Source organism: Bufo gargarizans, chromosome 2 (genome assembly GCF_014858855.1).
Source record: "Bufo gargarizans isolate SCDJY-AF-19 chromosome 2, ASM1485885v1, whole genome shotgun sequence".
NCBI classification, from domain to species: domain Eukaryota; kingdom Metazoa; phylum Chordata; class Amphibia; order Anura; family Bufonidae; genus Bufo; species Bufo gargarizans.
Genome location: NC_058081.1, coordinates 47,972,613 through 48,105,489, shown reverse-complemented (window position 1 = coordinate 48,105,489; position 132,877 = coordinate 47,972,613). Strand labels below are relative to the sequence as shown.

General features: G+C 47.0%; 1 protein-coding gene and 19 non-coding genes across 22 annotated transcripts; all 20 read right to left on the bottom strand.

The window, feature by feature from the left end:
• Positions 1–17,864: 17,864 nt before the first annotated feature.
• TRNAI-AAU lies at positions 17,865–17,938 on the bottom strand. The gene has a single exon. It is a non-coding gene; the product is annotated as a tRNA-Ile (tRNA).
• Positions 17,939–18,508: 570 nt separating this feature from the next.
• LOC122929827 lies at positions 18,509–18,643 on the bottom strand. Its single transcript, XR_006388045.1, has one exon. It is a non-coding gene; the product is annotated as a U8 small nucleolar RNA (small nucleolar RNA).
• Positions 18,644–24,902: 6,259 nt separating this feature from the next.
• On the bottom strand, positions 24,903–24,976 carry TRNAT-AGU. The gene has a single exon. It is a non-coding gene; the product is annotated as a tRNA-Thr (tRNA).
• Positions 24,977–28,315: 3,339 nt separating this feature from the next.
• Positions 28,316–28,389, bottom strand: TRNAI-AAU. The gene has a single exon. It is a non-coding gene; the product is annotated as a tRNA-Ile (tRNA).
• Positions 28,390–28,687: 298 nt separating this feature from the next.
• LOC122929826 lies at positions 28,688–28,822 on the bottom strand. The gene has a single exon (XR_006388044.1). It is a non-coding gene; the product is annotated as a U8 small nucleolar RNA (small nucleolar RNA).
• Positions 28,823–38,574: 9,752 nt separating this feature from the next.
• TRNAT-AGU lies at positions 38,575–38,648 on the bottom strand. The gene has a single exon. It is a non-coding gene; the product is annotated as a tRNA-Thr (tRNA).
• Positions 38,649–40,284: 1,636 nt separating this feature from the next.
• TRNAI-AAU lies at positions 40,285–40,358 on the bottom strand. Its single transcript has one exon. It is a non-coding gene; the product is annotated as a tRNA-Ile (tRNA).
• Positions 40,359–40,655: 297 nt separating this feature from the next.
• On the bottom strand, positions 40,656–40,790 carry LOC122929838. Its single transcript, XR_006388054.1, has one exon. It is a non-coding gene; the product is annotated as a U8 small nucleolar RNA (small nucleolar RNA).
• A 13,456-nt stretch (positions 40,791–54,246) lies between these two features.
• TRNAT-AGU lies at positions 54,247–54,320 on the bottom strand. The gene has a single exon. It is a non-coding gene; the product is annotated as a tRNA-Thr (tRNA).
• An 8,304-nt stretch (positions 54,321–62,624) lies between these two features.
• Positions 62,625–62,698, bottom strand: TRNAI-AAU. The gene has a single exon. It is a non-coding gene; the product is annotated as a tRNA-Ile (tRNA).
• A 27,264-nt stretch (positions 62,699–89,962) lies between these two features.
• TRNAI-AAU lies at positions 89,963–90,036 on the bottom strand. The gene has a single exon. It is a non-coding gene; the product is annotated as a tRNA-Ile (tRNA).
• Positions 90,037–90,291: 255 nt separating this feature from the next.
• On the bottom strand, positions 90,292–90,426 carry LOC122929836. Its single transcript, XR_006388052.1, has one exon. It is a non-coding gene; the product is annotated as a U8 small nucleolar RNA (small nucleolar RNA).
• Positions 90,427–95,435: 5,009 nt separating this feature from the next.
• Positions 95,436–95,509, bottom strand: TRNAI-AAU. The gene has a single exon. It is a non-coding gene; the product is annotated as a tRNA-Ile (tRNA).
• A 378-nt stretch (positions 95,510–95,887) lies between these two features.
• On the bottom strand, positions 95,888–96,022 carry LOC122929831. Its single transcript, XR_006388049.1, has one exon. It is a non-coding gene; the product is annotated as a U8 small nucleolar RNA (small nucleolar RNA).
• An 8,520-nt stretch (positions 96,023–104,542) lies between these two features.
• LOC122929825 lies at positions 104,543–104,677 on the bottom strand. Its single transcript, XR_006388043.1, has one exon. It is a non-coding gene; the product is annotated as a U8 small nucleolar RNA (small nucleolar RNA).
• Positions 104,678–112,314: 7,637 nt separating this feature from the next.
• Positions 112,315–112,388, bottom strand: TRNAI-AAU. Its single transcript has one exon. It is a non-coding gene; the product is annotated as a tRNA-Ile (tRNA).
• A 378-nt stretch (positions 112,389–112,766) lies between these two features.
• LOC122929824 lies at positions 112,767–112,901 on the bottom strand. The gene has a single exon (XR_006388042.1). It is a non-coding gene; the product is annotated as a U8 small nucleolar RNA (small nucleolar RNA).
• Positions 112,902–113,867: 966 nt separating this feature from the next.
• Positions 113,868–113,941, bottom strand: TRNAT-AGU. Its single transcript has one exon. It is a non-coding gene; the product is annotated as a tRNA-Thr (tRNA).
• Positions 113,942–115,085: 1,144 nt separating this feature from the next.
• TMEM107 (transmembrane protein 107) lies at positions 115,086–125,698 on the bottom strand. Of its 3 annotated transcripts, none has more exons than XM_044282851.1 (6): positions 125,638–125,698; positions 123,182–123,273; positions 122,709–122,776; positions 118,917–119,017; positions 117,889–117,985; positions 115,086–116,267 (listed from the first exon to the last, which is right to left on the bottom strand). In XM_044282851.1, the coding sequence occupies exons 2-6, from the start codon at positions 123,266–123,268 to the stop codon at positions 116,198–116,200; spliced, it is 423 nt and encodes a 140-aa protein (XP_044138786.1). In that variant the 5' UTR covers positions 123,269–123,273; positions 125,638–125,698; the 3' UTR covers positions 115,086–116,197. The 3 variants fall into 3 exon arrangements, with proteins under 3 accessions (XP_044138786.1, XP_044138785.1, XP_044138787.1); XM_044282850.1 differs by lacking the exon at positions 117,889–117,985 and adding an exon at positions 118,033–118,129 and having other exon boundaries at positions 115,087–116,267; XM_044282852.1 differs by lacking the exons at positions 117,889–117,985; positions 125,638–125,698 and adding exons at positions 118,033–118,129; positions 125,584–125,618 and having other exon boundaries at positions 115,087–116,267.
• A 300-nt stretch (positions 125,699–125,998) lies between these two features.
• TRNAL-UAG lies at positions 125,999–126,080 on the bottom strand. The gene has a single exon. It is a non-coding gene; the product is annotated as a tRNA-Leu (tRNA).
• Between the last annotated feature and the right edge of the window lie 6,797 nt (positions 126,081–132,877).

The window sequence follows — 132,877 nt, the reverse complement described above, 5'->3', positions numbered from 1 at the left end:
AATGCTAAATATTTTTTGAATATATTGACTCAGCTAGCTTTATGACTTTATATATTGCTCAGCTTTATGACTGTCATGAAGTACAATGTGTCACGAGAAAATAATCTCACAATGGCTTGGATAAGTAAAAGCGTTCCAAAGTTATTACCACATAAAGCGACACAGCGACACAGGTCAGATTTGCAAAAAATTGCCTGGGTAGGAAGGTGAAAACTGACCCGGGATAGAAGGGGTTAACCCCTTAAGGACCCATGACGTACATGTATGTCATTTCTGTCCGGGATTTAAAGACCCGTGATGTTCATGTACTTCATGTTGATCGGGCGGGTGCAGGAGCTGCGCCCGCCCAATCAGCGGCAGGGGTCCGGCAGTCACTGAAAGCCGGCCCCTGCTGCATGCGCCGGCATTGGTGAAATCACAGATGCAGCGCATAAACCCTTGATGTGCCCGGTCAGCGCTGACCACGGCAAGTGCGATGTCGGCGTGGATTAGAGCTGGCATCGGGTCCCCGTGCTGCTGTGACGGGGATCCAATAGCAGGGAAGGCAGCGCAATGCCTTTCTTAGGCATCGTGGCTGCCTTCTGGGGGAGGGCCTGTGAAATCCAGCCCCCTGGATCTCACAGGCAGCAAGCTGTATGTGTAATACACACTGTATTACACTTACAGCCAATGCATTGTAAGGGATTAGACCCCCAAAAGTTCAAGTCCCAAAGTGGGCAAAAAATAAAGTGAAATAAAAGTTTAAAAAATAAAGTCATTTTCCCCAAATTAAGTAAAAATTTTTATAAAAAATAGGGGAAAAAAGAAAAGTAGACATATTAGGTATCGCCGCGTCCGGCTCTATAAACATATCACATGACCTAACCCCTCAGATGAACACCTTCAAAAAACCGTGCTAAATAAACTATTTTTTGGTCACCTTACATTACTAAAAGTGCAACACCAAGCGATCAAAAAGGCACATGCCCCAGAATAGTACCAATCTAACCGTCACCTCATCCTGAAAAAAATTTGCCCTTACCTAACACAATCACCCAAAAAAAATAAAAAATATGCTCAGACTAAAACATGATTTTTTTTGTTTCAAAAATGCTTTTTTATGTGAAATGTAAAAAAAATATGAAAAAGTTAACATATTAGGTATCGCCGCGTCTGTAAAAACATGTTCTATAAAATACCACATGACCTAACCCTTAAATAGTAATAAAATGAAAACGGTGTCAAAAGCCATTTTTTGTCACCTTACATCACAAAAGTTTAATAACAAGCGATCAAAAAGTCATATGCACCCCAAAATAGTGCCAATCAAACCGTCAGTTTATCCCACAAAATATGATACCCTACCTAAAAAATATAAAAATATGGCTCTTAGACTATGGAGACACTAAACATGATTTTTTTTTGTTTCAAAAATGATATTATTGTGTAAAACTTAAATAAATAAAAGAAAGTATACATATTAGATATTGCCATGTCCGTAACGACCAGCTATATGAAAATATTATATGACCTAACCCCTCAGGTGAACACTGTCAAAAAAATTTAATAAAAACTGTACTAAAATAAAAAGTTTTTTTTGTCACCTAATATCACTAAAAGTGCAACACCAAGCGATCAAAAAGGCATATGCCCCCCCAAAATAGTACCAATCTAATTGTCACCTCATCCTGCAAAAACTTAGCCCCTAACTATGACAATCACCCCCCAAAAAAATGGCTCTTAGACTATTGAGGCACTAAAAGGATTTTATTTTTGTTTCAAAAATCATATTATTGTGTAAAACTTAAATACATTTAAGAAAAGTAAACATATTAGGTATCCCTGCGTCAGTAAGAACCTGCTCTATAAAAATACCACATGACCTAACCCCTCAGATGAACACCGTAAAAAATATATATATAAACGGTGTCAAAAGCCATTTTTGTCACCTTACATCACAAAAAGTATAATAGCAAGCAATCAAAAAGTCATATGCCCCCAAAAATAGTGGCAAACCATCATCTCATCCAGCAAAAAAAAATGAGCCCCTACATAAGACAAAAAATAAAAAATAAACTATGGCTTTCAGAATGAGGAGACACTAAAAAATGCTTTATTATGTTAAATTGAAACAAAAAAACTAAAGCAGTAGTCATATTTGGTATTGTCGCATCCATAATAACCTGCTCTATAAAAATAGCACATGATCTAACTTGTCAGCTGAACATTGTAAATAAAAAATAAAAACAGTGCCAAACATAAATTTTTGGGCAAATTTTCAATTTTAATCCATTTTTTCCAGTAACAAAGCAAGGGTTAACAGTCAAACAAAACTCAATATTTATTGCCCTGATTCTGTAGTTTACAGAAACACCCCATATGTGGTCATACACTGCTGTATGGCTACATGGCAGGGCGCCGAAGGAAAGGAATGCCATATGGTTTTTGGAAGGCAGATTTTGCTGGATTGGTTATTTGATACCATGTCCAATTTAATCCTTAACCACTTCACATCTGGGCCATTTGCCCCCTTCCTGACCAGGCCTAATTTTGCAAATCTGACATACAAGACCACTTTAAAAATTGCAAATATCATATTTAGCATGGCTGGATCTTAACAAGGTTCCAAGTAGAGCTTCAACATGCAACAAGAAGAAATGGGAGTGAGACAAAAAAAAGATTTAAGCATTCAATTTACTGAAAACAACGAATAAACTGAAACAGGCAGTTTTTCAGCTGATCAAAATTTTAGGACCACACCTCCAAAAAAAAAACTAAACCCCCCCAAAACAGAAATCCAACTTCCACACATGATCTCAGTAACGAGTAGCTCAGCCGTTATTGTTTATCACTTTTGTTTCGGCATGCTTGATTCAAGCGTTTCCATGAGGTGCGTGGGAACATTTCTCCAAGTGGTGAAGACGGCCGCACGAAGGCCATCTACTGTCTTGAACTGTTGTCCATTTTTGTAAACTTCCCTTGCCATCCATCCCCAAAGGTTCTCAATTGGATTTAGATCAGGGGAACATGCAGGATGGGCAAAAAGAGTGATGTTATTCTCCTGGAAGAAGTCCCTTGTCCTGTGGGCATTGTGTACTGTAGCGTTGTCCTGTTGAAAAACCCAGTCATTACTACATAGACGAGGGCCCTCAGTCATGAGGAATGCTCTCTGCAACATCTGGACATAGCCAGCGGCGTTTGACGCCCCTGCACTTCCTGAAGCTCCATTGTTCCACTGAAGGAAAAAGCACCCCAGACCATTATGGCGCCCCCTCCACTGTGGTGCGTAGAAAACATCTCAGGTGGGATCTGCTTGTCATGCCAGTAACATTGGAAACCATCAGTACCATCAAGGTAAAAAAAATTCTCATCAGAGAATAAAACTTTCTTCCACCTTTGAATGTCCCATGTTTGGTGCTCTCTTGCAAAGTCCAAACGAGCAGTTCTGTGGCGTTCAAGGAGACGAGGTCTTTGAAGATGTTTTTTTGTTTTTGAAGCTTTTCAGTCTCAGGTGCCGTCTGATGGTTATGGGGCTGCAGTCAGCACCAGTAAGGGCCTTAATTTGGGTCGAGGATCGTCAAGTGTCTTGACGGACAGCCAATTGGATCCTCTGGCTCAGTGCTGATAAAAAAATGTTGGGTCTTCCACTTGACTTTTTTGTTCCATAACCCTCAGGATCATTTAAGAAATTCCAAATGACTGTCTTACTGCGTCCCACCTCAGCAGCGATGGCGTGCTGTGAGAGACCCTGCTTATGCAGTTCAACAACCTGACCACGTTCAAAAAGGGAGAGTTTTTTGCCTTTGCCATCACAACGTGTGACTACCTGACAGAAAATGACAATGAATCCACATCTTTGCACAGATTTGGCCTTTTAACCCCTTAAGGACTCAGCCCTTTTTCACCTTAAGGACTTGGCCATTTTTTGCAAATCTGACCAGTGTCAATTTAAGTGCTCATAACTTTAAAACGCTTTGACTTACCCAGCCGTTCTGAGATTGTTTTTTCGTCACATATTGTACTTCATGACACTGCTAAAATTGGGTCAAAAAAGTGATTTTTTTTGCATAAAAAAATAAAAATTTTACCAAAAATTTTGAAAAATTAGCAAATTTCAAAGTTTCAGTTTCTATACTTCTGTAATACATAGTAATACCCCCAAAAATTGTGATGATTTTACATTCCCCATATGACTACTTCATGTTTGTAGCATTTTGGGAATGATATTTTTTTTTTTGGGGATGTTACAAGGCTTAGAAGTTTAGAAGCAAATTGTGAAATTTTTCAGAAATCTTCAAAATCCCACTTTTTATGGACCAGTTCAGGTTTGAAGTCATATTGTGGGGCTTAGATAATAGCAACCTCCCAAAAATGACCCCATTCTAGAAACTACACCCCTCAAGGTATTCAAAACTGTTTTTTCAAACTTTATTAACCCTTTAGGTGTTCCACAAGAGTTAATGGCAGATGGAGAAACAATTTCGAAATTTCTATTTTTTGGAAAATTTTCCAATATAATCAATTTTTTCCAGGAGTAAAACAAGGGTTAACTGCCAAACAAAACTCAAAATGGGTTGCCCTGATTCTGTAGTTTGCAGAAACACCCCATATGTGGTTGTAAACTACTGTTTGGCCGAACAGGAGCACATAGAAGGAGGGGAACACCATATGGATTTTGGAAGGCAGATTTTGCAGGACTGGTTTTGTTTATACCATGTCCCATTTGAAGCCCCCTGTTGCACCCCTAGAATAGAAATTTCAAAAAAGTGACTCCATCTAAGAAAGTACACCCCTCAAGGTATTCAAAACTGGGTTTACAAACTTTGTTAACCCTTTAGGTGTTCCACAAGAGTTAATGGCAGATGGAGAAACAATTTTGAAATTTCTATTTTTTTGAAACTTTTCCAATATAATCAATTTTTTCCAGGAGTAAAACAAGGGTTAACTGCCAAACAAAACTCAAAATGGGTTGCCCTGATTCTGTAGTTTGCAGAAACACCCCATATGTGGTTGTAAACTACTGTTTGGCCGAACAGGAGCACATAGAAGGAGGGGAACACCATATGGGTTTTGGAAGGCAGATTTTGCAGGACTGGTTTTGTTTATACCATGTCCCATTTCAAGCCCCCTGTTGCACCCCTAGAATAGAAATTTCAAAAAAGTGACTCCGTCTAAGAAAGTACACCCCTCAAGGTATTCAAAACTGGGTTTACAAACTTTGTTAACCCTTTAGGTGTTCCACAAGAGTTAATGGCAGATGGAGAAACAATTTTGAAATGTCTATTTTTTGGAAAATTTTCCAATATAATCAATTTTTTCCAGGAGTAAAACAAGGGTTAACTGCCAAACAAAACTCAAAATGGGTTGCCCTGATTCTGTAGTTTGCAGAAACACCCCATATGTGGTTGTAAACTACTGTTTGGCCGAACAGGAGCACATAGAAGGAGGGGAACACCATATGGGTTTTGGAAGGCAGATTTTGCAGGACTGGTTTTGTTTATACCATGTCCCATTTGAAGCCCCCTGTTGCACCCCTAGAATAGAAATTTCAAAAAAGTGACTCCATCTAAGAAAGTACACCCCTCAAGGTATTCAAAACTGGGTTTACAAACTTTGTTAACCCTTTAGGTGTTCCACAAGAGTTAATGGCAGATGGAGAAACAATTTTGAAATTTCTATTTTTTGGAAAATTTTCCAATTTAACCCTTACTTTATTACTGGAAAAAATGGGTTAACAGCCAAACAAAACTCAAAATGAGTTGCCCTGATTCTGTAGTTTGCAGAAACACCCCATATGTGGTCGTAAACTACTGTTTGGCCGAACGGCAGGACATAGAAGAAGGGGAACGTCATATGGTTTTTGGAAGGCAGATTTTGCTGGACTGGTTTATTTACACCATGTACCCTTTCAAGCCCCCTGATGCACCCCTAGAGTAGAAACTCCATAAAAGTGACCCCATCTAGGAAACTACGGGATAAGGGGGTTGTTGTTTTGGGACTATTTTAGGGGTAAATATGATTTTTGGTTGCTCTATATTACTCTTTTTTGAGGCAATGTAACAAAAAAATTCTAAAATTGTTTCTACATTCGCTATTTAGTTTTGTGGAACACCTAAAGGGTTAACATAGTTTGTAAAGTAACTTTTGAATACCTTGAGGGGTGTAGTTTCTTAGATGGGGTCACTTTTTTGGAGTTTCTAGTCTAGGCTACATCAGGGGGGGCCTCTAATGGGACATGGTGTCAAAAAAAAAAACTGTCCATCAAAATCTGCCTTCCAGAAACCGTATGGAGTTCCCTTCGTTCTATGCCCTGCCGTGCGGCTATATAGCCATTTATGACCACATATGGGGTGTTTCTGCAAACTACAGAATCGGGGCAATAAATATTGAGTTTTGTTTGGCTGTTAACCCTTGCTTTATTACCGGCAAAAAGGATTCAAATGGAAATTTTGCCCAAAAATTGTTGTTTTGGCACCGTTTTTTTTTTATATTTTTAACACCGTTCATCCGAGGCGTTTGGTCAAAAGTTATTTTTATAGCGACGACTTTTACGCACGCGACGATGCCCAATATGTATGGCTCTCAGACTTTGGAGACACTAAGCAGGCATCCTAAAACTGCGGCCCACCAGATGTTGTAAAACTACAATTCCCACCATGCCCTGCTGATGGCTGTAGGTTTTTCTGGGCATGCTGGGAGTTATAGTTTTACAACATCTGGAGGGCCGCAGTTTGAGGATGCCTGCACTAAAACTAATATTTTTTGGGGAAAAAAAATTCGTTTTCGTGTCTCCAAAGTCTGAGAGCCATAGTGTTTTATGTTCTCTAGTGGACTGTTGGGGATTATAAAAATTTAGTACTCCATGGAAGTGTGATACTCCCTGAAGCAATCGATAACGCAGAGGCCCGGATGATCGGGGCACGTGTCGCACTGAGTGGTGGTGTCCTTCCGTATCCCCCTCCTGCGACACACGCTGCACTTTTTTTTGGGTTCGTCCCTTCTTTCCAGTATGGGGGACCACACCTGGAAAGTGTTGGCCAGGGACGATCCGGGCGCCTCCAGTTCCCGAGGTACTCCGGCCTGCTCTTTCCCGGTCCGAAAAGATCAGGTCCTTGAGGACTGCCTCATAGAACTGGAGGAATGTCCCTGTGCTGCCAGCGCTTTGGGATAGTACAAAAGAGTTGTACATGGCAACCTGCACCAAGTAGACCGCAACTTTTTTGTACCATGCCTGGGTTTTGTGCATGGCTTTATATGGCGTGAGGACTTGATCAGAGAGATCAACTCCTCCCATATACCGATTGTAGTCGACGATACAATCGGGCTTGAGGACCATTGCCGTGGTACCTCGCACAGAGACTGGGGTGGTGCCGTTACCGTGGATTGTGGACAGCATAAGGACATCCCTCTTGTCCTTATACCTGACCAGCAACAGGTTTCCACTGGTAAGTGCATGGGTCTCACCCCTGGGGATAGGTACCTGGAGGGGGTAGGCAGGGAGGCCGCGTTGATTTTTCCGCACGGTCCCACAAGCGAACGTGGATCTGGCGGCAAGGGACCTGAACAAGGGAATGCTGGTATAAAAGTTATCCAGCAGTGGGTACATAAGGTCCCACACGAGTTTCCCGCTAACACCAGAGTGGGGGGACATTCTGGGGGTTGAATACGGGAATCTCGCCCCTCGTACACACGAAATTTGTAAGTGTACCCTGAGGTACTCTCACAAATTTTGTATAGCTTCATGCCATACCTCGCCCGCTTTGTGGGAATATATTGGCGGAAACTGAGTCTCCCCTTGAACGCAACGAGAGACTCATCAACCGCGACCTCCCTTCCAGGTACGTAGGCCTGCTGAAATGTGGCCCCAAAGTGATCGATGACCGGCCGTATCTTATACAGCCGGTCATAGGCAGGATCACCTCGGGGTGGACATGCTGCATTATCGGAATAATGCAGACATTTCCGGATGGCCTCAAACCGGGGACGTGTCATGACCATACTGTACAGTGGGGTCTGGTATAGGACGTCCCCACTCCAGTATTGCCTGACACTGGGTTTTTGGACTAGACCCATATGCAGCACGAGGCCCCAAAATGTCCTCATTTCGGCTGCACTGACCGGCGTCCAGCCACCAGGTCTAGACAAAAATGAGCCTGGGTTTTGAGCGACGAACTGTTGGGCGTACAGATTCGTCTGCTCCACCATCAGATTCACCAGTGGGTTACTGAAAAAAAAACTAAAATAGTCAATTTCAGTAAACCCCACTGTGGGAATCTGGATTCCAGGATTGCCAGCAAAATCCAGAATCTCAGGCTCAAAGTCCACTGGGGGACACCAGCTAAGTTCATCGGCAGGGGGCTCCGGTGAACTTATTTGGTGGGCCGGGAAACCAGTACGAACCCCAGGGCGGCTCGTACTAGGGTGGGCCACAGGATCCCTAGCATGTGGGGCCCCTGGCTCCGCCTGGCGGCGTCTCCGCCGCCTTGGTGGCTCATCGTCATCCGATGATGATGAGGAGGATGCGGATGATAAAAGGAATGTCATCCTCATCCTCACTGGGGCTCTCAGAGTCGGAGGCAATCTGGGCATATGCCTCCTCGGCCGAGAACACCCGGCGGGCCATGGGTGTGTGTGGGTGTAGGTGTGCGTGTGTGGCAAACTTTATTATATGTGCGTGTGTGTGGGGGAAACGGGTGTTCGCGTACTAAAAAAGGCAAGAAAAAAAGGGCAAGTGTTAGGAAAAAAAGTTAAAACTTGCTGATCAGCGGTACAAGGCTGATCAGCGGTGGGGTGGTGGGGCGCTAACAGTGGGGTGGCGGGCGCTAACAGTGGACGGACGCTAAAAAGTGCCGACCAGTCAGTGCACGCAGAAAAAAAAAAAGTGGTGGTAAGGGGGCTGGTGGTGAAGTGGGGGGGGGGGAGGGGCTGGTGGGGGGTGGGGGGCTGGTAGGGGGGGGCAAGTGGCAGGGGTGAGGCTGGGGTCTGATAGATGGATCAAAAAAGTTAGGAATAAAAGTTGTTTTTTTTTTTTCTAACTTTTCCCTTCTTTCCCTGCCTAACGGGTGGCGATGGGTGCAGGAGGGTGATGGATGGCGATTAGGGGGACACAGGAGCTGGTGCTGGACGATGCTGCCGGGTGCTCGTGCAGAACAGGAAGAGGAGGGGAGAGAGGAGCGCAGGAAGTTTGAATTTCGCGCCTCTCTCCCCTGCACCAATCAGCACCCTGGACAGCAGTGTTCAGCACCAGGGCCAGCACCGCCTCCTCAAATCCTCGGACTGCGATTGGTGGTGTATAATTACGCCACCGATCGCAGTCTTTTTCCGGTTCATCGGGTCACAGGACACCCGAATGGACCGGAAACGCAGAAAACCGCAGGTCTGAATTGACCTGCGGTTTTCTGCGATCGCCGATACGGGGGGGTCAAATGACCCCTGCGTTGTTACGGGATGCCGGCTGAATGATTTCAGCCGGCATCCCGTTCCGATTAACCCCCGCGGCGCCGGAATACCGATTTAAAGTTAGGACGTACCTATACGCCCTGAGTCCTTAAGGACTCGGGAAATAGGGCGTACCGATACGCCCTGCGTCCTTAAGGGGTTAAAGGCATGTGGTCCTAAAATTTGGATCAGCTAAAAAACAGCCTGTTTCAGTTTAATCGTTATTTTCAATTAATTGAATGCTCAAATTTTTTTTTGTCTCACTCTCATTTCTTCTTGTTGCATGTTGAAGCTCTACTTGGAACATTGTTAAGATCCAGCCATGCTAAATATGATTTTTTTGCCATTTTTCAAGTGGTCTTAAACTTTTGATCAGGACTGTATCTCACTTTATGTGGTAATAACTTTGGAACTCTTTTACTTAACCAAGTCATTCAGAGATTATTTTCTCGTGACACATTGTACTTCATGCTAGTCATAAATTTGAGTCAATATATTTCACTTTTATTTATGAAAAAATCCCCAATTTACCAAAAATGTTGACAAATTCGCAATTTTAAAATTTTTTATTTCTCTGCTTTTAAAACAGAAAGTGATACCTCATAAAATATTTATTACTTAACATTACCCATATGTCCACTTTATGTTGGCATCATTTTGGAAATGTCATTTTATTTTTTTAGGACGTTAGAAGGCCTAGAAATTTAGAAGTAATTCTTAACATTTTAAAGAAAATTGCCAAAACCCACTTTTTAAGGACCAGTTCAGGTCTGAAGTCACTTTGTGGGGCCTACATAGTGGATACCCCCATAAATTTCCCCATTGTAGGAACTACACTCCTCAAGGTATTTAAAAATTATTTTACAAACTTTGTTAACCCATTAGGCATTCCACAAGAAATAAAGGAAAATGGAGATCACATTTTTAAATTTCACTTTTTTGGCAGATTTTCCATTTTAATCCAATTTTTTCTTTAACACATCGAGGGTTAACAGCCAAACAAAACTCAATATTTATTACCCAGATTCTGCGGTTTACAGAAACACCCCACATGTGGTAATAAACAGCTGTATGGGCACACGGCAGGGCGCAGAAGAAATGGAGCGCCACATGGTTTTTAGATGCCATGTCCCATTTGAAGCCCCTCTGATGCACCCTTACAGTAGAAACACCCAAGAAGTGACCCTATTTTTGAAACTAGGGGATAAGGTGCCAGTTTTATTGGTACTATTTTTGGGTACATTATAACACTTTATGGGGCAAGGTGACCAAAAAATTGGTTGTTTCAGCAGTTTTCTTTTATTTATTTTTACAGCGTTCACTTGAGGGGTTCGGTCAAGTGACATTTTTATAGAGCAGATCGTCATGGATGTGGTGATACCTAATATGTATACTTTTTGTTATTTAAGTTTTACACAATAATAGCATTTTTTTAAAATTTTCTTATGTAGGGGCTCATTTTTTGCGGGATGAGGTGACGGTTTTATTGGTACCATTTTGTGGGACATACGCCTTTTTGATCACTTGGTGTTGCACTTTTTCTGATGTAAGGTGACAAAAATGGCTTTTTTTGACACATTATTATTATTATTTTTAACGGTGTTCACCCGAAAGGTTAGGTTATGTGACTTTTTTTATACAGCTGGTTTTTACGGACGCGGCGATACCTAATATGTATACTTTTTTTTTGTTATTTCACTTTAACACAATAATAGCATTTTTGAAACCCAAAAAATGATGTTTTAGTGTCTCCGTGTTCTGAGAGCTATAGTTTTTTTATTTATGGGGCTTATTTTTTGTGGAATGAGGTGACGGTTTTATTGGTACCATTTTGTGGGAAATACGCCTTTTTGATCACTTGGTGTTGCACTTTTTGTGATGTAAGGTGACAAAAAAAGTTTTTTTTGACAGTTTTTATTAAAAAAATTATGTAAAATATGTCTTTTTTATAAAAAAAAATCTATTTTTAACATTTTTTTATTCCTTCTTTTTACATGTGAAACTTTTTTTTTTTTTTTTAAACACACTGGCATGGGGGGGACTTCTGTGCCAAAATCAACAAAAAAGAGGTGGAATGGATGTACAATTTGGGACAACCTCACGGACTGAATATCGAGTGCGATTTAAAACCTTGCATCGTATAGTCCAGTCTATTGTACATCCTCCACTTCTCTTACCTGTGACCAGGTAGGACCTGTGATGGGAGAAGTTCTTCCTAACTGGGATAGGATAGGAGGTGGATTGAAGGTCTGACTAGTCGAGTCATGTGATAGAATGAATGAGGTGATTGAGTAGAGCCGTTGTGATCAGCTAGAAGGGGCCGGCCTGAGATAGAAGTGTGGAGGGGTATTAAAAGCGGCGGTTTTAGATCTATTAGGAGTGAGTACTAGAAAGATGGTTTTATTTGTTTTATGTATTTTGATACTGTGAATCTGTTCACTTTTATTGAAACTATTTATACACTTCTTTTATGATAAATTTAGATGTATTTTTGAATTGTATATTTATATTGTAACAAAGGAGGTGTGACCCTTAGTGGTAACACAGGTAAAGGGTGTGCCTTTTAATGGTTTTTAAGATTGGTTTCTGATGCTAAGATATTCGTTCCTGAAGAAGCGTGACAGCGAAACCCGGGTCGGGCGATACCGAAGTGTGCATACCATTGTTTTATGCGTTTTATCAGACATACTGTTGTAAGTACAATAAATCTTTGCACGTGACGGTGGCAGTCTGGGCTTCAATATTGTTGTGACCTTTAATTACCCACAGGAGTGTTGGAGAGAGGAGGGATCCTCGGGTATACCCCTTGCACATCCTTCCCCGTGCCTTTTGTAACCCGTACCAAGGAGGGAGGAGGTGCATCAAGCAGCACGGTTTTCCACTTTCTTGATTTACTTGCTTCTGTGATCTTTCCACATCGCATTCAAAACCTGCAGCGCAAGATTACAGATACAGATACGAATACTAGTGATTTTTTTTACTGTGAATGAAAGTAGCCTAAGCCTTTTAACGTCCCCAAAATAGAAAATGTAATTTACAAAATGATCCAAACATGAAGTAGACATATGGGAAATGTAAAGTAATAACTATTTTTGTAGGTATAAAAGTAGATACATTCAAATTTGCTAATTTTTTCAAATTTTGGGCAAATTTTGTATTTTTTTTATAAATAAAAATGTAAATTTTTGACTCAATTTTACCACTGTCATGAAGTACAATATGTGAAGAGAAAACAATCTCAGAATGGCCTGGATAAGTAAAAGCGTTTTAAAGTTATCACCACATAAAGTGACACATGTCAGCTTTGCAAAAAATGGCCTGGTCCTTAAGGTGAAATATGGCAGGGTGCTGAAGGGGTTAAAAACAATCACATTTGTCTATCCAAATTACGGATTTAAAAAATTACAAATAGGTGGCATTTAACCACATATAACTTTATTATTTAACAGTTTTGGAGACATTTGGGGCATCTGTGGGGATGACTGTTATGGGCATCAGTGGATGACTATGTTATGTGGGGGGGGGAGAAAAGAACTTGTGGAGGGGTCAGGGGGTGTACTGGAGCCAACCAGTCAGTTCCCCCTTCACACAGTATTTATTAACCCCTTTCAGCAGTCCCCCAAGGGGTTAATAAATACTGTGAAGGGCCTTTCGCAATAGTTATTAACCCCTCTCAGCCGTCCCCCATTCACAGTATTTATTAACCCCTTTCAGCAATCCCCGGCAGCACAGACCAGTGTACACCACCACAGGGTTTTCAGCTCCCTCCAGCAAATGTCTCCATTCCTCCAGGGCACCCGCAGCCGCGCACCCGCACCTCGGGCACCAGGTGTTCTACCGAGCTGAAGGGGAACCCGTGCCCTGCGCCGTGCCCGCGGTCCCTGAGTAGGGGTAACACCCCCTGCTTCCTGACAGAGCCCCCCACCAAGGAGCGGCCTCCGGACGCGACACTGGGAAGGCCTCCCGGGGTGAGCCCGATGGAGCGCCCGCACCTTGGCGGCCGCATGGACATTCCCCAAGGGCTCCCAGGAACGCTCCTCGGGACCGTACCCTTTCCAGTGGATGAGATACTCCAGGACCCCAAGCCGGCGGCGGGAGTCCAGGATCTCCTGGACTTCGTACTCGTCATCGTTATTCACCTGGATGGGAGGTGGTGGAGCAGGCGCCCGGTCCGGGAACGGGTTGGCACGGTGTGGTTTCAACAAGGACATGTGGAATACCGGGTGGAATCCCAGGGAAGTAGGCAACCGGAGCTTGGATGCAACGTTGTTGACCATACTCATGATCTCGAAGGGACCAAGGTAACGGGGTCCCAATTTTCGGGAGGGACAGGACAGCTTGAGGTGCTGTGTGGAAAGCCACAACTTGTCCCCGTCTTTGTACCTGGGGAACTCTGTGTGTCTACAGTCTGCCTGCGTCTTGTGCCTCTGCTGAGCGGCCTGGAGTTGTTGCGTTAGGGTCCGCCTCAGTTCTCGGAGGAGCCAAAGCCGTTGAGCCACTTCAGGCACCGGGACATCAAGGGGGAGATCCGGGAGAGTTGAGGGATGATAGCCATAGTTGGCATAGAATGGTGAGAGCCCGGTGGAGGAAGGAAGCTGATTGTTGAAGGAAAATTCCGCGAAGGGGAGATGGCTCACCCAGTCGTCTTGTAGATGGGATGTGTAACAGCGAAGGAACTGCTTGAGGGTTTGGTTGGTCCTTTCGGTCTGCCCATTGGACTGGGGGTGATAGGCAGAAGACAGGCTGCGAGTGATATGAAGGCTATGGCAAAACTGGGTCCAAAAGCGGGAGGTGAATTGCGAGCCCCGGTCTGAGACGATGGAATCAGGGAGCCCGTGCAACCGGAACACGTGTTGGAGGAACAACTTCGAGGTTTGTTGGGCCGTCAGGAGACCGGAGGTCGGAATGAAGTGGGACATCTTGGTACATCTGTCCACCACCACCATGATGGTGGTATAGGCTTGTGAAGGCGGTAAGTCCACAATGAAATCCATGGCTATGTTGCGCCATGGAAGGGTTGGCACTGGCAGAGGCTGTAATAACCCAACGGGTTTTGAGGTGGGACGTTTGTAGAGTGCACACACTGAACAAGACTCGATGAAGGAGCGTACGTTGGCTGCCAAAGAGTGCCACCAAAACCGACGTAGGATGCATTCCGTGGTGTTGCGCCAACCTTGGTGGGCTGCTGTGGGGTGGTCATGGTGATGCTGTAATACAGGCAGTCGCTGGGAGACTGGGACATAGATCCACTGTTGGTGGTAACAAAGCCCCTGCTTCATTGACAGATGGGCTGCCTCCTCTGGAGCTGGCGTGCTGGCCCGTCGGATCCTCTCAATCAAGGAGTGTTGGGTGGCTAGAAAGTATGCAGCTGGCAGGATCGGTTCCAGAGGTGCAGGATCGGCCTCGGAGGAGCACATACGGGACAAGGCATCAGCCTTGCCATTCTTGGATCCCGGTCGATAGGTAATATGGAGGCGAAAACGGGAGAAAAAGAGAGCCCACCTGGCTTGTCGAGGACGCAATCGCTTGGCACTGCGGAGATATTCGAGGTTGCGATGGTCGGTGTACACCACCACAGGGTTTTTGGCTCCCTCCAGCAAATGTCTCCATTCCTTCAGGGCATCCTTGATGGCGAGCAGCTCCCTCTCACCCACATCATAGTTGCGTTCGGCCCCGGTGAGTTTGCGGGAATAAAAGGCAACGGAATGGAGAAGCTGCTTCTTCCCTTGGACCTGGGAGAGAACATCCCCATTAGCCCCCTCGGAGGCGTCGGTCTCCAGAAAAAACGGGCAAGAGGCATCCGGTTGTACCAGTATAGGTGCCTGTGTGAACAGCCTCTTGAGGTGCTGTAATGCCTGTTGGACCTTCGGGGTCCATTCAAACAGGGTGTTGCTCCTGGTCAGTGCAGTGATGGGAGCGCAGATCGCTGAAAAGTTCCGAATGAGTCAGCGGTAAAAATTGGCAAAACCAATGAACTGCTGCACCATCCGCCGATTGCGGGGGACAGGCCAATTCTGGATGGCCTGGATCTTCCTGGGGTCCATCTCCACTAGGCCTGGGTATAGGATGTAGCCCAGGAACTCAATGGATGAGACTTCGAAGGTGCTTTTTTTCAAGCTTGCCATAGAGACTGTGGGTCCGCAGACACTGGAGCACCGATTTGACATGCCGTTCGTGTTGTGGCAGTGATCTGGAGAGGACAAGGATATCGTCTAGATATACCACAACATGGGTATCCAACAGGTCACAGAAGACGTCATTGATGAAGCACTGAAATGTGGCAGCGGCGTTACAGAGCCCGAAGGGCATGACAAGGTACTCGTAGTGACCAAACCGTGAGCGGAATGCTGTCTTCCACTCATCCCCCTCCTTGACACGAATCAGATTGTAGGCCCCCCGGAGGTCGATCTTGGTGAAGAAACTGGCATCCTTGACTCTGTCCAGCAAGTCGGGAATGAGAGGGAGTGGGTACCGGTTCTTCTTGGTGATGTCGTTCAGGGCCCGGTAATCGACAAAGGGCCGGAAACCCCCATCTTTTTTACCCCATGAAGAATATGCTGGCCCCGACTGGAGAGGTCGAGGGACGGATGAACCCCTTTGCTAGTCTCTCCTCTATGTCCTTCAGGGCCCTGGTCTCGGGTTCGGACAGATTGTACAAGCGCCCGTACGGCAGTGGGGCTCCAGGGAGCAGGTCAATGGGGCTAATCATAGGGCCTGTGTGGCGGCAAGGCGGCTGCTCCTTTTTTTCAAAAACATCTGCATAGTCCCTATATTTGTCGGGTAGTCTGTGTTCAATGGTGCCCAGAACCGTAGGAGGGCTTGGAGCCGGAGACGCGTGAACAGGAGAACCGGAGGGGGGCGTGAAGGTGATGGAGCCAGAGGTCCAGTTGATCGTGGGGTTGTGTCTCCTAAGCCAGGGGATGCCTAGAATGACTGGAAACAAGGGGGAAGGGACGATGTCCCACATGATCTTCTCGGAATGGTAAAGGCCGATGCGGAGGAACAAGGGATGGGATTCCATAGCGATACGTCCCGTCTTTAGGGTGCTGCCATCCACCAGATGCAGCTGGGATGGGTTCTTCTTAGGTGATGCCTAGTTGGGAAGCCAAATCAATGATGGCAGAGAGATGAATATTGTTGTTGCCCAGCTGCAGGGAAACAGGGATGGTGAGATGAGATGAGTTGTTATACATAGGTAGGTTAATGCATACCGTGGGTGTCTCCGGCCTACCTGTGGGAGGTTTGATGGGACAGTCCTTCAGGAAATGGCCCGGTTTTGCGCAGTATAAACACAGATGCAGGGTTCTTCTCCTGGTTCTCTCCACCGTGGACAGGGGACCCCGAACAGCCCCGATCTGCATCGGCTCCTCCTGGTTACCATCTGCTGCCACAGGAACCGGAAGCCTTAAGGATTCCGACCGGCGCTCCGGTAGAGGCGGGGACTGTTGTCGCTCCTGTCGTCTTTCCAGGAAGCAGCGATCCAGGTGGATTACTGAGTCCATCAGGCCCCCCAAGAAGCCCGACACCCCAATGCGGGCGAGCTCATCCTTGAGCTGCTCGGACAAACTGATGCGGAACTGGTCAATCAAGGCCACCTCGTTCAAGCCCGTATCCGGGGCTACCTCACAGAATTCCATGATGTAATCCTCTACTGGACGTCCGCCCTAGCGGAGGGTGCGAAAGGTACCCCTGGCGGTTAAAGAATGCAGGGGGTCATCATAAAGTCTTTGCATAGCTGCGGCAAAGGACTTCCAAGATGCCAGCACTGGGTCATTGGCTAGTAGGAGTTGGTGCGCCCAGGTCTGGGGAGGCCCTGAGAGCAAGGGAATTGCCGTGCGTACCTTGACGAAGTCTGTGGCATATGTACGAGGCTTCAGGGAAAACAACAGCTCGCAGGAGATGATGAAGGAGCGGTACTTCCTCCGATCTCCTGAAAACCGATCAGGGAGGCTGACTGATGGCTCGCTAGAGACCACTTCCAGAGTGCGCGCCGGCGTAGGGGGAGGCGAGGGTGGTAGCGCGGTGCGCTCTGCGATGCGTTGCTCCTGTGTGGCAACCCTTGTGTAGCTTGCATCTCTTGGAAGGCCTGCGTCATGAGGTTAAGTTGTTGGGTCATGGCGGTCATGGGATCCACTGCTTTTGCGGGTTCCATGGTGATGGCTGAGTTATTCTGTCAAACCTCCCAGGGAGCCAGTAGTGGGATGAGGAACCCACTGGTAGTAAGCAGCTGAGAGCCCAGAAATGCGGTACAAGTTTAGGGATAATCCAAGAAGCCTCTGCCTAGCAGTGTAAAAAAATAAGCAAAAAAAGCCCTTGCCCTGCCTGATACAGCACAAGGCAAGGGAGAGCATCAGAGTATGAAATGTTCCAATGCTTAAATCAGGGGGGGCATGTCCAGGTTCAGCTCTGAATCCGAACAACCCCTTTAAAAGAAAACAGAAAACTAATGGCCCGTACGGGGATCGAACCCGCGACCTTGGCGTTATTAGCACCACGCTCTAACCAACTGAGCTAACCGGCCAGCTGTCTGCCTACTGGGATCTCCCTCTATTATCTGGTGACATGATTCAGGAGGAAAGCACAATCCCCATTAGGGTGGGTTCACACTAGCATTATGGAGTCCGTCATGGCTTTCCTTTTTAACATGGTTATAACAAAAAATAACGGAATCCATAGGAAGGAATGCAAAACGGAAGCCTTTAAGAGGCATTCCGTATTGCTCTGTCCTAATAGAAGTCTATGGCAAAACATAACGGAACCATTTGGGTCCCGTTATGCAAGACTTTGTTTTCCGTCTTGCATAACAGGACCCAGACGGATCCGTTATGCTTTCCCATAGACTTCTATTAGTACAGAGAGCAAACAGAATGCCTATAGGCAGCAAAACGGATCAGTCCTTCCGTCTTATGGATTCCGTTATTTTTCGTTATAACGGAAAGCCATAACACTAGTGTGAACCCACCCTTATCAGATCACATGATCCAGGAGGCATTTCTATGACACTAACCCCACAGTCTGTGAGACAGTCACCATGACAACACCCCATTCCTCTGCTCTTGTACACACTGATATGATCGCCAGCAGGTTTGGGCTCAGAATGTCACACGCCCCGAGTTGTCGGTCAGGGCGGTGTCGGAGTTCGGTGTAATCACACACTCAGCCTCCTCCATTCATCATGTCTGTTTCTCCCGGAGGAGGAACAGGTAAGGATTGACCTCACTGACAATGCCCCCACACTGCTCCCGGCAGCCTCCGCCCGTCCCGCGCTCTTCACCGACCTCAGGGCGAGGACGCCGCTTCGCCCTCACCGCTGTACGATAGCATCACAATGAGCGCGGGCTGCGGTCACGTGACGCCTCGGTCCCCCACGTTACAAACCATCGCTCGCTGTCTCCTCACTCGGCTAATAAAGACTTATTGAAAAAGGTTCATTTTGTTCAGCAATCGCTTCTCCCATAATGCACTGCAACTTGTGATTTGCATCTACTCTTTACGTGTTGACGCCAGGGGCGACTCCTTCTGCCATCCGAGAACGGGGGAAAAATATGACATTAAAGGCTACTACACGTGTAATACGGATTTTGTTATCTATAGCTTGCAGCGCCCGTGTGGCGTGCTCTACATCGGAGAGACGACACAGCCTTGCAAAAATAGAATCTCAATAGAATCTCATAGGTATACAATATGTAAGCTATTAGCTAAAAAGAGAGTCAACAAAACCTAGATAATGGGGATGAGGTAGAGTTACCGGTACCAGAGCATTCTTGGAGATATAGACAGAACGTTTCACAATTAAGATACAGGATTATAGATAGTGTCCCTGCGCTTAGGAGGGTGGAGATAGGGAAACATTATTAAACAGGAAAGAACTGGGATTTACAAATTAGAGACCATGGAGCCAAAAGGCCTTAATAGGGAATTTAAGGTGGGCCCTCTCTTCTGAGCCCAGATCTGGATCAGGATGTGTGTTAATGTAACCTAAGCACCAGGCTAATAGCCGTGTGTGTTTCTTTTATAAAAACATGTAACCCCCCTGTTTATGTATCCTCATTTTTTTATTTCTAATTCTCAGATGCAGCCGTGTACATGCTGTGGGAGAACTGTACCTGGATTATAGAATACGGCCTCTTTCACACGGGCGTTGCGGGAAAAGGTGCGGGTGCGTTGCGGGAACATGCATGATTTTTCCGCGCGAGTGCAAAACATTGTAATGCATTTTGCACTCGCGTGAGAAAAATCGGCATGTTTGGTACCCGAACTGCTTGGTGTTCTGTAGATTGTATTATTTTCCCTTATAACATGGTTATAAGGGAAAATTATAGCATTCTGAATACCTAATGCATAGTAAAATAGCGCTGGAGGGGTTAAAAAAATAGATAAAATAATTTAACTCACCTTAATTCACTTGCTCGCGCAGCCGGCTTCTCTTCTGTCTGTCTTCTGTGCTGTGTGCAGGAACAGGACCTGTGGAGACGTCACTCTGGTCATCACATGATTTTTTACCATGGTGATGGATCATGTGATGGACCATGTGATGACCGGAGTGATGTCACCACAGGTCCTGTTCCTGCACACAGCACAGAAGACAGACAGAAGAGATGCCGGCTGCCCGATTAAGTGGATTAAGGTGAGTTAAATTATTATTATTATTTTTTTAACCCCTCCAGCCCTATTGTACTAAGCATTCTGTATTCAGATTCCTATTATTTTCCCTTATAACCATGTTATAAGGGAAAATAATAATGATCGGGTCTCCATCCCGATCGTCTCCTAGCAACCGTGCATGAAAATCGCACCGCATCCGCACTTGCTTGCGGATGCTTGCGATTTTCACGCAACCCCATTCATTTCTATGGGGCTTGCTTACGTGAAAAACGCACAAAATAGAGCTTGCTGCGATTTTCACGCAACGCACAAGTGATGCGTGTAAATCACCGCTCATGTGAACAGCCCCATAGAAATAAATGGGTCGGGATTCAGTGCGGGTGCAATGCGTTTAACTCACGCATCGCATCCGCGTGGAATACTCGCCCGTGTGAAAGGGACCTAAGACTCCAAATGGGGGACCCTTAGGGAACTTGCGGAGTGAGAGTATTGACCACTGGGGAAGTCTCTGGAGGGGGATATGCGGCCACCCCGGTATGTACTAAAAGGATGGATAGAAAAGCTGGGAATAAAGGAGGTGTTTGTAAATGTGGAGGATTCACTGGTGGCCTCCAAGGATAAAATACATTTGAAAGGAGGGATATGGCGATTAAGCTGAATATAAAAGGAGCAGGTCAATCCACAAATAATCAGGAGGGACAAAGGGAAAGGGGAGGACTCATCCAGTAAATGGATTGTAGCCCCCCGTTCTTTTAAGTCCCCCAAGAATGAATGGCAATTTAGGACTGGGTGACCCTGTGAGCTGGGGGCTGACCCCCCCGGAGCATTGGGTCTATACACCAGCCACATGATGAATGGTGGAGGACCGGCTATGCCGCTAAGCATTTAGCACCATGTGATTCACTCTATAAATATAAAAATAAAGATGAATGTAATGGATTCCTACCGATGCCCCCAGTGAACCCATAAAGAAGCCCTCCATATAAAGTATTAAATAAATAAATGTCCTGTTTGATGGTGTGCCGGGGTGTCCGCATCACTCCATCAAGAGATCGCTCTGGAACTAAATGAAAATCTGATCGCCAGCCTCTGTGACGATCCGGCGTCAAGTAACCTGGCAACTGGAAGTCAGGTGATAACATGTGACGTGTCATGTGATCGGGAGAGCTAGTCATGTGACCGGAAGTACCGGGACATGATAGTATGATTGGATCCGGAAGCAGCGTCGGCCGAAGGGCGGAAGTGATGCCGTGGCGCATGCGCAAATTGAATAGAGGGACGCCGGTGGCCAAAGAACTAGCGAAAATGTATGCAGATAAACCCTGGAGATGAAAGTCCAGCGAAGGCTCCTACAGCATGGGGACATGGTATGCAAGGGTCTGAATGTTCAGATATGATTGGTAGTTAAATGAGGATGTAAAATACGGATTGAGGTATTTAGGAGGTACTTAGGGGGTTAATGGGATGGGCTAAGCTGTAACCAATGTGAGGCCTTGGGGTGGTATTTAAATGTTCACTGTGTGATTGTTATAATGTGAGCTTGATAAAGACCGTAAGGTCGAAACGTCGCTGCTGATTTAGGTGTAATAAAGGTATTGGAAAATATCCATTGGAGTGCCGTGGCGCTACGATTTATTGCTGGCAACTACGGGAACCTCTGGACCGGGATCCAACGCTGAAGGCACCACCACAAACTGTAACTACTGGCTAAACAGTGAGAAGTGCTGTCTTATTGCTACATCGTCAGTAAAGGGCATTACGTCGCTGCACTGACCATTCGGCCATATTACAAGAGGGCATCCCTAGGTCACAGCGTCCTTCCGCCATATTAGAGAAGGGCATGATTCCTGTTATGTGACTGTGAAGTCTATTCGGCCATCTTATAAAAGGGCATTCGTTACTACAGGGACTTGCAGCAGAGCGGCTTCTTTAGGACACTTCTGTCTCTGCAACACAGAAGGGCAGTCGCTTAAATCCGGCGTTAGTTTTATTGCTGACGCTCGGTGCGGCCATATCAGCCCCTTAGTGCAAAATGTCATGGCGCCCTCTAGTGAGTTTTATAAAAGTTGTGCAATTTTTTCAGACAATTTCAATGGGCAGCGTTGCCCTTAGAGCTCGCTGTGAAGTCATGCCACATTTAGTGGTCGCTGTGTCACGGAGTGATTGCTGTAAGGGGCAAGGCATGAGCGATGGATTTCTCCATAGCAAACATTAAGGTTCCGGCTTTCATGTCTCATTGGCCCATAAGAAAATGGAAGCAACAACCTGATTGGTTCATGGGGGGGGGGGGGGGGCTCCTCTGATTATCCCTTTGGCCAATTTTGATAACTCTCCACCAAAGGGCCCTTTAGTAGCAGCCCATGGGGGGGGGGGGGGCTGACGCTACACAACCGGTACGCAGGTATTCACATGCAGAGTGTGAGGCTGTTATATGGCAGTCTGTATTCTGCTGGCGAATCATACATAATGAAATTACATTGGGGAATTGATATTTAACCGCTTCTCTGCTTAGCGATGCCACTTCACATCCTAATACATTTCCAATAAGGCATGGATCTTTCAATGGGTCTTTAAGGGGCAGCGGTACCTTTCTCAATCACCCTGATCACTTCTCACTGTCGGTATGGGGTGGCTTCCCCGATCCATGTTCAATAGTGATCTTAGGAGTGTAAGAGAAGAAGGCACCCTCTGTCAGCCCATTGGAACCCCAAATTCCGGTGCAGATCAATTTCTGTGATGGCCTAGAGCTCTGCCAGAGGCATCTAATGCTCCCCAGGTTGAGATTCTCCAGCTATTGCATAACTTCTACTCCCATCATACAGCTATCAGATCATGATGGGAGTTTGCAACAGTGGGAGAGCCGCAGGATGGAGAGTACCAGTGTAGTATCATCATTCTTGAGAGGTGGGACTCGCACCTATAGGACATCTGTGGTATATTGGCAGATGGAGACCGAGCCTCATTCTTAATAGGAACACATGTGAAGAAAATGTGACTTTTAAAAATACCTTTATTTATAATCAGGCGGGTATAGGTATGTAAATACCGACAGTAGCGTGCTACAGTTATCAAAAAATTTTTTTGTTACATAGGGGAGTAGTGGCCCTCAAAAGGAAGAACATTCATAGTGACGGGATAGACCCTCAAAGTATAGGTAGATGGGTATAAGTGTAGTCCACAAGGGCAGGGCAGAGGAACTTACCCTACAGGCACCGAAGACTGCTAAGCCCAGGGCGACCCCCTGATGGTGGAGGTTCCCTGTCCCCGAACCTAGTGCTATCCGGTCCCTAGTAAACCCTAATCAGGGAGAAAGATAATAACAATAAGGTAGAGGGTGGTTGGAGTGGACATCACCACCACTCTCTAAACCAAAAACAAAAGCCCTGACGCGTTTCGCCTAACACTTGTCCGGCTCATCAGGGGGTAAGTAAATCAGGATAAGTAAACAGAAATAATAAAATTACGATACTTAGCTCTACAGCCAGATGTCAACAGGAAAAAGCAAGAGAGCTCTCTATCCCACTACAGATGCCTAGAAAAAAGTATATAAACAAAGCCATATCAATATGAGGCCCACATGTTATAGACTTCAAATAATCAGACAATGCCAGAGCAAGAAGCATACGTATCCACACACACTGCCCTGTTCCTACTTACAAGTGGGAAGATGGTGGATATCCCAAAGAAAAACACCAAGTTGTTTGGGCCAAGAGCTGACTCTGGCCGTGGTGGCGCCAACTATTTAAAACCCACGCTCCCGAGAACCAGCTTCCGGACGCCACAGGCCTCCTTCTGGCATCTGGAACGCATATCCTCCTGTCCACGTCCTCATTCTTAATAGGTGGGACCCACCCCTATAGGACATCTATAGCAAATCACCAGGAGATAGGGCGTCATTCTTAAGAGGTGGGACTCGTACCTATAGGACATCTATGGAATCTAGGCGGATGGAGACAGGACCTCATTCTCCAGACGTGAGAACAGCAACTCTTGTACATATAAATGTCCAAATGGGAATACCTCTTTAAAGGGAATGTGTCATCAGAAAATGAGCTATTGTTTAAATTATGTTTTATATTAAACATAATTTTAAGAATTTTTGGTGACTTTTTCCATTTTTTCCATTTTACATAACCCTGCAATGTTCACACTGGCCACTAGGCCAAATAATTAGTCATGATTCCCTGTTCTGTATAGGTGACTTCTTAGCAGCTAACATTGTTATCGCCACAGGCAGGATTACAATGACAAGTAACACCCCTGTGTATAGATAAGACAGGATCCACCATTCACAATCGGCAATTGTCAGAGCTTATCTGCTCACTCCTGACCTCAGCACAGGTCACAGAGCATGCCTAGAAGACTCTCCCATAGAAGACAATGAGGTCCCCTCCATACCGCTGTGTCTATGGACCATTTGGTGGCTCAAAAAAAAACGAGTGACCAGTGTGAAGACTGCAGAATATTATACATATTTTAATAATGTGACGGGAGAATTTTTAAAAAATATATCAAAAATGATGTTTCAATATAAAAATGTGATTTAAACAATGCTGCTGACACATTCCCTTAAAGGGTTTGTCCAATCCTCCTTTGAGGCAGGGGCTACACGGTGATGTCATAAAAAGCCATGTAGCTCGGGTGGGTTATGAAAAAGCCGCGGTGAGGAGCTGTTATTGCCGTGAGACTACTGCAGGTGAGATGCGGTATTACGTGGCGCTCACTATAATGATGTAGAAAACAGATGAGAAGCAAATCCCCGGCTGCACTTCCGCCTCTCCCCAGCAGAGATCAGTGTTCTGCTATAAATGATCTGGGATTTCTGGACAATAAATGTAATAAATCAAATTGTAATAAAACGGTATAAAGTGACAAACACAAGGCACTGCTGAGATTCGAACTCAGGATCTCCTGTTTACTAGACAGGCGCTTTAACCAACTAAGCCACAGCGCCAGGTACTGACCAGCACCAAGCAGTTTCAGATTCCTCATTAACAATGATTGACTACTACTCCCAGCATTCACTTATTTGCACTATCCTTGTGGCATTTCTAAATGTACCCCTGGGACAATCCTGCCAACGCAGCGCGGACACGAGCAAAGTCATTCCTATGTTCACAACTCCTGAGAGCTACAAGTACTCGCTGCCTCTCATCTACCCTTTACAGAGCCTCAATTCCTCCATCCAGCTGCAGAATAGTGAGTGCAGCTCTGGAGTATAATACAGGATGTAACTTAGGATCAGTACAGGATAAGTAATGTATGTACACAGTGACTGCACCAGCAGAATAGTGAGTGCAGCTCTGGAGAATAATACAGGATGTAACTCAGGATCAGTACAGGATAAGTAATGTATGTACACAGTGACTGCCCCAGCAGAATAGTGAGTGCAGCTCTGGAGAATAATACAGGATGTAACTCAGGATCAGTACAGGATAAGTAATGTATGTACACAGTGACTGCCCCAGCAGAATAGTGAGTGCAGCTCTGGAGAATAATACAGGATGTAACTCAGGATCAGTACAGTATAAGTAATGTATGTACACAGTGACTGCACCAGCAGAATAGTGAGTGCAGCTCTGGAGTATAATACAGGATGTAACTCAGGATCAGTACAGGATAAGTAATGTATGTACACAGTGACTGCACCAGCAGAATAGTGAGTGCAGCTCCGGAGTATAATACAGGATGTAACTCAGGATCAGTACAGGATAAGTAATGTAATGTATGTACACAGTGACTCCACCAGCAGAATAGTGAGTGCAGCCCTGAGGTATAATACAGGATGTAACTCAGGATCAGTACAGGATAAGTATTGTATGTACACAGTGACTGCACCAGCAGAATAATGAGTGCAGCTCTGGAGTATAATACAGGATGTAACTCAGGATCAGTACAGGATAAGTATTGTATGTACACAGTGACTGCACCAGCAGAATAGTGAGTGCAGCTCTGGAGTATAATACAGGATGTAACTCAGGATCAGTACAGGATAAGTAATGTATTTACACAGTGACTGCACCAGCAGAATAGTGAGTGCAGCTCTGGAGTATAATACAGGCAGGGGTGTAACTAGAGTTCTATGGGCCCCAGGACAAACTTTGAATTTTTATTTCTTTTTTTATGTATGGCTTTATACAGAGGGGTGGTAGGGGAAGAGGCTTGTTAGGGGGGGGGGGGGCTCACAGGGGGCCCAATTCAAAGTTTGTCCTAGGGCCCATAGAATACTAGTTACGCCCCTGCCTGTATTATACTCCAGAGCTGCACTCACTATTCTGCTGGTAAAGCCACTGTGTACATACATTACATTACTTATCCTGTACTGATCCTGAGTTACATCCTGTATTATACTCCAGAGCTGTACTCACTATTCTGCTGGTGCAGTCACTCTGTACATACATTACTTATCCTTTACTGATCCTCAGTTGCATCCTGTATTATACTCCAGAGCTGCACTCACTATTCTGCTGGTGCAGTCACTGTGTACATACATTACTTATCGTGTACTGATCCTGAGTTACATCCAGTATTATACTCCAGAGCTGCACTCACTATTCTGCTGGTGCAGTCACTGTGTACATACATTACTTATCCTGTACTGATCCTGAGTTACATCCTGTATTATACTCCAGAGCTGCACTCACTATTCTGCTTGTGAAGTCACTGTGTACATACATTACTTATCGTGTACTGATCCTGAGTTACATCCAGTATTATACTCCAGAGCTGCACTCACTATTCTGCTGGTGCAGTCACTGTGTACATACATTACTGATCCTGTACTGATCCTCAGTTACATCCTGTATTATACTCCAGAGCTGCACTCACTATTCTGCTGGTGCAGTCACTGTGTACATACATTACTTATCCTGTACTGATCCTGTTACATCATGTATTATTCCCCAGAGCTGCACTCTCTATTCTGCAGCTGGATGGAGGAATTGAGGCTCTGTAAAGGGTAGATGAGAGGCAGCGAGTACTTGTAGTTCTCAGGAGTTGTGAACATAGGAATGACCTTGCTCGTGTCCGCGCTGCGTTGGCAGGATTGTCCCAGGTGTACATTTAGAAATGCCACAAGGATAGTACAAATAAGTGAATGCTGGGAGTAGTAGTCAATCATTGTTAATGAGGAATCTGAAACTTCTTTGTGCCGGTCAGTACCTGGCGCTGTGGCTTGGTTGGTGCTCACAACAGCCCGTAGCTCAAAGTGGTGACGTCACCGGCTCTCTTTGCGAGCGTGAGCCTGAGGATAAGCGGAGTTTCGCTACCGTCAGGGCGAACTCCTTATTTCCAGCCTTATACCTGCAAGACCTCCTGCGCAGACGAATCTGTATAGATCGGTACTTTTGGACAAAGCGGTACCACGACTCCATACATCGGAAACAAGGTAATCTTGATGACAAGGCTGAAGTGGAACGGTACAACACGCTCCTAGTAAATTGGCAGTAATGGTCATCAGTAATAGGCTGAGCGCGGTGTCAACTTATTTATATATTAGCGGTATGTGGCTGCAACATGAGTAGCAGCAGTAGCAACCTGGCATGGCAGTAGATCAGCTTTTTATGGGTGATAGCAGCAGTAGTAGAGACAGATGCAAAGTGTTAATAGTGGTGGCAGTAGGGGACCATCGCCACGGAGTGGTTGCTGTAGTGGTGGTGGGTGGCAAAAACAACAGCAGATGTTATATGATACATGTTGGCATGCAGATGGCAGAAGTTCCATGATGGTGGCCGTGGCATGATGACAGCAGCAGCAGGTCCAGTCATCGTAAGGAACATGATGGTCGGCAGGCAAAAACATGGTAGGCAGACAGTAAAGGTGGCAAGTTGGTCATTTTAACAAAGGTGATGTTTTGGACACTGGCACGGGACAACTTGGTCCGCCTCTCTAGTATGTGCAGTGTCCAGCGGGTTGGCACGTCACCGATCATGTGGTGTAACGGCAGACCGCTGTGACGCTGAAAGTCCAGGAGAGCATTTCGTGCCACGTAGGAAAAGCTGTGCATTTCTTGACTTTATTAGAACTGTGAGACTGTGTGACGTAATAGTGCCACTAATGGGCCAGCTTGTAAAATGGCGAGGGCAGCGGTAAAGCCCGCCCATTAGAGCCGTGACATTGCCGGAAACATTGCTAGGCAGAAGCCTCTGCCTAGCAGTGTAAAAAAATATACAGCGCAGGGCAAGCAAGAGCATCGGAGTATAAAATGTTCAAAAGCTCATATCAGGGCCTGAAAATGGGGGCATTTCTGGTTTCAGCTCTGAACCCGGACGACTCCTTTAAAACAGAAAACCAATGGCCCGTACGGGGATCGAACCCGCGACCTTGGCGTTATTAGCACCACGCTCTAACCAACTGAGCTAACCGGCCAGCTGTCTGCCTAATGGGATCTCCCTCTTTATTATCTGGTCACATGATCCAGGAGAAAAGAACAATCCCCATTATCTGGTCACATGATCCAGGAGAAAAGAACAATCCCCATTTTCTGGTCACATGATTCAGGAGAAAAGAACAATCCCCACAGCAGATCTGAGGCTCAGTCCCTGTAATGTCCATTCACAGGAGACATTTCTATGACACTAACCCCACAGTCTGTGAGACAGTAACCATGACAACACCCCCTTCCTCTGCTCTTGTACACACGGATATGATCACCAGCAGGTTTGGGCTCAGAATGTCACACGCCCCGAGTTGTCGGTCAGGGCGGTGTCGGAGTTCGGTGTAATCACACACTCAGCCTCCTCCATTCATCATGTCTGTTTCTCCCGGAGGAGGAACAGGTAAGGATTGACCTCACTGACAATGCCCTCACACCGCTCCCAGCAGCCTCCGCCCGTCCCGCGCTCTTCACCGACCTCAGGGAGAGGACGCCGCTTCGCCCTCACCTCTGTACGATAGCATCACAATGAGCGCGGGCTGCGGTCAAGTGACGCCTCGGTCCCCCACGTTACAAACCGTCGCTCTCTGTCTCCTCACTCGGCTAATAAAGACCTATTGAAAAAAGGTTTCATTTTGCTCAGCAATCGCTTCGCCCATAATGCACTGCGACTTGTGATTTGCATATAGTCTTTACGTGTTGACGTCAGTAAAGGGCAATACGTCGCTGCACTGACCATTCGGCCATATTACAAGAGGGCATCCCTAGGTCACAGCGTCCTTCCGCCATATTAGAGAAGGGCATGATTCCTGTTGTTATGTGACTGTGAACTATATTCGGACATCTTATAAAAGGCCATTCGTTTCTATAGGGACTTGTGCAGCGTCCCACTACGCATGTGTGGGCACTGCTTAAAAGCAATTTTTACTCAAAAAATTGTACTATGCTGTATTATGTGACTTTGTACTTTTTATCTGCAAAATCCCTGTTACCAGGCAGATTAGGTGTAATTTATACATCCCACCACTAGATGGGGATAACACCTATGTTCTATATATACCTAGGTCAGGCTATCAGTATAGTGGGAAAAGGTTCACCAACAGAACCTGTTAGATCCGCTGTAGTGCCAGCAACACAGCCGGTCACCCCTGTAAAACCTTTACCTGTCGTCAGTCAGGCAACTCAAGCCCCAATTCCTGACGCAGTTGCTGCCCTTACTGAGCAAGTCCAATTCCTGACTAAAAGTCTGGAGAAAGTTCACAAAAAATTTGAACAATGGGAAAAGCCACTATTACTTGAGGATGAGAAACCTGTGTCCAAAGGGCTCTTCTCTCTAATTATAAAGAGACTTATTCCAGAAATTCAGGCGGACGCCCACCTGACCGCACTAGTACCCCCAAGCGGCCTATCTGTACATACTGTCACAAGCCAGGCCATACTGAAGCCACCTGCTGGCAGTTAAACGGGCGACCCCTAAGGTCAAGGACCACCCCTCGGGAGGTAGATCAATAGGTCCAGAAGATCCCTATTGGATGCCAAGATATGTTGGATCCCGTCCAGAAGTGACACTTCAAATAAATGGAGTTCCTTTTGTTGCCCTAGTTGACACAGGATCCTAAGTCACTACCATCCAACAATCTGCATTTAAAAAATACTGGGCCAAAAATCAGCTTACCCAGCCCCCAGAAACCTGGCTGAGTTTCATAGCCAGTAACGGCAAACCTGTACCAATACTAGGTTACTGGGAACCTACCAGTCAAATAGGATAAACTATTCTATCCCAACAAGGCATTATTGTAGTACAAGTCAAAGAAAATAACAATAACTCTCCAATAGTATTAGGAATGAATGTCCTCAGGAACTGTTATGTTGAAATGCTGGAAGCCTTACACCAGTCAGTGCCTACTGCCTCTTCTGCTTCTAAGAAGGTAATCCAACAAACCATCCGTGTACTAAGTGCACAACAGAGATTCGCCAATGAAAAAGGAGAAATTTGCTGTGTCCGCATCCAAGATAATCAACCTGTGATTCTCAAGCCCAACACCGAAACCCTCTTGTGGTGCCGAGCTGTAGTTGGAATTCAAGGTCAAGACTACCAAGCCTTGGTAGAGCCCGTGGTCTTGGAAGACTATCCTCTAGTTAGAGCCGCAAGAAGCTTAGTAACCGTCTCTGAAGGTAAAGTGCCTATTTGTCTCCTAAACTTGAGTGATCACAGTGTAATATTAACAAAGTACTGTCCCATTGCACAGCTGATCCAGGTTACCTTTCAGGATGTCATCAGCGTGACTACAGATCCCAAGAAACAACACCCACAGGACCAAAATTTAAACACCCCCTGGTGGAAAGAACTTCATGTGGGAGATGCTTCCACACCAGAACACCAATTGGAAGGAGTACTGCAAATCGTGAAGGAGCATCACTGTGCCTTCAGTAAACATTCTACAGACTATGGGGAAGTGGATATCATAAAACATTCCATCCCTACAGGTTCACACCCACCGATCAAGGAAAGGTATCGGCCTATACCACCTACTATGTACCAATCCGTAAAACAAATGATCCAGGAGATGAAAGACTCCAATATCATCAAAGACAGCCATAGTCCATGGGCTGCACCACTAGTCCTAGTCCAAAAAAAAGACGGCAACATCAGATTCTGTGTGGACTACAGAAAAATCCACCAAATTACTCACAAAGATGCTTACCCCTTACCACACATAGAGGAATCCTTGACAGCTTTAGGATCTTCAGCCTACTTCTCGAATCTTGATTTAACCAGTGGATACTGGCAAGTACCAATGGCACCTAAAGATCGTCAGAAGACTGCATTTACCACCCCTATGGGCTTATTTGAATTCAACTGCATGCCTTTTGGATTTTGTAATGCACCTGGAACTTTTCAGAGATTAATGGAGCGTTCTCTGGGCCACAAAAATTTTGAAACTGTCCTGTTTTTCTTAGACGAGGTCATCATCTACTCCAAATCTTATGAGAATCATTTGAAACATCTGGCCAAAGTTTTTCAAGTTCTTATTAAGCATGGACTAAAAGTCAAACCATCCAAGTGTCATCTACTGAAGCCAGAAGTTAAATACTTAGGGCATATCGTCAGCTCTGAAGGTGTTAAACCAGATCCAGAGAAGATAGCCGCAGTCCGAAATTGGCCTACTCCTACTACGGTGAAGGAAGTAAGAAGTTTCCTCAGTTTCGCAGGATATTACAGACGTTTCATTCCTCACTTTGCCCAAATTGCAGAACCAATATTGGAACTTTTGAGAGGAAATCCTAAAAGATATCAGAAATCTCCAATACCAGTTGAATGGAACACTGAAAGAGAAATTGCCTTTTAGCTCCTGAAAAAGAAGTTAACAGAACCACCAATCTTAGGCTATCAAGATTACCAACAGCCATTTCATCTTTACACAGATGCAAGTAAGAAAGGCCTGGGAGCTGTCTTGTCACAAGTACAAGAAGGTAAAGAAAAAGTTATTTCCTATGCTAGTTCCTTCAAATTGGAATTTCTCGCACTCGTGTGGGCTGTTACAGGAAAAATTTAAAGATTACCTTGCCGCAACACCCTTCGTGGTCTTCACAGATAACAACCCACTAGCACATCTTAACAACGACAAGTTAGGATCGTTGGAGCAAAGATGGGCCTCACGCCTTGCTAACTACAATTTCACCGTAAAGTACAGAACAGGAAAAACAAATGAAAATGCGGATGCATTATCCCGTCTGCCGACCAAAGAAGACCCTACTTCACGAAAAGATGTTTGGGAAGAGGTAGAGATGCCCTCCTTCTACAAAAACTTTGCCCACCAAGACATCATCACTGTCAAAGGGAAAAATGTTTTCAACCTTCAACAACAAGTGGATCCAAAATCCCATGGGGACAAAGAAAGATGGATCAAGCTGCAAAATGAAAGCAGAGTGTTAGGTGAACTGCAAGATTTCCTCACCAGAGGAAGAACACCAGAAAGAATCCGCAGGAGGAATGCTGATCTAGAGTTGCCAAAACTATGGAGACACAGAAAGCACCTCTTTCTACAGAAGGGCCTACTATTAAGAAGAACTTTAGACCCAATTACATGGGATCGTCTATATCAAATCCTAATACCACGCCGAGATGCAAGAATCATACTGGAGATGTACCATGATCAATCAGGACACTTTGGCGTGCAGAAAACAGAAGCCACCATCCGTAGAAGATTCTATTGGATCGGGATGAGAGGAGACATTGAAAAATGGTGTCGAGAATGTTCCACTTGTGCTGTTTGAAGAAATGAGAAACATGACCAAAAAGCACCCTTACATTCCATCGTGAGCAGAACACCGCTAGAAATAGTAGCAATCGACCATGTGAAGTTGGAACCAAGTCGCTCAGGTTACACATATGCTATGACTATCATTGATCATTACACTAAATTTGTTGTAGCCGTGCCTGTCAAAGACTTGACTGCAAAAACAACTGCAGATGCTTTCTGGAAACATTTCTTGTTGCCATATGGATGCCCAGAGAGAATCCTTACAGATCAGGGATCTGCCTTTGAATCCCAACTCTTCAAAGAACTATGTACTTTTCACAACTGTCAGAAAATCAGGACCACAGCATACCATCCCCAAGGGAATGGACTTTGTGAAAAAATAAACCAAACTCTAATTGAGATGTTAAGAGTGGTCCCACCTGCTACAAGAAATGATTGGCCTACTTTATTGCCTCAGCTGATGTATACCTACAATAACACTATTCATTGTTCTACTGGGTATACACCCTACTACCTTATGTTTGGCCGGCAAGGTACATTACCTGCTGATCACACTTTGGGCGTACAAGTGCCTGATGCAATCAACCCTCTACCAAAAACTGATTGGGTGAATGAGCACCAAAGACGTTTGATTGATGCCCAGGAAATTGTTCAACAACGCATGGGACATGCCCATGAAAAACAACAGAAGGACTATAACCATTCAAAATTGGTGATCGTGTGTTGTTAAAAAATAACCATCGTACCAGCAAATTAGATAGTAAATGGGAGAGAGAACTTTACACCATCACTGCTATTCTCAATCCAGAGACTGATACGTATGAGATTACCCAAAAGTACAAATCCTGTGTAGTACATCAAAATTGCCTAAAATTGTGTCTTAAAAAAGATACTCCAGAAGAAACTTCTTAAGAAGAAGCTGTTCCAGAAGAAATTCAATCCTTAGAGCCAGAACCTGAAAAATTGTCTGATTCAGAAGAACCAATACAGTCCTTGGGAAAAACATTATTAGCCTCTGATCCTTGGCAATGGTTCTTAACTCCATGGCTCAACATCTTAGTGCCTGCTAAAACCAGCACCACTACACTTCAACCAGAAGCTGAAGTTACTGCAACTCAGGAAACATCAAGTTCCCCTGTAGCAAGGTCTGAAGAGTCTCAGACGCTTCGTAGATCTGACAGGATTACAAGAGGACAACCAGCAGTCCATTACAGAGATTTCCTGCTCCAGCAGCCGAGAAGATAGCTTACAGCTCTGTTAATTAAGCGTTGAGGACATCCTTAACTTATCTGGAGTACCAGAGATCCAGAAAAAGACTAATCCACAGTTATCAAGTTCCATTTTCCTTAAAGGACTTTTTAAGGGACTATTTGCCTGTTTTACACCGTTCAAGCCTGTACCCGGAGATAGACTTTCACGTACCTGAGCCTCCGTGATATTCCACTTTGACATTTATTTGTGCCCAGGGAATAGACTCATACCCTGTGAGCCTCCTGAGATGTTTTCTTTTGTTTTTCTTCATCATTGTGGACAATTTTGGTTTCCGGTACATCATCAGTCTTCCAAAAGAAAAATGTGTTACCCCATTTGTCAAATTTCATTGTTGCCTGAGATATGCTTGCCTAACCCATTTTACTTATAGGTACAAGAAGTACAAGAATGGAAGTAATGGCATTATTTTCCTATGCATGCATGCTTTTCCCATTTTTATATCTTACAGGAAGATACAACATCGAGTCAAGAATGTGTCGAGGTCGACTTACAATTTACCATGGGGGTATGCAGCGTCCCACTACACGTGTGTGGGCACTGCTTAAAAGCACTTTTTACTCTAAAAATTGTACTATGCTGTATTAGGTGTAATTTATACATCCCACCACTAGATGGGGATAACACTTAGGTTCTATATATACCTAGGTCAGGCCTAGTGAGACAGGACAGGGGACAGGGGACAGGGGACAGGGGACAGGTCAGTGGTTGTTGATTGTTTATTCAGTCTGCTGAGAATGAGAGAGTGCAGATCTAGCACTTCTGCTCTGATCAAAGTTTAGTCCAGAAAGGGGAAAGAGAAAAGACTTATACATCCAAAGGATAAAAGCCACAAATCAGGCATCCAGGACCTTTGGGATATTCAGGTGAAGGATACCATGGGCTCCGGCAACCTCACCAAATTACACTGATATAGAAAATATCCGGCTAAGCTTAAACCAAAGCCTAAGAAAGCCTAGAAACAGTGGATTTGCAGAATTACCTCTCATAACAACAAGAGACTGTATTTTGTACTGCTGCAACCAAAGTCATCAACAGTAAAAGTTGTGAGTTGTATCTTACCACTGTCTACCTCATTATAACTACTAATGGTTGTACCACCATTAACGGTGCTGGCGTCACGACAAAAACCATCAAGGGATCAAGCCGCAACAAGCACCCTAAGCACCCCTAACATCAAGGGCACCTCAAACACCATCTTGGCTGATGCTTCCCTACCACAGAGCGTGCCCCGGAGGATTTCGTGCTGTCCACCTCAACACTGTGCTGCCAGCCCAGGGAGGCTTTCTGCTAACCGTGAGTAAACTGATGAACTGTGTGTTATAATTTGGCCCCTCATCGGTCCACTGTGCACCTCACGTGTTGCCCCTGCGCTACTGGTTGGCTGCACTTGCAGCAGAGCAGCTTTTTTAGGACACTTCTGTCTCTGCAACACAGAAGGGCAGTAGTTTAAATCCGGCATTAGTTTTATTGCTGACGCTAGGTGCGGCCATATGAGCCCCTTAGTACAAAAGGTCATGGCGCCCTCTAGTGGTTTTCACAAAAGTTCTGCAATTTTTTCAGACAATTTCAATGGGCAGCGTTGCCCTTAGCGCTCGTTGTGAAGTCATGCCACATTTGGTGGTCGCTGTGTCATGGAGTGATTGTTGTAAGGGGCAAGGCATGAGCGCTGGATTTCTCCATAGCAACCATTAAGGTTCCTGCCTTCATGTCTCATTGGCCCGTACAAATTGAAAGCAACGTCCTGATTGGCTCGGGGTGGGGGGGTCCACTTTATCCCTTTGGCCAATTTTGATAGCTCTCCACCAAAGGGCCCTTTAGTAGCAGCCCATGGGGGGGGGGGGCGGCTGATGCTACACAACCGGTACGCAGGTATTCACATGCAGAGTGTGAGGCTGTTATGGCAGTCTGTATTCTGCTGGCGAATCATACATAATGGAATTACATTGGGGAATTGATATTTAACCGCTTCCCTGCTTAGCGATGCCACTTCACATCCTAATACATTTCCAATAAGGCATGGATCTTTCAATGTATCTTTAAGGGGCAGCGGAACCCTTGTCTATCACCCTGATCACTTCTCACTGTCGGGATGGGTTGGTTCCCCGATCTATGTTCAATAGTGATCTTAGTAGTGTGAGAGAAGAAGGCACCCTCTGTCAGCCCATTGGAACCCCAATTGCGGTGCAGATCAATTTCTGTGATGGCCTAGAGGTCTGCCAGAGGTGTCTAATGCTCCCCAGGTTAAGGTTCTCCAGCTATTGCATAACTTCTACTCCCATCATACAGCTCTCAGATCATGATGGGAGCTGTACTTTTGCAACAGTGGGAGAGCCGCAGGTTGGAGATTAACAGTGTGGTATCATCATTCTCGAGAGGTGGGACCCACACCTATAGGACATCTATGGCAAATTGGTGTAAAGAGACAGGTCCTTATTCTCAAGAGGTGGCACCCACACCTGTATGAAATCTGTGGTATATCAGCAGATGGAGACAGGGCCTCATTTTTGAGAGGTGGGACACACCCCTATAGGACATCAATAGCAAATCAGCAGGAGACAGGGCCTCATTCTAGAGAGGTGGGACCCACCTCTATAGGACATCTATGGCAAATCAGTGAATGGAGACAGGGCCTCATTCTCAAGAGGTGGCACCCACCCTTATAGGACATCTATATCAAATCAACAGGAGACAGGGCCTCATTCTCGAGAGGTGGGACCCACAACAATAGGACATCTATGGCAAATCGGCATAAGGAGAAAGGTCGTTATTCTCAAAAAGTGGCACCCACACCTATAGGACATCTATGACATATCAGCAGACGGAGACAGGGCCTTATTCTCCAGAGGTGGTATCTGCAGCTGTCAGACATCTATGGCAAATCAGCAGATGGAGACAGCGCCTCATTCTTGAGAACTGGGACTCGCACCAATAGGATATCTATGGAATCTAGGCGGATGGAGACAAGGTCTCATTCTTGAGAGCTGGGAATCACACTCAGTGTATATCGCGAGTTATTACCCAGCTTTCCCAGTGTCAGATTTTATCACTGAGTTATTACCCAGCTTTCCCAGTGTCAGATATCATCCTAGTGTAGATCGCTAATTTTCCATGCAAAAGGCTACACTCATAAGCTTGTCATAAGAATCAGTCTAATATTCTTGTCAGAAGACTATGAAACCAATAGAGGGCGTTATTGAGTTATGAACAGCGCCCTCTATTGGTTTCATAGTCTTCTGACAAGAATATTAGACTTGTCATAAGACTGTAAAACCAATAGAAAGCGCTGTTCATAACTCCATAGCGCCCTCTATTGGTTTCCATAGTCTTATGACAGCTGAAAAACAAGGCAGATTCTGCTCATTTGCATGTATTTCCCATAAGCCCATGTTTATGCAAATACGTTTTTACTTGAGAAAACTGTATAGAAAGGTTATTGAATATTATGTTAGGACAATAGGAAAACTTTTTGTCGCCCTAATGATATTGATCTAGGTGTGCAGGTCCATCCAAGCCATCCAACAGATACAAAATAATGTTACTGGTTCTCAGTCAGGTCAAAACTGAGTTGCAAAATCTTATAGTGCATAAGGCTGCTATTGTATGGTTTGCTGGCTGTTACTGTCTCATGGATAGATTAGACACATACCTGGCTTTTGTGTGGTTGTCTATTTTATGTTGTGCTTAAAAGGAGTCTGTGATGCATCCTGCTGTCCTTGTAACTTAATTTCTAAGCCATTTTTGTGGCATATCCACTAATTTCTAACCTTTTATTATGGACCAGATCTTCTCTTCCAAGCAGAAGATGGCTGGTTGTCTCCCATTAATTTCAATTATACTCAGGTGCTCGGCTGAGCACACAAATATAGCAATGTGCACGGGCTGAACACTTGAATACTTTGGTCTTGCTCATCACTAGCTGCTAGGCTTGATCCCCGACGCACTCTTACTTTTCTTCCCCCTTCGGACTCTGACAGGAATAAGCCGGTTGTAGAGACAGAGTCGGAGTAGGGAGCGTGCCAGGGGCATGCGCTGCTCTTATTGGGAAATGCAGCGCATGTGCAGTTAGAGTAAAGTCATGGATGAGCTTTCTCTAAAGCTCCTCCATGTTGTGTGCAGCCATGGACGAACTGGCTGCATGCAGAGCCGGGCTTAGGGGGCGGGGCTGAGGGGGCGGGGCTCATTATAAAAAACATTACCATTTGGATTTTTTTTAAATAAAGTATATTAGGAAACTCTTTTTACCCTACCTCCCACTATATAGTGGAAAGTACTTATATAGTGGCCAACCCCTTTAATATAAAAATGTGATTTAAACAATGCTGCCGACACATTTCCTTAAAGGGTTCAATCCTCCTTTGAGGCAGGGGCTACACGGTGACATCAAAAAAGCCGCGTAGCTCGGGTGGGTTCGGAAAAAGCCGCGGTGAGGAGCTGTTATTGCCGTGAGACTACTGCAGGTGAGACGCGGTATTACGTGGCGCCCACTATAATGATGTAGAAAACAGATGAGAAGCAAATCCCCGGCTGCACTTCCGCCTCTCCCCAGCAGAGATCAGTGTTCTGCTATAAATGATCTGGGATTTCTGGACAATAAATGTAATAAATCAAATTCTAATAAAACGGTATAAAGTGACAAACACAAGGCACTGCTGAGATTCGAACTCAGGATCTCCTGTTTACTAGACAGGCGCTTTAACCAACTAAGCCACAGCGCCAGGTACTGACCAGCACCAAGCAGTTTCAGATTCCTCATTAACAATGATTGACTACTACTCCCAGCATTCACTTATTTGTACTATCCTTGTGGCATTTCTAAATGTACACCTGGGACAATCCTGCCAACGCAGCGCGGACACGAGCAAAGTCATTCCTATGTTCACAACTCCTGAGAACTACAAGTACTCGCTGCCTCTCATCTACCCTTTACAGAGCCTCAATTCCTCCATCCAGCTGCAGAATAGTGAGTGCAGCTCTGGAGTATAACACAGGATGTAACTCAGGAATAGTACAGGATAAGTAATGTAATGTATGTACACAGTGACTGCACCAGCAGAATAGTGAGTGCAGCTCTGGGGTATAATACAGGATGTAACTCAGGATAAGAAATGTAATGTATGTACACAGTGACTGCACCAGCAGAATAGTGAGTGCAGCTCTGAAGTATAATACAGAATGTAACTCAGGATCAGTACAGGATAAGTAATGTAATGTACACAGTGACTCCAATAGCAGAATAGTGAGTGCAGCTCTGGAGTATAATACAGGATGTAACTCAGGATCAGTACAGGATAAGTAATGTATGTACACAGTGACTGCACCAGCAGAATAGTGAGTGCAGCTCTGGAGTATAATACAGGATGTAACTCAGGATCAGTACAGGATAAGTAATGTATATACATAGTGACTACACCAGCAGAATAGTGAGTGCAGCTCTGGAGTATAATAAGCAGCATAATTAGAGTGGATTAAGGCTAGGTAAGGTATTAGCGGTATGTGGCTGCAACATGAGTAGCAGCGGTAGCAACCTGGAATGGCAGTAGATCAGCTTTTTATAGGTGATAGCAGCAGTAGTAGAGACAGATGCAAAGTGTTAATAGTGGTGGCAGTAGGGGACCATCACCACGGAGTGGTTGCTGCAGTGGTGGTGGGTGGCAAAAACAACAGCAGATGTTATATGATACATGTTGGCAGGCAGATGGCAGAGGTTCCATGATGGTGGCCGAGGCATGATGACAGCAGCAGCAGGTGCAGTCATCGTAAGGAACATGATGGTCGGCAGGCAAAAACATGGTAGGCAGGCAGTAAGTGGCAAGATGGTCATTTTAACAAAGGTGATGTTTTGGACACTGGCATGGGACAACTTGGCCCGCCTTTCTAGTATGTGCAGTGTCCAGCGGGTTGGCACGTCACCGATCATGTGGTGTAACGGCAGACCGCTGTGACGCTGAAAGTCCAGGAGAGCATTTCGTGCCACGTAGGAATGGCTGAAATGATTGCAGTTTCTTGACTTTACCAGAACTGTGAGAGGGACAGTAAACTTTTTCAAGAAATGTTGGACCACAAGATTAACCCCTTTTTGACCCATGACATAATAGTACCACTAATGGGCCAGCTTGTAAAACGGCTAGGGCAGCGCTAAACCCCGCCTATTAGAGCCGTGACGTTGCCGGAAAGATTGCTAGGCGGAAGCCTCTGCCTAGCAGTGTAAAAAAATATACAGCACAGGGCAAGCGAGAGCATCGGAGTATAAAATGCTCCAATGCTCATATCAGGGGGGGGCCTGAAAATGGGGGCATTTCTGGTTTCAGCTCTGAACCCGGACGACCCCTTTAAAAGAAAACAGAAAACCAATGGCCCGTACGGGGATCGAACCCGCGACCTTGGCGTTATTAGCACCACGCTCTAACCAACTGAGCTAACCGGCCAGCTGTCTGCCTGATGGGATCTCCCTCTATATTATCTGGTCACATGATCCAGGAGGAAAGCACAATCCCCATAACTGGTCACATGATCCAGGAGGAAAGCACATACCCCATTATCTGGTCACATGATCCAGGAGGAAAGCACACACCCCACAGCAGGAATGAGGCACAGTCCCTGTAATGTCCATTCACAGGAGACATTTCTATTACGCTAACCCCACAGTCTGTGAGACAGTAACCATGACAACACCCCCTTCCTCTGCTCTTGTACACACTGATATGATCGCCAGCAGGTTTGGGCTCAGAATGTCACACACCCCAAGTTGTCGGTCAGGGCGGTGTCGGAGTTCGGTGTAATCACACACTCAGCCTCCTCCATTCATCATGTCTGTTTCTCCCGGAGGAGGAACAGGTAAGGATTGACCTCACTGACAATGCCCCCGCACCGCTCCCAGCAGCCTCCGCCCGTCCCGCGCTCTTCACCGACCTCAGGGAGAGGACGCCGCTTCGCCCTCACCGCTGTACGATAGCATCACAATGAGCGCGGGCTGCGGTCACGTGACGCCTTGGTCACCAACGTTACAAACCGTCGCTCTCTGTCTCCTCACTCGGCTAATAAAGACCTATTGAAAACGTTTCATTTTGCTCAGCAATCGCTTCGCCCATAATGCACTGCGACTTGTGATTTGCATCTAGTCTTTACTCGGTCAGTAAAGGGCATTACGTCGCTGCACTGACCATTCGGCCATATTACAAGAGGGCATCCCTAGGTCACAGCGTCCTTCCGCCATATTAGAGAAGGGCATGATTCCTGTTGTTATGTGACTGTGAAGGGCAGTCGCTTAAATCCGGCATTAGTTTTATTGCTGACGCTCGGTGCAGCCATATGAGCGCCTTAGTACAAAATGTCATGGCGCCCTCTAGTGATTTTCACAAAAGTTCTGCAATTTGTTCCGACAATTTTAATGGGCAGCGTTGCCCTTAGCGCTCGCTGTGAAGTCATGCCACATTTGGTGTCTCATTTCATGTCTCATTGGCCCGTAAAAAAATGAAAGCAACGTCCTGATTGGCTCAGGGGGGGGGGCTCCTCTGATTATCCCTTTAGGAGCAGCCGATGGGGGGGGGGGGGGGGGGGGGGGCTGACGCTACACAACCGGTACGCAGGTATTCACATGCAGAGTGTGAGGCTGTTTTATGGCAGTCTGTATTCTGCTGGCGAATCACACTGATCAATTCTCACTGTCGGTATGGGGTGGCTTCCCCGATCCATGTTCAATAGTGATCTTAGGAGTGTAAGAGAAGGAGGCACCCATTGGAACCCCAATTGCGGTGCAGATCAATTTCTGTGATGGCCCAGAGGTCTGCCAGAGGCATTTAATGCTCCCCAGGTTGAGGTTCTCCAGCTATTGCATAACGTCTACTCCCATCATACAGCTATCAGATCATGATGGAAGTTTGCAACAGTGGGAGAGCCGCAGGTTGGATTACCAGTGTAGTATCATCATTCTCGAGAGGTGGGACCCACACCTATAGGACATCTATGGCAAATCGGTGTAAAGAGACAGGTCCTTATTCTCAAGAGGTGGCACTCACACCTATATGACATCTATGGTATATTGGCAGATAGACACAGGGCCTCATTCGCAAGAGGTGGCACCCACACCTATATGACATCTATGTCAAATTGGCGTAAGGAGACAGGTCCTCATTCTTCAGAAGTGGTATCCACACCTGTTTGACATCTGTGGTATATCGGCAGATGGAGACAGGGCCTCATTCTCAAGAGGTAGGAGCCACCCCTATAGGACATCTATGGTAAATCAGGGAATAGAGACAGGGCCTCATTCTCAAGATGTGGCACCCACCCCTATAGGACATCTATAGGAAATCGCCAGTATACAGGGTGTCATTATCGAGAGGTGGGACTCTCACCTATAGGACATATGTGTTATATTGGCAGATAGAGACAGGGCCTCATTTTTGAGAGGTGGGACCCACAACAATAGGACATCTATGGCAAATCTGCATAAGGAGAAAGGTCGTTATTCTCAAGAAGTGGCACCCACACCTATAGGACATCTATGACATATCAGCAGACGGAGACAGAGCCTTATTCTCCAGAGGTGGTACCTGCAGCTGTCAGAAATCTATGGCAAATAAGCAGATGGAGACAGCGCCTCATTGTTCTGCTTCGCGTTATTGACTGTTGTATAACACTAGTCAGACAGCTTAACAATAATTCAGAAGTCAAGAAACGTGAGACATCAGATCTGTTTGTATTCTCTTTTCTGAATAACTTTGTAAAACTACAATATAAACATAAACAAAACATATGTATCAGTACATTACACATAATACAGTAGGCTCACTTCATCAGTGAGAGTACTCACAGACAATTCCACCATTAGTCCAGGAATAAATCAAGAGCTCCTCTGCATGCAGCCTGCAAGATCCAGGAGCAGTGATGAAATGGAGGAAATACAGTTCCAGGTTAAAGGTTACTGCCTCTGGCTCAGAGAACAATACACTTCCTGTAAAGTTCTGGCGAAGAAGAAACTAACTTTGACCACTAGATGGCAGCAACGTCAAACATAATATTTCAGTACAATCTTTACAGCACATTACATACATTATAATGCAAAATAGGCGGAACACTCATTCTTGAGAGCTGGGACTCCCACCAATAGGACATCTATGGAATATAGGCGGATGAAGACAGGGTCTCATTCTTGAGAGCTGGGAATCGCACCTATAGGACAAATTAGTAAAATTAATACAAATAAGTCACAGGGGCCTGATGGGATGCACCCAAAGCTATTAAAAGAGCTCAGCGGTGAGCTAGCAAAACCATTAACAGATTTATTTAACCAATCACTGGCAACAGGAGTCGTCCCAGAAGATTGGAAATTAGAAAATGTGCCCATTCACAAGAAAGGTAGTAGGGAGGAATCTGGCAACTATAGGCCAGTAAGCCTGACATCAATAGTGGGGAAATTAATGGAAACCATACTTAAGGAGAGGATTGTGGAACATCTAAAATCCCATGGATTGAAAAATAAAAACAGCATGGGTTTACTTCAGGGAGATCCTGTCAAACTAATCTTATAGATTTTTTTGATTAGGTGACTAAAATAATAGACGGTGGAGGTGCAGTAGACATCGCTTATCTAGACTTTAGTAAGGCTTTTGACACTGTACCACATAGAAGGCTTCTCAATAAATTTGAGTCTTTGGGCTTGGACTCCCATATTGTTGAATGGATTAGGCAGTGGCTGAGGGACAGACAACAGAGGGTTGTAGTCAATGGAGTATATTCAGACCAAGGTCTTGTTACCAGTGGGGTACCTCAGGGATCTGTTCTGGAAGCCATATTGTTTAATATCTTTATCAGCGAAATTGCAGAAGGCTTCGATTGTAAGGTGTGTCTTTTTGCTGATGACACAAAGATTTGTAACAGGGTTGATGTTCCTGAAGAAATACACCAAATGGAAAAGGACTTAGGAAAACTAGAGGAATGATCAAAAATCTGGCAACTAAAATTTAATGTTGATAAGTGCAAGATAATGCACCTGGGACATAAAAACCCAAGAGCAGAATATAAAATCAGTGATACAGTCCTAACCTCGGTATCTGAGGAAAGGGATTTAGGGGTCATTATTTCAGAAGACTTAAAGGTAGGCAGACAATGTCATAGAGCAGCAGGAAATGCTAGCAGAATGCTTGGGTGTATAGGGAGAGACATTACCAGTAGACAGAGGGAGGCGCTCCTGCCGCTCTACAGAGCACTAGTGAGACCTCATCTGGAGTATTGTGCTCAGTACTGGAGACCATATCTCCAGAAGGATACTGATACTTTGGAGAGAGTTCAGAGAAGAGCTACTAAACTAGTACATGGATTGCAGGATAAAACTTACCAGGAAAGACTAAAGGACCTTAACATGTATAGCTTGGAAGAAAGACGAGACAGAGGGGACATGATAGAAACTGCTAAATACATAAAGAGAATCAACAAGGTAAAAGAGGAGAGAAGATTTAAAAGAAGAAAAACTGCTACAAGAGGACATAGTTTTAAATTAGAGGGGCAAAGGTTTAAAGGTAATATCAGGAAGTATTACTTTACTGAGAGAGTAGTGGATGCATGGAATAGCCTTCCTGCAGAAGTGGTAGCTGCAAATACAGTTGAGGAGTTTAAGCATGCATGGGATAGGCATAAGGCCATCCTTCATATAAGATAGGGCCAGGGACTATCCATAGTATTCAGTATATTGGGCAGACTAGATGGGCCAAATGGTTCTTATCTGCCGACACATTCTATGTTTCTATTTATGGAATCTAGGCAGATGGAGACAGGGTCTCATAATTCTCTAGACGTGAGAACAGCACCTCTAGTACATATAAATATACAAATGGGAATACCTCTTTAGAGGGAATGTGTCATCAGAAAGTAAGCTATTGTTTAAATTATGTTTTTAGATTAAACATGATTTTAAGAATTTTTTATTTTATTTTTTCATTTTTCCATGTTACTATCTATATTTTTTTTTAAATGTACATAACCCTGCAATGTTCACACTGGCCACTAGTAGTGATGAGCGTGCATGCTCAGCAAAATACCTGTCCAGCTCAAGCATTGCTATGCTCTGCAGGTCCTAGTGCTTGGCCAAATAATTCAGATGCTCAAATACAATGGAAGTCAATTGGAGACAACCAAGCACCCCATGCTCAGGAAAAAAAAGAGTGTCTGGCTTATAATGAAATGTTAGAAATTAATGGAAACCCCATAAAAGCAGTTTGGCAACAGTAGTAAGGGGATAGCTAGATGTAGCTTAGACTGCTAACAATAAACAACCACAAAAAAGGGTGTATGCCAAATCTCAAGTATAAGCAAACCATCTATCCATGAGACAGATAACTGCCAGCCTACCTTACAACTGTGGTCTTAGGCACTATCATATATACCAAATCAGCTCTCATCTGACTGAGAACCAGGAAACCTCAATGTTATATTACACATGTTGGATGGCTTGGGTGGACCTGCACACCTAGATCAATATCATTAGGGCAACAAAAAGTTTTCCGATTGTCGTAACATAATATTAAATAACTTTTTTAGGCCTCTTTCACACTTGCGTTGTCCGGATCCGGCGTGTACTCCACTTGCCGGAATTACACGCCGGATCCGGAAAAACGCAAGTGTACTGAAAGCATTTGAAAACGGATCCGTCTTCAAAATGCTTTCAGTGTTACTATGGCAGCCAGGACGCTATTAAAGTCCTGGTTGCCATAGTAGGAGCGGGGAGCGGGGGAGCAGTATACTTACCGTCCGTGTGGCTCCCGGGGCGCTCCAGAATGACGTCAGAGCGCCCCATGCGATCACGTCATCCATGCGCCTGGGGCACCCTGACGTCACTCTGGAGCGCCCCGGGAGCCGCACGGACGGTAAGTATACTGCTCCCCCGCTCCCCACTACACTTAACCATGGCAAACAGGACTTTAGCGTCCCGGCAGCCATGGTAACCATTCAGAAAAAGCTAAACGTCGGATCCGGCAATGCGCCGAAACGACGTTTAGCTTAAGGCCGGATCCGGATCAATGCCTTTCAATGGGCATTAATTCCGGATCCGGCCTTGCGGCAAGTGTTCAGGATTTTTGGCCGGAGCAAAAAGCGCAGCATGCTACAGTATTTTCTCCGGCCAAAAAACGTTCCGTTCCGGAACTGAAGACATCCTGATGCATCCTGAACGGATTTCACTCCATTCAGAATGCATTAGGATAATCCTGATCAGGATTCTTCCGGCATAGAGCCCCGACGACGGAACTCTATGCCGGAAGAAAAGAACGCAGGTGTGAAAGAGCCCTTATACAGTTTTATCATGTAAAAATGTATTTGCATAAACATGGGCTTCTGGGAAAAACATGCAAATGAGCAGAATCTGCCTTGTTTTTCAGCTGTCATAAGACTATGAAAACCAATAGAGGGCGCTATGGAGTTATGAACAGCGCCCTCTATTGGTTTTACAGTCTTATGATAAGATAAATATTCTTGTCAGAAGACTATGAAACCAATAGAGGGCGCTGTCCATAACTCAATAACTCCCTCTATTGGTTTCATAGTCTTCTGACAAGAATATTAGACTGATTCTTATGACAAGCTTATAAGTGTAGCCTTTTGCATGAAAAATTCATGACTAGAATATTCGCGAACTACACTAGGATGATATCTGACACTGGGAAAGCTGGGTAATAACTCAGTGTTGTAGATCGCGAGTTATTACCCAGCTTTCCCAGTGTCAGATATCATCCTAGTGTAGATTGCGAATATTCTAGGCGCAAATTTTCCATGCAAAAGGCTACACTAATAATCTTGTCATAAGAATCAGTCTAATACTCTGGTGCCTGGTTGTCTCCCATTGACTTCAATTATACTCAGTGCTCGGCCAATATAGCAATGTGTTTGGGCCGAACACCTGAATACTTTGGTGCTCGCTCATCACTAGCCACTAGGCCTTATCCTAGACTCTGACAGGAATAAGCTGGTTGTAGAGACGGAGTCGGAGCAGGGAGCGTGCCATTTTTATAATAAAGTATATTAGGAAACTCTTTTTTACCCTACCTTATATAGTGGCCAACCCCTTTAATATAAAAATGTGATTTAACCACTTCAGCCCCGCTAGCTGAAACCCCCTTCATGACCAGAGCACTTTTTACACTTCTGCACTACACTCCTTTCACCGTTTATCGCTCGGTCATGCAACTTACCACCCAAATGAATTTTACCTCCTTTTCTTCTCACTAATAGAGCTTTCATTTGGTGGTATTTTATTGCTGCTGACATTTTTACTTTTTTGTTATTAATCAAAATGTAACGATTTTTTTGCAAAAAAATGACATTTTTCACTTTCAGCTGTAAAATTTTGCAAAATAAACGACATCCATATATACATTTTTCGCCAAATTTATTGTTCTACATGTCTTTGATAAAAAAAAATGTTTGGGCAAAAAAAAAAAAATGGTTTGGGTAAAAGTTATAGCGTTTACAAACTATGGTACAAAAATGTGAATTTCCGCTTTTTGAAGCAGCTCTGATTTTCTGAGCACCTGTCATGATTCCTGAGGTTCTACAATGCCCAGACAGTAGAAAAACCCCACAAATGACCCCATTTCAGAAAGTAGACACCCTAAGGTATTCGCTGATGGGCATAGTGAGTTCATAGAACTTTTTATTTTTTGTCACAAGTTAGCGGAAAATGATGATGATTTTTTCTTTTCTTTTTTTTCTTACAAAGTCTCATATTCCACTAACTTGCGACAAAAAATAAAAAATTCTAGGAACTCGCCATGCCCCTCACAGAATACCTTGGGGTGTCTTCTTTCCAAAATGGGGTCACTTGTGGGGTAGTTATACTGCCCTGGCAATTTAGGGGCCCAAATGTGTGAGAAGTACCTTGCAATCAAAATGTGTAAAAAATGGCCTGCAAAATCCGAAAGGTGCACTTTGGAATATGTGCCCCTTTGCCCACCTTGGCAGCAAAAAAGTGTGACACATCTGGTATCGCCGTACTCAGGAGAAGTTGGGGAATGTGTTTTGGGGTGTCATTTTACATATACCCATGCTGGGTGAGAAAAATATCTTGGTCAAATGCCAACTTTGTATAAAAAAATGGGAAAAGTTGTCTTTTGCCAAGATATTTCTCTCACCCAGCATGGGTATATGTAAAATGACACCCCAAAACACATTCCCCAACTTCTCCTGAGTACGGCGATACCAGATGTGTCACACTTTTTTGCTGCCAAGGTGGGCAAAGGGGCACATATTCCAAAGTGCACCTTTCGGATTTCACCGGTCATTTTTTACAGATTTTGATTACAAAGTACTTCTCACACATTTGGGCCCCTAAATTGCCAGGGCAGTATAACTACGCCACAAGTGACCCCATTTTGGAAAGAAGACACCCCAAGGTATTCCGTGAGGGGCACTGCGAGTTCCTAGAAAAAAATATTTTTGTCACAAGTTAGCGGAAAATTATGATTTTTTTTTTCTCTTTTTTCCTTACAAAGTCTCATATTCCACTAACTTGCGACAAAAAATAAAAAATTCTAGGAACTCGCCATGCCCCTCACGGAATACCTTGGGGTGTCTTCTTTCCAAAATGGGGTCACTTGTGGCGTAGTTATACTGCCCTGGCAATTTAGGGGCCCAAATGTGTGAGAAGTACCTTGCAATCAAAATGTGTAAAAAATGGCCTGCAAAATCCGAAAGGTGCACTTTGGAATATGTGCCCCTTTGCCCACCTTGGCAGCAAAAAAGTGTGACACATCTGGTATCGCCGTACTCAGGAGAAGTTGGGGAATGTGTTTTGGGGTGTCATTTTACATATACCCATGCTGGGTGAGAAAAATATCTTGGTCAAATGCCAACTTTGTATAAAAAAATGGGAAAAGTTGTCTTTTGCCAAGATATTTCTCTCACCCAGCATGGGTATATGTAAAATGACACCCCAAAACACATTCCCCAACTTCTCCTGAGTACGGCGATACCAGATGTGTCACACTTTTTTGCAGCCTAGGTGGGCAAAGGGGCACATATTCCAAAGTGCACCTTTCGGATTTCACCGGTCATTTTTTACACATTTTGATTGCAAAGTTCTTCTCACACATTTGGGCCCCTAAATTGCCAGGGCAGTATAACTACCCCACAAGTGACCCCATTTTGGAAAGAAGACACCCCAAGGTATTCCGTGAGGGGCATGGCGAGTTCCTAGAATTTTTTTTTTTTTTGCATAAGTTAGCGGAAATTGATTTTTTTTTTTGTTTTTTTCTCACAAAGTCTCACTTTCCGCTAACTTAGGACAAAAATTTAAATCTTTCATGGACTCAATATGCCCCTCAGCAAATACATTGGGGTGTCTTCTTTCCAAAATGGGGTCAGTTGTGGGGTGTTTGTACTGCCCTGGCATTTGAGGGTCTCCGCAATCATTACATGTATGGCCAGCATTAGGAGTTTCTGCTATTCTCCTTATATTGAGCATACAGGTAATGAGATTTTTTTTTCCGTTCAGCCTCTGGGCTGAAAGAAAAAAATGAACGGCACAGATTTCTTCATTCGCATTGATCAATGTGGATGAAAAAATCTCTGCCAAAAAAAAAAAATGGAGGGGAAAGGCGTCTGCCAGGACATAGGAGCTCCGCCCTACATCCATACCCACTTAGCTCGTATGCCCTGGCAAACCAGATTTCTCCATTTGCATCAATCGATGTGGATGAATAAATCATTGCCGGGATTTTTTTTTATTTTTTTTTATATATATATATATACAAAGTGTTTGCCAAAGCATAGGAACGCCGCCTCCTCCTCAGCTCGTATGCCTTGGCAAACGTATCTGTTACTGCAGAGGAGAAAATCCCGTCTTGCAGCGCCGCATACACCGACTTGCGTGTAATCTGACAGCAGCGCAATGCTTCTGTCAGAATGCACATCAGTGCTGCAGCTAGTCGATCGGTTGGTCCACCTGGAAGGTAAAAAAAGAACAAAAAAAAAAAACCAGGCCGCAACGCAATAATTTTATTAACTTTGCAACAGAACATATAAACTTTAACTTTTTTAACTGAACATTTAACCTTTTTGCTTACTGGTGTTTTTTTTTTTTGTTTTTTTACCTTTATAGAACAAACCTCTCCTTCCCCATGGGTCAATGTGCAAAGCGCAAATCGCCCAAAGATGTGGCGAAGTGCGTTATGCACTTTGTCCCATGTGAAAGGAGACGTTTGCAGCAGCAGTGAGTGAATGGGCCCTAATAGCCCTGTGTGCCTGTCCTGGTGAGATGATCCCTATGCTAATAGTGTACCTGTCAGTGGTACTTCCGGAAACACTCTCCAAAGCATAGGGCAGGGTGGTCAGGACAGTCAGGACAGAAATAGCGGGTGTCACGCCTTATTCCACTCCTGCTACAGACACGACATCTTTTTCGGGGTGACGGTTGGGTTGAGGTACTAGGAACGACATTGGGGAAATGTCGCTCGTGTAGACGGCTAACTACACTGGTGGATGGGGCCACGGAACCTCCTGGGTACAGGAGGTTCTCGATGATCTGTTCCTGAAATTTGAGGAAGGATCCAGTTCTCCCAGCCTTACTGTAGAGAACAAAACTATTGTACAGAGCCAATTGAATTAAATATACAGACACCTTCCTATACCAGCGTCTGGTTCTGCGGGAAACTAAATACGGAGCCAACATCTGGTCATTGAAGTCTACCCCTCCCATGTGAAGGTTATAGTCGTGGACTGAGAGGGGCTTTTCAATGACACGGGTTGCTCGCTCAATTTGTATTGTCGTGTCTGCGTGAATGGAGGAGAGCATGTAAACGTCACGCTTGTCTCTCCATTTCACCGCGAGCAGTTCTTCGTTACACAGTGCGGCCCTCTGCCCCCTTGCAAGACGGGTGGTAACGAGCCGTTGGGGGAAGCCCGCGCGACTAGTTCGCGCGGTACCACAGGCGCCAATCCGTTCTAGAAACAAATGCCTAAAGAGGGCCACACTTGTGTAAAAATTGTCCACATAAAGATGGTACCCCTTGCCGAATAAGGGTGACACCAAGTCCCAAACTGTCTTCCCACTGCTCCCCAGGTAGTCAGGGCAACCGACTGGTTAGATGATCCCTATGCTAATAGTGTACCTGTCAGTGGTACTTCCGGAAACACTCTCCAAAGCATAGGGCAGGGTGGTCAGGACAGTCAGGACAGAAATAGTGGGTGTCACGCCTTATTCCACTCCTGCTACAGACACGACATCTTTTTCGGGGTGACGGTTGGGTTGAGGTACCAGGAACGACATTGGGGAAATGTCGCTCGTGTAGACGGCTAACTACACTGGTGGATGGGGCCACGGAACCTCCTGGGTACAGGAGGTTCTCGATGATCTCTTCCTGAAATTTGAGGAAGGATCCAGTTCTCCCAGCCTTACTGTAGAGAACAAAACTATTGTACAGAGCCAATTGAATTAAATATACAGACACCTTCCTATACCAGCGTCTGGTTCTGCGGGAAACTAAATACGGAGCCAACATCTGGTCATTGAAGTCCACCCCTCCCATGTGAAGGTTATAGTCGTGGACTGAGAGGGGCTTTTCAATGACACGGGTTGCTCGCTCAATTTGTATTGTCGTGTCTGCGTGAATGGAGGAGAGCATGTAAACGTCACGCTTGTCTCTCCATTTCACCGCGAGCAGTTCTTCGTTACACAGTGCGGCCCTCTGCCCCCTTGCAAGACGGGTGGTAACGAGCCGTTGGGGGAAGCCCGCGCGACTAGTTCGCGCGGTACCACAGGCGCCAATCCGTTCTAGAAACAAATGCCTAAAGAGGGCCACACTTGTGTAAAAATTGTCCACATAAAGATGGTACCCCTTGCCGAATAAGGGTGACACCAAGTCCCAAACTGTCTTCCCACTGCTCCCCAGGTAGTCAGGGCAACCGACCGGCTCCAGGATCTGATCTTTTCCCTCATAGATCCGAAATTTGTGGGTATAGCCTGTGGCCCTTTCACAGAGCTTATACAATTTGACCCCATACCGGGCGCGCTTGCTTGGGATGTATTGTTTGAAGCCAAGGCGCCCGGTAAAATGTATCAGGGACTCGTCTCAGCAGATGTTTTGCTCTGGGGTATAAATATCTGCAAATTTCTGGTTGAAATGGTCTATGAGGGGCCGAATTTTGTGGAGCCGGTCAAAAGCAGGGTGGCCCCTGGGACGGGAGGCGGTGTTGTCACTAAAGTGCAGGAACCGCAGGATGGCCTCAAAACGTGCCCTGGACATGGCAGCAGAGAACACGGGCATGTGATGAATCGGGTTCGTGGACCAATATGACCGCAATTCATGCTTTTTTGTCAGGCCCATGTTGAGGAGGAGGCCCAGAAAAGTTTTAATTTCGGAAACTTGGACTGGTTTCCACCGGAAAGGCTGGGCATAAAAGCTTCCCGGGTTAGCGGTGATAAATTGTGTGGCATACCTGTTTGTTTCGGCCACAACTATGTCTAAAAGCTCCGCAGTCAAGAACAGCTCAAAAAATCCCAGGGCCGAACCGATCTGAGCTGTCTCAACCCGAACTCCAGACTGGGCAGTGAAAGGGAAAACTACAGGTGCGGCTGAAGTTGGGGACTGCCAATCAGGGTTTGCCAGCACCTCTGGGATTCTAGGGGCTCTACGGGCACGTCTTTGCGGTGGCTGCGACGGGGTCACTACTGCACGTGCCACCGTACCAGCTTCAACTGCCCTTCTGGTGCTCGCCACTTCACCAGGTTGTACGGCAGTGCTGGTACTAGGTCCAGGGAGGGCTGCGCTGCTGGTGTATGCTTCACCACGTAATCCGACAGCACCAGCCCCACTCTGCTGCTCTTGAAGCGGATCCTGCGCAACCTGTGGTCTAGCGACACGGGGCCGGGTACGCCTGGTGGTATCAGGGACCTCAGCCTCCTCGTCCGAACTTTGGGTCAGAGAGCCACTGCTTTCTACAGGTTCGTATTCTGACCCGCTAGATTCATCAGATGAGGGTTCCCACTCCTCATCCGACTGGGTCAGAAGCCTGTAGGCCTCTTCAGAAGAATACCCCCTGTTTGACATGTGGGCAACTAAATTTAGGGGTATTCCCTGAGACTACCCAAGAAAAAAAAAGCAAGCCTGTCTTACAAAGGGGAGGCTAGTGAAGTACCGGAGGCCGCTGCGGTTGATAAAAAATATCAAAACTGATTTTTTTTATCGCCGCAGTGCGTGTAAACTGATTGTGCAGTGATCAAAAAAAAAATTTTTTTTGTCACTGCGGTGGGGCGGGTGTGGGCGAACGCACGTGTGGGCGACCGATCAGGCCTGATCGGGCAAACACTGCGTTTTGGGTGGAGGGAGAACTAAAGTGACACTAGTACAATTATAGATCTGACCGTGATCAGTTTTGATCACTTCCAGATACTATAAAAGTACAAATGCTGATTAGCGATACGCTAATCAGCGAATAACGGACTGCGGTGCGGTGGGCTGGGCGCTAACTGATCGCTAACTACCTAACCAAGGGACCTATACTATACCTAAAACCTAACGGTCAATAACAGTGAAAAAAAAAAGTGACAGTTTGCACTGATCACTTTTCTTTTCACTTGTGATTGACAGGGGCGATCAAAGGGGTGATCAAAGGGTTAATTGGGGTTCAGGGGGGTGATCAGGGGCTATAGTGTAGTGTTTGGTGTACTCACTGTGAAGCCTGCTCCTCTGCTGGATCCAACCGACGAAAAGAACCAGCAGAGGAGCAGGCAGCCATATAACAGATCATATTTACTAATATGATCTGATATCTGGCACTTTGATTGGCTTTTTTGAAAATCATCAGCTTGCCAGCCGCGATCATTGGCTGGCAAGCTGATGACGAAATGGTCCTCTTCGAAATGCCGGCGCAAACTGCGCATGCGCGGGCCGCATATCGCGTCATCTCGCGTCTCGCGAGATGACGCGTATATGCGTCGTTGTGCGCAGCGCTGCCGCCTCCGGACCGCACATCTGCGTTAGGCGGTCCGGAGGTGGTTAAACAATGCCTCCGACACATTCCCATAAAGGGTTTGTCCAATCCTCCTTTGAGGCAGGGGCTACACGGTGAAAAAAGCCACGTAGCTCGAGTGGATACGGAAAAAGCCGCGGTGTGGAGCTGTTATTGCCGTGAGACTACTGCAGGTGAGATGCGGTATTACGTGGCGCCCACTATAATGATGAAGAAAACAGATGAGAAGCAAATCCCCGGCTGCACTTCCGCCTCTCCCCAGCAGAGATCAGTGTTCTGCTATAAATGATCTGGGATTTCGGGACAATAAATGTAATAAATCAAATTCTAATAAAACGGTATAAAGTGACAAACACAAGGCACTGCTGAGATTCGAACTCAGGATCTCCTGTTTACTAGACAGGCGCTTTAACCAACTAAGCCACAGCGCCAGGTACTGACCAGCACAAAGCAGTTTCAGATTCCTCATTAACAATGATTGACTACTACTCCCAGCATTCACTTATTTGTACTATCCTTGTGGCATTTCTAAATGTACACCTGAGACAATCCTGCCAACGCAGCGCGGACACGAGCAAAGTCATTCCTATGTTCACACCTCCTGAGAACTACAAGTACTCGCTGCCTCTCATCTACTCTTTACAGAGCCTCAATTCCTCCATCCAGCTGCAGAATAGTGAGTGCAGCTCTGGAGTATAATACAGGATGTAACTTAATGATTTTCCTATTTCATGACGTAAAGTCATAGTTTTATTAAAGACACGGAGGCGAGTATTGCTATCTCCTTCTTTACTTCCACCAATAGCAGCAAAGGAGAAATTAACATAATCAAAACAATAAAGGACCCTCCCCTAACAGGTCCTATAATAAGCCGTGTCCTCTTCATATCTTCCTCTTTCTTTGAATGCACGACACCAACCGCCAACCATAACCGAAAACGAACCGAACTGGAACTGGTTCCAACACCGACCACTCTGGTCCCTCCAACTGAAGAACTCAAGCCAACATGGCGAACATCTCAGGAAACCTGGAACAACACGGAATGCCATCTGCCAAGGAGCTTTCAACCTGAAACAGAATAAAGAATATAGCCAGTGTAAACACATGGGCACAAAATGCGCAATCTCGACCCTATAACGGTCGTACATCAAAAGGTCGCTGAAACAAAACCATAATAAACCTTAACGGTAAAACGTCATAAATAACAATAAAGACAGTGTAACAGTCAATAACAATAATACCATAACAATAGGGGGGGCAGGAGAAACCTAGGGCGGGCAATACTCGCCTCCGTGTCTTTAATAAAACTATGACTTTACGTCATGAAATAGGAAAATCATTAAGTTTTACATCAAGACACGGAGGCTTCGTATTGCAAGTTCAAAGCTGCTCAATAATAGCTGAAAACACATGAGTTGGAGGACGGAAATAAAACTCTGTGAACGTCGTGGCCCTAGACCAGTCAGCCAGACGCAGAATGTCCTCCAAACGAGCCCCCGAAACCGCCAGGGCAGTAGCAGCCGCGCCCCTGGCCGAGTGAGCGGTAAAGATCGTCGTATCAATCCCTGAAAGGGACATGACCCACTTCATCCAACGCGCCAAAGTGGGACTGGTCACCGGGCCAAAGGGATGGCGAATAGAGAGGAAAAGCTGCGGATTGTCCGCAGAACGGTGTGACCGAGTGCGCAACTCATATTCCCGTAAGCAAACAACAGGACAGAGCGCCGGAGAAGACGGAAAACTGGGATAGGACACCGACCGAATATTGGTCTTGGTACGCCGCGTGATGTTAAAAGTAACACCCTCGGGCGTAAAGGATCTGGCATCATGATCCAGAGCCCTGACATCAGAGACCCTCTTACAGGAAATCAGGCAAAAAAGGGTCAGCAATTTGGCCGAAAGCTGACGGAGGGAAAGAGCCGCATTGTCGGGCCAGGAAGAGAGGAAAGAAAGGACCAGGGAAACATCCCACGTAGTGGTGAAACGTGGCCGAGGAGGCCGAGCCAAACGCGAGCCACGTAAAAGTCGAGACACCAAAGGGTGTTGACCAGCAGGAACGCCATCAAATCCCTGATGAGTCGAGGAAATCGCAGAACGGAACAAATTGATGGTCCGATAAGCTTTTCCTGCTTCAAAAAGAGATGTCAGGAATTGCAACAAATGGGTTACAGATGCCGAAACGGGATCCAGGTCCAGATTTTCGGGTGCCGGGAGCCCAAGCGTTGTCCAGGAGGCGTCTAGTTGCCTCCGAAATTCCCTCGACCTCACCTGGAGTCCTGAGATTCGGCACGCCAGAAGTTGAAGGGAGCCGTCGACCAGGAGGGGATGTGGGGCACCCAGCGGGTCCTGGAGGAGATCCGTCCGCGTCGGGAGTAGGAGAGGTACATCCACCAGGAGTTCCAGGAGAATCGGGTACCAAGCTTGAGACCCCCAGAAGGGGATCACCACCACCAATTCCGCCGCCTGACGACGAGTCTGTAACAGCATCCTCGGAATCATGGCAAACGGCGGAAACGCGTAATGTAGGGCTGCCGACCAGTCCTGGAGAAACGCATCCACCGCCTCTGCTTCCGGATCCGGACGCCAACTGAAGAACCTGGGCAGGTGAGCGTTGAGACGGGACGCGAAGAGGTCTATGGAACAAGGACCCCAGATGTCCGAGATCGTGGAGAACATCTCCGGATTCAACCTCCAGTCGCTGCCGTCCGTGAAGCATCGGGAGCTCCAATCCGCTCGGTAGTTGTGAAGACCCGGAAGATACTCCGCTTGAACCATGATGTCCCTGGAAAGACAGTAGGACCAGAACTCCTTCGCCAGACGGGCTAAGGTGGCCGATTGAGTGCCGCCTAGGTGATTGACGTATCGGACCGCCGACACATTGTCCATGCGTAGACGGATGCATGCATGAGCTACGCCCCTGGTGAAACTCCTGATGGCAAACGAACCCGCTAGAAGTTCCAGAGCGTTGATGTGAAAACGGGTCTCGGACTCCGACCATCGACCCCCAGTGGAGATACCCTCGCAGTGGGCCCCCCAGCCTTGGAGACTCGCGTCCGACTCTACCGTGAATTCCGGTTGGAATCCGAAAATTGCTCTGCCGTTCCAGGCCTCCAAGTTGCTCAACCACCAACGGAGTTCCTCCTGAGCTTCCTGATCCAGAATCACCGCGTCTGCAAACGAGGCCCCGGCACGGAGGTGGGCGATCTTCAGGCGCTGTAAAGCCCGATAATGGAGTGGAGCGGGGAAGACAGCCTGGATAGAGGAGGCCAATAGCCCAATGATGCGAGCCAGATGGCGCAGCGATAGGGAGGGAGTAGAGAGAGCATGTCTCAACTCCTTGCGTATCGTCCGTAACTTCTCTGCAGGGAGACTGAGGGATTCCGCGACAGAGTCCACCGTGAAGCCCAGAAACTCCATACGTCGAGACGGTGTGAGGCAGGACTTCTCGAGATTGAGTAGAAAACCCAGACCCGTCAGCAGATCCGAGGTCCACTGGAGGTGTTGTAACAGAGACTGCTGACATTGGTGCATAATGAGGATGTCGTCCAGGTATATGACAAGACGCACCCCCCGACTCCGCAGCCAGGCCATGACTGGGCGCAGTAACTTGGTGAAGCACCAGGGAGCTGAGGAAAGGCCGAACGGTAGGCAAGTGAAGCGCCACACCTCGCCCTTCCACAGGAAGCGAAGAAGGTCCCTGGAGGAGGAGGCAACCGGAACCGTCAGATAGGCATCTTTGAGATCCAGCTTCACCATCCAGTCCCCCGGAATCAGCAAGTCCCGAAGGAGGTGAATCCCCTCCATCTTGAAGTGGCGATAGCGCACCACAGAGTTCAGAGCCTGGAGATTTATGACTGGACGAAATTGTCCCCCTTTTTTCTGAACTAGAAAAATGTGGCTGAGAACGCCCCTTCGGGTAGTAGGGGCCCTTTCTATCGCATCCTTGTGCAAGAGGGAAAAAAGTTCTACGTCCACCAGCTCCCTGTCCGGCAGCGCCCAGGGAGGGGGAGACAGGATAAGTTCTATGTGGAACCCTTGCACAGTGTTCAGCACCCATGGATCTGAAGTGATGTTGGACCAAACGTGGGAACATAGACGGAGTCTGCCCCCTACACGAGGGGAGAAAGAAGTCCCCAGTGGGGAAAGACTTACCGAAGGATTTTCTGTAGTTCGGATTTCCTCTAACCGACCTGGAACGCCATTGGCCGCCTCTGGCCGGGAAGAACGAGGGGGGATTCCTTTGGTCCTGGAATGGAGGCCTCTGGTTGAAGGAGCCTCGGCCCGAGCTGCGGGCTTGATAACTGGAGCGGCCGGACAGACGGCCCCTACCACTGCCGGCCCTAGTGGAGACCCGTCCCTGAAATACCCTTTTCATGGAGGACTGGGCCTTGTCCAATGCGGTGAATGCTCCAACGTACCTGCTGAGGTCCTTAATAAAGGAATCCCCGAACAGTTGACCCTGAGCCTCCTTCCCTGTCTCAGTGAGTGCCAGGTTAGCCAATTTTGGGTCAATTTTAAAAAGAATGGCTTTACGCCTTTCAATGGACAGGTAGGAGTTAGTGCTGCCCGCGATGCAAATGGCTCTTTGGATCCAGCCCGTAAGCTCCTCCGGATCGACCGGAGAGCCGTCCACTCTGGCCGATTCGGCCATCTCAAAGATCTTGGCGAGGGGACCAAAAATGTCGAGGAGCTTGTCCTGACAGCTCTTTATAGCGGAATCTAGCCCTTTACGGGGATTCCATCCGGTTTTAGCCAAGAACTGCGTCATCTTTTGATCCACAGATGGCGTTTCACAGACCTTGTTGGGGATCAACGGTCTGGGGCATTCCGCACAGAGCTTGCTGCGCGCCTCCTTGCTGAAAGGACGATGCACCCAATGCTCCAGGTAGTCGCTAACGTGAGCTACCGGCATCCACTCCGCCGACCTAGGGTGGTGGAGGGCATCAGGGTCAAATAGTGGGTTGCCAGAAGGATCCACCAGGCTAGAAGCCGCGTTGGGGGCAGAGGTGGATGCGCCCACGGACCCAGATGTGGACGGCCTAGGGCCTGAGGTACTTGGAAACTCCTGTTCCATCTCCAACTCCCCATCAGAGTGGTCATCTGCCTCCGCATAAGCCTCCATGTCAGATTCATTATCAGAATCTATGTCATCAGTTTGTGCTCTAGCACATTTCCACGTTCGCGCCCTTTCTGCCTGGCGCGGTAAGGCTCTTTTGCGCGATCTAAGCGCGCTATCCTGGGTGGCTTGGATCACACCAATCAAATTCTCCTGGGCAGGAGGTTCAATGGTAGGCTGCGGGTTAGTGGGTGTAGGCATTAGAGTAGAGGGGCCTGGAGCATGGGCAGATAAGGCCTGAGATATGGTCTGAGAAATCATTGAGGACATGGAGCCCATGGCCTCTATAATGGCACTAGACACTGAGCGTTGTAGCTCCAGGGCCTGTGCGCTCATGGCTGTCAAGCTGGGGTCCCCCGAGGGTGGGGGGGGATTAGGCCCAGGGGGAGAGCGGTCTGAAGACATGCTATAGATTATCTCAAACTAAGGACTAATTGCTGGGCAATCGATGGGGGCACCTAGTCTAACAGTGCCTAACAGTGGCGCCTAATCTGTGGCCGAAAAAACTAACCTATCTAGGGGTTAGTCACCCCAAACGCCGCAGGTAGCAGGAGCCGATCCGGAGTTGAGCCGAGCAGGGGAGCACTGCTGAATGCTCCGAAATCTCGCGATAGGACGGGCGGGGGCTCCCAAGATGGCCGCCGAGATCTCGCGAGATCTCGGAGCCGCGGGAAGCCACAGGAGAGAAAGCCCGCCGAAAGCCTATGCCGCCGGAGACCCGGGGGAAGGAATCGGAGCGGCGCAGAGGTAGGGGGAGAGGAGGGTGCTAGAGAACACACCCCAAAGTGAAAGGATGAGGGGAAAAGAGCAAATGCCAAGGCAGAGGGGAGAGAGGAAGGGGGGGGACGACCCCCAGATGCAGGCCGCAACAGGTGTATGGGGGATAAAGCAATACAGGGATAAGACCCCACAACAAAGTGAAAACAGGGGGGGACCCTGCAACAGGTCAGAATAGCATAAATATACTAGGCCAGTATTGAAATACAAGCAAAGACACAAATGCTTCCTGAATCAAAAATCACATAATCAAATAAATAAATAACTTATCTCTGGTGGAGCAGCAAAGAAAGAGGAAGATATGAAGAGGACACGGCTTATTATAGGACCTGTTAGGGGAGGGTCCTTTATTGTTTTGATTATGTTCATTTCTCCTTTGCTGCTATTGGTGGAAGTAAAGAAGGAGATAGCAATACGAAGCCTCCGTGTCTTGATGTAAAACTCAGGATCAGTACAGGATAAGTAATGTATGTACACAGTGACTGCACCAGCAGAATAGTGAGTGCAGCTCTGGAGTATAATACAGGATGTAACTCAGGATCAGTACAGGATAAGTAATGTATGTACACAGTGACTGCACCAGCAGAATAGTGAGTGCAGCTCTGGAGTATAATACAGGATGTAACTCAGGATCAGTACAGGATAAGTAATGTAATGTATGTACACAGTGACTGCACCAGCAGAATAGTGAGTGCAGCTCTGGAGTATAATACAGGATGTAACTCAGGATCAGTACAGGATAAGTAATGTATGTACACAGTGACTGCACCAGCAGAATAGTGAGTGCAGCTCTGGAGTATAATACAGGATGTAACTCAGGATCAGTACAGGATAAGTAATGTATGTACACAGTGACTCCACCAGCAGAATAGTGAGTGCAGCTCTGAAGTATAATACAGGATGTAACTCAGGATCAGTACAGGATAAGTAATGTATGTACACAGTGACTGCACCAGCAGAATAGTGAGTGCAGCTCTGGAGTATAATACAGGATGTAACTCAGGATCAGTACAGGATAAGTAATGTATGTACACAGTGACTGCACCAGCAGAATAGTGAGTGCAGCTCTGGAGTATAATACAGGATGTAACTCAGGATCAGTACAGGATAAGTAATGTAATATATGTACACAGTGACTCCAATAGCAGAATAGTGATGTCACGGCCATGGCCATGACCGTGACTCCTGAACCGCATGCGGTTGTCAGCGGTTTAGTTTGGTTGTCAATCACAGGTGAGGGCTGTGGTATTTGCCTCACCTGTGGTTGCCGCTGGCAACAGTATGTATGTGGCAGCATAGCAGTCTGAGCTGTATTGTGGCAGCTTGCTATGTTGTGCATGCGGTTGCACCTAGCAACCTTTCTGTTAGGTGTGTGTGTGTATGTTATGCACTTCGTATGTTTGGTGTGCACTGTGACTCTTCCCTTCACTGTGGCTGCCCGTGACAACGTTTGGTTTGGATGTGTACATGTGGTGGCACTGTCTCGGCCTTCTGGCTGACTCCCAGGACATGGTTGCCACCCATGTCATTGCCTGCGGTAACAGCTACAGTGTTATGTGCATTTGTGCACTTTCCCCTTTAATGGGTTTTCTTCCCTTCCCTGGTGTGTGAAGGGTTATTTCCTTCCTAATGTGTGTGTGCACTGGGTGTGTCTGTGTGGGTGTGGCTACATGGGCTATAAAGTCTCAGTCCAGATCAGTTGTCTGGAGGGGTACTCCAGGCATGTTGCTGGAGTCGTCCTCCTGGTATCCTGTTACCATCCTTCTAGTAAGGGCCAACCTTCCGGTCATAAATCCATAACCTTGATGTTTTGTTGATGTTCTATGTCTTTGGTTTTTAGTGCAGCTATGGATGTCCTGGTTCCTGAGTGTTCTTATGTGGGTGCTGTTTGTCTTTGTTTGTGTGGACAGCGTTTTCTGAGCTCGGGTTCCAGTCAGCAAGGCTGTGGCAGGTTAGTGTGGAACTGTTGGGTTCACCTGTCATATCCGTAGATCTGTTTATGTTCCCCATCTCCATGCTGCTTGGCCAGTAAGACTCCTGTTCCTCCGTGCCGAGGAGGAACAGGTCGTCTTACCCTGCTCCTTAGTTCAGAGCCATCCTGAGGGCTTGTAGGGACTATTAGGTTCCAGAGTATGAGCCTTCCTACCATCAGGGTCGGCTCATACGGACAGGAGACAGGGTCAGTGTTAGGGACGCAATAGGAGGTGACCTGCTCCCTAATTCTGTTGCCCTGGCCGAGTAGCGACCAGACATCTACTGGCACCGCACGGCTGAGGATTTTCCCCATCCTCAGCCGTGACAAGTGAGTGCAGCTCTGGAGTATAATAAGCAGCATAATTAGAGTGGATTAAGGCTAGGTAAGGTATTAGCGGTATGTGGCTGCAACATGAGTTGCAGTGTCCGATCATGTGGTGTAACGGCAGACCGCTGTGACGCTGAAAGTCCAGGAGAGCATTTCGTGCCACGTAGGAATGGCTTAAATGATTGCACAGCTTTCTTGACTTTACCAGAACTGTGAGAGGGACAGTAAACTTTTTCAAGAAATGTTGGACCACAAGATTAACCCCTTCTTGACCCATGACATAATACTACCACTAATGGGCTAGCTTGTAAAACGGCTAGGGCAGCGCTAAAGCCCGCCCATTAGAGCCGTGATGTTGCCGGAAAGATTGCTAGGCGGAAGCCTCTGCCTAGCAGTGTAAAAAAATATACAGCGCAGGGCAAGCGAGAGCATCGGAGTATAAAATGCTGCAATGCTCATATCAGGGGGGCCTAAAAATGGGGGCACTTCTGGTTTCAGCTCTGAACCCGGACAACCCCTTTAAAGAAAACAGAAAACCAATGGCCCGTACGGGGATCGAAGCCGCGACCTTGGCGTTATTAGCACCACGCTCTAACCAACTGAGCTAACCGGCCAGCTGTCTGCCTAATGGGATCTCCCTCTTTATTATCTGGTCACATGATCCAGGAGCAGTTTCAGATTTCTAATTAACAAGGATTGACTACTACTCCCAGCATTCACTTATTTGTACTATCCTTGTGGCATTTCGAAATCTACACCTGGGACAATCCTGCCAACGCAGCGCGGACACGAGCAAAGTCATTCCTATGTTCACAACTCCTGAGAACTACAAGTACTCGCTGCCTCTCATCTACCCTTTACAGAGCCTCAATTCCTCCATCCAGCTGCAAAATTGTGAGTGCAGCTCTGGAGTATAATACAGGATGTAACTCAGGATCAGTATACGATAAGTAATGTATGTACACAGCGACTGCACCAGCAGAATAGTGAGTGCAGCTCTGGAGTATAATACAGGATGTAACTCAGGATCAGTACAGGATAAGTAATGTATGTACACAGTGACTGCACCAGCAGAATAGTGAGTGCAGCTCTGGAGTATAATACAAGATGTAACTCAGGATCAGTATATGATAAGTAATGTATGTACACAGTGACTGCACCAGCAGAATAGTGAGTGCAGCTCTGGAGTATAATACAGGATGTAACTCAGGATCAGTACAGGATAAGTAATGTATGTACACAGTGACTGCACCAGCAGAATAGTGAGTGCAGCTCTGGAGTATAATACAGGATATGACTCGGGATCAGTACAGGATAAGTAATGTATGTACACAGTGACTGCACCAGCAGAATAGTGAGTGCAGCTCTGGAGTATAATACAGGATGTAACTCAGGATCAGTACAGGATAAGTAATGTATGTACACAGTGACTGCACCAGCAGAATAGTGAGTGCAGCTCTGGAGTATAATACAGGATGTAACTCAGGATCAGTATATGATAAGTAATGTATGTGCACAGTTACTGCACCAGCAGAATAGTGAGTGCAGCTCTGGAGTATAATACAAGATGTAACTCAGGATCAGTATATGATAAGTAATGTATGTACACAGTGACTGCACCAGCAGAATAGTGAGTGCAGCTCTGGAGTATAATACAGGATGTAACTCAGGATCAGTACAGGATAAGTAATGTATGTACACAGTGACTGCACCAGCAGAATAGTGAGTGCAGCTCTGGAGTATAATACAGGATATGACTCGGGATCAGTACAGGATAAGTAATGTATGTACACAGTGACTGCACCAGCAGAATAGTGAGTGCAGCTCTGGAGTATAATACAGGATGTAACTCAGGATCAGTACAGGATAAGTAATGTATGTACACAGTGACTGCACCAGCAGAATAGTGAGTGCAGCTCTGGAGTATAATACAAGATGTAACTCAGGATCAGTATATGATAAGTAATGTATGTACACAGTGACTGCACCAGCAGAATAGTGAGTGCAGCTCTGGAGTATAATACAGGATGTAACTCAGGATCAGTACAGGATAAGTAATGTATGTACACAGTGACTGCACCAGCAGAATAGTGAGTGCAGCTCTGGAGTATAATACAGGATATGACTCGGGATCAGTACAGGATAAGTAATGTATGTACACAGTGACTGCACCAGCAGAATAGTGAGTGCAGCTCTGGAGTATAATACAGGATGTAACTCAGGATCAGTACAGGATAAGTAATGTATGTACACAGTGACTGCACCAGCAGAATAGTGAGTGCAGCTCTGGAGTATAATACAGGATGTAACTCAGGATCAGTATATGATAAGTAATGTATGTGCACAGTTACTGCACCAGCAGAATAGTGAGTGCAGCTCTGGAGTATAATAAGCAGCATAATTAGAGTGGATTAAGGCTAGGTAAGGTATTAGCGGTATGTGGCTGCAACATGAGTAGCAGCGGTAGCAACCTGGCATGGCAGTAGATCAGCTTTTTATGGGTGATAGCAGCAGTAGTAGAGACAGATGCAAAGTGTTAATAGTGGTGGCAGTAGGGGACCATCACCACGGAGTGGTTGCTGTAGTGGTGGTGGGTGGCAAAAACAGCAGCAGATGTTAAATTGATACATGTTGGCAGGCAGAAGGCAGAGGTTCCATGATGGTGGCCGTGGCATGATGGCAGCAGCAGCAGGTGCAGTCATCGTAAGGAACATGATGGTCGGCAGGCAAAAACATGGTAGGCAGGCAGTAAGTGGCAAGATGGTCATTTTAACAAAGGTGATGTTTTGGACTCTGACACGGGACAACTTGGTCCTTCTCTCTAGTATGTGCAGTGTCCAGCGGGTTGGCACGTCACCGATCATGTGGTGTAACGGCAGACCGCTGTGACGCTGAAAGTCCAGGAGAGCATTTCGTGCCACGTAGGAATGGCTGAAATGATTGCACAGCTTTTTTGACTGTACTAGAATTGTGAGAGGGACAGTAAACTTTTTCAAGAAACGTTGGACCATAAGATTAACCCCTTCCTGACCCATAACGTAATAGTACATCATGGCGGCAAGTGACTTGTCGCATTTTGACTTACTATTATGTAATGGTGACCGGAGCGGTGCCCGCCCAATAACTGCAGAGGACCGGCAGTCACTGAGAGCCGGGCCCCTGCTATAAAAGCCGATGCCGGCGGATTAACCCCTTCTATATCACGGTCAGCGCTGATCACGGCATAGAAGGGGATTGCTGTCAGTGAAGGAGCCCATCGGGTTCCCGTCAACGCAGAGATGGTTGAGAAGGCAACCCGATGCCTTGCTAAGGAATAAGGACCTGACTTCTATGGAAGCCGAGGAGATCCAGCCCCAGCCCCGTCTCCTAGTCAAACTGTTCGTGTACTACTCTGTGTAATACACTAACAGGCAATGCATTACTATACAGATAAAACACCAAAGATTAAATACCATAAGTATCTGGCATGGAATCATACATAAAACTCCTATCAAGCTAGAAAAGCTACCACGCAAAAAGTTTTTTATAAACTTGAAAAATTTATTGAGTAATTTACATATATATCACATAATTATCATAAAAAACATATAGCAGCAGACATGGAGAAAACTGGAGTATGACAAATATACTCAGCTCCGTGCAATTATAGATCGCAATATAAACATATGTTAGGCTCGGTATACAAACATGCAATTCACCGCTCGACACTGATGATGAGGAACGGTGACATCTGCAAAGTCTAACAATAATCATCAAGGTTACTGACCCGGCCTGGAGCGTGCCGCCCGACGATCGTTTCGCTGTGCGCTTCCTCGCGGGGCATGAAGACCTGGCCAATCCCTCCCTCCTATATACCCACCCCGGTTTCAAGATAAACCAATTGATGAGTATTATACTAACAGCCTATCAGTCATCAAATAACTTGTTGCCGCTTCCCGATGTATTCAAACTCTTTATGACTCGATGACGCAGCAGACTATGTCATGCATCACGTGATCCGTCACATGGGGTAAAGACTATGTCACCTGGTGTATAATACACTAAAACATGGAGAGCAAGTGCATAATGGTGATTAATTCATCCGAGCTTATTATCCCACCGGCTGTGAAATTGCATGACGGAATTGACATCAATAGACTACTATAAGGTCACTAAAAAGAGGAGAGATATGGCACATAAGTATATATGAAGAACCACCATACATTATCACGGCATGGCTAATACTACAGTACACATTGAACTGCTAAGGCTACTTTCACACTAGCGTTTTTCTTTTCCGGCGCTGAGTTCCGTCCTAGAGGCTCAAATCCGGAAAAGAACTGATCAGTTTTATCCTAATGCATTCTGAATGGAGAGTCAGTCCTTCAGGATGCATCAGGATGTCTTCTGTTCAGTCTTTTTGACTGATCAGGCTTTTCATAAAAACGTAGCATGCAGTATTTTTACCTCCGGCCAAAAAGCCTGAACACTTTGACTGAACGCCTGATCAGGCTTTTTTCCCATTGACTTGCATTAACGCCGGATCCGGCCCTGTGTGTTCAGTCAAAACGGATCCGGCTTTTGCATGTTAAACCCGAAAAATGTGAAAAAAAAGTTAAAGTCCATAAATGGCGGATCCGTTTTTTCCAATGCATTTTTCCATTGTGATCGAAAGCCTGATCAGGATTCAAATGTAATCCGTTTTCACACGTTTTTCCGGATTCGGCGGGCAGTTCCAGTGTCGGAATTGAACGCCGGATTAAAACAACGCTAGTGTGAAAGTAGCCTAAAACATCTGGTCCTACCTGGTGGTTCAAGATGATCCTAATTCATAGAAGCAAAGGGGAGAATCTATAAGAATGGAGCAAAGCTATTATTATCATTTAACCCTAACGGGGCCATAGATTTCAACATATAGATCCAACGTGTTTCTCGTTGGGCTAATAGTCTAATAGTCTCTTCCGGTTACCCCCTCTCGAGGAGATCTTCACATACGATCAATCCCAAGGAAACGCAATTCAGATCCATCGCAATCATCTGCTGCCTTGAAGTGCCTATGTATGGTTGTGAGTAATTCCACATCCGTGATGTCCCTGGCAGATTCAATAGCCAGCACATGCTCGCGGATACGTTTCTTAAATTGACGGGAGGTCATTCCTACATATATTTTATTACAGGGGCAAATAGCCCAATATATCACCCCTGTCGCGGCACAGTCAATAGGATAGGTGATTTTAAATTCCTTTTGGTGTGTGGCATCCCAGAAGATCTCACTCCTATCCATATTGACAGACCACACACTTCCCACACTGTTTATTACCCCAGCGAGGGCCTCTTGATCCAAAGGGGTTGGGAGAGCGTACCACATAGTGGCTCTGTACCAGGTGCTCTTTTAAATTCTTTGCTCTCCTAAAGGTAATACTTGGATGTTCTTTCAGTTTATCCCTTAATTGTGGGTCTAATTTTAAAATGCCCCAGTGTTTGGATAATATGTTGGTAATCTCCCTGCTTTTATTGTTGAAGGTTGTAATAAATCTAACATCCTCTGTGGTATTCTTACATTTTTTATTTTGTAACAAATCAGATCGTCTAGATTGTCTTGCTCGTCAGTATGCCTTTTCGATAGATCTCTCCGTATACTTCCTAGCTTGGAATCTATTACGTAGATCCTCCGCTTGTGTCTCAAAAAGTTGGTCAGTAGAGCATATCCGCCTCGCTCTTAAGAACTGCCCCACCGGGATATTATCGATCAACCTCCTTGGATGCGCGGATTCTGCTGACATATTTGTCATACTCCAGTTTTCTCCATGTCTGCTGCTATATGTTTTTTATGATAAATATGTGATATATATGTGGATTACTCAATACATTTTTCAAGTTTATAAATAACTTTTTGTGTGGTAGCTTTTCTATCTTGATAGGAGTTTTTTATTTAATTGTATTACAATACAGATGTATTGTAATGCATAGTAGAGGTGATCAGACCCACAAAAGTTGAAGTCCCAGAGTGGGACAGGAGTAAAGTTAAAAAAGTCAAAAAAGTGTTTTTAATAATGAAAAATGAAAAAGTTTCAAGTAAAAACAGAAAAAAACACCCCTTTCCACTGATTTTATAATAAAAAATAGAAAAAACAGACATATTAGGTATCACTGCCTCCGCAATGACAGGCTCTATAAATATATCACATAATCCAGCCTGTCCGATAAACACCATAAAAAATAAAAATAAAAACTGTTTCAAAAAAAGCTATTTTTGTCACCTTACATCACAAAAAGTTCAACACCAAGCGATCAAAAAGGCGTATGCCACCCAAAATGGTACCGAAAAAAACGTCACCTCATGCTGCAAAAAATTAGCCCCTACATAAGACAATCGCAAAAAAATAAAAAATAAAATATTGCTCCCAGAATATGATGACACTAAAACATTATTATTATTTTTTTCAAAATTGCTTTTATTCTGTAAAACTTAAATAAATAAGAAAAATTATACATATTAGGTAGTAACACATCCGTAACGACCTGCTCTATAAAAATATCACATGACCTCACCCCTCAAATGAACACTGTAAAAACAAATAAAAACTGTGCTAAAACAACCAATTTTTTGGTCACCTTGTCCGATAAAGTGTAATAATGAATGATCAAAAAATGATATGTACCCAAAAATGGTACCAATAACAACGTCAACTCTTCTTACAAAAAAAACGAGCCCCTGCACAAGACGATTGGCAGAAAAATTAAAATAAATGGCGTTCAGGAAATGGATTACATAATGCTTCATTATGTGTGCGCATCTTACTATCACGCTCCAGTGATGGAATTAAGGACGGTAGGTCGTCCTTGTAACTAGGATCCAGCAGCGTGGCAACCCAGTAATAAGCACAAGTTAGAATGTGGGCAACTCGGCGGTCATTGCGGAGAAACTGCAGCATGTAGTTGCTCATGTGTGCCAGGCTGCCCAGAGGCAACGAAAAACTATCCTCTGTGGGAGGTGTGTGGTCTGTGTCCTCTGTATCCCCCCAGCCATGCACCAGTGATGGCCATGAGCTGGTCTGGGTGCCACCCTGCTGTGAACATCGTTCCTCCTCCTCCTCCTCATCCTCCACCTCGTCATCCTCAAGAACTGTGCCCTGGCTGGACATCTGTGTACCTGGTGTTTGTGGGTGCAGGAACCCACCCTTGGAGCCACTTGTGAATGACTGGCCTGTATCCCTATGAATTGATCCCATTTTCTTCTCCTCCTGTGCCACATCCTCTTCCATCATCGCCAGCAGCGTTTTTTCAAGTCAGCATAGAAGTGGGATAGTTACGCTGAGAACAGCGTTATCGGCACTGGCTATGATGGTGGAGTACTCGAAACAGCACAACATGGAACACAGGTCTCACATGGAGGCCCACCAGTCATTGGTGGTGAAGTGGTACTGTTCCGCAGAGCGACTCACCCATGTGTGCTGCAGCTGAAACTCCACTATCGCCTACTGTCTGGCTAGCATGTGCAAAGTGGAGTTCCACCTTGTGGGCACGTCACATATGAGGTGGTGAGCGGGAAGGCCAAAGTTAAGCTGCAGCGCAGACAGGCAAGCAGCAGCAGGGTGAGAACGTCAAAAGCGCGCACAGATGGCCCCGCAATTTCTGCAGCAGCTCTGACATATCTGGTTAATTTTTAAGGAACCGCTGCACCACCAAATTCAGCACAAGCACCAGGCAAGGGATGTGCGTCAAACCAACTAGTCCCAGAGCTGCTACGAGATTTCACCCATTAGCGCACACCACCAGGCCGGGCTTGAGACTCACTGGCACCAACCACTCATCGGTCTGTTGTTCCATGCCCGTCCACAGCTCCTGCGCGGTGTGGGGTTTGTCCCCCAAACAGATACGTTTTAAAACTGCCTGCTGTCGTTTACCTCTGGCTGTGCTGAAGTTGGTGGTGAAGGTGTTACGCTGACCGAATGAGGAGCTGGTATAGGATGAGGAAGCAGAGTAAGAGGAGGAAGAAGCAGGAGGCAAACTGAAGCGCCCTGCAATCCTCGGTGGTGAAAGGACATGCGCCAAACTGCTATCTTAATCAGGCCCAGCCGCCAATGCATTTACCCAGTGTGCTGTAAGGGAGATATAACATCCCTGACCGTGCTTACTGGTCCACCTATCCGTAGTTAGGTGGACCTTGCTACAGATGGCGTTGCGCAGTGCACAACTGATTTTGTCCCCCCCACTTGGTTGTGCAGGGAAGGGATGGCTCGCCTGGACAAGTAGTGGCGGCTGGGCACGACGTACTGTGGGACAGCCACCGCCAAAAGGCTTTTAAAACTCTCCATATCCACCAGACGGAATGAAAGCATTTCAAAGGCCAGTAATTTTGAAATGCTGGCATTCAGGGCCAGGGATCGTGGGTGGGTAGGGGGGTACTTCCTCTTCCGCTCCAGTGTTTGGGAGATGGAGAGCTGAACGCTTCCGTGGGACATTGTGGAGATGCTTGGTGACCCAGGTGTTGGTGTTGCTGGCAGGTCCTCTGTTTGCTCCAGAGGTGGATGAAGAGGCCGCCGAGACTGCAGTAGAAGAGGAAGCAGGAGGAGCCAGATACCTTTCTTGATTTTTGAGGTGTCTACTCCACTGCAGCTCGTGCTTTGCACTTAGATGCCTGGTCATGCAGGTTGTGCTCAGGTTGAGAACGTTTATGCCTCGCTTCAGGCTCTGATTGCACAGCGTGCAAAACCACTTGTGTCTTGTCGTCAGCACATTTGTAACACCCCAGAGTTGTGTTACGAAACTCTTTTACCCCGCTACAATCTGTTAAAAGTATTTGCCTTGTCATCTTGTGTAATTTCACATAATATTCTCACAAATGTGCATTGAAAGCCTTGTTACATGCATATTGCTGTAATTTCCATGTTCACCAGAAGGTGGCAGCAATGTGTTAGCAGGGACATAATCAGTTTCAGTTTAGTGTTTTTAAAACTGGAATAGTTCATTCCAGTTTAGCTCCCCCCACTGTGAGCAGAAGTGGGCTGTGCCCATATCCTGCCTCACGGGGAGGGAAGGAAGTTAGTGTGAGTGTGCCAGCCACCCCTTCTAGGGGAAGGCTGTGCGAGTAGGAGCTCCCAGATACAAAGCCAGGATCTTGTCTCGACTGAGACATTGATCATCATCCCCAGCTTGAGCCCTTGCAGCCACAGCCGGTAGAAGTAAGCAGACAACTCCAGTTACAGAAAGAACCATACCGTGAGAAGCTAACTGTGAGTACAGACCAGAGACCCAGGAGAAGCCATATTCTTCCTCAGCTAGTCAGTCCCCAAACAGCAGAAGATAGTGCAGAAGCCAAATTCCTGCCACAGTTTAGAGCAACAAGCAGACGTCCTTTCCTGCAAAGATCCAGGTACATGAGAGAGCAGAAGCATAAATTCCTGCCAACCATTGCCAATACCTGCTGGGACCTAAGACTAAAGCTGTATCTTGCTTGGATGAAAGCTACAACTAGTAAAGACAAGTTTGAACTTTATCCAAGGTCTGGATCTAAATTTCTGCTGCAAATCCCTCTATTACTCCTACTAGCACCACACAATTTATTGCAAGTGAGCCAGGATCTAGCCTGGGGCGTGAGTTATAACACCTTGGAGGGCCCTGTGACAGTACCCTGCGCACGCTGCAATTGGCGTCACAAACAAACTATAGACTATTATACCCATATCCTGACCCACTGCATAATTTGGCGTCCATGTAACCGTACTACAGTCCTGCTCTATTGCATTTTTGGCGTCACAAACCGGATTGGATTGAATTGTGTGCCTACCCCTGCTACAACAGAACCGGATCCAATTGTGTGCCAACAGGATCAAATTGCATGTTTAACAGTACTGCAAGACCTGAGAATTGTGCCAAAACCCTAATAAATTACTTTATTGCTTTGTTACTTTGCCAGAAAGTGCTATCCAGTGCGCACCAGCAGTCCAAGGGTTAATTCACCATATTTCTGTAATGGCGCTGCTTCTTCATGCCCTTTAGAAGCGGGAAAACACAGTAACGCCCTCTTAGAAGCGCAAAAATGCAGAATACGCCCCTTCAGAAGCGGGAAACCTAAATCCTGCCCACCAAAAACTCTGTTCTACAAGCCCAGGGAGTGAAGACTCCTCCCCTCAGGCTCCACCCTTACCTCCTGCACTCTTCATGACAGACGAAGCAAGAAAGATGGCCGCCAACCTGGAAACCAATATGGCTGCCGGACTCAAGCCCACTTCTGCGGAGGCGATGACTCCGACTAACAAGGCCCCGGAGAGGACAACTACACTTGAGCCCTCACCGCCTGGCCCACTGACCAAAGCATCGGCACTAGAACAAGCTACGACTACGTCACTCATCGCAGTGACCATCGCACAGCAGGATGGGGCTCCGGAACCGGCCACCCGGCTGCAACCTCGGGTAGTAACCAACCAGTTCCCTGAGGCCTTGGTCCAGCCTGCAGCTGCCCCTACACCGCGCCCCGTGGTCCCGGAACAGGTCACCGTACTCCAGGAGGTCCCCATGGTGATCCCTGAACTCCCTGCGGCCTCAACTCTACAGGTGGGGCAAATAAATAACTTAGTACTGACTTTCAATCCCAGAGCACAGGGATACGTCTTACCCAGAGAAGTCCATAAGGTGTCCCTTAGGCTTTGGCATGGCGGAGGCAGCCAAAGCTCCCACTCCGCTGCCCAGAGAGAGCACTCCTTCCCTGCTGTCACCACCACTGGCGATACCTTTTCCAGAGCCACTACAGCCATGAGTTCTGCCCCAGCAGGAGTTCCGGATGTACAGCAGCTCACCGTAGCTTTTACCAGCCTCACTACCCAGACAGCTCCATCCAGGGGCGTAGCTATAGGGGGTGCAGAGGTAGCAGCCGCTACCGGGCCCAGGAGCCTGAGGGGCCTAAAGACCCTTGTGCAACATAAGAAGACACTGGTATTATAGAAGGTGTATGCAAGTTACACCTCTGGCTGGACAGAAGGGGTTAGGTTAAGAATTTGGTATGGAGGAGAGGGGGTGCAGTTTCAATTTTTTGCCTCCTGCAGCACGAAGGTTTGAGGGAAGGGGGGCCCAAGCTGAACTCTTGCACCAGGGCCCATGAGCCTTTAGCTACGCCCCTGGCTCCATCACAGAAGCCAGCCTGAACTACAAGATGCAGGAGCACCCTCTTGTGTTCCTCAACAGTTCCTGTAGTGATGAAGAGGTCACCTGGCAGGATGACCTTGTCCGATGGAAAGCCCACAGGTGGAGTACATTACAGGACTTGCTAAAGAGAGCGGAAGAATGGAAAAAGATAGAGAGGATGTTTACTGGAGTAGATGACTTGTCAGAAAGAAGAAAACGCATAAAAACATACAAATAAATTGTGGAGGAAAAAGAGCACAGCAAAAGGGAATTGTATGAAGCCTCCAAGTCTTCTCAGCCGCCTGCTGAAGACAGCACACCTAATATGACTCTATCAGATCCAGCAGCCACTGAAAGTGACCTATCTACCAGTGAGGTGTCCACTTATCCTGCTTCACGCACTCCAGAGCCACCACCGAATCCGGAGCTCTTTGCTATGAAAGACCAAGGGTCCGTCCTTTATTGCTGTCCAGAAAATCTGTCACCTACAAGGAAAAAGCCAAGACTTATAGAGGATCTTCCAGAAAAGGGTGAAATTACAGTTCCAAGTTCTGCCACAGAATGCCACCAGGAGATCGCAGATGAAGTTTCTGCTAGAGTTACAGCTGCTGAGAGCACACAGTTCAGAGAAGAACTTTTGCGACCTCAAATATGGGACCCAGGAGGAAGATTTCAAGACTTTCCTGTGAGGAAAACTACCCACTGTGGCAATTACCCACTACCTTGTGTGGATTACAATTAACTCTATCATTCCTGTGGATTACAATTGACTTTTTACCGTTTCCAGAGTATTCTACATTAAGCACTTCAAGCAAAAGGACTCAAGTTATATTTGAGCATACTCTTGCACTAATAAATTTGCACTATTTTCTAAAAATGGTTTACTGCAACGTAAAAAGCTTGCACCCAAAGGAAAGACTCAAACGTATACCTGAGCTCTTTGTGATTCATACTGTAATGTTTTTGCACTAATTTCATTACCAGTTTACAGGTTGTGTAACGTTCAAGAATCATATGCCCATTGTGTGTATTCTTTTCCAGGTGCCGCAATGTGACCTCATGCACTTATTGTGATAATTGCACTTAACTTTGCACTTAACCAGAAATGTAGCAACTTACTCCAGTGTGCCTTACTTTACAGCTCTTGTTCTCTTCCCCCTTTATACGGACTGCCAATCTGGATGCTTAATACTAATGGCCTACACCCGGTGTTATATACCCATAGGTACCCAGGGTAGGACCAAGTGGTAAGTCCTGGCAGGTCTAGTTACTACACGGGTAACCCCGCTGCTTCGGGAATGGTTAGAGGAGTTTTTGACCCCTCCTTCCCGTTTGTTATATGTTCAGGATTGCTCCAATCCTGAGGTGTCTTCCAGGAGTTTCATGGGATTATTATACACTCCTCCTGTGTGTCATGAGACGCCAGGGCGCTCACTCTCCTCAGCACCACCGGCGTCCTGTTTCTGCGCAGGAGCGAGGACGCGCACTGCGTCCTCGTTTCCTTGGTGATGGGGGCGGGATGGACTCAGCTGTTCTTCCTAGTGCGGGTCATGTGGCACAGGTTGCCTGTTAATTTAGGTTCCTGGCGATTGTTTGATTCCTGTATGCCTACCTGATCCTGTTCCCTAACGATGCTCTGCCTGCTCCTCCTGTACTGCGCATCCCTCCTGGTATTCTGAACTCGGCTTCCACTTGACTATTCTTTGCGGATTCCGGTTGTACTTCATTGCTCTCGTGGTATTTGACCCCGGCCTCTCCTGACTATTCTCTGCTTTATCCCTCTGTACTACGCAGCTCTCTTGGTATTGACCCGGTCCGTTCACAATCCGTTATTTGTCTTGTCTGTCCTCCGAGCACATATCCTAAGTTAGGGACTGCCGTCCAGTTGTCCCCTGTCATCAGGACTCGTGAGGCAAGTAGGCAGGCCCAGGGGTGAGGGTGGAGCGCAGTGGTCACTATCCTCCCCCTTCAGTGTGTGTGTACGTGACCGTTACAGATTAACAGGTCCAATAACCACTGTATTATGAATCCTCTGGTGACCCTGACTGACCATGTCTCTAATCTGGGTGTAACCTGATGAAGGGGAGTGTTTCATCCCCGAAACGCGTTGTTTCTTATTAAAACAAAAATAATCTATCAAGACTGATCATACTGGTGAATTCGCGCCGATGCAGAACTTCTTCTTCTCTTTACCCACAAATTCTTTTGGAGGGACTGGACATCCCAGCCAAGAGATCACAAAATCTGCGGCTGCAATCCTGGTTCAAATGGTCTTGTTTTCATTAAGTTTACAGTAGCGTTGTGCCTGCCGGAGCACAACCCTATAAGGTGAGTTTGGATATTTCTCACTCTGATATCCCCATCCGGGGTTTTGAACATACTACCCTATTGTGTGCTCTTCTTTCTCTTTTTTCCCTTGCTCTCGAGGGAAATCTAGATACGTCCGTGTTTTATACATGTCTCTAATCTGACGCAGATGGTGCAGGAGCTAGGGGAGAAACTCTGTTCTTTTGAGCTAGGACAAGGTTCCTCCATTCCTCAGGCCTCCAGTCCGCATTTAGAGCCCCAGATTAAGCTCCCAGAACCCTTTTCTGGAGACCGGAAAAAGTTTATCTCCTTTAAGGAGAATTGCAAACTTTATTTCCGTTTGCGCCCCGTGTCCTCTGGCCCCGAGAGTCAACGCGTGGGCATTGTAATTTCCCGACTACAGGGTGATCGCCAGGACTGGGCATTCTCTTGACCTCCTGGTGCTTGTTGTTTAATATCAGTGGAGGTTTTTTTCAGGCCCTGGGTACCTTCTATGATGAACCAGACAGGGCTCTGGTAGCCGAGACGGCTCTAAATGCACTGGTTCAGGGCAATCTACTTGCGGAGGAGTATTCCACCCAATTCAGAAGGTGGTGTGTCCCCTCAGGATGGAACGAACCAGCCCTTAGGAGTCAGTTTAGGTTTGGTCTGTCTGATTACTTAAAGGATCTTCTAGTCAGTTATCAACTTCCAGAGACCTTAGAGGAGATGATGACCCTTGTTGTCCGACTTGACCAACTGGTTAGAGAGAGATGACAGGAACGACAGTTCTCTTCTCAGATGGTGGCCGAGCCTGAGGCCTATCCCAGAGACAACGCTGAGGTCTCTACCGAAGAACCCATGCAGGTTGGCATGACCCGAGGGAATCTTTGCCGCAGATGTTGAGTGTGCTTCTACTGCGGAGATCCTGACTATTAGATCAACCAGTGTCCTAAGAAGGTCCTCTCCGTCAAGTCCCATGAGGCAAGGCAACCTAAAGACCAGGTACTCCCTGATTTTACTAAATGTAAGCTTTTGGTACCCATAACGATTTCTCTGGGGGTTAATAAATGGTCGGGTAAGGCCTTTATTGATTCTGGCTCAGCGGCCAGCTTTATTGACTCTGAGTACGCTGTTAAACTGGTTATTCCAATGTTTGCTTAACCTACACCTATCCATGTCATACATATTGATGCTACTCCCCTGATTGGTGGTATGGTGAGGTCATGTACCTCAGAGGTTCCTCTAACTGTGGGTGTGTGCCACTCTGAGAGATGTTCCCTTTTAGTCCTGGAGAACTTACCGGTTGAGGTGGTACTAGGGTTGCCTTGGTTCCGATTACACAACCCCACTATAGATTGGTCCAAGGGGGAGTTGGCGAAATGGGGACCTAAGTGTGACTCGTGCTTGTCCGTGGTACAGGCTGGGGTCTCAGTAAAGTCTGAAACATTACCCACAGTCGTTAGGGAATATTCTGATGTATTCTCATCACCAACTCCGGAGGTTCTACCACCCCATAGACCTTATGATTGTGCCATAGAGTTAGTAGAGGGTGCCAAGTTTCCTAAGGGGCGAATTTATAATCTTTCTAAGCCTGGGGGCAACCTGGTTTTCCAAAATTGACCTGAAAGGGGCATATAATCTAATCCGAATCAAAGAGGGAGACGAATGGAAGAAGGTGTTCAATACTCCGGCAGGACACTTTGAATATCAGTTTATGCCTTTTGGACTCAGCAATGTCCCAGCTGTGTTCCAAAACTTTATGAACAATATTCTTAGGGAGTTCTTAGGTAAATTTGTTATTGTCTATCTTGACGACATTTTGATATTCTCTCTTGATTTCAAATCTCATGTGTGTCATGTTAAATCAGTTATCCGCTAAACAAGATAAATGTGTCTTTGGTGTACAGGAGATACTGTTTCTAGGGCATGTCCTGACTCCTCACGACTTCAAGATGGATCCTGGTAAGGTACTAGCAATTAAGCAATGGGTAAGGCATTCATCCTTAAAGGCCTTACAACGGTTCTTAGGTTTCGACAATTACTATCGTAAATTTATTATGAATTTTTCTGTAATTGCTAAACCGTTGACCGACCTTACTAAGAAAGGGGCGGATTTGGAGAATTGGTCTACTGAGGCCTTTTCTTCATTTGAAACATTAAAAAAGGCATTCAGTAACGCTCCCATTCTGATTCAGCCTGATCAGGAGAGACCCTTTATTGTGGAGGTGGATGCGTCCGAGGACGGTGCAGGAGCAGTCCTTTCACAAGGTCCTGTTAGCCTCACTAACCTGAGACCGTGTGCCTTCTTTTCCAGGAAATTTTCTCCCACTGAGAGAAACTACGAAATAGGGAATAGGGAGTTGCTGGCCATTAAATGGGCATTTGTGGAGTGGAGTCATTTTCTGGAGGGGGCAAGGCATTGTGTAACTGTTGTCACTGACCATAAAAACCTTATGTTTCTCGAGTCTGCTAAGAGGTTGAATCCCCGTCAAGCCAGATAGGCTCTGTTTTTTACTCATTTTGATTTCTCCATTACGTTCAGGCCAGGAAGTATTATCTCAGAGCTCCCATGTTTTTCAACCTACTGAGGCACCACCTGAATCCATCCTACCAGCAAATATCTTTAGAGCAGCCCTAACCCAGGATATCTCGGCTCTCATTAAGGCTGAACAACATCTGGCACTGGTATCCACCCCAACAGATAAGTTGTTTGTTCCCATACAATTTCGTCTCCAGCTGTTGGGTGAGTGTCACGATTCTGCCTTTTGTGGACATCCGGGTTTTGAGGGCACTAAGGATCTGGTTTCTAGATCTTATTGGTGGCCCACTCTAACTAGGGATGTCAAGTCCTACGTGTCAGCCTGTGAGGTTTGTGCCAGGTCCAAGACACCTAGGACTCGCCCTTCTGGTAATCTACGACCCCTACCCATTCCCAGTAGAACCTGGTCCAATATCTCGATGGACTTTATAACTGACCTACTGCCAGAGGAGGGTAAGACTGTGGTTTGGGTAGTGGTTGATAGGTTTAGCAAGATGGTCCATTTCATTCCCCTGTCTAAACTCCCGAATGCCAAAACCCTGGCGTCTATTTTTGTGAAATAAATTGTTCGATTACATGGTATACCGGAAAATATTGCTTCTGACAGGGGTGTGCAGTTTGTGTCCAAATTCTGGAGGACTTTCTGTCAAAAATGTCAAATTTAATTGTCTTTTACCTCCGCCTACCACCCTGAGAGTAATGGGCAGGCTGAACGCCTTAATCAGTCTGTGGAACAATTCTTGAGGTTGTATGTTGCTGATGACTAGCAATTATGGGTTAAATACCTTCCATTGGCTGAATTTTCTTTGAATAACCGTGTTAATTCTTCTCCTGGGGTTTCACCTTTCTTTTGTAACCATGGATTCCTTCCCCATTTTCATTCTGGGTCATCCGTCTCCTCCTCTAACCCTGAGGCAGATAGGCTCTTCTCTGAACTGTGCACAGTTTGTGCCCGGGTTCAAATGAACCTAGAAAGTGCTCAAAGTTCTCATAAAATCAAGGCCTATAGGAGACGTTCAAAGAGGGTGAATTTTCAGGTTGGGGATAAGGTATAGTTGTCCTGCAAGAATCTCTGTTTCAAGGTAGATTCTAGAAAATTTGCTCCTCGTTTTATTGGACCGTATAAGATCACGGAGGTGATTATTCCGGTATCGTTGAGGTTGGAACTGCCCGAGTCATTCCACATTCATAATGTGTTCTATAAATTTCTACTTAAAAAATATTTTTAACCGGTAGTACCATCGAAAGCATCACCTCCGCCGATTCTTGTTAATGATGCTGTCGAGTATGTGGTGTCTAAAATAGTGGATGTCAGGAAAGTGCGTAATTCCTTGCAGTACCTGATTCACTGGAAGGGGTATGGACCTGAGGAGAGATCTTGGATACCTGCTAGGGAGGTTCATGCTCCTAGACTTGTTCGAAAATTTCATTTAGAACATCCTGAAAGGCCGTCGCCTGAAGTCTTGGGTCCAGTGGCCCCTCATAAAAGGAGAAGTACTGTCACAAGAGACGCCGGGGTGCTCGCTCTCCTCAGCGCCGCTGGCGTCCCGTTTCTGCGCAGGAGTGAGGACGCGCACTGAGTCTCATTGGTGATAGGGGGCGGGACGGACCGGCTGCGCACGTCTCCTCTGCGTGGCCGGCGTCCTCAGTTTCCCCAGAAACCTGGGGAGGTCTGAGCACCGAGCTAAGCACTCAGTGCTCAACTGTTTTTTCTAGTGCAGGTCATGTGGCGCTGGCCACTTCATATGACCCCAGCTAGCCAGTATTTAACAGGCAGCCTGCTGGCCACAGGTTGCCTGTTAATTTAGGATCCTGGCGATTGTTTGATTCCTGTATGTTTACCTGATCCTCTTCCTTGACGATCCTCTGCCTGCTCCTCCTGTACTGCGCATCCCTCGTGGTATTCTGACCTCGGCTTCCACTTGACTATTCTTTGCGGACTCCTGTTGTACTTCACTACTCTCCTGGTATTTGACCCCAGCTTCTCCTGACCATTCTTTGCTTATCCCTCTGTACTACGCAGCTCTCTTGGTATTGACCCGGTCTGTTCACAATCCATTATTTGTCTTGTCTGTCCTCCTAGCACATATACAAAGTTATGGACTGCCGTCCAGTTGTCCCCTGTCATCAGGACTCGTAAGACAAGTAGGCAGGGCCAGGGGTGAGAGTGGAGCGCAGTGGTCACTATCCTCCCCCCTGTGTGTGTGTGTGTACGTGACCGTTACACTGTGACTGCCAGAAGTGCATGGAGACGCTAATACCTCCCCTTCTGAGACTTTGCCTAAGGTATGGCGCCTCAAACCTTAGAGCCATTTTAGCTACCCATTGTCACCATAGTGATCCTGCTATAAGCTTTATATTTATACTTTGGTGCAGGGAAGGGAATACAGGATAAGGCCACCCTTCCATTTGTGGGCATTCCATTACATAATGGCGGGACTACAGAGTAAAGACACCCCCATGCTTCCTTTGGTGTTCATGGCCAGAACATTTAAAAGTTAGTCAGTAGTGATTGCTTAGTGCAGACCTTGGTTCACTGGTTATACCGAGAAGGAACTGTTACTTAGGACATCCTACTCATGCGGGCAGTAACCTTGGGTAGCCGTTATATGTTTTGTCTATGTATGTGATATATGTAATACATGCAGCACTTTGTATTTTATTTGGGTACCCCAGAGGTGGTTCCGCTCCCTCCTAAGCATAAGCCGAGGGCGGCTTAACTCGAAGTAAGTGGGAATGTATCACCCCAGAGTTGTGTTACGAAACTCTTTTACCCCGCTACAATCTGTTAAAAGTATTTGCCTTGTCATCTTGTGTAATTTCACATAATATTCTCACAAATGTGCATTGAAAGCCTTGTTACATGTATATTGCTGTAATTTCTGTGTTCACCAGCAGGTGGCAGCAATGTGTTAGCAGGGACTTAAGTCAGTTTCAGTTTAGTGTTTCTAAACTGGAATAGTTCATTTAGTTTAGCTCCCCCCACTGTGAGCAGAAGTGGGCTGTGCCTATTTCCTGCCTCACGGGGAGGGAAGCAAGCTAGTGTGAGTGTGCCAGCCACCCCTGCTAGGGGAAGGCTGTGCGAGTAGGAGCTCCCAGATATAGGGATCCAAAGCCAGGATCTTGTCTCGGATGAGACATTGATTATCATCTCCAGCCTGAGCTCTTGCAGCCTCAGCTGGTAGAAGCAAACAGACAACTCCAGTTACAGGAAGAAGCATACCCTGTGAAGATAGCTGTGAGTACAGACCAGAGACCCAGGAGAAGCCATATTCCTCCTCAGCTAGTCAGTCCCCAAACAGCAGAAGATAGTGCAGAAGCCAAATTCCTGCCACAGTTTAGAGCAACAAGCAGACGTCCTTTCCTGCAAAGCTCCAGGTACTTGAGAGAGCAGAAGCATAAATTCCTGCCAACCATTGCCAATACCGGCTGGGACCTAAGACTAAAGCTGTATCTTGCTTGGATGAAAGCTACAACCAGTAAAGAAAAGTTTGAACTTTATCCAAGGTCTGGATCTCAATTTCTGCTGCAAATCCCTCTATTACTCCTACTAGCACCACACTCAATTTATTGCAAGTGAGCCAGGATCTAGGAGTCCAGCCCTACCCAGGTAGGAGACACCATTGACCCTATTACCACTACCAAACAGAGACATTACACCACTCTGGCATTCCTAACCTGGGCTGTGAGTTATAACACCTTGGAGGGCCCTGTGACAGTACCCTGCGCACGCTGCAATTGGTGTCACGAACAAACTATAGACTATTATACCCATTTCCTGACCCACTGCATAATTTGGCGTCCATGTAACCGTACTACAGTCCTGCTCTATTGCACATTGTCTGAAGAACTGCCACACCAGTGAACTCCTTGGAGCTGGCTTCGGTGTGCTCGGTCCCTTGCTGAGTTGGGCAGTAGCAGGTGTACTGTCTAGGGGACGACCGCTCCGCTTTTGCACCCTGCTCCCTCTTATGCTGTGTTGCTGGCTCTGTGCGACCACCACCTCTTCCTCCGAACTACACAGGTCACTTTTTAAAACCCCAAAAATTATTGCAGTATTTGAAGCTTAAATTGCACACTGACAAAACCTGCATAGGCCCCAGATGGAGGGTATTGCCAAAAATGGGTGCTTTTTTAAACCCAGAATATACAGTATTTTTCGCCCCCTAAAGAAGTGGGGGGGAAATGCCCCTGCCTCTTATGGGGCGAATGCTGCAGACTGCGATGTATCAGCGGGGAGGGAGGAGGGGCTGGAGTTTGGGTACTTGCAGCGGGGCTCGGTGCAGTCACAGTACTCTTACACCGGGCCCCGCTGCTCACAGCAGTGTTTCTAATAATCACTACTCTGGTAACAGTATTCATTAATAAATTTCACTAAAGTTGTGCTCTCCTCTGTATCAGCAGTTACTAACAAGCATCTGAAGCAGGCAGAGCGGCTGGCAGCGTTACGTTACTCACTGACGTCGCGCTCCTGCTCCTCCCACTTTATGAATGAAGCAGGCGGAGCAGTGAGTGACGTAATACTGCCAGCCGCTCTGCCTGCTCCGGATGCTTGCTAGTAAGTGCTGTGATACAGGGGAGAGCGCAACTTTAGTTAAATTTATTAAGAGGTTAAGGATCACTGTTACTAGAGTAGTGCTTACTAGAAATACTGCTGTGAGCAGCGGGGGGACACTGTTATGGGGGGGATCTGTGGATGACACATATATAGCAGTGTCATCCACAGATCCTCCAACCCATAATAGTGCCATCCACAGATCCCCCACCCCATAATAGTGCCATCCATAGATCCCCCACCCCATAACAGTGCCATCCACAGATCCCCCACCCTATAACAGTTCCATCCACAGATCCCCCACCCCATAACAGTGCCATCCACAGATCCCCCACCCCATAATAGTGCCATCCACAGATCCCCCACCCCATAACAGTGCCATCCACAGATCCCCCACCCTATAACAGTGCCATCCACAGATCCCCCACCCTATAACAGTGCCATCCATAGATCCCCCACCCCATAACAGTGCCATCCACAGATCCCCCACCCTATAACAGTGCCATCCACAGATCCCCCACCCTATAACAGTGCCATCCATAGATCCCCCACCCCATAACAGTGCCATCCACAGATCCCCCACCCCATAACAGTGCCATCCACAGATCCCCCACCCTATAATAGTGCCATCCACAGATCCCCCACCCCATAATAGTGCCATCCATAGGTCCCCTACCCCATAAAAGTGCCATCCACAGATCCCCCACCCTATAACAGTGCCATCCACAGATCCCCCACCCTATAACAGTGCCATCCATAGATCCCCCACCCCATAACAGTGCCATCCACAGATCCCCCACCCCATAACAGTGCCATCCACAGATCCCCCACCCTATAATAGTGCCATCCACAGATCCCCCACCCCATAATAGTGCCATCCATAGGTCCCCCACCCCATAATAGTGCCATCCATAGATTCCCCCACCCCATAACAGTGCCATCCACAGATCCCCCACCCTATAACAGTGCCATCCACAGATCCCCCACCCTATAACAGTGCCATCCATAGATCCCCCACCCCATAACAGTGCCATCCACAGATCCCCCACCCTATAACAGTGCCATCCACAGATCCCCCACCCTATAACAGTGCCATCCATAGATCCCCCACCCCATAACAGTGCCATCCACAGATCCCCCACCCCATAACAGTGCCATCCACAGATCCCCCACCCTATAATAGTGCCATCCACAGATCCCCCACCCTATAACAGTGCCATCCATAGATCCCCCACCCCATAACAGTGCCATCCACAGATCCCCCACCCTATAACAGTGCCATCCACAGATCCCCCACCCTATAACAGTGCCATCCATAGATCCCCCACCCCATAACAGTGCCATCCACAGATCCCCCACCCCATAACAGTGCCATCCACAGATCCCCCACCCTATAATAGTGCCATCCACAGATCCCCCACCCCATAATAGTGCCATCCATAGGTCCCCTACCCCATAAAAGTGCCATCCACAGATTCCCCCATTGCCATCCACAGATTCCCCACATAACACTTCTATCCACAGATCCCCCATAATAGTGTCATGCACAGACCACCATTAGTTCAAAAGCACAGCTTTTGGTTGAAAAAAAAAAATCTTATTTTTCTCCTCAAAAACTTAGGTGCGTCTTATGGGGCGAGAAATACGGTAATTGCAGTATTTCAAGCTTCTATTTGACTGTCACAAATGCAGATATGCTGTGCTGGTGCACAGAACCTGCATAAAATGGCCGCCGGCGCCCACCTAACTAACAGTCGGATAAAGGTTAGTTTTCTGGGTCACTGGGCTCAGGGCAGGGTAAAAAGATTGTGCACTGCACCCACAAAACAAAATCTAGATAGATCGCTGAGTTAACAAGCACTTCAGATTAAAGATTCTGTACTATTCTCTCCCTCACAGCAGCAGCATCCTCTCCCTACACTAGTAAGAGCAGAGTGACGTGCAGCGCTACGTGACTCCAGTTTATATAGAGGCTGGGTAACATGCTGCACTGGCCAATCACAGCCATGCCATTAGTAGGCCTGGTTGTGATGGCTTCTAAGGGCACCCAAGTTAAACGCTTGTTGATTGGCTGCTCTGCAGCCTTTCAAAAAGCTCCATTAAATCGCCGAACACGAACCTGAACCCGAACTTTTACTGAAAAGTTCGGGTTCGGGTCCGGGGTCCAAAAATCCCAAATTTCGGTACGAACCCCAACTTTGCAGTTCGGGTTCGCACAACCCTAGACATGGTGTTTAAAAATCAGCCCAGCAAAATCCGCCTTCCAAAAACCATGCAGCGCTCCTTTTCTTCTGCACCCTGCCGTGTGCCCTTACATCAGTTTACAACCACATGTGGGGTGTTTCTGTAAACCGCAGAATCAGGGTAATCAATATTGAATTTTGTTTGGCTGTTAACCCTAGATGTGTTACAGAAAAAATGGATTAAAATGGAAAATTTGCCAAAAAATAAAAAATAAATCTTTATTTGTTGTGGAACACCTACAGGGTTAACAAAGTTTGTAAAATCAGTTTTGAATAACTTGAGGGCTGTAGTTTCTACAATGGGGTCATTTATGGGTGGTTTCTACTGTGTAAGCCGCACAAAGTGACTTCAGAATTGCTTCTAAAATTCTAAGCCTTCTAATGTATGAATTTTTTTTTATTGCATCTACAAAATGATGCCAACATAAAGTACACATATGGGGAATGTTAAGTAATAAATATTTTATGAAGTATCAATTTCTGTTTAAAAAGCAGAGAAATTGAAATTTTGAAAATGCCAAATTTTTTAAGTTTTTGGTAAATTTGGGATTTTTTTCATAAATAAAGGTGAAATATATTGACTCAGCTGTATGACTATCATGAAGTACAATGTGTCATGAGAAAACAATCTCAGAATTGCTTGGATAAGTATTAGCTTTCCAAAGTTATTACCACATAAAGTGACACAGGTCAGATTTGCAAAAAAAAATAGCCTGGGCTGGAGGGTGCCCCCACACATACATATTTTTTGGGACACACTCATAGCGTCCGGCCACTGTTAGCGCATCGCACACACCACCGCTGATCAGCTTCGGACAGCTAATCATCGACGTGAATCTTTTGTTTTTTTCACATTTTTGGGGCTTTTTTTTATTTATTTGTTTTATTATTTTTTCCTGTTAGTTTTAGGGATAAGTATGCGAACACCTGTGCCCCCACACACACGCACACTAAATAAAGGTTTCCACACATGCACACATACACTCCCCTATGGCCCGCCGGAGGTTCTCGGCCGAGGAGGCATACACCCAGCTTGCCTCCAACTCCTAGAGCCCCAGTGATGATGAGGATGACCCCACTTTCCTTTTGTCATCCATGTCCTCCTCATCATCTAGCGATGATGATGAGCCCCCAAGGCGGCGGAGATGCCGCTAGGCGGAGCAAGAGGACTGCCATGCCAGGGACCCTGTGGCCCACACTAGTACGAGCAGCTCTGGGAACTTGCATAGTGTACCCTAGAGCATTTTGACCCTGTGATTCCTGATTTTATTGGCCAACCAGGAATCCAGATTCCCACAGTGGGCTTCATTGAATATTACTATTTTAGTCTTTTTTTCAGTGACCACTTTGTGAATCTGATGGTGGAGCAAACGAACGTGTTCGCCCAACAGTTCATTGCTCAACACCCGGGCTCCTTTTTGGCTAGGGCCGGTGGCTGGACTCCGGTCAGTGCAGCCGAGATGAGGATGTTTTGGGGCCTCGTGCTGCACATGGACCTAGTCAAAAAACTCAGTGTCAGGCATTACTGAAGTGGGGACATCCTCTACCAGACCCCACTTTACAGTACGGCCATGACCTGTACCCAGTTTGAGGCCTTCTGGAAATGCCTGCATTATGCAGATAATGCAGCATGTCCGCCCCAAGGTGATCCTGCCTATGACCGCCTGTACAAAATCAGGCCGGTCATCGATCACTTTGGGGTCAAATTTTTGGAGGCCTATGTACCTGGAAGGGAGGTCGCGGTTGATGAGTCTCTCATTGCTTTCAAGGGGAAACTCATTTTCCGCCAGTATGTTCCCTCTAAGCAGGCGAGGTATAGCGTGAAGTTTCGTGTGTACAAGGGGCGAGATTCTCGTATTCAACTGTCAGAATGTCCCCCCACTCTGGGTGCTAGTGGGAAACTTGTGTGGGACCTTATGCACCCACTGCTAGATAAGGGTTACCACCTGTACGTGGATAACTTTTATACTAGTATCCCCTTGTTCCAGTCCCTCACCGCCAGATCCATGTCCGCTTGTGGGACCGGGCGGAAAAATTTACGAGGCCTCCCTACCCACCCACCCACTCCAGGTACCTATCCCCAGGGGTGAGACCCGTGCCCTTACCAGTGGAATCCTGTTGCTGGTCAGATATAAGGACAAGAGGGATGTCCTTGTACTGTCCACAATTCACGGTAACGGCATCACCCCTGTCCCTGTGTGAGGTACCGCGGCACCAGTCCTCAAGCCCGATTGTATCGTGGACTACAATCAGTATATGGGAGGAGTTAATCTCTCTGATCAAGTCGTCAAGCCATATAATGTCCATGCGCAAAACCAGGGCATGTAATAAAAAAGTTGCGGTCTACTTGGTACAGGTTGCCTTGTACAGCTCTTTTGTGCTGTTCCAGAGCACTGGCAACACAGTGAAATTCCTCCAGTTCTTTGAGGCAGTCCTCAAGAACCTAATCTTTTCTAACTGGTAAAGAGCAGGCTGGAGTACCTCGGGAACTGGAGGCGCCCAGATCGTCCTTGGCCAACACTTTCCAGGTGTGGTCCCCCATACTGGAAAGAAGGGACAGACACACGCCCCCCCCCCCCCCCACCACCACATTTTGGATCTTATGGGATAAGGTGCCCGTTTTATTGGTACTATTCTGGGGTACATATGATTTTTAAATGCCCTATATTAACAAAGAAATTGATGTTTTGGCACCGTTTTTATTTTTAACAACATTCATCTGACAGGTTAGATCATGCACTATTTTTATAGAGCAGGTTGTTACGGACGCAATGATATCAAATATGTCTACTTTATATGATGCTTATTTCAGTTTTACATTATAAAGCATTTTTTAAAACAAAAATTAGGTTTTTGTATCTCCATTTTCTGAATGCCCTATTTTTTTTATTTTTCTGCCGATCGTCTTGTTCAGGGGCTCGTTTTTTTTGCAGGAAGAGTTGACGTTTTTATTGGTACCATTTTTGGGTACATATGATTTTTTGATCATTCATTATTACACTTTATGGGGCAAGGTGACCCAAAAATTGGTTGTTTTGGCGCAGTTTTTATTTATTTATTTATTTATTCTTACTGCGTTTACCTGAGGAATTAGGTCATGTGAGTTTTTATAGAGCAGATCGTTACGGACGTGGCAATATTTAGTATGTCTACTTTTTCTTATTTATATAGGTTTTAAAGAATAATAGCATTTTTGAAACTGAAATAATGATATTTTAGTATGTCCATTGTCTGGGAGCCATAGCTTTTTTATTTTTTGACCAATTTTTATTTTCTTGCACATTTTTTTTTTTTTAAGGTGTTCACCTGATGGGTTTGGTCATGTGATATTTTATACAGCTGGTTGTTACGGATGTGGCGATACCTAATATTTCAACTTTTTATTTATTTCACTTTAGCAGTTTTGAAGCAAAAAATAATCATAATTTCTGAGAGCAATTAGAATTTTATTAAAACCACTTTTTTAACTTTTTTTTTTTAACTTTATTTCTGATGTTCACTTTTGGGGGTCTGATCCCCTCTGCAATGCATTACAATACATCTGTATTTTAATGCATTGCCTGTTAGTGTATTACACAGAGTCATACACAAACAGGTGCCTAGGAGACCGGGCCTGAGGCTGGATCTCCTGGTCACCCGTAGAAGGCAGGTTCCGATGCATGGCATCGGGGCTGCCTTCTGACACATCCAGTCCCCACCATAGCAGCGCGGGGACTAGATGCGCTCCGTCACCCGACACAAACCCCTTTTATGCCGCGGTCAGCGCGGACCGCGGCATAAAAGGGTTAATCCGCCGGCATCGGCTTTAACAGCGATGTGATTGCGCGCGCACTGCTCCGATACCCGCCCGATCACCATGATGTACTATCACGTAAAATTGCGGGAACGCAGGGGTTTCCATGACGTACTAGTATGTCATGTGTCGGGATGGGGTTAAAAACTGTCAAATTTGTCTTTCCAAATTACGGATTTTAAAAATGACAAATAGGTGACATTGAACCACATCTGACTTTATTATTTAGCAGTTTTGGAGACATTTGGGGCATCTGTGGGGATGACACTGTTATGGGCCTCAGTGGATGACTCTGTTATGGGGGAACGGGGGAAGGAAAGAGAAGAACTTGTGGAGAGGCCAGGGGTGTACTGCAGCCAGCCAGTCCTCCTTTCACACAGTAATTATTAACCCCTTTCTGCAGTCCCCTGAGGGGGTTAATAACTACTGTTATAGTTCTTAACCCCTCTCAGCCGTCCCCCATTCACAGTAGTTATTAACCCCTTTCAGCAATCCCCGGCAGCACAGACCAGTTAGTAGTACCTAATTCCCCCCACCCTAGTTATTACAGTCAGTCCCCCACTTCCCCCCCCCATGAACAAACTTCCCCCCGGCCCTTTCAGTTTCAGCAATCTCCATCCCACGGCCACAGCAAAGTCTCAGTCTCAGACCAAGTTGACAGTGACACTACCTCAGCGCAGCTGCGCTCCTGAGAGTCCTGAGACTGAGTCTGTTCCCCCCGCTCGGAGCTGCTCCTTCCTTCCACTTCCCGCTGGACTGCGCGCCTGCAAACCAGAATTGACTGGTCTCACAGCGTGTGACGTCAGAACGCTCTGCACAGTGACTTGATTCTAATGATCGGATCATGTGAGTATATGGGCGATCAGAAGCTCTCTCTCTCAATAGATTCTCGGGGGGAGCAATTGACCCATTGCCCCCCCTTCCTGGATCCGCCAGTGCTCACGACCTTTCCAACCTGTAGCTGGCGGGGAGACAGGCAGAGTGTAAGGTGCTTCATCAACCTTTTGCAAAGGCAGATCAAGTCCAACACGGCATAGCAGCGCTTAACCTGACATATGTGATAGGTGAAGTGAGGCGGGGGCTTCCAGCCAGCAGTGAGCCCAGTGATATTAACAGCACTAATGGGCCAGCTTGTAAAATGGCTAGGGCAGCGCTAAAGACCGGCCATTAGAGCTGTGACGTTGCCGGAAACATTGCTAGGTGGAAGCCTCTGCCTAGCAGTGTAAAAAAATATGCAGCGCAGGGCAAGCAAGAGCATCAGAGTATAAAATGCTCCAATGCTCATATCAGGGCCTGAAAATGGGGGCATTTCTGGTTTTGCTCTGAACCCGGACAACCCCTTTAAAAGAAAACCAATGGCCCGTACGGGGATCGAACCCGCGACCTTGGCGTTATTAGCACCACGCTCTAACCAACTGAGCTAACCGGCCAGCTGTCTGCCTAAAGGGATCTCCCTCTTTATTTGGTCACATGATCCAGGAGGAAAGCACACACCCCATTATCTGGTCACATGATCCAGGAGGAAAGCACACACCCCACAGCAGGTCTGAGGCACAGTCCCTGTAACGCCCATTCACAGGAGGCATTTCTATGACACTAACCCCACAGTCTGTTAGACAGTCACCATGACAACACCCCCTTCCTCTGCTCTTGTACACACTGATATGATCACCAGCAGGTTTGGGCTCAGAATGTCACACACCCCGAGTTGTCGGTCAGGGCGGTGTCGGAGTTCAGTGTAATCACACACTCAGCCTCCTCCATTCATCATGTCTGTTTCTCCCGGAGGAGGAACAGGTAAGGATTGACCTCACTGACAATGCCCCCGCACCGCTCCCGGCAGCCGCCGCCCGTCCCGCGCTCTTCACCGACCTCAGGGCGAGGACGCCGCTTCTCCCTCACCGCTGTACGATAGCATCACAATGAGCGCGGGCTGCGGTCACGTGACGCCTCGGTCCCCCACGTTACAAACCGTCGCTCTCTGTCTCCTCACTCAGCAATCGCTTCGCCCATAATGCACTGCGACTTGTGATTTGCATCTAGTCTTTACTCAGTCAGTAAAGGGCATTACGTCGCTGCACTGACCATTCGGCCATATTACAAGAGGGCATCCCTAGGTCACAGCATCCTTCCGCCATATTAGAGAAGGGCATGATTCCTGTTATGTGGCTGTGAAGTCTATTCGGCCATCTTATAAAAAGGCATTCGTTACTACAGGGACTTGCAGCAGAGCGGCTTCTTTAGGACACTTCTGTCTCTGCAACACAGAAGGGCAGTCGCTTAAATCCGGCATTAGTTTTATTGCTGACGCTCGGTGCGGCCATATCAGCCCCTTAGTGCAAAATGTCATGGCGCCCTCTAGTGATTATCACAAAAGTTCTGCAATTTTTCCAGACAATTTTAATGGGCAGCGTTGCCCTTAGCTCTCGCTGTGAAGTCATGCCACATTTGGTGGTCGCATGAGCGCTGGATTTCTCCATAGGAACCATTAAAGGGGTTATCCCACTTTGCGTTTTTAAACTTACCTGCTGCCACCGCGCGTTCACTTCCTGGATTCTGGCTGGGGGCGGGCTTCATCTTGATTGAAGTCTTCTCCCGGCCGTGCCGCGCGCTGGACTGAACGCGCACGCCGCCGCGCATGCGCAATGGTGACTTGTACGGAGCTCTGTACTATTCTGGCTGGGAAGAAGTCACCGTCGCGCATGCGCAGCAGCGTGCGCGTTCAGGACAGCGAGCGGACCGGCCGGGAGAAAAGAAGGAGTCTTCTGGGCAAGCGCGACCATCGGGATTTTGGAGAAGAGTGGTGGTCGTAACCAGGGGAGACCGAGTCACAACAATAAGGTAAGTGGGGGTGAATTTTATCCTAATCGGTGGGAATTTGTTAATAAAGTATATTTACAAAAATGATCACTGTCAAATCATTAACAGATGATGGGATAACCCCTTCAAGGTTCCGGCTTTCATGTCTCATTGGCCCGTAAAAAAATGAAAGCAACGTCCTGATTGGCTCGCGGGGGGGGGGGGGCTCCTCTGATCATCCCTTTGGCCAATTTTGATAACTCTCCACCAAAGTGCCCTTTAGTAGCAGCCCGCGGGGGGGCGGGGGGCTGGATGCTACACAACCGGTACGCAGGTATTCACATGCAGAGCGTGAGGCTGTTATGGCAGTCTGTATTCTGCTGGCGAATCATACATAATGAAATTACATTGGGGAATTGATAGTTAACCGCTTCCCCTCTTAGCGATGCCATTTCACATCCTAATACATTTCCAATATGGCATGGATCTTTCAATGGATCTTTAAGGGGCAGGCGGTACCCTTCTCGATCACCCTGATCACTTCTCACTGTCGGTATGCGCTCCCACTTAGACTCTCGGAGATGAATCGGGAGGTAAGTGCAGATGGAGAGACCCGGCCTCAGGACATGCGCAGAGTTACCAATATGTTGACACAAAATTAAAAGTTCTTGCGCAGGCGAATATGCTTCAAAGGTATTGGTGACACGTATGATCGACGAACCCGCCTAGGCTGAGGACTATCGGCCAGACTGCATCACTGTCACACGAGCGCTGGTTACCGATTGGAGATCAGAAGAGAAAAGACCCGCCTGCAGTAGTTATAAACACTGATTCAGATGGCGCTCGTGTTGATAGTAGCTCCATTTCCCCTGAAGACGCCACAGTAGTGATGAAACATGTCGGGGGAGCTGCAATTTAGGTTTTAGGTTAAGTGTGGCTGTGACTTGGTGACCACGTCTCAGTGCGCTGCGGACAGGGTGAATCTATTATAGGCAAATACCAGACGATAGCGCTCCTCTAACCATAACATGTAGGGATATAGATTAAAGAGCTCAATATTTACAGGACAAACATCTAATCCCAAGATACTGATAGAGATAAATACAGAGGTAAGTGTCTGTCGGTAAAGCATCTCACTACTCACTAACAAATGAGTTTACATCATCCCTAGCCGCAGAGCCACAACCATTTTTAACCATTTTTCTTCCAGTTTTATACCTTTTCTTAATAAGAATGAAATAAATGGTACATTTTAAATCAGACCAGAAACAGGAATCTACTGGCCTTGGGCTATTTGAAGTGACTGTGAAACACAATAGACACCCGCACATACGCTGTATGCCAAACACCAGGTATTTACTACAAGCCATTAATCTATCGATGAGATGCTCCAAATCCAATCCAAAAAGTTTTCCAATTGTCCTAACATAATATTACAAACTATTACTCATTTGCATAAACATGGACTTATGGGAAAGACATGCAAATGAGCAAAATCTGCCTTCTTTTTAAGCTGTCATAAGACGATGAAAACCAATAGAGGGCGCTATGGAGTTATGAACAGCGCCCTCTATTGGTTATACAGTCTTATGACAAGTCTAATATTCTTGTCAGAAGACTATGAAACCAATAGAGGGCGCTGTTCATAACTCCATAGCGCCCTCTATTGGTTTCATAGTCTTCTGACAAGAATATTAGACTGATTCTTATGACAAGCTTATAAATGTAGCCTTTTGCATGGAAAATTTGCGATTCGAATATTTGCGATCTACACTAGGATGATATCTGACACTGGAAAAACTCAGAGAAGATCGCAAGTTATTCCCAAGTGTCAGATATTATCCTAGTGTAGAATATTCTTATCGCAAATTTTCCATGCAAAAGGCTACACTCATAAGCTTGTCATAAGAATCAGTCTAATATTCTTGTCAGAAGACTATGAAACCAATAGAGGGCGCTATGGAGTTATGAACAGCGCCCTCCATTGGTTTCATAGTCTTCTGAAAAGAATATTAGACTTTTCATAAGACGGTAAAACCAATAGAGGGCGCTGTTCATAACTCCATAGCGCCCTCTATTGGTTTCATAGTCTTCTGAAAAACAAGGCAGATTCTGCTCATTTGCATATCTTTCCCATAAGCCCATGTTTATGCAAATTAATTTTTAGATGACAAATGAATAAAACTGTGTATTGTAAGTTATGGTGACTAAGCCTGTCATCTGCCTCATGGATAGGTTGATGACTTGCACATACCTGGCTTTTGGTATACAGCCTTTGTGTGATTGTCTATTGTATGTTGTTCATAATAGGAGTGAAAGATGCATCCAGCTATCCCCATAATGCTGTTACCGAACCATTTTAATAGATTATCCGTCAGTTTTTAACCTTTATATGAACCGGCCACTCTCTTCTCAGCAAGAGGTTCCTGGTTGATTTCCATTATACTCCGATGCTCGGCCGAGCACATGAGTATAGCAATTTTTTTAGGCTGAACACCTGAATACTTTGGTGCTTGTACACCACTATCTGCTAGGCCTGATAGCTGACCGCTCTTACTTTTCTTCCCGCTCTGAATTCTGACAGGAATAAGCCGCTTATAGAGATAAGTCGGAACAGGGAGCGTTGCAGGGGCAGACTGGGCATGTGCGGCTCTAATTAGGAAAAGCAGCACATGTGCAGTTATAATAAAGCCATGGACGAGCTTTTTCTAAAGTGACTGCACCAGCAGAATAGTGAGTGCAGCTCTGGAGTATAATACAGGATGTAACTCAGGATCAGTACAGGATAAGTAATGTAATGTATGTACACAGTGACTGCACCAGCAGAATAGTGAGTGCAGCTCTGGAGTATAATACAGGATGTAACTCAGGATCAGTACAGGATAAGTAATGTAATGTATGTACACAGTGACTGCACCAGCAGAATAGTGAGTGCAGCTCTGGAGTATAATACAGGATGTAACTCAGGATCAGTACAGGATAAGTAATGTAATGTATGTACACAGTGACTGCACCAGCAGAATAGTGAGGGCAGCTCTGGAGTATAATACAGGATGTAACTCAGGATCAGTATAGGATAAGTAATGTATGTACACAGTGACTCCACCAGCAGAATAGTGAGTGCAGCTCTGGAGTATAATAAGCAGCATAATTAGAGTGGATTAAGGCTAGGTAAGGTATTAGCGGTATGTGGCTGCAACATGAGTAGCAGCCGTAGCAACCTACATGGCAGTAGATCATGCAAAGTGAGACAGATGCAAAGTGTTAATAGTGGTGGCAGTAGGGGACCATCACCACGGAGTGGTTGCTGCAGTGGTGGTGGGTGGCAAGAACAACAGCAGATGTTATATGATACATGTTGGCAGGCAGATGGCAGAAGTTCCATGATGGTGGCCGTGGCATGATGACAGCAGCAGCAGGTGTAGTCATCGTAAGGAACATGATGGTCGGCAGGCAAAAACATGGTAGGCAGACAGTAAAAGTGTCAAGATGGTCATTTTAACAAAGATGATGTTTTAGACACTGGCACGGGACAACTTGGTCCGCCTCTCTAGTATGTGCAGTGTCCAGCGGGTTGGCACGTCACCGATCATGTGGTGTAACGGCAGACCGCTGTGACGCTGAAAGTCCAGGAGAGCATTTCGTGCCACGTAGGAATGGCTGAAATGATTGCACAGCTTTTTTGACTTTGCCAGAACTGTGAGAGGGACAGTAAACCTTTTCAAGAAATGTTGGACCACAAGATTAACCCCTTCTTGACCCATGATGTAATACTACCACTAATGGGCTAGCTTGTAAAATGGCTAGGGCAGCGCTAAACCCCGCCTATTAGAGCCGTGACGTTGCCAGAAAGATTGCTAGGCGGAAGCCTCTGTCTAGCAGTGTAAAAAAAATATACAGCGCAGGGCAAGCGAGAGCATCGGAGTATAAAATGTTCCAATGCTCATATCAGGGGGGGCCTGAAAATGGGGGCATTTCTGGTTTTAGCTCTGAACCCAGACAACCCCTTAAAAAGAAAACAGAAAACCAATGGCCCGTACGGGGATCGAACCCGCGACCTTGGCGTTATTAGCACCACGCTCTAACCAACTGAGCTAACCGGCCAGCTGTCTGCATAATGGGATCTCCCTCTTTATTATCTGGTCACATGATCCAGGAGGAAAGCACAATCGCCATTATCTGGTCACATGATCCAGGAGGAAAGCACATACCCCATTATCTGGTCACATGATCCAGGAGAAAAGAACAATCCCCATTATCTAGTCACATGATGCAGGAGGAAAGCACACACCCCATTATCTGGTCACATGATCCAGGAGGAAAGCACACACCCCACAGCAGGTCTGAGGCTCAGTCCCTGTAATGTCCATTCACAGGAGGCATTTCTATGACACTAACCCCACAGCCTGTGAGACAGTAACCATGACAACACCCCCTTCCTCTGCTCTTGTACACACTGATATGATCGCCAGCAGGTTTGGGCTCAGAATGTCACACACCCCGAGTTGTCGGTCAGGGCGGTGTCAGAGTTCGGTGTAATCACACACTCAGCCTCCTCCATTCATCATGTCTGTTTCTCCCGGAGGAGGAACAGGTAAGGATTGACCTCACTGACAATGCCCCCACACCGCTCCCGGCAGCCTCCGCCCGTCCCGCGCTCTTCACCGACCTCAGGGCGAGGACGCCGCTTCTCCCTCACCGCTGTACGATAGCATCACAATGAGCGCGGGCTGCGGTCACGTGACGCCTCGGTCACCCACGTTACAAACCGTCGCTCTCTGTCTCCTCACTCGGCTAATAAAGACCTATTGAAAACGTTTCATTTTGCTCAGCAATCGCTTCGCCCATAATGCACTGCGACTTGTGATTTGCATCTAGTCTTTACTCAGTCAGTAAAGGGCATTACGTCGCTGCACTGACCATTCGGCCATATTACAAGAGGGCATCCCTAGGTCACAGCGTCCTTCCGCCATATTAGAGAAGGGCATGATTCCTGTTATGTGGCTGTGAAGTATATTCGGCCATCTTATAAGGCTACTTTCACACTAGCGTTCGCCGGTCCGCTCGTGAGCTCCGTTTGAAGGGGCTCACGAGCGGACCCGAACGCAGCCGTCCAGCCCTGATGCAGTCTGAATGGATGCGGATCCGCTCAGACTGCATCAGTCTGGCGGCGTTCAGCCTCCGCTCCGCTCGCCTCCGCACGGACAGGCGGACAGCTGAACGCTGCTTGCAGCGTTCGGGTGTCCGCCTGGCCGTGCGGAGGCGTGCGGATCCGTCCAGACTTACAATGTAAGTCAATGGGGACGGATCCGTTTGAAGATGCCACCATATGGCTCAATCTTCAAGCGGATCCGTCCCCATTGACTTTACATTGAAAGTCTGGACGGATCCGTCCGAGGCTATTTTCCCACTTAGCTTTTATATGCCAAAATAATGCAGACGGATCCGATCGAACGCTAGTGTGAAAGTAGCCTTAAAGGGCATTCGTTACTACAGGGACTTGCAGCAGATGGGGGGGGAAGGGCGACTGACGCTACACAACCGGTACGCAGGTATTCACATGCAGAGTGTGAGGGTGTTGTATGGCAGTCTGTATTCTGCTGGCGAATCGTACATAATGAGTTTATATTGGGAATTGGGGGATTGATATTTAACCGTTTCCCCGCTTAGCGATGCCATTTCACATCCTAATACATTTCCTATAAGGCATGGATCTTTCAATGGAGCTTTAAGGGGCAGCGGTACGCTTCTCGATCACCCTGATCACTTCTCACTGTTGGTATGGGGTGGCTTCCCCGATCCATGAAACTCCTACAAAAGCAAAACCAACCCGCGGTAATATCCGTATAAATCTTTATTGAACAAATATGCACACATACAGGATAAATAATTAAATCCCAGTAGGGAAATGCAGAGAAGTGTGGATAAACCCCCCCCCCAATGCCAGCACGTATGTCAATACATAATAGTTGCATATAGTTACCGCTGCTTATGTGATACACCAAGAAATATCCAGAAAGGAATGACCCAATCAATCTGCTATATGCCAGTCTCATCAATGAATGCATAAATATACCACAGGCCTATATAGTTCAAACCTGGGTGGCTTGAAGAGACAAATTAGCATAACACTGTATAAAGTACCACTAACACTCGGTACTAACACATAAAAAGCGATAATAGCATAATAAATACATAGCAGATAACCAACCTGGCTGGAGGGCCGGCCCTTCCCCGATCCATGTTCAATAGTGATCTTAGGAGTGTAAGAGAAGGAGGCACCCTCTGTCAGCCCATTGGAACCCCAATTGTGGAGCATATCAATTTCTGTGATGGCCTAGAGGTCTGCCAGAGGCATCTAATGCTCCCCAGGTTGAGGTTCTCCAGCTATTGCATAACTTCTACTCCCATCATACAGCTATCAGATCATGATGGGAGTTTGCAACAGTGGGAGAGCCGCAGGTTGGAGATTACCAGTGTGGTATCATCATTCTCAAGAGGTGGGACCCACACCTATTTGACATCTATGGCAAATCAGCATAAGAAAACAGGTCTTTATTCCTAAGAGGTGGCACCCAAACCTGTATGACATCTGTGGTATATCAGCAGATGGAGACAGGGCCTCATTCTCGAGAGGTGGCAACCACACCTATAGGACATCTATGTCAAATTGGCGTAAGGAGACAGGTCCTCATTCTTCCGAAGGGGTATCCACACCTGTATGACATCTGTGGTATATCGGCAGACGGAGACAGGGCCTCATTCTTAAGAGGTGGGACTCACCCCTATAGGATAGGACATCTATGGCAAATCACCAGGAGACAGGGCGTCATTCTCAAGAGGTGGGACCCACAACAATAGGACATCTATGGCAAATCGGTGTAAGAAAACAGGTCGTTATTCTCAAGAAGTGGCACCCACGCCTATAGGACATCTATGACATATCAGCAGACGGAGCCAGAGCCTTATTCTCCAGAGGTGGTACCTTCAGCTGTCAGACATCCGTGGCAAATCAGCAGATGGAGACAGCGCCTCATTCTTGAGAGCTGGGACTTGCGCCAATAGGACATCTAGGAGGATGGAGACAGGGCCTCATTCTCCAGACGTGAGACAGCACCTCATATAAATGTCTAAATGGTAATACCTCTTTAGAGGGAATGTGTCATCAGAAAATAAGCTATTGTTTAAATTATGTTTTTATATTAAACATTATTTTAATAATTTTTCTTTCGTTTTTTCCATCTTTTTTTTGAATTATATTTATTTATCATTTTCTTCTTCTCATTATAACAAGACATAGATAGGGGTTAGCCATTACGAAAGTACATATATACACCGTCATAAGTTACAAAAGTGTGTCATAACAGTTTATCCCCTTCATTTTAACTTTTACAAAAGCCCAGTAGGAGAAAGAGCTCCCCCCCCCCCTCCACCCTTTTGGTTGTCTTGGGAGTATCCTCAAGGCCTTTCCTTTCAGTAACCTCTTTTCAGAAACTTGTATTTCCCCCTTTTTACTCCTTATTTGCTCACTGGTTTCACCTGCCTGGCTTTCTCATAGCTTGTCACCCTTTCACATAGATTTTTCCATCTTACTATCTTTTTTTTTTAAATGTACACAAGCCTGCAATGTTCACACTGGCCACTAGCAGTAATGAGCGAGCATACTCGGCCGAACAATTCAGGTGTCGGGTGCTTGAACACAATTTAATACAATGGAAGTCAATCAGTCACCCCCTGCTCGGAAGAGAAGAGGGGGTCTGGTTAATTAAAAATGGTTAGAAATTGATAGAAACCCCTTAAAAACAGTTTAGAACAGTATTACAAGGATGGATTTGCCTTAGATGTATATTATGTACAACATACAATAAACATTCCACTCAGATTTGGGAGATTGAATTGGGAAGTAAGTGCATATTATGTACAGCATACAATAAACAACCACACAAAGGCTACATACCAAAATCCAGGTATGTACAAGCCACCAATCTATCCATCAGACAGATAACAGCCAACATGTTATACAATGACTGACTTTTGCACTATGAGATGCACCAAGTCAACACTGATCTGACTAAGAACCAGTAAACCTCTCAGCTATTTTGCAACTATTAAAATGGCTTGGGTGGACCTGCACACCTAGATCTATATCATTAGGGTGACAAAAAGTCCTAACATAATATTCAATAACCTTTCTATACAGTTTTGTCATGTAAAATCTCATTTGCCTAAACATGGGCTTATGGGAAAGACATGCAAATGAGCAGAATCTGCCTTGTTTTTCAGCTTTTTCATAAGACTTTGAAAACCAATAGAGGGCGCTATGGAGTTATGAACAGCGCCCTCTATTGGTTTTACAGTCTTCTGACAAGAATATTAGACTGATTCTTATGACAAGATTATTAGTGTAGCCTTTTGCATGGAAAATTTGTGATTAGAATATTCGCAATCTACACTAGGATGATATCTGACACTTGGGAATAACTTGCGATCTACACTGAGTTATTCCCCAGCTTTCCCAGTGTCAGATATCATCCTAGTGTAGATCGCGAATATTCTAATTGCAAATTTTTCATGCAAAAGGCTACACTCATAATCTTGTCATAAGAATCAGTCTAATATTCTTGTCAGAAGACTGTAAAACCAATAGAGGGCGCTGTTCATAACTCCTTAGCGCCACCTATTGGTTTTCATAGTCTTATGACAGCTGAAAAACAATGCAGATTCTGCTCATTTGCATGTCTTTCCCATAAGTCCATGTTTATGCAAATTCGTTTTTACATGACAAAACTGTATAGAAAGGTTATTGAATATTATAGCGGAGCGGGGTGGGGTGGGGCGGGGCCAGCTTCCACTCTAGGATCAGATTACGCTCCTCCCTGCTCTGCTATCTGACTGAGCTCTGATTGGTTGCAGGGCAGGGAGGGGCGGGGCCAGCTTCCACTCTAGGATCAGATTGCGCTCCTCCCTGCTGCAGCGTCTCTCTGCTCTGCTATCTGACTGAGAGGCTTCACTCAGATCAGCTCAGTCAGAGGAATCGACTCCTCCGGTTCAGTGAGCTGAATCCATTCAATAGAACGATTCATTCATGAAGCGGACATCACTAGATGAGAGTTGGTTGTGGATGTCTCATGCATAGGTTGATGACTTGCACATACCTGGCTTTTGGTATACAGCATTTGTGTGGTTGTCTATTATATGTTGTACATAATAGGAGTCTAAGACCCATCCAACTATCCTCTGATCAGGCTAAACACCTGGATAATTTAGTGCTTGCACATCACTAGCTGCTAGCCCTGATCCCTGACACGTGCTTTTACTTTACTTCCTGCTCTGAACTCTGATAGGAATAAGCCGCTTGTAGAGGCAGGGGCAGACTGGGCATGCGCGGCAATAATTAGGAAAAGCAGCACATGTGCAGTTAAAATAAAGCCATGGACGAGCTTTTTCTAAAGTGACTGCACCAGCAGAATAGTGAGTGCAGCTCTGGAGTATAATACAGGATGTAACTCAGGATCAGTACAGGATAAGTAATGTATGTACACAGTGACTGCACCAGCAGAATAGTGAGTGCAGCTCTGGAGTATAATACAGGATGCAACTAAGGATCAGTGCAGAATTAGTAATGTAATATATGTACACAGTGACTGCACCAGCAGAATAGTGAGTGCAGCTCTGGAGTATAATACAGGATGTAACTCAGGGTCAGTACAGGATAAGTAATGTATGTACACAGTGACTGCACCAGCAGAATAGTGAGTGCAGCTCTGGAGTATAATACAGGATGTGACTCGGGATCAGTACAGGATAAGTAATGTATGTACACAGTGACTGCACCAGCAGAATAGTGAGTGCAGCTCTGGAGTATAATACAGGATGTAACTCAGGATCAGTACAGGATAAGTAATGTATGTACACAGTGACTGCACCAGCAGAATAGTGAGTGCAGCTCTGGAGTATAATACAGGATGTAACTCAGGATCAGTACAGGATAAGCAATGTATGTACACAGTGACTGCACCAGCAGAATAGTGAGTGCAGCTCTGGAGTATAATACAGGATGTAACTCAGGATCAGTACAGGATAAGTAATGTATGTACACAGTGACTGCACCAGCAGAATAGTGAGTGCAGCTCTGGAGTATAATACAGGATGTAACTCAGGATCAGTACAGGATAAGTAATGTATGTACACAGTGACTGCACCAGCAGAATAGTGAGTGCAGCTCTGGAGTATAATACAGGATGTAACTCAGGATCAGTACAGGATAAGCAATGTATGTACACAGTGACTGCACCAGCAGAATAGTGAGTGCAGCTCTGGAGTATAATACAGGATGTAACTCAGGATCAGTACAGGATAAGTAATGTATGTACACAGTGACTGCACCAGCAGAATATTGAGTGCAGCTCTGGAGTATAATAAGCAGCATAATTAGAGAGGATTAAGGCTAGGTAAGGTATTAGCGGTTTGTGGCTGCAACATGAGTAGCAGCGGTAGCAACCTGGCATGGCAGTAGATCAGCTTTTTATGGAGACAGATGCAAAGTGTTAATAGTGGTGGCAGTAGGGGACCATCACCACGGAGTGGTTGCTGCAGTGGTGGTGGGTGGCAAGAACAACAGCAGATGTTATATGATACATGTTGGCAGGCAGATGGCAGAAGTTCCATGATGGTGGCCGTGGCATGATGACAGCAGCAGCAGGTGCAGTCATCGTAAGGAACATGATGGTCGGCAGGCAAAACATGGTAGGCAGGCAGACAGTAAAAGTGGCAAGATGGTCATTTTAACAAAGGTGATGTTTTGGACACTGGCACGGGACAACTTGGTCCGCCTTTCTAGTATGTGCAGTGTCCAGCGGGTTGGCACGTCACCGATCATGTGGTGTAACGGCAGACCGCTGTGACGCTGAAAGTCCAGGAGAGCATTACGTGCCACGTAGGAATGGCTGAAATGATTGCACAGCTTTCTTGACTTTGCCAGAACTGTGAGAGGGACAGTAAACTTTTTCAAGAAATGTTGGACCACAAGATTAACCCCTTCTTGACCCATGACATAATAGTACCACTAATGGGCCAGCTTGTAAACCGGCTAGGGCAGCGCTAAAGCCCGGCCATTAGAGCCGTGACATTGCCGGAAAGATTGCTAGGCGGAAGCCTCTGTCTAGCAGTGTAAAAAAATATACAGCGCAGGGCAAGCGAGGGCATCGGAGTATAAAATGCTCCAATGCTCATATCAGGGGGGCCTGAAAATGGGGGCATTTCTGGTTTAAGCTCTGAACCCGGACGACCAGTGGCGTGCCCAGGGTGTTTGGCACCCCCCCCCCCCCCAATAATTGACCACATACCTCTTACATCCAGGGACATCTCCTGTCATGTAGACCTTCTCTTTCCTCTTCTCCTCCGTTAGACCGCCATGAGAAATTCTTTCAGCCGCATCTCGTCTCTACAGAGTTTGTAACACAGACACGTTAGATTTCTAAGTTTTTCCATCAACCTCTCCATCCTGGTGTCCCCACAGTGTCATCCTGCTGCCACCCCCAATACCTGTGCCCGTAGTGCCCCCCAATGTCCCAGGTACTATACTGCTGAAAAAATAGTGACCCCCAGTAGACATAATTGGGGTAATTTATCAAACTGGTGTAAAGTAGAACTGGATTTCCAAAAGAGCTGTCAAATATGAAAGGTGGGATCTGATTGGCTGCTATGGGCAACAAAGCCAGTTCTGCATTACACCAGTTTGATAAATGACCCCAAATGTTTCTATAGTGTCTACAGCAGCTATAATGTCCCCTACAGTGCCCCGAGTAATAATAACACCTTATCGTGTTCTCCAGGTAATAATCCCTGTATAGTGTCCCCAGAAATAATAGACTGGCCCCTACAGTGCCTCACCAATAGAAAGGCCCCCATGATGCCCCCCCTACACAGTAGTGTCCCTCACACTTCCCACCACACGTAGTGTCCCCCACGCAGTAATCTCCCCCACGCTGCCCCCCACACAGTAGTGTCCCCCATGCTGCCCTCCACACAGTAGTGTCCTCCACACAGTAGCGTCCACCACGCTCCCCCCACACAGTATTGTCCCCCACACTGCCCCACACAGTAGTGTCCCCCACACTGCCCCACACAGTAGTGTCCCCCCCCACACAGTAGTGTCCCTCACGCTGACCCCCACACAGTAGTGTCAACCACGCTGCACCCACACAGTAGTGTCCCCCAAACAGTAGTGTCCCCCACGCTGCCCCCACACAGTAGTGTCCACTACACTGCCCCCATACAGTAGTGTCCCCCACACAGTAGTGTCCACTACACTGCCCCCATACAGTAGTGTCCCCCACACAGTAGTGTCCCCCACACAGTAGTCCCCCATGCTGCCCCCCACACAGTAGTGTCCCTCTCCTGAAGCCTATGGCGGTGAACGGCGGCGGGGCAGGGAACTATGTGCTCTGCTGCCTGCCCCGCCGCAGTTTGAGGAACTGGGTAACGGGTGTCAGCGCTTCAGCAATGAGTGCTTCCTTCTGTATTGATAGAAGCGCTCATTGCTTCTGGGCCTGGCACCCCCATCAGAGCCGGTACCTGGGGCGCACCGCCCCACCCTCACCACACGACTGCAGACGACCCCTTTAAAAGAAAACAGAAAACCAACGGCCCGTACTAGAATCTAACCCGCGACCTTGGCGTTATTAGCACCACGCTCTAACCAATGGAGCTAACCGGCCAGCTGTCTGCCTATTGGGATCTCCCTCTTTATTATCTGGTCACATGATCCAGGAGGAAAGCACAATCCCCATTATCTGGTCACATGATCCAGGAGGAAAGCACAATCCCCATTATCTGGTCACATGATCCAGGGGGAAAGCACATACCCCATTATCTGGTCACATGATCCAGGAGGAAAGCACAATCCCCATTATCTGGTCACATGATCCAGGAGGAAAGCACACATCCCATTATCTGGTCACATGATCCAGGAGGAAAGCACACACCCCACAGCAGGAATGAGGCTCAGTCCCTGTAACGTCCATTCACAGGAGGCATTTCTATGACACTAACCCCACAGTCTGTGAGACAGTCACCATGACAACACCCCCTTCCTCTGCTCATGTACACACTGATATGATCGCCAGCAGGTTTGGGCTCAGAATGTCACACGCCCCGAGTTGTCGGTCAGGGCGGTGTCAGAGTTCGGTGTAATCACACACTCAGCCTCCTCCATTCATCATGTCTGTTTCTCCCGGAGGAGGAACAGGTAAGGATTGACCTCACTGACAATCCCCCCACACCGCTCCCAGCAGCCGCCGCCCGTCCCGCGCTCTTCACCGACCTCAGGGAGAGGACGCCGCTTCGCCCTCACCGCTGTACGATAGCATCACAATGAGCGCGGGCTGCGGTCACGTGACGCCTCGGTCACCCACGTTACAAACCGTCGCTCTCTGTCTCCTCACTCGGCTAATAAAGACCTATTGAAAACGTTTCATTTTGCTCAGCAATCGCTTCGCCCATAATGCACTGCGACTTGTGATTTGCATCTAGTCTTTACTCGGTCAGTAAAGGGCATTACGTCGCTGCACTGACCATTCGGCCATATTACAAGAGGGCATCCCTAGGTCACAGCGTCCTTCCGCCATATTAGAGAAGGGCATGATTCCTGTTATGTGGCTGTGAAGTATATTCGGCCATCTTATAAAAGGGCATTCGTTGCTACAGGGACTTGCAGCAGAGCGGCTTCTTTAGGACACTTCTGTCTCTGCAACACAGAAGGGCAGTCGCTTAAATCCGGCATTAGTTTTATTGCTGACGCTCGGTGCGGCCGTATGAGCCCCTTAGTGCAAAATGTCATGGCGCCCTCTAGTGATTATCACAAAAGTTGTGCAGTTTTTTCAGACAATTTCAATGGGCAGCGTTGCCCTTAGCGCTCGCTGTGAAGTCATGCCACATTTGGTGGTCGCTGTGTCACGGAGTGATTGCTGTAAGGGGCAAGGCATGAGCGCTGGATTTCTCCATAGCAACCATTAAGGTTCCGGCTTTTATGTCTCATTGGCCCGTAAGAAAATGGAAGCAACGTCCTGATTGGCTCGGAGGGGGGGCTCCTCTGATTATCCTATTGGCCAATTTTAATAACTCTCCACCAAAGGGCCCTTTAGTAGCAGCCCATGAGGGGGGGGGGGGGCTGACGCTACACAACCGGTACGCAGGTATTCGCATGCAGAGTGTGAGGCTGTTTTATGGCAGTCTGTATTCTGCTGGCGAATCATACATAATGAAATTACATTGGGGGATTAATATTTAACCGCTTCCCTGCTTAGCGATGCCACTTCACATCCTAATACATTTCCAATAAGGCATGATGAGAGGTTCAATTAATCTTTAAGGTGCAGCGGTACCCTTCTCGATCACACTGATCACTTCTCACTGTCGGTATGGGGTGGCTTCCCCGATCCATGTTCAATAGTGATCTTAGAAGTGTAAGAGAAAAAGGCACCCTCTGTCAGCCCAGTGGAACCCCAATTGTGGAGCATATCAATTTCTGTGATGGCCTAGAGGTCTGCCAGAGGCATCTAATGCTCCCCAGGTTGAGGTTCTCCAGATGTTGCATACCTTCTACTCCCATCATACAGCTATCAGATCATGATGGGAGTTTGCAACAGTGGGAGAGCAGCAGGTTGGAGAGTACCAGTGTAGTATCATCATTCTTGAGAGGTGGGACTCGCACCTATAGGACATCTATGGTAAATCGGTGTAAAGAGACAGGTCCTTATTCTCGAGAGGTGGCACCCACACCTATAGGACATCTATAGCAAATCACCAGGAGACAGGGCGTTATTCTCAAGAGGTGGGACCCACAACAATAGGACATCTATGGCAAATCGGTGTAAGAAGACAGGTCGTTATTCTCAAGAAGTGGCACCCACACCTATAGGACATCTATATCAGCAGACGGAGACAGAGCCTCATTCTCCAGAGGTGGTACCTGCAGCTGTCAGACACCTGTGGCTTGGCAGATCCGAGTGCTCTGCCGAATAATTCGGGTGTCTGAACACAATTTAATACAATGGAAGTCAATCAGTCACCCACTGCTCGGAAGAGAAGAGGGTGTCTGGTTAATAAAAAAAGGTTAGAAATTGATGGAAACCCCTTAAAAACAGTTTAGAACAGTATTACAAGGATAGCTGGATGGGTCTTAGACTCCTATTGCGTACGGCATACAATAGACAACCACACAAAGGCTGTATACCAAAAGCCAGGTATGTGCAAGCCATCAACCTCTCCATGAGACATCCACAACCAACTCTCATCTAGTGATGTCCGCTTCATGAACAAATCGTTCTATTGAATCGATTCCTTTGACTGAGATGATCCGTGTCAGACTCCGTACGCAGCAGGTCTTGTGTAATATGATCCTAGGGTGGAAGCCCCTCCGCTCCCGCACTGCAGCCAATCAGATCTGTCAGGCACAAGCACTAAGAGAGATAAATCAGATTGCACAGAGATTAGGCTCTCTTTATACAGAAATGTCAGGTTTATTAGAAGATCATGCACAGTGTTATTTTCAATTACCTTTCTGTGTGTACTATTTTCTGTCTGATCAGCCGATCTATCAGATTCAGTGTACTGTTAATGTTATCACATTCACTTCTGGGTGTCTGACTGTTGTCTAGGACCTGGGTGACGGGGGGGGGGGGGGGGGGGGGGGTGATTAACTTTGGCACATTGTGTTACTGCGCATGCGCATCACAGACGGTTCATCGGCTCCTGAGCTTCAGTTCACTTGCTTGTTGTCAGCCTACTCAGCGAGTGAATTAAAGATTCAATTAATGAATTGGTTCTTTTGAACAAACCGATTCATGTAAAAGATGTGAACTTCTCGTCTCTACACACTACACAATAGCTGCCTGTCACATGCAGGTGAGCAGAATCTGCCTTGTTTTTCAGCTGTGATAAGACTATGAAAACCAATAGAGGGCGCTATGGAGTTATGAACAGCGCCCTCTATTGGTTTTACAGTCTTATGACAAGTCTAATATTCTTGTCAGAAGACTTTGAAACCAATAGAGGGCGCTGTTCATAGCTCATTCTTATGACAAGCTTTTTCTAAAGTGACTGCACCAGCAGAATAGTGAGTGCAGCTCTGGAGTATAATATAGGATGTAACTCAGGATCCGTACAGGAAAAGTAATGTTAATTCACAGTGACTCCAGCAGAATAGTGAGTGCAGCTCTGGAGTATTATACAGGATGTAACTCAGGATCAGTACAGTATAAGTAATGTATGTACACAGTGACTGCACCAGCAGAATAGTGAGTGCAGCTCTGGAGTATAATACAGAATGTAACTCAGGATCAGTACAGGATAAGTAATGTATGTACACAGTGACTGCACCAGCAGAATAGTGAGTGCAGCTCTGCAGTATAATACAGGATGTAACTCAGGATCAGTACAGGATAAGTAATGTAATGTATGTACACAGTGACTGCACCAGCAGAATAGTGAGTGCAGCTCTGGAGTATAATACAGGATGTAACTCAGGATCAGTACAGGATAAGTAATGTAATGTATGTACACAGTGACTGCACCAGCAGAATAGTGAGTGCAGCTCTGGAGTATAATACAGGATGTAACACAGGATCAGTACAGGATAAGTAATGTATGTACACAGTGACTCCACCAGCAGAATAGTGAGTGCAGCTCTGCAGTATAATACAGGGTGTAACTCAGGATCAGTACAGGATAAGTAATGTATGTACACAGTGACTCCACCAGCAGAATAGTGAGTGCAGCTCTGCAGTATAATACAGGGTGTAACTCAGGATCAGTACAGGATAAGTAATGTATGTACACAGTGACTGCACCAGCAGAATAGTGAGCGCAGCTCTGAGGTATAATACAGGATGTAACTCAGGATCAGTACAGGATAAGTAATGTATGTACACAGTGACTTCACCAGCAGAATAGTGAGTGCAGCTCTGGAGTATAATAAGCAGGATTTTTACTGTGGATTAAGGCTAGGTAAGGTATTAGCGGTATGTGGCTGCAACATGAGTAGCAGCGGTTGCAACCTACATGGCAGTATATGAGCTTTTTATGGGTGATAGCAGCAGTAGTAGAGACAGATGCAAAGTGTTAATAGTGGTGGCAGTAAGGGACCATCACCACGGAGTGGTTGCTGCAGTGGTGATGGGTGGCAAAAACAGCAGATGTTATATGATACATGTTGGCAGGCAGATGGCAGGAGTTCCATGATGGTGGCCGTGGCATGATGGCAGCAGCAGCAGCAGGTGCAGTCATCGTAAGGAACATGATGGTCGGCAGGCAAAAACATGGTAGGCAGGCAGTAAGTGTCAAGATGGTCATTACAACAAAGGTGATGTTTTGGACACTGGCACGGGACAACTTGGTCCTTCTCTCTAGTATGTGCAGTGTCCAGCGGGTTGGCGCGTCACCGATCATGTGGTGTAACGGCAGACCGCTGTGACGCTGAAAGTCCAGGAGAGCATTTCGTGCCACGTAGGAATGGCTGAAATGATTGCACAGCTTTCTTGACTTTGCCAGAACTGTGAGTGGGACAGTAAACTTTTCAAGAAATGTTGGACCACAAGATTAACCCCTTCCTGACCCATGATGTAATAGTTCATTTTGACATACTATTATGTAATAGTGACCAGAGCGGTGGCTGCCCAATAACTGCAGAGGCATAGAAGGGGTTTGCGGTCAGTGAAGGAGCCCATCGGGTCCCCGTCAACGCAGAGATGGTTGAGAAGGCAACCCGATGCCTTGCTAAGGCATAAGGACCTGACTTCTATGGAAGCCGAGGAGATCCAGCCTCAGGCCCGGTCTCATAGCCAATCTGTTTGTGTATTACTCTGTGTAATACACTAACAGGCAATGCGTTACAATACAGATGTAGTGTAATGCATAGCAGAGGGGATCAGACCCCCCAAAAAATCCCAGAGTGTGACAGTAGTAAAGTTAAAAAAGTCAAAAAAGTATTTTTAATAATAAAAAATAAATTTTCAAGAAAAAAACGTCAGTTTCCAATGATTTTATAATAATAAAAAAAAAAAAACAGACATATTAGGTATCACTGCCTCCGTAATGACCGGATCTATAAATATATCACATGATCCAGCCCGTCCGATAAACACCGTAAAAAATAAAAATAAAAACGGTGTAAAAAAAAAGTAACTTTTGTCACCTTACATCACAAAAAGTGCAACAGCAAGCGATCAAAAAGGTGTATGGCACCCAAAATGGTACCAATAAAACCGTCACCTCATTCTGCAAAAAATTAGCCCCTACATAAGACAATCGCCCCAAAAAACTAAAAACTATAGCTCTCAGAAAATGGAGACAGTTTTACATAATAAAGCATTTTTGAAAAAATTTTGTATCTCCATTTTCTGAACGCCCTATTTTTTTTTATTTTTATGCCGATCGTCTTGTGCAGGGGCTCGATTTCTGCAGGAAGAGTTGACGTTTTTATTGGTACCATTTTCGGGTACATATGATTTTTTGATCATTCATTATTACACTTCATGGGGAAAGGTAACCAAAAATTTGGTTGTTTTGGCGCTGTTTTTATTTATTTTTACAGCGTTTACCTGAGAGATTAGGTCATGTGACTTTTTTATAGAGTAGATCGTTACGGACGTAGCAATACCTAATATGTCTACTTTTTCTTATTTACTAAATTTTTACACAATAATAGCATTTTTGAAAACAAAATAGTGATATTTTAGTGTATCCATAGTCTGAGAGCCATAGCTTTTTTATTTTTTGACTAATTGTCTTAGGTAAGCACTCATTTTGATTGGTACTATTTTGGGGGGGTATATGCCTTTATGATCGCTTGGTGTTGCAATTTTTGTGATGTAAGGTGACAAAAATTGCTTTTTTTTACAGTTTTTATATATATATTTTTAAGGTGTTCACCTGAGGGGCTAGGTCATGTGATATTTTTATACAGCTGGTTGTTACGGACGTGGCAATACCAAATATGTATACTTTTTTTTATTCATTTCACTTTAGCACAATAATAGCAGTTTTGAAGCAAAATAATCATATTTTAGTCTCCATTATCTGAGAGTGATAGCTTTTTTACTTTTTTGACCAATTGTCTTAGGTAGGGTCTAATTTTTTGCAGGATGAGGTGACTGTTTGATTGGTACTATTTTGGGGGGCAGACACCTTTTTGATTACTTGCTGTTGCAATTTTTGTGATGTAAGGTGACAAAAATTTCTTTTTTTTTTACAATTTTTTTTTTCTACGGTGTTCACCTGAGGGGTTAGGTCATGTGATATTTTTATAGAGCTGGTTGTTACGGATGTGGCGATACCTAATATGTATATTTTTTTTTACGTATTTCACTTTAGCACAATAATAGCAGTTTTGAAACAAAAAGAATGATGTTTTAGTGTCTCCATGTTCTGAGAGCTATAGTTTTTTTGGGCTGATTGTCTTAGGTACGGTCTCATTTTTTGCAGGATGAGGTGACGATTTTATTGATTCAATTTTGTGGCACATACGCCTTTTTGATCGCTTGGTGTTGCACTTTTTGTGATGTAAGTTGACAAAAATGGCTTTTTTTTACACCTTTGTTTTATTTATTTTTATGATGTTTATCGGACAGGGTGGATCATGTGATATATTTATAAAGTCAGTCATTACGGACGCGGCAATACCTAATATGTGGGTTTTGTTTCTGTTTTTTATCATAAAATAAGGGGAAAGGGGCGTTTCTTTTTCTTTTTCACTTTATTATTTTAATACTTTAATTTTATTAAAAACACATTTTTTTCTTTACTTTATTTCTGATGTTCACTTTTGGGGGTCTGATCCCCTCTGCAATGCATTACAATACATCTGTACACGAACAGGTTGCCTCAGAGACTGGGCCTGAGGCTGGATCTCCTGGTCACCCATAGAAGGCAGGTCCCGATGCCGTGCAAGGCATTGGGCAGCCTCTGCACGGCATCGGGCTGCCTTCTGACACATCGAGTCCCTGCCACGGCAGCGCGGGGACTCGATGCGCTCCCTCACCTGACACAAACCCCTTCTATGTCGCAGTCAGCGCGGACCAGGGACTGCCGGGCACCCACAGTAATCGGGCGCGCACTGCTCCGGTGCCTGTCCAATTACCATGACGTACTATTATGTCAAATTGTAGGAACGCAGTAGCTTCCATGACGTACTAGTTTGTCATGTGTCGGGAAGGGGTTAAAATTTGTCAAATTTGTCTTTCCAAATTACGGATTTTAAAAATTACAAACAAATAGGTGACATTTACCACATATAACTTTATTATTTAACAGTTTTGGAGACATTTGGGGCATCTGTGGGGATGACACTGTTATGGGCATCAGTGGATAACTCTGTTATGAAGGGGGGGGGGTGAGGAAAGAGAAGAACTTCTGGAGAGGCCAGGGGTGTCCTAGAGGGACCAGGGGGTGCACTGGAGCCAGCCAGTCCCCCCTTCACACAGTATTTATTAACCCCTTTCAGCAGTTGTCACGGTATAAGGGAAGGGAACAGAACACGGCAAAGCAAACAAAACAACTGACTAGGCCCCAAATGCTAGGGAACAAAGAGTTACCTTCTAGCAATCCCTAAAACACTTTCCCTAAGCTGCTATGCCCATGTGCATATCTTGATGGTAGATGTGCACATGCCCACGTACCTAAGACTATAACACACTGAACCCAACCCTCAACTGTAAGGAAGAGGGAAAGAGGCACCGCTCTGCCTAGCAGTGTAAAAAAATATAAGCAAAAAAAGTGCCTTGCCCTGCCTGATACAGCACAAGGCAAGGGAGCGCATCGGAGTATAAAATGCTCCAATGCTCATATCAGGGGGGCTGAAAATGGGGGCAGCTGAACCCGGACAACCCCTTTAAAAGAAAACAGAAAACCAATGGCCCGTACGGGGATTGAACCCGCGACCTTGGCGTTATTAGCACCACGCTCTAACCAACTGAGCTAACCGGCCAGCTGTCTGCATAATGGGATCTCCCTCTTTATTATCTGGTCACATGATCCAGGAGGAAAGCACAATCGCCATTATCTGGTCACATGATGCAGGAGGAAAGCACACACCCCATTATCTGGTCACATGATCCAGGAGGAAAGCACACACCCCATTATCTGGTCACATGATCCAGGAGGAAAGCACACACCCCATTATCTGGTCACATGATCCAGGAGGAAAGCACACACCCCACAGCAGGTCTGAGGCGCAGTCCCTGTAATGTCCATTCACAGAAGACATTTCTATGACACTAACCCCACAGTCTGTGAGACAGTCACCATGACAACACCCACTTCCTCTGCTCTTGTACACACTGATATGATCGCCAGCAGGTTTGGGCTCAGAATGTCACACGCCCCGAGTTGTCGGTCAGGGCGGTGTCAGAGTTCGGTGTAATCACACACTCAGCCTCCTCCATTCATCATGTCTGTTTCTCCCGGAGGAGGAACAGGTAAGGATTGACCTCACTGACAATGCCCCCACACCGCTCCCAGCAGCCACCGCCCGTCCCGCGCTCTTCACCGACCTCAGGGCGAGGACGCCGCTTCTCCCTCACCGCTGTACGATAGCATCACAATGAGCGCGGGCTGCGGTCACGTGACACCTCGGTCCCCCACGTTACAAACCGTCGCTCTCTGTCTCCTCACTCGGCTAATAAAGACCTATTGAAAACGTTTCATTTTGCTCAGCAATCGCTTCGCCCATAATGCACTGCGACTTGTGATTTGCATCTAGTCTTTACTCAGTCAGTAAAGGGCATTACGTCGCTGCACTGACCATTCGGCCATATTACAAGAGGGCATCCCTAGGTCACAGCGTCCTTCCGCCATATTAGAGAAGGGCATGATTCCTGTTATGTGGCTGTGAAGTCTATTCATCTTATAAAAGGGCATTCGTTACTACAGGGACTTGCAGCAGATGGGGGGGGGGGCGACTGACGCTACACAACCGATACGCAGGTATTCACATGCAGAGTGTGAGGCTGTTATGGCAGTCTGTATTCTGCTGGCGAATCATACATAATGAAATTACATTGGGGAATTGATAGTTAACCGCTTCCCTGCTTAGCGATGCCACTTCACATCCTAATACATTTCCAATAAGGCATGGATCTTTCAATGGATCTTTACGGGGCGGTTTGTCCAATCCTCCTTTGAGGCAGGGGCTACACGGTGATGTAAAAAAAAGCCACGTAGCTCGGGTGGGTTCGGAAAAAGCCGCGGTGAGGAGCTGTTATTGCCGTGAGACTACTGCAGGTGAGACGCGGTATTACGTGGCGCCCACTATAATGATGTAGAAAACAGATGAGAAGCAAATCCCCGGCTGCACTTCCGCCTCTCCCCAGCAGAGATCAGTGTTCTGCTATAAATGATCTGGGATTTCTGGACAATAAATGTAATAAATCAAATTCTAATAAAACGGTATAAAGTGACAAACACAAGGCACTGCTGAGATTCGAACTCAGGATCTCCTGTTTACTAGACAGGCGCTTTAACCAACTAAGCCACAGCGCCAGGTACTGACCAGCACCAAGCAGTTTCAGATTCCTCATTAACAATGATTGACTACTACTCCCAACATTCACTTATTTGTACTATCCTTGTGGCATTTCTAAATGTACACCTGGGACAATCCCGCCAACGCAGCGCGGACACGAGCAAAGTCATTCCTATGTTCACACCTCCTGAGAACTACAAGTACTCGCTGCCTCTCATCTACTCTTTACAGAGCCTCAATTCCTCCATCCAGCTGCAGAATAGTGAGTGCAGCTCTGGAGTATAATACAGGATGTAACTCAGTACAGGATAAGTAATGTATGTACACAGTGACTGCACCAGCAGAATAGTGAGTGCAGCTCTGGAGTATAATACAGGATGTAACTCAGGATCAGTCCAGGATAAGTAATGTATGTACACAGTGACTGCACCAGCAGAATAATGAGTGCAGCTCTGGAGTATAATACAGGATGTAACTCAGGATCAGTACAGGATAAGTAATGTATGTACACAGTGACTCCACCAGCAGAATAGTGAGTGCAGCTCTGGAGTATAATACAGGATGTAACTCAGGATCAGTACAGGATAAGTAATGTACGTACACAGTGACTGCACCAGCAGAATAATGAGTGCAGCTCTGGAGTATAATACAGGATGTAACTCAGGATCAGTACAGGATAAATAATGTAATGTATGTACACAGTGACTGCACCAGCAGAATAATGAGTGCAGCTCTGGAGTATAATACAGGATGTAACTCAGGATCAGTACAGGATAAATAATGTAATGTATGTACACAGTGACTGCACCAGCAGAATAGTGAGTTCAGCTCTGGAGTATAATACAGGATGTAGCTCAGGATCAGTACAGGATAAGTAATGTAATGTATGTACACAGTGACTCCACCAGCAGAATAGTGAGTGCAGCTCTGGAGTATAATACAGGATGTAACTCAGAATCAGTACAGGATAAGTAATGTAATGTATGTACACAGTGACTCCACCAGCAGAATAGTGAGTGCAGCTCTGGAGTATAATACAGGATGTGACTCGGGATCAGTACAGGATAAGTAATGCTATGTATGATATAGATAGATATAATACATACACACATCATAACATTTTATAATAAATATATTTATACATTTTTTATTATTATTATGTAAGAAAATATAGTAAAACCCCAGTGATTTATGTCATCAGTAGCAAAAATATACAAAAAAAAAAAAAGTACAAGCAACATGTTGCATAGAAAAAGTAGAAAACGGTGTAAATCTTAGCCCTGTGAACGCCATGTCCGCCCTGGAGACATCTGCACAGTAGAGGCCTAGCTTCAACCTACAGCAGCCACCTCCAACTGTGAGACTGCAACTCCCAGCATGCGGCAGTGGGAACATGCTGGAAGTTGTAGTTGCCCCACAGCAGCACTCCACTGATTTCCAAGCTATAGTTTAAGAACCGAGCTTGTTCCACCCTCGCAAAGTCAGGATTTCCCCCGACACATCAGACCCAGCTTTCGGGTAGTGTAATATTACGGGGGCGCCTGCTTGGTGCCTCATACCTCGGCGGACAGTCTCTAATGGTAAATGTCCAGGGACTACTCATGAAGGAACACGTCACTTAAAGGGGAAGTCTGGTTACGCCCTTTAAGGTGTGTGTCAAGATGGTGGGCCGCCATAAACAGCAACCAGGAAGACCTAGCAGCTTTCGATGGGTGGTCTGTATCCGCAGGTGATTGTGGAGGGTCCCGTGACCAGCTAGGTCTGGGGTCCTCCATATAACCATGTCATTTGCTTCTATTACAGGGGAGGTCAGGATCCCTGATCTACACCTGAGTTATGTAAAGTTATAGCTATTAGATCGGTGGGGTCCCGAACCCCGCTGAGCCCCCTCCCCCCGATATGAATGGAGTGGCCGGTCGAGCAGCGCATTCCAATCATTTCTATGGGAGTGCAGCACTAGCCAAGCTACAACTGCCATAGAGATGAATGGAGCGGCTGTTTCGGGGGCTCCACGGGGCACGGGGCCCCCAATCTCTTGATCTGATAGTTATCCCCTATCCTGTGGATAAGGGAATAACGTTACGAAACCAGAATACCCCTTTAAGTGACATGTTCCTCCATAACTGGACCTTATCTAACAGGGTGAAGTTCCCTCACACTCCACTAGGTGTCACCGCCGGCTTTAGATCATTTTCAGCAGCCGGAGGAGACGGTCGCGTCTATAAATGGCGCCACAGGTGATTGTCCGTCTTTACGCGTGTACGGGGCTGACATCACAGGGGCTTCTGCTTCAGTCCGAACACAGCGATGAAGATGATGATCTCTGTGAAGGCCGGGAGCGCACTGCGGAAAGAGAACAAGTCAGGGCTTAATGGGATTGTTCACTCCTGGGAAACCCCCCAGAGTGGCCGCACCCTCGGTGGGAATCACATTGACCTGGTCCCTGCCCCCCAGAGAGGCCGTACCCTCGGTGGGAATCACATTGACCGGGTATCTGCCCCCCAGAGAGGCCGTACCCTCAGTGGGAATCACATTGACCTGGTCCATGCCCCCCAGAGAGGCCGTACCCTCGGTGGGAATCACATTGACCTGGTCCATGCCCCCCAGAGAGGCCGTACCCTCGGTGGGAATCACATTGACCTGGTCCCTGCCCCCCAGAGAGGCCGTACCCTCGGTGGGAATCACATTGACCGGGTATCTGCCCCCCAGAGAGGCCGTACCCTCAGTGGGAATCACATTGACCTGGTCCCTGCCCCCCAGAGTGGCCGCACCCTCGGTGGGAATCACATTGACCGGGTATCTGCCCCCCAGAGAGGCCGTACCCTCGGTGGGAATCACATTGACCTGGTCCCTGCCTCCCAGAGAGGCCGTACCCTCGGTGGGAATCACATTGACCTGGTCCCTGCCTCCCAGAGAGGCCGTACCCTCGGTGGGAATCACATTGACCTGGTCCCTGCCTCCCAGAGAGACCGTACCCTCGGTGGGAATCACATTGACCTGGTCCCTGCCCCCCAGAGAGACCGTACCCTCAGTGGGAATCACATTGACCTGGTCCCTGCCTCCCAGAGAGGCCGTACCCTCAGTGGGAATCACATTGACCTGGTCCCTGCCTCCCAGAGAGGCCGTACCCTCGGTGGGAATCACATTGACCTGGTCCCTGCCTCCCAGAGAGGCCGTACCCTCGGTGGGAATCACATTGACCTGGTCCCTGCCCCCCAGAGAGGCCGTACCCTCGGTGGGAATCACATTGACCTGGTTCCTGCCCCCCAGAGAGGCCGTACCCTCGGTGGGAATCACATTGACCTGGTCCCTGCCTCCCAGAGAGACCGTACCCTCGGTGGGAATCACACTGACCGGGTCCCTGCCCCCCAGAGAGGCCGTACCCTCGGTGGGAATCACATTGACCGGGTCCCTTTCGCTGGGTTCCGGCTCCATCGCTCCCCGGGTCTCCCTGCATCAATATCTGATTTTACGCTGGTGACCTGGCTGCAGTCACATGACTGATGGGTGATACATCATAGATGCGCCCATTCACTGGCTGTAGTGGCCACGTCACCAGCGTCAAACCGGATATCGAGGGAGCGAAGAAGCCAGAACCCGGCAGTAGGGACAAGGAATCTGAAGAAAAGGTCCTCAGGGGTGAACAACCCCTTTAAGCTTTCATGCAGCAGTCAGCCATGAACACTCCCAATCTGAGCCCCTCCCTCTCTTTAACCTCTTAGACGCCGCGGTCAGCCATCACTGAGCCCCAATACAATGCTGGAGGGAAAATGTATGCCTGGCCTGCGTGTGTATAGGGGAGTCAGCTGAACAAGCAGGAGTCTAGGTGTATGCACAGCTGCCTCTCAGTGACAGTAGGGGGCAACACAGTCCACTGTAACCCCCTTCGTTATTGAGGACAACTCTAGGAGGGGTAGGGGAGGTCCGAGTCGGCCATCTTTTCCACTCCCTAGCCCCTACACACCTGCAGAAACCAAAGATATACCAATAGGAGGTGCACTCCCACTTCTGGGTGACAAACAGGGCCAGGCTGACCGATGCGGAGCAGTGCGCGGCCAGGGCTGAGGGCGGAGTCAAGGAAGGAAGCGGCAGGGAGGAGACCACTTACCTGCACAGAGCGAATATCCACCAGTACACCGCGCACGTCCAGCCCTCGAAGAGGTAGAAGAGGAGAGCAACGCTGGCGCTGGCGTGGGCTCCGATGGCTGCCGCGCGCAGGAAGGGGTTATGGACAAACAATGAGACTCCTGCCCGTGACCGCCCCCCACCGTATCGCTGCAGCGCGCCCAGAGAGCCCAGGAAATGTGACCTGCATACAAGCCGTGGAGAGAGGCGCCACCTACAGGACAATGAATACTTTCACATCTACGCGGGTAGTCAGGACGCTGCATGGTACATGGTCACGAAGTCTGAGCGAGTGAACTGCTGTGCCCTCTGCTCCAAGAGTGTGAGCTCCTCTGCCTAGCTCTGTTACACTGAGCACCTGCAGATGGCGCCATAAATCAGCCTGCTGTACTGCGGCAATGGAACGCGGCTTCTCCCAGTGACATGATGTCACAGAACGGCTCAGTGATGTCACTGCACCCAGCACAGTAGTGGGCAGACTAGGAGCTCCGCCTTCAGTAGTCAGAGAGGAGAGGCTTATGATGGGCTTCATGTGACGGGACCCCGGACATCCCAGGTGCGGTGGTGGGGGCCACAGATCATGGCTGGGATGAGGAGGCGGGGGCCACAGATCATGGCTGGGGTGAGGTGGCGGGGGCCACAGATCATGGCTGGGGTGAGGTGGTGGAGGCCACAGATCATGGCTGGGGTGAGGTGGCCACAGATCATATACCTGGGCTCTCAATTGTGTCATCCATTGACATTTCCCCTTCAAATATCAGAACATCACTATAAGGTGGAATTCCCCTTTAAATTTCCCGTGGAGACTCCAGAGCTACGGGCAGCGGCCCCGGGTCTCATGTGTTCAAAGCGGCGCAGGAAGGATACACAGGAGGCTCTGCGCGTTACTGAACATGGAAACCCCGGAGAAGAATCCGGCAAACTCAATGACGAACATCCCCAACGTCACCGACAGCGCCACGATCAACCTGCGGGAGAAAGATAGCGGTTATACAGGAGGAGGCGGACCATAACTGTGTCACCCTGCAGGGGGAGGGGCAACCATAGCTCCTTCTATATGTATCACCCTGCAGGAGGAGGAGCCGACTCATAGCTCCTTCTATATGTATCACCCTGCAGGAGGAGGGGCAGACTCATAGATCCCTTCTATATGTATTACCCTGCAGGAGGAGGAGCAGACTCATAGCTCCTTCTATATGTATCACCCTGCAGGAGGAGGAGCAGACTCATAGCTCCTTCTATATGTATCACCCTGAAGGAGGAGGGGCAGACTCATAGCTCCTTCTATATGTATCACCCTGCAGGGGGAGGGGCAGACTCATAGCTCCTTCTATATGTATCACCCTGCAGGAGGAGGGGCAGACTCATAGCTCCATCTATATGTATCACCCTGCAGGAGGAGGAGCAGACTCATAGCTCCTTCTATATGTATCACCCTGCAGGAGGAGGGGCAGACTCATAGCTCCTTCTATATGTATCACCCTGCAGGAGGAGGAGCAGACTCATAGCTCCTTCTATATGTATCACCCTGCAAGAGGAGGGGCAGACTCATAGCTCCTTCTATATGTATCACCCTGCAAGAGGAGGGGCAGACTCATAGCTCCTTCTATATGTATCACCCTGCAGGAGGAGGAGCAGACTCATAGCTCCTTCTATATGTATCACCCTGCAGGAGGAGGGGCAGACTCATAGCTCCTTCTATATGTATCACCCTGCAGGAGGAGGGGCAGACTCATAGCTCCCTTCTATATGTATCACCCTGCAGGAGGAGGAGCAGACTCATAGCTCCTTCTATATGTATCGCCCTGCAGGAGGAGGGGCAGACTCATAGCTCCTTCTATATGTATCACCCTGCAGGAGGAGGGGCAGACTCATAGCTCCTTCTATATGTATCGCCCTGCAGGAGGAGGGGCAGACTCATAGCTCCTTCTATATGTATCACCCTGCAGGAGGAGGGGCAGACTCATAGCTCCTTCTATATGTGTCACCCTGCAGGAGGAGGGGCAGACTCATAGCTCCTTCTATATGTATCACCCTGCAGGAGGAGGGGCAGACTCATAGCTCCTTCTATATGTATCGCCCTGCAGGAGGAGGAGTAGACTCATAGCTCCTTCTATATGTATCACCCTGCAGGAGGAGGGGCAGACTCATAGATCCTATATGTATCACTCTGCAGGAGGAGGGGCAGACTCATAGCTCCTTCTATATGTATCACCCTGCAAGAGGAGGGGCAGACTCATAGCTCCTTCTATATGTATCACCCTGCAGGAGGAGGTGCAGACTCATAGCTCCTTCTATATGTATCACACTGCAGGAGGCGGGGCAGACTCATAGCTCCTTCTATATGTATCACCCTGCAGGAGGAGGGGCAGACTCATAGCTCCTTCTATATGTATCACCCTGCAGGAGGAGGGGCAGACTCATAGCTCCTTCTATATGTATCACCCTGCAGGAGGAGGAGCAGACTCATAGCTCCTTCTATATGTATCACCCTGCAGGAGGAGGGGCAGACTCATAGCTCCTTCTATATGTATCACCCTGCAGGAGGAGGGGCAGACTCATAGCTCCCTTCTATATGTATCACCCTGCAGGAGGAGGAGCAGACTCATAGCTCCTTCTATATGTATCACCCTGCAGGAGGAGGAGCAGACTCATAGCTCCTTCTATGTGTATCACCCTGCAGGAGGAGGAGTAGACTCATAGCTCCTTCTATATGTATCACCCTGCAGGAGGAGGGGCAGACTCATAGATCCTATATGTATCACCCTGCAGGAGGAGGAGCAGACTCATAGCTCCTTCTATATGTATCACCCTGCAAGAGGAGGGAGCAGACTCATAGCTCCTTCTATATGTATCACCCTGCAGGAGGAGGAGGCAGACTCATAGCTCCTTCTATATGTATCACCCTGCAGGAGGAGGGGCAGACTCATAGCTCCTTCTATATGTATCACCCTGCAGGAGGGAGGGGCAGACTCATAGCTCCTTCTATATGTATCACCCTGCAGGAGGAGGAGCAGACTCATAGCTCCTTCTATATGTATCACCCTGCAGGAGGAGGGGCAGACTCATAGCTCCTTCTATATGTATCACCCTGCAGGAGGAGGAGCAGACTCATAGCTCCTTCTATATGTATCACCCTGCAGGAGGAGGAGCAGACTCATAGCTCCTTCTATATGTATCACCCTGCAGGAGGAGGAGCAGACTCATAGCTCCTTCTATATGTATCATCCTGCAGGAGGAGGGGCAGACTCATAGCTCCTTCTATATGTATCACCCTGCAGGAGGAGGAGCAGACTCATAGCTCCTTCTATATGTATCACCCTGCAGGAGGAGGAGCAGACTCATAGCTCCTTCTATATGTATCACCCTGCAGGAGGAGGGGCAGACTCATAGCTCCTTCTATATGTATCACTCTGCAGGAGGAGGGGCAGACTCATAGCTCCTTCTATATGTATCACCCTGCAAGAGGAGGGGCAGACTCATAGCTCCTTCTATATGTATCCCCCTGCAGGAGGAGGAGCAGACTCATAGCTCCTTCTATATGTATCACCCTGCAGGAGGAGGGGCAGACTCATAGCTCCTTCTATATGTATCACCCTGCAGGAGGAGGAGCAGACTCATAGCTCCTTCTATATGTATCACCCTGCAGGAGGAGGTGCAGACTCATAGCTCCTTCTATATGTATCACCCTGCAGGAGGAGGGGCAGACTCATAGCTCCTTCTATATGTATCACCCTGCAGGAGGAGGGGCAGACTCATAGCTCCTTCCATATGTATCACCCTGCAGGAGGAGGAGCAGACTCATAGCTCCTTCTATATGTATCACCCTGCAGGAGGAGAAGCCGACTCATAGCTCCTTCTATATGTATCACACTGCAGGAGGCGGGGCAGACTCATAGCTCCTTCTATATGTATCACCCTGCAGGAGGAGGAGCAGACTCATAGCTCCTTCTATATGTATCACCCTGCAGGAGGAGGAGCAGACTCATAGCTCCTTCTATATGTATCACCCTGCAGGAGGAGGGGCAGACTCATAGCTCCTTCTATATGTATCACTCTGCAGGGGGAGGAGCAGACTCATAGCTCCTTCTATATGTATCACCCTGCAGGAGGAGGAGCAGACTCATAGCTCCTTCTATATGTATCACCCTGCAGGAGGAGGGGCAGACTCATAGCTCCCTTCTATATGTATCACCCTGCAGGAGGAGGAGCAGACTCATAGCTCCTTCTATATGTATCACACTGCAGGAGGCGGGGCAGACTCATAGCTCCTTCTATATGTATCACCCTGCAGGAGGAGGGGCAGACTCATAGCTCCTTCTATATGTATCACCCTGCAGGAGGAGGAGCAGACTCATAGCTCCTTCTATATGTATCACCCTGCAGGAGGAGGGGCAGACTCATAGCTCCTTCTATATGTATCACCCTGCAGGAGGAGGAGCAGACTCATAGCTCCTTCTATATGTATCACCCTGCAGGAGGAGGGGCAGACTCATAGCTCCTTCTATATGTATCACCCTGCAGGAGGAGGAGCAGACTCATAGCTCCTTCTATATGTATCACCCTGCAGGAGGAGGGGCAGACTCATAGCTCCTTCTATGTGTATCACCCTGCAGGGGGAGGGGCAGACTCTATCGCCTTGTACAGTTTGGTACTCACTCTGTATCCGCGGCCTTGAACTGGTCCGGAGTGTAATCCAGCGGCAGACAGGCCAGGACATTATTCTCCTAGGAAAGCAGACATGTTCAGGTGAGGTATGCAGCCGCCCACACATCGCCCCCTCCTCAGGCCCCAGAGACAGTGACAACAATATATTTTATTTTTTATTTATTTTTTAACCATTTTTTTTTAACCAGATGCTGATTATTTTCAAGTTCTCTACTTCTTGTCAGTGAATGGAAACCGGGGTGGCTGCCTTGTTACCACAGAGCTGAGACACATTGTACTGAGCTTTGTACCTGTACACAGGGCAAGACCAGGATATGTAACAATGACTGCTAGGAACCGTTCACTGACAGCAAGCAGAGGTCTTGTGAAGAACGTCACCTTGGCCTATGATGCCAGACCTTGCAGAATGAAATAAATATCTATGTAGTGGACGCCTCCTTCAGTCATGGAATTGAGTTCCTTACCCGTGACCAGAAGATGGTGATGACGATGGCGAGATGGGCTGTCAGCGTCAGGAAGCGGGAGGGCACCAGACCGCTGGGCACCGCCATCACACCTGCAGCACAGAGAACACCGTCACTTCTCCGCACAGGATGACAGGTGGCTGAAAGGGTGGGGCTTCACAAAGGGGGTGGGGCTTCAGTGAGAGTGGAAGACGTCACCAGTGGAGCTTCAATAAAGGGGAGGGGCTTCATTAAGAGGGGCAGGGCTTCAGTAACAGGGGCAGGGCTTCAGTAAGAGGGGCAGGGCTTCGGTAAAGGGGAGTGGTTTCAGTAAGGGGGCAGGTCTTCAGTAAGAGGGGCAGGTCTTCTGTTAGAGGGGCAGGGCTTTAGCGAGAGGGGCAGGGCTTCAGCGAGAGGGGCAGGGCTTCAGCGAGAGGGGCAGGGCTTCAGTAAGTGGGGCAGGGCTTCAGTAAGAGGGCAGGGCTTCAGTAAGAGGGGCAGGGCTTCAGTAAGAGGGGCCGGGCTTCAGTAAGTGGGGCAGGGCTTCAGTAAGAGGGCAGGGCTTCAGCGAGAGGGGCAGGGCTTCAGTAAGGGGGGCAGGGCTTCCGTTAGAGGCGCAGGGCTTCCGTAAGAGGGGCAGGGCTTCAGTAAGAGGGGCAGGGCTTTAGTAAGGGGGGCAGGGCTTCAGTAAGGGGGGGAGGGCTTCCATTAGAGGCACAGGGCTTCAGTAAGGGGGGCAGGGCTTCAGCGAGAGGGGCAGGGCTTTAGTAAGAGGGGCAGGGCTTTAGTAAGGGGGGCACGGCTTCAGTAAGGGGGGCAGGGCTTCAGTAAGGGGGGCAGGGCTTCAGTAAGGGGGGCAGGGCTTCAGTAAGGGGGGCAGGGCTTTAGTAAGGGGGGCAGGGCTTCAGTAAGGGGGGCAGGGCTTCCGTTAGAGGCGCAGGGCTTCAGTAAGAGGGGCAGGGCTTTTGTAAGGGGGGCAGGGCTTCAGTAAGGGGGGCAGGGCTTCAGTAAGGGGGGCAGGGCTTCAGTAAGGGGCGCAGGGCTTCAGTAAGGGGGGCAGGGCTTCAGTAAGGGGGGCAGGGCTTCAGTAAGGGGGGCAGGGCTTCAGTAAGAGGGGCAGGGCTTCCGTTAGAGGCGCAGGGCTTCAGTAAGAGGGGCAGGGCTTCAGTAAGGGGGGCAGGGCTTCCGTTAGAGGCGCAGGGCTTCCGTAAGAGGGGCAGGGCTTCAGTAAGAGGGGCAGGGCTTCAGTAAGGGGGGCAGGGCTTCCATTAGAGGCACAGGGCTTCAGTAAGGGGGGCAGGGCTTCAGCGAGAGGGGCAGGGCTTTAGTAAGAGGGGCAGGGCTTCCGTTAGAGGCGCAGGGCTTCAGTAAGAGGGGCAGGGCTTTTGTAAGGGGGGCAGGGCTTCAGTAAGGGGGGCAGGGCTTCAGTAAGGGGCGCAGGGCTTCAGTAAGGGGGGCAGGGCTTCAGTAAGGGGGGCAGGGCTTCAGTAAGGGGGGCAGGGCTTCAGTAAGAGGGGCAGGGCTTCCGTTAGAGGCGCAGGGCTTCAGTAAGAGGGGCAGGGCTTCAGTAAGGGGGGCAGGGCTTCCGTTAGAGGCGCAGGGCTTCCGTAAGAGGGGCAGGGCTTCAGTAAGAGGGGCAGGGCTTCAGTAAGGGGGGCAGGGCTTCCATTAGAGGCACAGGGCTTCAGTAAGGGGGGCAGGGCTTCAGCGAGAGGGGCAGGGCTTCAGTAAGAGGGGCAGGGCTTCCGTTAGAGGCGCAGGGCTTCAGTAAGAGGGGCAGGGCTTCAGTAAGAGGCGCAGGGCTTCAGTAAGGGGGGCAGGGCTTAAATTAGAGGCGCAGGGCTGCAGTAAGGGGGGCAGGGCTTCCGTTAGAGGCGCAGGGCTTCAGTAAGGGGGGCAGGGCTTCAGTAAGGGGGGCAGGGCTTCCGTAAGGGGGGCAGGGCTTCCGTAAGGGGGGCAGGGCTTCCGTAAGGGGGGCAGGGCTTCAGTAAGGGGGGCAGGGCTTCCGTTAGAGGTGCAGGGCTTCAGTAACGGGGGCAGGGCTTCAGTAACGGGGGCAGGGCTTCAGTAACGGGGGCAGGGCTTCAGTGAGAGGGTGGGGCTTCAGTGAGAGGGCGGGCATTAGGGGGACACATAGCAGCAGCCCAATCTGAGCTGTGGACGCCGTGTGACGAGGCCGGGTGTGCACAGTACACACAGGGGTCTCCGCTCAGCGCTGACGCCGCACTGCTCCCCTCGCTGACGTCACACTGCTCCCCTCGCTGACGCCACACTGCTCCCCTCGCTGACGTCACACTGCTCCTCTTGCTGACGTCACACTGCTCCCCTTGCTGACGTCACACTGCTCCCCTCGCTGACGTCACACTGCTCCCCTCGCTGACGCCACACTGCTCCCCTCGCTGACGCCACACTGCTCCTCTTACCGTAGAGCCGTCCATAGTGCGGCCTCCCCCACAACCCCCGGCCCCCGCCATTACCTGCTCCTAGGACGGCTTCTTCGGCGTTGCTAAGCAACCAGCCGCCGTTGCTGGGTCTGAAGTCGCGCGATAGGCGGAGTCGCGTCACGACCAATAGGATTGCAGGAATCTCCAAGCACGTCACCACGACGACGGAGACATGTTGTTAGCGGTTGGGCTACGACAAAATGTCTGCGGGAGGGGGGCGGATAGTTAGGGTCCTATAGTCTGTGGAGCAGTGTACGGGGTGGGGGGACCACAAGTCCCAGCAATATAGATTGCATGTAACCGATAATGATGTATAGAAGTAGTTGTGATGAGAAATATTCATGTTCGCTGAGGAGAAAGTATTTAATAATAAAAAAACTAGAAAAATTCCAGTTGGCAGCGGTGGGATTCGAACCCACGCCTCCAGAGAGACTGGAGCCTAAATCCAGCGCCTTAGACCGCTCGGCCACGCTACCGTCCTGGCTGTGTGCTAGGCCTCTGTGGGATCAGTAGCGGCTCTGCGTGACGTCACTCATGGTCAGGAGAACAGCAGGAGGCGAGATGAGGAGCTCTTAAAGGGGGTGTCCACTTTTATAAAAAAAAAAAAAAATCTTGTCTTCTGCATACACTAGCGATGTCACATTCATACAGGGACAAATCCAGGACTTCCCGGCCTCTCCTGAATGGAGCACTGATGCAGTTTCCATAGCGCCATGTTGTTAGGAACCTGCTAGGTTTCTATAGGAGCTGTGATTCAGGTTCTACCATAGGCCTGTATGCCTGCCATAGCAACTTCCTGACTGCGGGGGGCGCTTTGTACACATCAATATTGAACCAGGTCTACCCCACCCGTAAAGGGCGCTACTCGCATTCATGACTTTCACACTCTTTGCCCCCGTTATTTAATTGATGAACAAAATGACCACATACGGACGAGGCTGTAAACCCCCATCATGTCCTCTCCATCCAATCTACATAGGACACACAGAGAAGTGGACCGACTGATCTGGACACCCGCAGATGTCCTGTGGGGCAGTGTGAGGGACAATTATTACTGTGGGGCAGTGTGAGGGACAATTATTACTGTGGGGGCAGTGTGAGGGACAATTATTACTGTGGGGCAGTGTGAGGGACAATTATTACTGTGGGGCAGTGTGAGGGACAATTATTACTGTGGGGGCAGTGTGAGGGACAATTATTACTGTGGGGCAGTGTGAGGGACAATTATTACTGTGGGGCAGTGTGAGGGACAATTATTACTGTGGGGGCAGTGTGAGGGACAATTATTACTGTGGGGCAGTGTGAGGGACAATTATTACTGTGGGGCAGTGTGAGGGACAATTATTACTGTGGGGCAGTGTGAGGGACAATTATTACTGTGGGGCAGTGTGAGGGACAATTATTACTGTGGGGCAGTGTGAGGGACAATTATTACTGTGGGGCAGTGTGAGGGACAATTATTACTGTGGGGGCAGTGTGAGGGACAATTATTACTGTAGGGGCAGTGTGGGGCACAATTGCTACAGTGTCATCCACAGATCCCCCATAACAGTGCGCACTGAGGAGAGACTGAAAGTAGGGGAAAGAATCCGCGGAAGCAAGCAGACGACTGATGAGCTTCTTTGGTAAGTAATTTTTTTTTTATAAATGTAGTTTAGTTTAATGTCTAATTTTAACTTTTAAGTAGGTAGGAAGTGGCCGGCTGTGTAACATTGCTACATGGTAAGTAGTATTAGTTGCACACACCCACAACACCCACAACACCCACAGCACCCCCAGGGTTATTTCACAAAAGGGTGAAGAGTTTGGAGAAGGGAACAATATAGGACAACATGGCTGATTTGAAAGAAATTCTCCAGTCCAGCTCACTGTCCTATTCAGTTCTGTTGTCCTAGATTGTTCCCTTCTCCTCACTCTTCACCTTCTGTGAATAATCCTGTGAGCGTCGGTTCGTTGGTTTTCTTCAGGGACATGTTTAACACATGGGATTATTACACAGCCCTGGTGTTTGCTGAAACTGCTTTAAACTATAAAGAAAAGTTTTGGAGAGCGTTTGTTTCTCTCTTTCTCAGGTCTGAAGCAAAACCGAGGAAGGAAGGAGAACTCCTGAAAGCTTGTCTTTATAGTATTAGGTGAGTACAATAAAAAGCTATCCCCGCAGACCGCAGTACTCTCGGATTTTGTAATCTTATTTATATATACTTATTTCGTTTTTTTCAGTAGTATGATTAAGTGGTGAAAATTATTAGTGTCCCCCCCCCCCCCCCATTTTTGACTGTGGTATCTTATGTGCCCCTCTATATATTGGTCCCTGAGTCGCCACTGGCTGAAGCTATCCATTGCACTGGGGGTGATAGGCAGAGGAAAAGTCCACTTTCATGTCTAGAAACCTACATAGAGAATTGCACTCCTCTGTTAGATACAATGTGTTGAGGCAGACCATGGAAGCGGAAGAGGTGTTTAATAATTAGGTTGGCCTGCTGAGCTGCATAAGGTAGACTGGACAGGGGGACAAAATGAACCATCTTGGAAAAACAGTCCACGACCACCCAGATTACTATACATCCAGCAGATGGTGGCAGGCCGGTAATAAAGTCCATCTCAATATGTCACCATGGGTCATCAGCTACTGGCAAAGGGAGAAGCAGACCCACAAGCTTATGCCTAGGGGATTTGTTCTGCCACATGTGGCACAGAAGATAACATAGTCTCGGGCCACCAATAATATATTAGACCAAATCAGTGTCTTTCAGAAACTGGGGTGTCCTGCCATATTTGATTTATGTCTCCAGGCAGGGATCCGCCTCCACTTGGCTATTGGCACACGTCTTACCCAGAGGAACATCCATAACCAAGACCAAAGCCACAAAGGTGATCTGAGCTGGGTCGATAATGTGTTGAGGCTCCATCACTTGATTTGCAGGGTCAAAGTAGGAGAGGGCATCCGCTATGGCACTCTCAGCTGGTCAGAAGTGCAAGACAAATTTAAAACGAGCGAAGAAAAGAAAACACTGGGCATGAGACATTGAGCAGATTGAAGGTAAGTCAGATTTTTATAGTTGGTATAAATGAAAACTGGAGATGTTTCCATAGTTCCAGAACCAGCTTGATGGTGAAAAGTTCCTTGTCCCCGATGAAACAATTGCATTCTGCTGGGAAAAAACACTAAGAGAAAAAGCCACAGGTGACTATCTTACTGGAACACCTTTTTTGGTTAAGAAAAGCTCTGTCAACCATGGAGAACACATCCACCTCCAAGAAGAACTGCCTGGAGACATCCGGGCGATGCAGGTGGCGCTTGAGGAACAGGAATGCTTATTCTGCCTTAGGTGTCCATTTCTTGCCACTTATCCCCCTTTTAGGTGAGAGTTGAAATAGGAGCAGTGAACATGCAGAAGTGAGGAATAAATTGCAGAGTAATTGGCAAGAACAGTTGTATGGCTCTCAGTCACATAGGGCAGGGACAGTACAGGACTGCAGACACCTTCTCTGGGTCCATCAACACACCCTAATCAGAAATTACATAGCCCAGGAAGGAAAGAGATGTTCTCTCAAAAAGGCACTCAAATTTTGCATAGAGTCTGTTCTCCCAAAGATGTTGGAGGACAGCACAAACATGCTTCTAGTGTGATGTCAGGTCAGGCAAATAAACCAAGATGTCATCAAAGTAAACCACTACGCAGATCTTCTTGGAAAAACTCCTGAAACACGGTCTGGGCATTGCAGAGACCAAAGGGCATAATGGGGTACTAATAGTGACATCTTCTCATCCTCTCAAATATGGATCAAATTATAAACTGCTTGGAGGACCGGTTTAGTTAAGACTCTCATCCGATGAAGCCTGTCAAAGAGTTCGGCACTCAGTGGCAAGGGATACTTAATTATCACTGTGATGTTATTCAGCCCATGGAAATTTATACGGGGCTAAGGAGTTCCATCCATCTTTTTGACAGAAAAGAATCTGGCACCTACCAGAGAGAAGGACTTGTAGATGAATCCTCTCTCAAGGTTCTCCTTAATGTAGTCTGATATAGCTTGTATCTCCAGTAATAACAGTGGATAAACATGACCATCTGGAGGAGAGGTGCCAGCCAACAAATCAAGAGGACAGTCGTAGGGTTGATGCCCATGTCTGCTTTGTGGCACTTGAGGCCTCAGGAACGGATGTACTGTAGCCAGACAGAGTGACAAGAATGACCCCACCACAAAACCAGGGCATGGAGGCAAAGCCACAGTAACCCCAGCAGAAGATGCAGTGGCCAGGTTTGAGGTGGCCCTCAACAATATGCTGGGTCCCCTGGATACCGTCAAGGTTTCACCACTTGCTGCTGCTCTTCGGAGGGAATGGTATGGCGTAGTGCACCCCAATGAGAAATAAGTCCAGAGACTCAGGGTTGGCAGTAAACAAGTGTGCTTCTTTACTGGAGGTACTCAAGTGCAAATCTTTACAGGTGGTGCACTGAGCTGGCTTCTCCAGTCTCTTTTCGGCCAGGATAGGTTTCATGCTGAGGAAAGGCTTAAGCAAGCTGTCCCTCTTATTCTTAGAAGGCTGGTACCCTGGCCCAGGGTCTGTGTCTCAGTCATCCTGCTGGCTCCTTGGTCAAAAGGCTGGTTACGCAACGTCTGTGGCAGAGTATCCCCATCTCAGTATCTTCTTTTGGTCACTCGTGCCAGAGTGTCTCCTACTAAACACTGGTTCCTGTCTGCAGACAACTAGGGGCTCTGACTGATCTACTTTTATACAGCTTCTAACTTATCTAGAATTTTCAAGTTGAAGGAGTCAAGCCCCTTTAATGGCTTTTGCATAGCAGCAAATGTCCATAAACATCCAGACTCTAAAGTACCCTTGCTCCAGGGCACAACACAGACTGTGAGAGAACATAGAAAGAGATCTTCTCTGAAAGTAGAACTCCCACTTGGAAAGTCATGTGCACCGTAGCATATAGGATGGGTTTAGGAAGAGGTGCACTGTTGACAGACCCTGCAACCAGATGTCACTCCAGACATGTTGTGGGCATGCGGTACCAGATTACTAAGGCCTGCAAGAAGTTGCCAGAGTCCAGGAAGGTATGTTCAGTGAACCAGATGTTACCGCAGCACAGGACCACAGGAATAGTTAGTTTCTGAGAGAGTGTATCTTTGCCTAGTGTCATCTGTCCAACTGACCCTTGGCATTCATGTTTTCTGAATTGAGTGTTGAATGGCGTTCACCAGTTGTTGTTGAACTGGATAGCTAACGCCAAGTTTGGCAGTGGATGTGTATTTGTGGGACAGTTCACAGTACTCTAAAAGTTTTGTCACATATACCTCCTCCCAACTGCCCCAGATTTTGGCGGCTGCCCCGCAGTCCCAAGACAGCTGCCTCATGTCCCACTTTCGACTGTCTCTGAGTCCTAAGGGTGTCCAGACAGTTGAAGTTGAGTGCAATGGTCAAGCAGGAAGTCATCAGCTCCCCTCTTCACCATTCACACGGTTGGTCCTCTTCCCACCAGGTGCGATGTGGTGACCTCATCGCGCCTACAGGACTGAATAACAGAGCGCATGGGCGAGGGTAGGACGATCATCTCCTGGCCCGTGCGCTCTTGTGGTCAGTGCTAAAGGTACAATGACATCACTTCTTTACGCCTGCTTCTGAGGAGAGGAGGATGTGTTCCAATCCCTTTGTATACTCCCTTGTACTTTATGGGCACAAAAGCAACAGTCAATACAGTGATCCCTCAAGATCCAACGGCCTCGGGATACAATATTTTCAACATACAATGGTCTTTTCTGACCCAAACTAGACTCAACATACGTTGCCTCATATCCAACCAATCAAGGTCACTTCTCTGGTAAAATGGCTGTACTGGTTGCTAGTTACCAGCTATTCCTGACTGTTATATGTAAGGACTTGTTTTATCAGTCTTAGTTATCTGCTCATTTTTCTTAAATCTTCATTTTCTCTTATCTTGGATGACATTTTGGGGCTTTGGAACCAATTACTCAACTTACAACGGTTTCAACATACAATGGTCATCCTGGAACCAATTAAGTCTACTTTCACACTGGTGTTTTGGCTTTCTGTTTGTGAGATCCGTTCAGGGCTCAGTGGTCCAAAACGGATCAGTTTTTGCCCTGATGCATTCTGAGTGGAAAAGGATCCGCTCAGAATGCATCAGTTTGGCTCCGTTCCATCTCCATTCCGCTTTGGTGTCTGTCTGACGAAACTGAGCCAAATTTCCCCACTCCCCTGACGAAGCCGCAAACAGCGGTGAAACATGTCGGGAGGGGTAGCGTTTGTTGTATTTTAGACAGGGAATAGCAGAGGGCACCAATTGAAATTATAGGGAAAATTTAGATGGATAGAGTGTTAGTTTGTGCGTACTGAACTGTGTGTGTGACCAAGCAGATGTGAACGAGCAGAGTGTACAATCAGTGCGCATGTAATAGCACACTCAACGGTGAATACCGCACTAGCGTTAGGCTACATGCACACGAACGTTGTTTGTTTCCGTGTCCGTTCCGTTTTTGGTTTTTTTTGCGGATAGGATGCGGACCCATTTATTTCACCGTGTGCGGTCTGCATCAGTATGTCCATTCCGTTGCCCCACAAAAAAAATAGTGCACATCCTATTTTTTTCTGCGGACAAAGATAGGCATTATTGCAATGGATCCGCAAAAAAACGAATGCCATACGGAACGTCATCTTTTATTTTTTTTTGGGTGGATCTGCAATTTGAGGACCGCAAAACACATACAGTCGTGTGCATGTAGCCTTTACTGTGAGTCTCTCACCCCCCAGAGCACAACGTGTCATGCATTGCAAGTCTAAACAGGCTGCAAATGTCAATACATTAGAAGGCCACATGTGGGGGGTTGATGTCACATAATAATATCCCGCCGTCCGTCCCTCGAAAACAGTGTCTATTAACAACATACCGCAGTGCACTGGACGGACTACTGGTATCCTAACAGAGTGGTGGAGGTGACAGCACATCAAACAATCAATATTGCAGTTGAATCACACTGCTAATGACCACCCCCATAATGACCACCCCCATAATGACCACCCCCATAATGACCACCCCCATAATAACCACCCCCATAATAACCACCCCCATAATGACCACCCCCATAATAACCACCCCCATAATAACCACCCCCATAATGACCACCCCCATAATGACCACCCCCATAATAACCACCCCCCTAATGACCACCCCCATAATAACCACCCCCATAATGACCACCCGCATAATGACCACCCCCATAATAACCACCCCCATAATGAACA

Bases quoted from the DNA above. Each gene is read 5' to 3' on its own strand.
- TMEM107 (XM_044282851.1), bottom strand. From the start codon at position 123,268: ATGGCGGTGCCCAGCGGTCTGGTGCCCTCCCGCTTCCTGACGCTGACA. The intron at 122,777-123,181 runs GTAAGGAACTCA...CTGCTTTCCTAG, and splicing joins TCACCATCTTCTGGTCACGG to GAGAATAATGTCCTGGCCTG. The intron at 116,268-117,888 runs GTGTGTAGGGGC...CTCTTTCCGCAG, and splicing joins TATATCTTTGGTTTCTGCAG to TGCGCTCCCGGCCTTCACAG.